At 35.5% G+C, this 144,179-nt stretch overlaps 1 protein-coding gene and 1 pseudogene across 1 annotated transcript; one reads left to right on the forward strand and one right to left on the reverse strand.

Annotated features, from left to right (window-relative positions):
* Positions 1 to 1,979: 1,979 nt before the first annotated feature.
* LOC133322534 (tyrosine-protein phosphatase 69D-like) lies at positions 1,980 to 116,039 on the reverse strand (the record flags this gene model as incomplete). The annotated part of the gene is made up of 12 exons (XM_061531522.1): positions 116,034 to 116,039; positions 115,722 to 115,941; positions 41,291 to 41,881; positions 41,037 to 41,213; positions 35,217 to 35,325; positions 25,128 to 26,965; positions 23,950 to 24,201; positions 23,628 to 23,874; positions 22,671 to 23,565; positions 6,083 to 6,235; positions 2,217 to 2,327; positions 1,980 to 2,159 (listed from the first exon to the last, which is right to left on the reverse strand). Coding segments are annotated over exons 1-12 (4,779 nt in total), but the record flags the coding sequence as incomplete, so codon positions are not given.
* Positions 116,040 to 116,375: 336 nt separating this feature from the next.
* On the forward strand, positions 116,376 to 118,904 carry LOC133322535 (serine protease inhibitor 88Ea-like; annotated as a pseudogene).
* Positions 118,905 to 144,179: the final 25,275 nt, after the last annotated feature.

Below are 144,179 nucleotides of genomic sequence, written 5' to 3' on the forward strand. Positions count from 1 at the left end.
GCAAAAATACACTTTGATTTTTTTAATTTTAGTCCTGCTTCTTTAATTCGTTGCAAAGTTTCTTGTGTGCGTTGCCACATTTCTGGTTTAGATGTTCCTCCTATTAAAATATCATCGAGATAAATTACCACCCCTTTCACACCACTTAATATGCCTTCCATAATTCGCTGGAATATGCTGGGAGCCGTAGAAATGCCGAAAGGCAGTCGTGTTACTTCGATCAATCCTCTATGTGTGTTCAGTGTGAGTATTCTGGCTGACTCGTTATCCACTTTCACTTGAGTGTATGCACGACCGAGGTCTAAACGCGTAAACCAATTACAATTTGCTAATGTTGCAAACACTTCTGTGTTCGTTGGCAGCGGGTAAGTTTCGACCTATTAACGTCGGACCATCGCCTGACACTATCAGTAGTGTCAGCTGTTTACTATGGGCCCCTAGTCTAACAGGTACCATAACTTCACCACAAACTTTTAAATTTTTATCCATACCCCACGTACGGAGTTGTATTTGGCTTTGTTTTAATGGTATGTCACCAAATGTATTGTTAAACGCATTTTCTCCCATTATTGAATGGCTGGCCCCGGAATCAATTTCCATTAAGACTGGCTTGTCGTAAACCATAACCTCCTTTTTTATAGACGGAATGCTCTCACTAGCAACCGACAGGATATATTCACTTCCGCTATGATTTGTTTCTACCTGGTTAACTCTGGAATTTCTCGTTGGTCTTCGCTGATACTGACCTTTTGACTTTGATTTTGTAATACACGCCTTTTCAATATGACCTTGCCTTTTGCAAAAATTACATTCAACATCCCTGAACCGACAAGTATCTGGCGCATGGTTACCGTGACATCTGAAGCATTTCTTTTGAGTGTGGTCTTTGACATTTCTCTGCTTGTTCCCCACAACTTTGTGTATTTCTTGATGTACGGAAGCAGTTTTCAACGCTGCAATATTTTTCTGGGCTTCTTCACACGCTATAGCCTCTTCCTGGGCTATCCGTAACGTTAGTTTGTCGTTCGCCAACAACCGTTTCTGCAGGCTTTCATCCCGCATTCCACATACTAATCTATCCCGAAGCATCGTCTCGAGGTTAGAAAATCCACAAAACTGGGACAACTTACGTAGCGCTGCTAAATATTCCGGTATGGACTCTCCTTCTTTCTGGTCCCTACGATAAAATTGAAAACGTTGAATTATTTCATTTGGTTGGGGGCAAAAATGTTCCCGTAGCAAATCGATGGCTTTATCATACGCAAAGTCGTCTTTGGTTATGTCATCTGGTGTTGCAATGGATTTCAACAATGTATACGTCTCTGTGCCGCAGGAAAATAAAAATATGGCTTTCTTTGTTTTCGACTCTGTCCACCCGTTCGCCGTAAAAAAGAACTGCATCTGTTCTTCATAAATCTGCCATTTGCCGGTATTTACGTTGAACTGGCACAAATCCCCATATCTCGAAGCCATCGTCTTTACTTCTGGATTATTTCCTTTAGCACCTGGTTCCATTTGTTCCTCGTCGCCAATTTTATATATTATTTATTCATAGTATATTTTAATTCAATAATTTTATTCGGTTTCTTATACTAGAAATTTAAGCACGTCTTACATTAGAGAATACAAAAAGAGAAGAGAGCTTTCTAATCAAGGAAACAGCTGTTTTTCGTTATTGACGTTTCTCGCTTTGTCCTTGGTTGTACTATTTAGTATGTAACAGAATCGAAAATGGAACACTCCATTCGCTATGCTGCAGCACAAAACGCTGTCCAAAGTTTCTTCTCATAATTTGCAAGAAATTTCACGAAAATATCTAAAAAATTTTCAACAAACAAATCTGAACCTGTTTTCACAAAAATTCTGTTGCAATTTCTTCGAAACATCTTCTTCCAAAAAGCTTATATTTGGTGTTTAGAAAGAATAATTTTCCATGCCCTATTTTACCATTCAGAATATGTCTATGTATTTGAACTTACCTCCGAAAGCATGACAATAGTGGTTATACTTTGCTCCAAAACCATTCTCCAAAAATCTTCAATTGTGTTCTCCATTGGATCTTGTGTTATTATAAAGTTTTCAGAATTATCATATCCTTCAATGAACGATGCATTAATATATGTTGAATTTTCTTTGTGTGGCAAAGGAGAAAGTATTACCTAAGAAAAAAAAAAACATAAACCTTTTTGTATAATATTTTGTTCCAGCTAACAAACCCTGTTTCGGTCATATGGTATAACAAGTTCGCTTCTATTTTTAGACATATTATTTTCACTTCCACCGATAGAAGAAGTTTTGTTAGTTTCATCATTAATAGTTTGAAGTTTCTGAAACGAAAATAAAGAAATAAAATTAATATGTAAAAAAATAATTTAAAATTGGAAAATATGTTAAATTGGTATATGTTTATTAGAAAATATATGGAATGGCATTACTAATCGTAAAATTGTATTAAAACTAAAGGCACCATTTTATATTCATTAAGGTCACAAAAATATATAACTTCATTACTCTTAATGTATTGCTATATGTTAAACTTTATTTCAAACCAAGTCTTCTATTTTTAGATTTTTTAGTTATGTGATCAGTATTTACTTCATATTTATGCATGGACATAAGAGCGTGGACTTTGCTTTTGATTTCATATATTTTTAACAAAATATTTATATTTATATTTGGAAATACTACAATCGCATCAAGTAGATTAGATAGTATGGGATCTTTCGCTTTCCACATAGTGATCTACAGAACCACTTTCAGATATTTTTCATAAAATTGTATGATTTCTTTAAAATCTTTAGATTAAAATTTTACAATTCTCGATAATTTTTTTTATTTCCAGAAATCTGCTTGTCGTATTTACATTTACAATTAGTTTGCCCAAAAATGGGACAAATAATGTAGTTCTATAAAAATACTGAGGGTTCGAACTCATTACATTTGACTTCTACTTTTGCGTACCAACCCTTCTTGCCAGTGAAACTTCTACTTCTTAGAAATAAATCCAAATTAAATCTTATCATTTTCCCCTATTACTTCAACGATTCTACTAAAAGAAATCCATTATTCTTATATGAACAATAGGACTTTATTTAACATATTTCGTGACTTGTTCCAAGTAATTATATAATTAAATATGTTGAGGTATTTTATTTCGATCCCTGACAATTACTTAATTTACTTATTTTGTTGGGGAGGCCAGCCCCCGAAACGAAATTTTTCCACAGTAAATTTATGTTTGCAACAGCGATTTTTTTTCATTTTATACTAGCGGGCCCCCGAAATGAAATCCTGTATACGCCCCTGCCCTGTCCATACTAAAGTAATTTCATGAAATAGTTTACATTAAAGTAGGCGTTTTTAGATCGAGCTCCCCACTACAGTAATTTTAAAAAAATGTTCAATTTAGGAACTCGATCTAAGAGCTCATAATTTCGTGTAATTTGTTTTATAAAATCACTTTTTTATGACCTTCGACTTACCAATCCCAAAACAGACAAAAAAGTATAGCAATATTTTCTAACGTTTTTACCTGGTCGTTCAACTAAGACGATTAAAACTTTTTTCGCATTCATTTGAATAAAATTTAGTTTCTAGATGGAATTTTGTTCGAACAAAATTTTAAACATTAGAATAGTGTTGGACAATCTATTTCACCGTATGATTACATATTTTCAACAACGTGACAACATCCGAAAAATGAAAGAGAACAAATAAAGAATGGAAACTGGAACTAAAAAACTGGACCTAGTTCCTATCGTTCCTTTATAGGAAAAGAATTCTAAAGTTTCTGTTGATATAAATTTATTAATATTCGAATTCGTGGAAAAAAATATTTTTAATAAATTTAAATGCGCATATAAGTTTGACTTTCGGATTTAATTACATTTTCTTAATATATATATAAGACTTCCTCATAACGGTAGCCCAATATTACGGTAGCTTTTTATACCCTCCACTATAAGAGAGAACTTTGAAATTTGCACGTACATTACTACTCCTAAGATATTTGGTATTGAAAATGTTCCATATTGGTTCTCTTTTAAGGGTAAAACGGTATTTTGTAATATGAGGAATTTTGACGATTTTTTAAACAGAATTGGTAGTGATTTTATATTTTGGATTGTCATTGAGTTGAAAATTTCCGTACAAAAAATATTAATGTTTCAGGGTACCGCCCATATTCTCAATATTCGTTATTTTGAAGATCTTTGGCACGGCCTTCAACAGAATTGCTTCTAATTGAATATAAGGGAATTACTGAGCAAAAAAGTTTTCAATATTGGTCCACTTTTGTGGGGTAGCCCCGGTACATACAATATTCGGTATTTTGGGGATTTTCGTCACGCTTTCAAGCAAATTGGTTGTAATTTTATATTTTAGATCATCATTGAGAACAAAATATCATCACAAAAAATTATCAATATTGGTTCAAGTTTCCGGGTAACACCCATAAAATGGTATCCCCCATACCACTACTCAAGTGGTGCCAAATCTTTGTATTAGCTGTAATATGTCATCCCGGTATATTGGGGGGTAAGACACATTTTTGCAAACAAATCTCTATTTAGGTCCAAGTTTTGATATAGCTCCTACATACTGGCCCCCCGTCCCCATTTTCGGTTTTTTAAATAAAGACCGAATTTTTTCAAAGAGTTGGCTATAATTAGGCAAAACGGATTCCAGTGAATAAATAACATCATCCCAGAAATTATGTACTATACCTTAACGTTTAAAAAAACGCCATAAATATTTCCCGTTCAATTTTGCAATTTTATAGTCACATGTTCAACCTGAATAGATAACATCATGAGACTCTTTATTATAATAAATGTTTTCGATGGAGATTTTGGTATCACCTCCACATATGGTATTTTGCCTTGGCTGTTTTTAAATATTACTGTTTTTTTTTTTTTGTTAATTGTTCTCTTTCCTGTTGAGCTTAATGATAGATTTTTGCAAAGAAAATATATTGTATATTAGTTTTATTTCTGTGATACAAATTTTTTATGTCGAATATATGTAGGGTATTCTTTTTATAAGTTCAAAGATATTGACAAATGTTTAGGCATATAACCACCATAATATGGTACCACTTGATTTAGTACTTTAAGGAACAACATGTTCCTATGGATGGACACGAACTCCATTCAGAATGTCTTCTGATTTTCCATCCTAGCAATTGCCCAACATTTATGTGCATTCTATGGAAAACGTGTACATACAATGATCGCGTGTAAATTCAATGATATACATTTAAATTTTTTAGGTATTCTCACATAAAATAGTTTCAATACAATATCAATCCAACTGAAAAAAAATAAATAATAAAATATTTGGAAAATTTTTCAAAATGTCTCAAAATAACATCTGTGGATGTTGCAACCAAAATAGCTACATAATAAATTCGTGGAAATGCAAATATGCTTCATAAATTTTTTTGCAAATTTTTCGCGATTTTCAAATTTTTTGAACCTTTTCCCTGAAGCTCCACTAACATTTCAAGACTAAAATAAGAAAAATCCTTTCAGCCGTTTTCGAGTTTTAGCGAGACTAACGAACAGCAATTCATTTATATATATATATATATATATATAGAATACAAAATTTTGACCCGCTAAATATTGACCGATCTTTATCAAAACAGGCATGCTTATTTTGGCCCGTGCCATAATTGCGGCATCTGGAGCGACCAGAAAAACCGACAAAAATTAAGTATTTGGTCCATTTCATCCCCTAAATATTAACCAATCTTTACCAAAAACAATATTTCGTGAAGATTGGTCCATAACTATGGCCTGTATCGTGTTTACAAATTATAATGGACTGACGGACGGACACACATGTCTAGATCGACTCAGTCGAGATATGACGATCGGTATACTTGTAGGTGGGTCTAGGACCAATATTTCGCGGCGTTACAAACTCTTGGGGCTGCACAAAGCTATAATACCCTGACAACAAAAATTCAAAATATATTTAATGCTACTATATACTACAAATGATCAATTCATATACTTATAGAATGATATCGAGATACGATTTGGTATGAATGTATAAAATTACATATTGTTATTCTTACCTCAAATTCCATTTCCAATTTACACTTTTCCCTTCCGTCATCCAATTTGGATTTCAGATTCTCCACAGCAGCTGATAGTCCAATGGCATTTATTTCTGTATTTCCTAAATGCGCTGTGTCTAGCAATGCTCTATACAGAAATATGTATTGTTTCTGGAAAATATACAATAAAACATTTCAACATTTTGGATGTATTCAAATAGGTTATATCGCTTAATAAATGCCAATAGCTTCAACACCTTGGGTCAAAAACATTAGTTGTGAAAAGATTCATTGATATAAAATAATAAATACAATGAAGAGTATCTCAGTTAAAATCAAAAATATATAATTTTTGAATGCCTCTGAGCAATACCTTGGGCCAAAAAAGATTCATCATTCTGTTATGACATATATTTTTTGATCAATAATACCTCACATACTGAAAAAATGTCCCGACCTTCTTCATAATGGCTTTCGAAATAGCATTGTAATCACACGACGTTTTATTTATGTGTCCATAAAAACCCTTATTTATGGAAACGTTGCATGCAATAATTTTCTATTTTCACTCTAAATATCTTTAGTGTAGTGTAAACAATTTTTAAAAATACTTCAAATGAATCGAGGTCTGACCAAAAAATGTTTACCACAGTTCATGTTTTAATTACGTGACCACAACTAAATTAAACACTTATGAAGAGAAATCAAATTATAACACTACCTTCGAACATACAAAATAACGTTCTAGGACATTCCAAAATAACATTTAAAAATAAAAAATTACCAATTCATTTTTAAATAAGAGTAGTTTGTACATGTTTTGCAATACATTGTATTAAAACTATTTGTACACATTAACTTATGAGAAACTTTTATTTTGATTTTTAAACTATTAGTGCATTTCCAGCAATTGAAAGTATTCTCTCAGATTCCACAGAAGTTTGTTTTATGGATAATCAAATTTTTAGTTCTAAAATAGAATTAGTGACAAGTATTTGATTTTATATGTCAAACCTTTCATCACTACTAAATGACACACCAGATTCCCGTTCCCACGACAATCGGATCTACGCTCCGGAACGACCCGAGTTCGACTCGGCCAGGGATTGTCAACCCAGCGACAGCTGTACAAAACGAAAGTTTTTTCCACAGGTGAGCAATTCATGTCGGCAGCTTTGCTCGCCATTCTTTTAATCCGTGCCGGCGTTGAACAAAACCCAGGCCCTGATGTCTGGTTTTGTTCAGTGTGTCATCAACGCATCGCTGCAAATTCCACCTCTGTGCGATGCAATGTTTGCAACAACTGGTGTCACCTGAGGAGGTGCTCAGGTCTCACCTCACACCGCGACTGGTCACACAGCTTCATTGCCAGCTGTTGCCTGCAGCCTTCGACATCTAGCACCTTAACTCCAACAGCCCCGAGAAATTCCATCCGTTCTCAGCAACCTGCCCAGAACTCCAAGTGGTACTGTTCGGTTTGCGGGGAAGTAATACGGAGAAATATGACATCTGTAAGGTGCAATGGCTGCAGAAACTGGTGCCATATGAGAAGATGTACCACCCTGCGTTCACACAGGAATTGGAATCCAGGCTTTGTAGCCGATTGCTGCACTAACAATCCAGCAATATCCGCTAGAATCCAGTGGAGTCCTTCCAGTACTACGGCTAGCACTCCGTCTAGTTTTCCATCCAGTAGTACTGCTACTAGTGTGAGTACTAGTGGTAGAGCTAGTCATTCCGTTAGCTCTTCCTCCAGTTCTGCTGCTAGCTCCCCGGCTAGTTTTCCTTTAAGCAGAACTCCTACCAGTTCCAACGCTGGTAGTTCCACTAGTTATTCTACTAGTGATTCGCGTACTACGGCTAGCACTCCGTCTAGTTCTCCATCCAGTAGTACGACCACTAGTGCTCATACTGGTAGTGAAGTTAGTTATTCTACTAGCTTCTCTTCCTATTCTACGGCTAGCACTCCGTCTAGCCATTCATCAAGTAGAATTCATTCTAGTGTTCCGACTAGCACTCCTTCTAGTCATCCTATTCCAACAACGAATGCTCAAAACTTCCCATCCAGACAACAGCGTTACAGGCAGGTTTTCCGTTCGCCGAATAACTCCACCCGCCTGCCTCCACAGCAGCAGTCCATGCAGGGGTGTGATCCAAATACCTCATTCCTAATCATGCAATTTAATTGTAATGGTCTTAGGAATAAGGTAATTGAGATCACAAACTTCATGCATGAAAACAACATCCTCATTGCTGCCTTGCAAGAGACGAAGCTGACCAGTAGTTGTTCCTTATCCTCCTCCGGGAATTACAATATCATTCGGCGAGACAGAGATAGAGACCATGGCGGGGGACTCGCATTCATCATCCAGCGAGATGTCAGATATACTCTGACTACCCCTCCATCTCCTTCCCAGTCTGATCCTTTCCTGGAGGTTTTGAGCATTTCAGTTCATTCCGACGATGCTGAAATTGAAATTGTCAATGTATATATTCCGCCCGTCAACAGCATTGGGGCTAGTTATCATCCAAGCATCATCCATCTGCTGCAGGGAGATAATAAACTTGTTCTTGGCGATTTCAACGCTCATCATGAGATATGGTATTCTCAACTTCCAAATGATCCTCGCGGTGTTCTTATTGCAAACCAGATAGACGAGTCCGATTTCGCTTCCATCAATGAGGAATCCTCTACCAGAGTCACTGCCAGGTGTTCGAGCTCTCCGGACATTTCCATCGTCAGTCCATCGCTCCTTCCATATACTTCCTGGCAAACCAAGGTCGCTTTAAATTCAGACCATATTCCCATCCTGGTCACGGTAGAGAAACCCAGCGATTTCGTAGAGCCCGATCAGCGTACATTCATGAATTATAATAAAGCCAACTGGCACGGCTTCACAAAATTCATTGAGGACTCCTTAAGTCCTATGCCGCCACCCGTATGTGCCAGAAAGGGTGAGAAGATTTTCCGAGAAATTATTCAAAAAGCGGCAAAACGCTTTATTCCTGCGGGCAGAATTCCTCTAATGAGACCAAATTATCCATCCAGGGCATCCAGATTGGCACAGCAACGCGACCAACTCCGTGCCGAAAGCCCCGCTGACGACAGAATTCCGCAGCTTAGCGCTGAGATAGATGCTCTAGTCCTTGAGCACAGGCGCTCTAAATGGTTAGAACACCTTAACCACTGCAACATTAATTCCAAGCAGCTATGGTCCACAATTAAGAGTCTATCTGGTTCCAAAAGAAATAAAAATCTCCCTGCTATTTCCTTCGATAACATTCAACATTCCGATGCCAAAAAATGTGCAATGCAGTTCTGCCGCCAATTCATTGAGCATCCATCTTCGCAGAACAGGACCAAGCGAGCAGTTATCCGGAGATCCAAGAATCTTAAAAGAAACTTGCAGCCACTATCATTTACATCCAGCGAGGTAGAGGCAATTATCTCCAAATCCAAACCATCCAAAGCCCTTGGTCCAGACGGCATATCCATGTTCATGTTAAAGAAGCTTGGAGCAATAGGGCTGGGCTATCTGACCAAAGTCCTCGAGTTATCGATGTCACAGTTGGTAATTCCTGACATTTGGAAAGTTGCCCGGATTATTCCAATCCTAAAACCTGATAAATCCGCTACTAATGGGGAATCCTACCGCCCGATTTCTCTGCTGTCGCCAGTAGCCAAGGTTTTAGAGTCTCTATTGCTTCCGTCCCTGAAACAGCATTTCGTTCTTGCTCCCCACCAACACGGTTTCAGGGAATCATATAGCACAACAACGGCTTTGCAAGAAATTACTTCCAAGATTGCGAATGGCCTCAATCAGCGACGACCACCTGAACGGACCATTGTGGCAGCTCTAGATCTGTCCAAGGCGTTTGATACGGTCGATCATTCCGAGCTGATTTCCGATATCACAAATTCCACCCTTCCGTGTGATATCAAACGTTGGCTTGCCAACTACCTTAATGGGCGGCAGGCCTTCGTTGAGTTCCGTGGCCAAAAATCCAAATATCGCAAGATCAAAATGGGAGTACCGCAAGGCGGTGTCCTTTCTCCCATTTTGTTCAACATGTATCTTGCGAAACTCCCCATTCCTCCACCAGATGTTTCAGTGGTGTCGTACGCCGATGACTGTACGATTATTTCGTCCGGCGTTAACATTGACGACGTAAGTGCAAGAATTTCCAGCTATCTAGCCACCATCACCAACTTCTTCCGGGAGCGCAATCTAAAATTATCCACTGCAAAGTCTACCGTGTCACTTTTCACTTCCTGGACGCGAGAAGTCAATCTAGAACTTGACATTTCCGTTGAAGGTAGGCGCATCCCCACCGTCCATAATCCGAAAATCCTTGGGGTGGTCTTCGATAGCCTCCTTCATTTCTCCTCGCATTCCAATTACATCAACCAGAAGGTGAAAGCTAGGAATAAAGTTCTGAAAGCTTTGGCTGGCACCTCCTGGGGCAAGGATAAAGAAACGCTGGTAACGACTTATAAGGCTATAGGTCGTTCCATCCTGAATTATGCTGCCCCAGTCTGGACTTCTTTCCTTAGCGACACACAATGGAGATCATTGCAAACTTCCCAAAATAATGCACTCCGAATTGCAACCGGGTGTGTCCAGATGACGAGCGTCGATCACCTCCATGAGGAGACCAGGATGCTGTCAGTCAAGCAACATAATGTGTTGTTGACTAGACAGTTCCTGCTGGCATGCTATCTGCCGTGTCATCCTAACCATCACATTGTGATGGCAGATCCACCTCCGCGACACATCCGCCAGGACTTCAGGCGCTATCGTGATGGCATCCAAGACGTCATTCCATCGGACGTCAACAGATTGTCGATAGCGAATGCGATGAAATCCGTGCATCAACTGGCGGTCTCCGATGCCATAAATGGCTACAGATGCAATAAAGTCCTACAACAACATCCTCCTGCAATTTCGGAAAGTGAGAGGCTTCTCCCTAGGCAAACCCGTTCAATTCTGGCACAACTAAGGTCCGGATACAGCAATGTACTCAACTCGTATCGAGAGCGCATTGTCCCCGGAACCCTAAACAGGTGTCCCTCCTGCCAGCAAAGCCCTCACGACACACACCATTTATTCAATTGTCCGTCCGAGCCTACGAGTCTACTGCCCATAGACTTATGGCTAAAGCCATTAGAGGTGGCACAATTTCTCCGGCTACCCTCTTCAAATCCGAATTCCTAATTAATTAATTAATATATTTTCCTTTTCCTTCTTCCGTTTTCTTCTATCACATTTTTCAGGAAAGAACTTTCGTCAACAGCCAACCTGTTACAACAACAACACCAGATTCCATTTCATTGAAGAGCCGACCATAAATACCTTATGCACTTTTAAGACTTTTTTGACAAACGCATTCACCAAACAAACTGCGACTCTTAAAAACTTTTTGAGTCACTGATTCCAGTCTTTATTTTTTAGTAATTTGCCTTTAGTTTGAAACGAGTTGTACTTTTTAATTATATACTTACTAGCAAAGTACCCGCTACTTCGTATGCGCGGAAAGAGAATAAAAAAATATTTCATATGGAAGTCGTGAATACCGTATAATTAGTTGTACTATAGTTCTGAATTCCACCTATATTCCTACATTTAATATCAAGTTGATTATTATTAAGTACTCTTCATACACATAAGCACTATTTTCCGAAATCCATTAGCAAAAACGCACAGGTTCCACATGTAATTCCATTTAGAACTTTTCATTATACATTTTCAAAACTACCTCTATACCGTCACCTCCACTAAATTTAGTACCAAAAACCCTTTGGTCCTTTCTAACTCTGTCAATGACCAACATTCTAAATTTTAGATTTCCAGCTCTCTCCGTTACCCAAATTCAAATTATTCCAAATTTAGTGAAATTTTTATTCTATTTACTACTGGTGCACATAAATGCGAGTTTCCAAAGTTGTCTCCATAGCTCAATACTACACTTCAACAGTAATCTAAGTTCCAAATCTCAAGATTCAACCAAATCCAAATTGTTTCAAATTTAGTACCATTTGGTAATTCTCACACTCATAGGTAAGAATTTCTAAAACTACATCAATCCTACTCTCTAAAAGTAATTTTACTTCCACCAAAGTCCAAATTGTTCCAAATTTAGTGATTTTCGTACTCATAAGTACAAATTTCCAAATGTACCTAAATCCTTCTTTCAAATAGTCTAAATTTAAGAATTTCTGCTCTGTGTGAAACCATTCCGCACTTTTCGTACACATATACCAAACCAATCTCAATATTCCAAACCTGCTTTCAATCGTAAGTCCAAATTTAATAATTTCAGCTCTATCTGTTCACTAAACTGTACCATATTTGGTACCATTCTGTAATTTTCCTACACTCCCAGAGTAACCTAAGTTGCAACTTTCAGGATTCGAGTTCTACCCGTTCACCAAAGTCCAAATTGTACCAAATTTTGTGGTTGTCGTACCCAAAGTACAAATTTCCAAAAATACCTCAGTCATGCACTCCAATAGCAACCTTAGGTCCACATTTAAAGATTCCAGCTCTATTCGTTCACCAACATCCAAATTGTACCATTTATTACTTTTCGTAGACGTAAGTATGAGTTTCTAAAACTGCCTCATTTTCCCACTGAAACAGTAATTTTATTCATTAATTTCAGGATAACAGCACTATCGCTTCACATAGATCCTAATTGTACCATATTTAGTACTTTTCGTACTCATGAGTTCGAATTTCCAACACTGTCTCAATCCTTTGCTATAAGATTAATTTTATTTTCAAATCCATCCACCTCTATCCTTTCACTCAAATCTAAATTGTACTAAACATAGCACCATTTAGTACAGATAATTACGTATTTTTAAAACTACCTCATCTTACACTCCAACCTTATTTTTAAGTCCAAATATTAGGATTCCCGCCCACACAAAACGCCCACACATAATTGCGAAATTCCAATACTTCCTTAATCTCGTAATTTTAATTCCAAATTTACGTTTACTATCTCTATCCGTTAACTCGAATCAAAATTTTTTTACCATTTAGTACACATAATGACGAATTTTAAAAAATTACCGACATATCTCAATTCTGCACTCAAACTGTAATATTAATTGAAAATTTCAGAATACAGCCCTATCCGTTCACACATTTGTAAGCTTTTCGGTACCATTTAGTACGTTTTGATTCTATAATTAAAAATTTCCTAAACTATGTCAATCCTGCACTCCAACAGTAATTTTAATTAAAAAATTCGGGAGTCCAGCTCTATCCCTTCACACGTAATCTAGTTGTACCAAATATATGTAGTACTATTTAGTACACATAGGTAATATGCTTCCATATCTCAATTCTATATTCAAACATCAACCATTAGTCCAAATTATGGGTTTCCAGCTCTCTCCGTTCACCCAAATCCATCTAGTGCCGTTTAGTACTTTTCGTACACATAAATACGAGTTTTCAAAGATGTCTCTATAGCTCAATCTTCAACAGAAATCTTAATTCCAAATTTCAGGTTTTCAGTTCTATCCTTTCAAGCAACATCCAAATTGTACTAAATTTAGTACCATATATACCTTTCGTACCAATAAGTACGAATTTCATAATCTACCTCAGTCCTACACTCCAACAGTCATTTTAATTCCCAATTTGAAGACTTCAGCTCTATCTGTTCACCTAAATCCAACTTCCACCAAATTTAGTACCATTTAGTACTTTCCGTACAAATAAGTATGATTTTTAAAGCTAATTCCGATTATCAAGATTCCATCTCTACACACTCAACTGAAGGTAAATAGTACGGAATTTAGTATCATTTTACACTTTTTATACACATAAGTACGAATGTCTTAAACCATTTCCGTACATCAACAGCACTTCCCAACCTGTATTCCATTTAAAATGTCAAGATTCCAGCTATATATGTTCAATATATACAATAGGAACTAAATTCAGTAAAGTTTAGTACCTTTAGTACACTTATAGGTCGAATTTCCAAAAACCCTTTTGCACATCTTTCTAACTTTCCATCAGTGACCAACATTCCAAATTTCAGAATCCTAGCTCTTCCCGTTCGCTTATAAAAAGGATGCCATATTTGGTACATTTTAGTACCCTTTTGCACATCTTTCTAACTTTCCATCAGTGACCAACATTCCAAATTTCAGAATCCTAGCTCTTCCCGTTCGCTTATAAAAAGGGTACCATATTTGGTACATTTTAGTACTTTTCGTACCCTTCTACTTCCAACAAAACTTCCTGCATACCCCGATCCTACACGCCCATAATGATTCCAAATTCAAATTTAAATGTATCAAATTTAGTACAAAGTAGTACGAATTTCCAATACTTCTTACTAAACCCACACCCCCACAGTTATCCTAAATCCAAGTGTAGTACGAATTTCCAAAACTTCCTACTTAACCCAAACCTACACTCCACAGTGATCCTAATTCCAAGTTTCAGAATTCCAACGCTATCGGTTCACTCACAATCCAAATTGTACCAAATTTAGTAAACAGTAGTACGAATTTCCAAAACCTCCAACTTACCCTAACCCTGCAACCCCACAGTGACCCTAAATCCAAGTTTCAGGATTACAACTCTATCGGTTCACTCACAATTCAAATTGTACCAAATTTAGTACACAGTAGTACGAATTTCCAAAACCTCCAACTTACTCTAACCCTACAACCCCACGGTGACCCTAAATCCATGTTTAAGGATTACAACTCTTTCGGTTCACTCACAATTCAATTTGTACCAAATTTAGTACACTGTAGTACGAATTTCCAAAACTTCCTACAGACCCCAATCCTACACCCTCACAGTGATCCTAAATCCAAGTTTCAGGATTCCAACTCTATCGGTTCACCATCAATTCAAATTGTACAAAATTTCGTACATAGTAGTACCAATTTCCAAAACTTCCTACATACCCCAATCCTACACCCCCACAGTGATCCTAAATACAAGTTTCAGGATTCCAACGCTATCGGTTCACTCACAATCCAAATTGTACCAAATTTAGTTCACAGTAGTACGAATTTCCAAAACCTCCAACTTACCCTAACCCTACAGCCCCACAGTGACCCTAAATCCAAGTTTCAGGATTACAACTGTATCGGTTCACTCACAATTCAAATTGTACCAAATTTAGTACACAGTAGTACGAATTTCCAAAACCTCCAACTTACCCTAACCCTACAACCCCACAGTGACCCTAAATCCAAGTTTCAGGATTACAACTCTATCGGTACACCCTCAATTCAAATTGTAAAAAATTTAGTACACTGTAGTACGAATTTCCACAAATTCCTACAGACCCCAATCCTACACCACCACAGTGATCCTAACTCAAAGTTTCAGGATTCCAGCTCTATCGGTTCACCCACAATTCAAATTGTACCAAATTTAGTACATAGTAGTACCAATTTCCAAAACTTCCTAAATACCCCAATCCTACACCCCCACAGCGATCCTAAACCCAAGTTTCACGATTCCAAGTCTATCGGTTCACCTAAAGTTCAAATTGTACGATATTTAGTACACAGTAGTACGAATTTCGAAAACTTCTTACTTATCCCAAACAGAGATGCTAAATCCAAGTTTTAGGATTACAACACTTTCGGTTCACTCACAATTCAAATTGTACCAAATTTAGTACACAGTAGTACGAATTTCCAAAACGTCCCACTTAACCCAAACTTTCACCCCCATAGTGATCCTAAATCCAAGATTTAGGATTTCAACTCTATCGGTTCACCCACAATTCAAATTGTACCAAATTTAGTACACATTAGTAAACATTTTAAAAACTTACTACATATCTCGATCTTACACCCCTACAGTGATCCTGACTCCAAATTTCATGATTCTAGCTCTATTGGTTTGCATAAAATTCAAATTGCACCAAATTTAGTACCATTTAGTACCCATGAATATAAATTCTGAAACTGGGTAAAAAAAATTGCAAAACTACGTACATTCCCAATCCTACACTACAATCCTAATGTTAATTTCAAATTTCAGGATTCCAGCTCGATTTGTATCTCCAAATTAAATTTGTACCAAATATAGTATCATATACAGTATTTTTCGGTTAATTGACCCTACGGTTAATTGGTTTCCACGCTTAATTGAACCACATGATGGGGCAAAAAATATTTCATAGGAAAATACATGTGCATTTTCTCGGATAATTAAACCCTGTTAATTGATTTTCCCGCTTAATTGGTTCAAAATTCATGTCATCAAAAATAAATTTCCTTTTACTTTTCACCGGTTAATTGCTTAATAATAATTGAAAAATAATCTGCAATTTTTTGCATACATATTTGACATAATTTGTGAAAAAGAGTAGGTTAGACCTCTATTAATTCAAAACATATGTTTATTGCTAGGAAAAACTGCGAGAAAGCGTAATTTGTATTTGACATTGAAGTTCAAATTTACGTGATTACTGTAATTGAACAAACTATTCAATTAAGCGGGTTCGGATAATTGGTTCCTCGGTTAATTGAACTAAAATTTGTGCAAATTTTTATGTGCAATTAACCGAAAAATACTGTAGTACTTTTCGTACACATGAGTACACGCTTTCAAAACCATCTCATTAAATGGACTCTACATCTTTACCCTAATTCGCATTCCAAATTTCAAGTTTTTAGCTCTATCAATTCACGTGCTACGAAATTGTACAAAATTAAGTACATTTCAGTACTTTTCGGATATTTATAGTTCGAATTTCCAAAAACCCGTTGGTACATCTATCCTACACTCAGCGACCACCAATCCAAATTTCAGAGTTCTAGCTCTACCGGTTCGCCAAATACAAATGGTATCACATTTAGTACTTTTTAGTATTTTTCGTACCGTTCTAGTACGAATTTACAAAAACGCTTTTGTACATCTTCCTAACTTTACATCAGTGACCCACATTCCAAATTTCAGAATACTAGCTCTTCCCGTTCGCCTAATAGAAAGGGTACCATATTTGGTACATTTTAGTACTTTTCGTACCCTTCTAGTTCGAATTTCCAAAAACCCAGCCTTATTTCACGCCTACACACCAGCACCAACCCACACTCAAAATTTCAAGCTTCTAGCTTTAGCCGTTTCGTCTGGGCGATGATCTGTCAGTCAGTCACTCACTCACTCAACACTAAGCTCTTTTATATATATAGATAATATCGGAAAATCCTAAGAATGCCTGTGTTCAAACCCTTGTTTTATATCAAATGTACAATCAGTATTGGCTAAAAAAGGCACGTGAAAAATATTGCCCAAATATTTGAAGTGTCTATAAGAAATTTCTATTTTACTGGACAAATTACACAGAGCCAAATTGGTTGAAAATCGTGTCAAAAATCCTCATAATATTGCGATCTTTTTTGTGACAAAGAGCGCAACACACAGACAGACGGAAACGCATAAATCGACAATCGACTAACCAATAATTTTAGGTTGTCCCATAAGTGTATTCCCTTTTCATACCGATTTGCATATCCCATCACGGATTTTCAGCGAGCACAGTCTTGATAAGGTCCGCATCCGTCCTTCCTGGGCGGGCGCTGCGGTCTTCATCTTGCAAATCAAAATTGCCGGCTTTAAATTTCTTAAACCAATTGCGGACGGTCATAATGGTCGTAGTACCACTCCCGTAAACGGTGCAAATCTCGTCTGTAGTGTCCTTTGCACTATTGCCTTCTTTAAAGCAATGAAGCATAACATGCCGAAAATGCTATGGTATAAGTGAAACAGCGGCAGTGAAATATACTCGTGACGGATTGAAGCATCGAGCGAGGGTTACGTGAAGCATCAGGACAATATTTAACGAGCATCGCTAATTATAGCAACAGGTCAAACCTAACATCTTCAACAGGGAAACTCGATCTGGCCACCAAGGATGATGTTGATAAACGTAGAAAGCGGACCCAAAGGTAGTGTGCTACAATTGTTCCGAATCAGGACATATTTCCAGTCAATGGCCAAAACCACCGCGAAGAGAACGATGCCGAGATTGTCACAAAGTTCATTCTAAAGATACACAGACATATTGTAGAAGAAAAGAAACAAAAACTTACTGCGTATGTAATAATACGATAAATAGTTTTAGATAAGATGCCTTGATTGATACCGGTAGTGAATGCAGCATGATCCATAAAACAGTCGCGTATAAGCTAGGAGTCGACATTAGAAAATGCAACATGACAACAAAACTTACGATTGATGATATTGAAATTACGGCAGAACTTTACGTTGCGCATGATCATATTTTTAACCCGACCTTAATTCTTGGAAAAGACATTTTTACGAACAATGAAATACAGCTTATAGTAAATGATAAAGGGTAACGATTAGAATACGCTAACGTATTCACGACATGGAAAACTGAACGAAAACCAATATCTGAAATTAATTGCGGAGCAAAAGACGAAGATATCCGGTTATGTTGTGTGAACTGATAAACGACTATAGAACTGTTATGGGAAGAGACATCAGCAAAATCGGATTAAGGAACGAATTAAAAGTGAAAATTGAATTGACAACAAAGGAACCTGTTGTATCCAGGCCATACCAAATACCCGAATCGAAAAAAGAAATAGTAAAAACGATGATAAATGAACTTTTAGCGAACGATATTATAACAAAATCTACGCCACGTATGCCAGCCCAATTGTACTTGTAAAGAAGATTATGCGTCGATTATCGAAAAAACACCAGCACATAGTGAAGGAGATATTTCCAACTCCAAATATTGAAGAACGACTGCAAGACATAAACCAATTGAAATACTACACGGTCCTAGACTTGAACAGCGGATATTACCAGGTTCCGATGTACGATAATAGTAAAATGTATACTGCATTTGTGACACCGGATGGATTGTACGAATTTAAACGAATGCCTTTTGGACTTAAAAACCGCCAGCGTTTAATGGCACTAATCCGCGAGAGAGCTCGGGACGGGGATGTATTCCACTATATGGACGATATCGTTGTGGGAAGTAATAGTATTGGCGAAATGTTGGACACATTTCGGAAAGTATTTTCAGTCTTACGAGAACTAAATTTAACGCTGAATTTCTAAACGAATCTATAGAAATTCTTGGTCATAAATTACAACCCGACGAGTAGGGGTGTAGTCGCGACGGTCTAAAGAAGGCTAAAACGGCAGCAATTCTGAAATTTTAAACCCCCACAAATATATCAGCAGTAAGACATACGCAGTCATTTCAGAACCTCAGTAATTTCAGAACCTCTACGTGTATTATTGAGGAAGGATTGTTCGTTTTATTGGGATGAGAAGAAGGAAGCAGTATTCCAAGAATTAAAAACGTATTTGATATCCAACCCCATTTTGGTAGCGTACAAGATGAATAGTGAACACCAGATCCATACGGACGCCAGCTCCATAGGTATTGCCGGAATATTGATGCAGAAAGAAGCCGATGTGTGGAAACCTGTAGCTTTTTACAGCAGATCAACGACCGACGAAGAGAAAAACTATCATAGTTACGAACTTGAAACATTGGCAGTTGTCGATACGTTGGAACGCTTTAAATATTATATCTACGGCAAAGAAATAACGGTAATTACTGATTGTAGTGCATTAAAAACGACCATGCTGAAAATGTAATTAATACCCCGAATTGCGAGATGGTGGCTACATATACAGGACTTTGACGTCAAAATAGAACACCGAATATCATCAAAAATGGAACACGTTGGCGCTTTAAGCCGGGCACCATATGAGAAACCGAATGAAACCGAGACAGCATCGATGCGTATATCAAAAACCACTGTAAGTGAAGAAGATTGGTTATTCTCAATGCAACTTCAGGACGAGAAAATAAGGGAAATAGTAGACGGAGTTATCGCCAAAGACAAAACGTTATGCAATGAATATATTATTGAAAATAAATAAATCATTGAAATCAAATAAACATTTGAAATTAGCTCAAGAACAACATGATAATGCTGGTCATTTAGGACTTGAAAAAACGATACAAGGGCTAACTCAACGATTCTGGTTTCCTCGAATGCGAAACTTTGTTAAGTTTGTTAAGTTGAAATGAAATAAACATTTGAAATTAGCTCAAGAACAACATGATAATGCTGGTCATTTAGGACTTGAAAAAAACGATACAAGGGCTAACTCAACGATTCTGGTTTTTGGTAAAAAATCGGCGATTTTCCAAAAATATTTTTTCAAAGGTCCGCCATTTTGTTAATTTTATAGCGAAGTCAATAATCCTAGTTCATACGAGAGCCAGACATGTACTCTTTCTAACACCGTTGGAATTTTCGGATTCCGATGTTCCAGTGAGGAGTTATCATACCCGCCATCAAAAATAAGGACTTTTCTTTAATTACAAAAAACAACAACAATAACAAATTTTTTTGTAAATTATTTTTCTTCTCTTTTAAATCTTCAAATATATATGTGCAAAGTTACAAACCTTAACAAGCATTGATATTGATTTGCCAGCACATTAAAATCTTAAAAAATTAAAATCGAGAATGGGTGGGGTTCCCTTAAGTCATGTATCTAGTGTGCATACAACAAACACGTTGGCGGGCAACGCGAAGGAGGGTACCATTTTAACAACATAACCCCGATCCCATTCCATACTGTGCATATGGATCACGTAGGGCCGTTTCCTAAAAGTTCTATGCAAAACGAACATATATTGGTCATCGTGGACGTCATTTTATGACGTCCAATGTCAATTTTTTGACTTGTTATTCTAAAAAAGTTCCTTTAAAACCTACAATTTTGAAATAGAATAACCAAGAATTAACGAAAAACCCCGAAACTGCAGGATGTTTTGCATATTTTTTGCCGCTACTTATTCAAATACTACTAATCAGTATTTGAATAAGTGGCAAAATTCCAAAGCAATGTTTAAATACATTAGCATTCAATTTGGCTTCTTTTATACTTTCTGGAAAACAACTTTTATAATACCCTTACACTAGCCTGGTAGTCTAACAAATGTCTCAAATTATCGAGGAATTGCAAAATTAACTGTTAACCAAAATTATTTGAAAAAAAAAACTAATTACTGATGTGATTTCACACAAAATTCAATTCATCTGCATGAATGTACGCGTACAATGAATGCCCATCTGCATTCATGAATGTCTATTCGTATCCAGTGTATCCAAATACTTTAAATGAATGTATGCAACCACAAATGTTGTGTTGTTCTTCGTTGTGCGTCATACAAGACCACAATATACAATATCAATGAGTGAATATCATGCATTGTATGTACTATATATTCTCCGAATATCTTAAATCGGGAGGTACGTTTTTATGGGGGCAATATCAAAACTTGGACGCATTTCCCATACCATTTGTTGTTGTTGTAGCAGCCCTATTGCTTTTACACATACCAGTAGTTGTATTGATATAATAAGCATCTGATCCAAATTTTGGCCGTCTATGTCAGTAGGTTCGCCAGTTAATTAGTTTATACCCAATTTTTGTGTAAATACTCAAAATAGGGGTACCTTTGTATGGGGGCTACAAGAAAACGTGGACCTACATCGCTGAATTTTTGCTTGGATATTTAGTACCCATAGAAAACTCTCTGTACCAAATTAAGCCAATATGATTGTTAAAGACAAAAAATACATTAAATCGAGAGGTACGGTTATATGGGGGATATATCAAAACTTGGACCCAGATACCCTATTTCCCATACAAATAATTGTATTGATATAAAAACTATCTGAGCTAAATTTTGAACGTCTATGTCAAGTGGATCGCCAGTTAATGAGTTTATACCCAATTTTTGGGTAAATACTCGGGTATTTATCCACGACTTTAAAGTATTGTAAAATTGGGTGTAAGATGTTGTATTACCGATTCAATATAATAAAAACCCGCAAATGGGTATCTACCCGGTATTTACCAACCCTTGTGTATTTACCCGGTAGATACCATGTCTATCCATGCGTATTTACTTACTATATTTTGTTATATATTATGAATTTTATGTATATCCAAATTAATAATATTCCTTGTTACATTTATTTGAGTAGGCCCCATCCTGTTGAATTATAGTTTATGTTTATATTTATTTTTTTATCTTTTAATTAATATTTGTAAAATAAATTTTGATATTCTGGCAGTCATTTGAGTAGATCCCATTCTTCTTGTGATAACAGTCGTATAAATTATTATTAATTTTAATTTTTATACTGTTTTTATAACCACGATAATATGTTAGAATAATTTTTTTAATTTGATTTTATATTGAGCTAATTTCGCTCGATTTTTGAGTAGAATCATACAGACATAGTTTAGTTTCTGTAGATAATTGTACTTTCACTAGTATAGCTTGTCAAGTTTGTGAACTGCAGATGTATTATGGCCCGCTTTTATTATCTTGATTGTTAAAATGTTACTTGTTTTATTTGATTGTGCTTTGTATACTGTGAAATTATTGTGAATAAATAAAAAAGAATTAATAAATAAGACTCTAAATCATATATATATATATATATATACACGTCTAACTATGTTACCTCAGGTATTGTCGTTTTATTTACTGTCTACATTATTATAATGACAAATGTTAGACTTACCAATGATTGAACAAGAAAATTTCTTTGATGGCGTAAATCGCAAACCGTATTAAATATTGATACTTGGTCTTCTTCTTCTAATTGCTGTAATAAAGAATCCAACGCAACCAGCGTTCCTGTTCGACCAACTCCTGCGCTGCAATGTACTAATATTGGACCCCGTTGTACTGAATAAACGGCATTGATGTGACGGATGAATTTTATTAAAGCATGTGGATGCTCGGGGGCCATGAAGTCTTTCCAAACTAAATAATGGTATTGGGTAATTTGTCGACTTTCTTCTTCCTCTTCGGTTAAAGTGTTTCTCTTGAATGTGTCTAGTGTACGGATCAAATAATCTCCCTGTTTCTTCTCCGACACAAACTTAACAGTTATTTCACCATATTGCTTTAAATCCATTATTTTTTCTGGCCAATATTTAGCACATTTAGTCTTATTGTATTCTTCTAGATTTGTCAGCATAACTATTATCTCTAGATGTTGTTCCCATATCATTCTCCAAAAATCATTTACTGTTGATTCCATTGGTCCTTGTGCACATATAAATTTTTTTCGTTCTTTGTATCCTATTACAAAGTTTGCATTTATATAATCGGATCCTTGGATTCCATTAATTTGTGAAAGCTTGACTCTTGTTTGGTCATAAGCTTTTATATCAGGATATCGATTCTTTGGTGTATTTTCTTTCATATCTGAATTCTTAGTTGTGCGGTCGCTAAATCGATTTGGTAACATTTCATATTCTCGCAAGAATCCGTAATCTGTATCTTTATGACGATTTTTGTAAGCTACATACAAATCCGATTTATGAATAGGGCCAACATCCGTTATTTTGCCATTACTATTTCCAATGAAATGTCGGTGGTTGCCAGACCGACCACCAAAAAGAACACGGCTAAAATTGTAGTAATGTAAAAAATTACTTATTTATTTATAATCGGTAAGGTTTGTACAAACCTTAAAGAATCTCTCAAGCTTATAACTTCTTCTCCTCCACCAGAATTTTTCTCCGTAAATCGATAATAAACCAAACAAAATATCAACAGTATTAAAAGACCGATTCCAATTATAATCCCAAAAGGCATTATTATTAAATATACTAATGTTATGCCATCTTCTGTATACATTTGTTCAGCGGTCAAACTGGGTGTTATAATTTCGAAGTAACTGCTATATGCTTTTAAAACTGAGGTGTTGTTCCGAACTGTAATAATATTTGCGATAAATAATCTTTATATAATTAAAAAAATATGTTTTGTAATACACAACATTTAATTACCTATAACTTCCAAAAAACCAGTGTAATCACTATTCATATCAAGTTCTCCATCGTATATAGTATACACATCTTCCGGCTCCGTGGATTCTGTGGCTTGATTAACTGACTGTGGGCTATCATTACGATTCATTACAATATTAGAATTTCTTCTCCGTCTTCTTTTGGTTCCCAAAATTTTTGATGCGGTTTCAGTGAAATTGCTGGCTTTGCTAAGCTCAAGGTGATGGGTATGATCCACGTCACTGTACACGTCTATAATAGATTATATCATAATAAAATACGGTCGGTACAATATTAGAAGTTTAAAAATATTGTGAAAATTAACGAAGCGAATTCGCATAGAAAACGCCAATAGTACTATATAAAAACGATTATTATTTGTTTGTTGTTTTGCCTGTACAACAAGATAAATGTATTATTAATAACAGTACAGAATTATAATTATAATCACACATCAATATTTTTTAATAATAAGTACGTTACATATTATAAAAGAGTTAAAAATTGTATCAATGGATACATTATGAACAAATATATGTGATAAAAAAAAAAAATGACAATAAGAAATTGGATTACAATAAAAAATTAAAAATTATTAAAAAATTAAATGTTACTATTACAATAGTTAACAAGCAAAAATTAAAAATAAATAAAGTAAAGGAATTTTATGATCATACCTAACGTTTTAAGATATGAACGAGTAAAAAATTTGATATCAAATTTGCCGTCGCATGATGCTGATACAATAAATCGACTATATCTTCAATTGTTGAGATTTTTCACTTGAAATTTTAAGGAGACATTATTGATTTTTTGAAACCGATAATGGGAGTCCCCTTAAAGATAATAGAAATTATATTTTGGGTAAGATTCGGTGGAATCGCATAGAAAATAATCATATTAAATTAATATGTAAGTATTTTGGTCAGATTTGGTGGAAACCCATAGAAATTATGTATATTAAATAAATGTAAGTAAGTCCCAGTTTACACTAAAGTAATTTCATGAAATTGTGAGTTCTTGAGCTTTTTTGCAGTATTGCTGAACTGAATCTAAGAACGCCATATTTCTGCAATGAAATAAATAACCAGGACTAAGCAAATTTCTTCTTCCTAATTTAGTATCAGAATAAGTAAAAAAGAAATAAAGTGTTTAATATAAAAATAGTATATATTTACTTGTAGCCTCTTTTTCTGCAGTGGTTGTAGGTCTCCTTAATATAAACTTTTCGCCTTCCAGACATTTTAAGCAGTTTATGTCCATATCATTACCACTGTGTCCAGAGTTTTCGAAGTATCTTTTTCCGTCGCCAAGAAATATTTCTGTCTTAAAGTTGTCACCGGAAAACATTTCTGCCAAGTACGCGCCGCCCAAAGAGTTGTTTGCTGCGTGAACTTGTTGGTATGTTGATATGTTAAGTTTGTCTGGAGGAGGTAATTCCACATTATTGTATTTCATTCTGATTAAATACAAACGATAACAGCATATTGGGCCATTTCTTTCGCTTACACGAGGAATTATTGTTTTGAATACACATTTTTTATCATTTACTCGAACCTTAGTCCAAATAACTCGACTAATTACGTCGGGAACTGACACTGGCATGGTACATTTTCCTTCAGCAGCTTCTCCAATTTTTCGGTGACGGGTAATAGCAGATATTGTGACAGTATAATTCGTGTTTGGGACTACGCTATCGTAACTGGTGTGGTGGTGAGGCTCATCGATGCGTCTAATTTTAGGACCCCATGTTTCCCGTTGCATTTTCCCATTAAGCTTATATTCGGAGATCCCTTCCAAATAAATTTGATATGATATAACTTTACCATTTGGTTTTTCTGGATACCTCCAAGCAATATCAACAGTATTTAGTTTTGATATATTGTTATGAATGCACCTCACTGTGAGATCTAAAGGCTGCGATGAAACCCCATCCATCGTTGTTCCATTAACAACATCTGACCATGGACCACACATCTTTGTTAAGTCACTACATGCTCGCACTTTAAATTCATATTCAGTAGCTGTTTTTAAATTATCAAACATATATGGCAGATTTCTAGAATTTTGTTGATATACTGCTTCTTCAATAATTTTAGGGGTATCTCCCGTCTCGGACACAACTAGTTCGTAATACTGAACATACGGAATCAAATTGACTGGAGGAGGGTCCCATCCTATTGTTATTGTTGATGCAGTACTTCCTGTAGTTTTTACTTTTGGTATGAAAATTGGGTCCTTTTCCAATGTTCGAACAGGCAATGGATATTGAAATGGTGTCCCACTACCAATGCTATTTTTTGCCGACATTCTTAATACATAACTAGTGTTTGGTAAAAAATTTTCCAAAACGTACGAGCTGTTTCCTCCTCCAATAACGTCTTTATAGTATGCCAAATCTGGGTTACCCTCTTGCAAATACTGAACAAAATACTTTTGTACTGGATCATTTCCATCATTTACAGTCCAATTTAAGTAAATTTTACTGGCGCCGACCGCTTTTACATAGTCTATACTAACTTTCGGTACATCCATAACTAACAAAGCAATATTGTGTCTAGCTACTTCCTCGCCATTTAAGGCATATATGACACATGCGTAAGATCCATTTTCTTTTTTATAGACTTCCGTTAATTCCAATGTAAAATTTACATAGGTTTGATTGATATGGTCGACATTGGAAGATTGATCAAGGAAGCTAAATGCATTTTCATCCTTTAACCATTTTAATTGTTTTTTTAATGTTTCATTTTGAGGGTAAATTTCTATTTCACAATACAATTTTACAGGGTTTCCAATTTTTTGCTTTACTTTCAAACCATTCGTGTTTACTATTTTTGAACTTATATAGGGTTGCAAAAATATTTTGGTGAGTACACCCGTATCTGCCGACTCGCAGGTGTAAATGCCTTCATCGCTTATATGAATATCGGATATTGTTAAGGAAATTTCATAAACCTCTTGCAATTCTGATATCTCGTTCGTGCTATTTGTTTTGAAAATGCCATTGATATATCTGAAAGAAAAGGTAATTGAATGTATTGGTATTCAGTTCACAGATTCATAACAATTACATCTACTAGATAAAACTAATGAAATTAATTTGGGTTAACAAAACCAGACCAAACAATATACAATATTTATAACAAATCGTTAAAAAATATAATTTTTAATTTAATTAATTAAAAAAATTAAATGTACTTGCGAAATTTATCCTGATTTTAAACTGTTTCCCATCGTATCTTTCTTACTGTTAGAGGAGTTTAATCGTGCTGTACAATTTACCACTTCTTGAGTAATCATAAAATAGTCACCATGGGAAATGAAGTCATCACATCCACCATTGTGCCTTCGTCTTTATATTCAAATATTCAACCGATTTGAAGTGAAGGCAGTTTCTCGGTTTGGCCCTATATGCCAAACTATCCTGTACGATGCACCAAATCTTGAGTAATCATTTTGGCAGCAACTGCAACAGTGATTGTGTAAAACTACAAACATAAAATAGACAATTTGGGAAGTGAATTCATCACATCCACTATTGTGTCTCCAATTCGTTGACGACGTTTGAATGCGATGCGGAAATCTAGTGCCGTTGCAAAGCAAGTAACAAAATTGTAGGTGGTACACTAAAAATAACAAAGTATTCGCACCACTCTCAAAAATTAGTTAAGTGCGAACAATGAAGGCTGAAATCTTGCAGAAAATAAAAACCGGTGTTTTTTGTACGATTAGCATCTATTCTATTATATGTGCCCTTAAACAAGATAGAATATATAACGTAATATGATTTGTAAACTTTTCTAGAAAACCAAGATTTGTATCAGAATCTTAATTTAGGAGTATGTGGTATACGCTGCAAATAATAAAGTGGCGGCAATAATGAAGGACTTGTGGACGGACGTTAATTCCCATTTTATAGATGCACCAAATCGGTAATATACAACGGATTGTGATTAAATTTGGTTAGTACGATTTTTTTTAGTCTGCAAATAAGTGTCAAATTTGGTTCAAAGCGGTTCAGATTTAGATATAATTCTCATATATATGTTCTATCCGGTTTCACGTCTAAGTAACTCCAAACCTACAAAATATATCCAATCATCGTAAAATTTAGTTTGCATGCCTTTTTATACGCTAGAACTCAGAAAAATTTGGTTCAGATCGGGTCAGACATTATTAGGTGCCGCTTCTTCCGAACAATTCATAAGCATCGTTCATCTTTCTGTGACATTTCCCCCAATTTTGTGCTAATTTAAAGCAAAATAAATGTACTGTTTGCTTTAAATGTCTCTCTCTTTCATCCGAAATGTTGTCGACATCAATTTTGCTCACTACATGTTTGAAAACAGCGTCAGATTTTTTTTCTTTCTGTTACCTTCTTTTCTCTCAGTGTACGAAAATAAACAATCCTTTTTTGTAATTTGAATTCATCAACAATACATACAAACTAATTAAAATGTCTTGTTTGAAAAGAAATCGCAAAATAAAATCTGGTACAGAAAGAATGATAACGAAAATTCTCACATTAAATATAGCGACATTTCTGGTCTAGTTGCTGATGCCATTTCGAACAACAAGGGAGTTCATTCGAACAACAAGGGAGTTCATTCGAACAACAAGGGAGTTCATTGAGTGCAGAAAAAATTGTGTAAGTTTTTACCGATTTTTCCAATCGAAAAAGAAACTATTTCTAAAGATTTAGGATGAAACAAACAAACTAACGAATCGAAATTGTTTAAAAATTATACATTGCGGGATAACCTAAAATCACCTCAATCATCTCCGAAACGACGTAAATCTGCCAGAAATTTAAACAAAGACAAACGTGAGGAAAACGAGAAAAATTAATAATTGGGCGGTATGAAATAAGTCCCCAATGAAATTAGTACCCCAACAGAAAATGAAATAAGTCCCCAAATATTTCATTATGAAATAATAAATCCCAAAATAAAATGAATTAAGTCCCTAAAAGCGGGGAAATTCGGAAAATGAAATAAATCCCCAAATAAATTGTTTCTAAATTTTTGCAAAGAGGCCTCTACGGCAGAGGTAGTTCGAATTTTATTACTGCAGACACAAAAGTTCTTGATTCCAATCTGTAAATGAAATTTTGTTTTTATTGTTCATATAAATAATAACATTTTAAATATATCTACTTTCTGCATCCAAAATCGAAATATTTTATGAATGCCATAAATAAATACCAGGGTAAAGTCCATTAATTAAATACATTGGTTTTAATAGCAAAGCTAACATTTTGTGATATAGACTCGAAGCACTGTTGAAATTGAAGCACCTTATTTAGTCCAACAAAGTCTTTTTTGTTTGATTCCAAAATATATTCCTATTTCCACAACTATGTAAACAGATATCATTCGAACACTTAATACTTTTATACATTTAATAAATCTATAATAATATTAAGTATTTGAAAGAAAATTGTGTAGGGGAGACAGGGGCACTTTCGGCAATCGCGTTTTCGATATGAAGCACTCACCGTACAACACTAGTTTCGATACATAGGTATCGAATAACGAAATAAATAACTGACACAAAGTTTGAAATTTATAGCTAATAAGCTTATTTAGATACATAGGTTTTTGTATTTTTATATATGTTTCTGTAATATTTCAATTCCATTTCGTAAGTATTTCGTGTATAAAACTTTTAAAATTTTTAAGACAATATCATTAAAAAGTGGTTAACTACGATGTGTATTATTATGAAAATATTTAAAAATATAATGTTTTTACAAATCTGATCGAAAAAAATGAAAAAAAAAACTATTAAAAGTACATTCGGGGTACATTCGGCTAATAAGCTTATTTTAAAGTGGGGCACATTCGGCCATATACAGATTGTGCAATATTATGTCCTTAAAATGTTTTTGAGCTTGTCTTTAAAACTAATCCTTTAATATGGTCCGAAATTGCATTTATAAGATCAAACGTACTTGTATTGACGAAAATGCGATAGAAAACCCTTATTTCTGATGTTGTGTGCGAGCTTGAGATGTAAACGTAAAGCCCTATAATTCAAACATTGTGTGGCGTATTAAAACCAAATAGAGCCTTTAGAGGATCAGAATTTCAACCAGACTGATAGCGATGACAATTACCCGGCTATGACTATGGTGCCGAATGTGCCCCATAAAATGCCGAAGCTACCCCGGGTTGGGGCACATTCGGCGAATTTGACTTTTTTACAAAACTGTAAAATATGTTAACTAATACTATTTTTTATATCTTTTTAGTACTATTTTTTATAAGTGTCAGAGGACAATAATCAGCCATAAAGTTGTTATATATGTTGAATAAGTACTGAGATATAGAGCTCTAAAAAAGTGCCGAAGGTGCCCCAGTCTCTCCTAATTATTTAAATAGGTAGTTATTTTAACTCAAACAAAAAATTCGCGCGAATTTTTTAAATATTTATTTAAAAAAATATTTGCATTGATCGAAAGGCAGTCACTCACTTTCGAATGAAAAAGGGTTAATGTTATCGAAAGCTGTGGTTCGTTTGTTATTATACCCTAAAATGACACATAAAATAGGCTGTTGGATTCATTTGTCGACTGAAAAACTTGTCTAAGTATGTCATACCAATTCAGTAGTTACTGGTAATGCGAACTGTACTGAATAGACTCATTTTTTTACTACCGAAATTTCTGTCTACTGATAACGAAGACAGGGGACAATTGACTTCTCCAATGACATCCATATTTTAAACTCGCCAGTCTGAAGCATTGGGAAGTAAATTGGTGTGGTTACAAAGAACAAGGGAAATAATTAGTTTGTAGCTAGCTTCTAGAAATTGGAAATCAATTTTGTTTCAATTTAATTTTCCAAACACAGGAATGAAAAATCGAAGCGATAACTATAAAACATGTTCGACAAATTTTCAATTTGTTTGGAGATATGAAGCAAGTAAGTGAATTTGAAATTCTCGTTCGTGTGAAGACTGCTCTTTCGCCCTTGATAAATCCAATTTGAAAAGAAAATGTATACGTTCGTTTACGAGTTCTTTATTGCTAGAATCATTTTCCATATAAAAACTTTTCATAAAAACCAAAAATAACTAGCATATACCCGCTACTTCGTTAGCGAATGTGGGATGTATTTAAAACCCTATATCGATCATTATTAAAATTTTAGAACCATTTAGTACATATGTTCTACTATAGTACGTTTTTCAAATCTATCTCTATATCTCAACCCTACACACCCATTCCGATCGCAACAGAAATCTACCTCTATACTAAATCTGGTGTCATGTTTACCATTTGTAATCGTGTAATACTTATTTTGAAAAAAAATCAAATCTTTTTGTTTTGATTCCAAAATATCTTTCTATTTTCACAGCTAAACAAATTTCATTCGAACACTTAATACTTTTATACATTTAATATATCTATATTAATATTAAGTAGGCCTTTTTTAATATATTAAATGTATAAAAGTATTGAAATGAAATTTGTTTAGTTGTGAAAATAAGAAGATATTTTGGAATCAAACAAAAAATTCGCGCAAATTTTAAGAATTGTCAACCGATTTTGCTGATGCCCATTGTAGTCAATGCTAGATACTTTTATTATTCGCATTGTATTTATTACAATGTTAATACTATAATAGATAAATAAATAAAAATATTTCCCACATTATATCAGGAATATTGTCAAATACACCATATATGAATATTTTCAAATGTCTTGAAACGAGGCAATATTGCCGCCACAGTTTTTCATTTCGTTTATTTCACATGTAATTCAAGGCGATCGAGCCCATTAATGAACAGAATTATAATATACATCGTACACAATTAACTTTACCTTAAAAGATAAAACTACTCCATGTAGCATTAATAATATTAAAACTTTTTGTATATATAATTAAGAAAAAAATCTAAAACTATCTTTCTATAAATACATAATCAATAATTGTAGGACTGTAGGCATTCGCTTAGTCCAAGGTTTTGGAATTTCAGGACAGTGGCATATATAAATTACCAAACATACTGTTAAATTGAACACTTAAAAAATCCAAAAAATTTCAATATCCAAAATAAAAAGTATATACATTCTGAAAGCCCATGGACTGACCTTTCAATTGTGGGTATTCGCTTAGTCCCAGGTTTTGGAATTTCGGGGCAGTGGGCCTAACACGTGGCATATATACATTACAAGACCTACTTAAATTGTACAATTTTTAACAAAAAGTCTAAAATTTTTAAATATACGAAATTGATTTCGGATATTAACTATGAGGGCAGTTTGAAAACTTCACTGCCTAGCACAAAAAGCGCGGTATAAACAGAAAGAAGTTAAGTGTTTTGGAAACTTCCATCTGTTATGAACACATGTTAAATTTTGTTTCGATCTGTCAACTCCTTCATACAGAAACAGGTGTTCAAAAAAGACGCATCCACAATTTTTTTACTATGGAAAAATTAGAAATGCGTACTGTCAATGAATATTTACATAAAAAAGGTTTATCGGGACAAGAAATTCATAATAATATGGTGAATGTGTTAGGTGAAAGTGCTCCTTCATATGCAACAAAAAATTGGGTTGCTGAATTTAAACGTGCTCGTACAATCATTGAAGATGAACCATGTAGTGGACGTCCAAAAACAGCAACAACAAAAACAGCCAAAGAGCGTGATATCGTATTAAATGATCGACGAATAAAATGATGGAGTCCATTTAATTTTGCATGAAGAACTACAGAAGATAACACACAAAAATAAATAAATAACTTTCATCAAGACAACGCACCAGCGCACAGGAGTGTTTTAACAATGACAAAAAATCAACGAATTATAGAACGAGTTCCTTGACCACCCACCTTATTCTCCTAATTTAGCTCCGAGTGATTTTTACTTGTTCCCAAATCTAAAGAATTTATTGCTGGCAAGCATTTTACCTCAAATGAAGATGCAATTACAGTTGCAAACCACTATTTTGAAGACCTTTTTAATCAAGGGATAGAATTGATAGAAAAGCGTTGGTCTAAGTCTATTGAAGTTTCAGAAGATTATATTGAAAAATAAAAATATTTTTGAAAAACTAACTATTCTCTTTCATTGATAGGCTAAAAGAAGTTTCCGAACCGTCCTCTATAGCATAGCTCCTCGCTTGCACTCTGCCGTCCGGCTAAATGTTTAACAAAAAAAATACACATTTTTCTTATGTTTTTTATCCTATTTTAAATCACACTAATGTATTTTGACAAAAATTAACATACTACTAGCGGGCCCGGCAAACGTTGTCTTGCCTAGCAATATTGTTGATGTATAATTTTCGGCGTTCTACTTTATGATAGTTCATATTGAAAATTTAACATTTGGTTCCCTTTTAAGGGTAGCCTCCATATAACGGTACCCCCAATATTCAACATAATTGCTTCTAATTTTATATTAGCTATACTTATTGAGCAGAAAATCTCCCTAATTAATAATATCAATATTGACCCAAGTATTCGGATAGCTCCCATATATATCCCTTAATATTCGGTATTTGGCTGAAATTTTTTATTCGCCCAAGCTTCCAAATATCCCTCATATAATTTTTAAATCTAATCGGCAGTAATTTGGTATTTGGTTGTTTTATTTGGTAGAATGAATCGTACTAAAAGTATCTATATTGGTCCACTCTTTGAGGTAGCTCCCATATAACGGTTCGGTATTTTGGAGAGTTGGTTCCAGTGTGTCAACCAAAGTGGTAGTAATGTTTTATTTGGTCCAAATTTTCCCATAGAGTTGGTCTAATGTATTAAAAAGGCGCCATACATATTTGAAGTTCTTAACCCTTTTTCTAACCTGAGTGTCGGTACATTATTTTTAAAGAGCATGGACAACCTACTATCACATAGTGTTGTAACATTGTTCCCATATAAATGTCCCGACCGATTTAAGGAATCTACATATTAGGAGATATGAATTTTTCACAGAAAATGGCATCGTATATTAGTTTTCTCTGTGATACACATTTGTGGTATCGGATATATGCGAGGTGTTGTGTTTATGAGTTCAAAGGCATTGACCAACGATTGGGCATATAACCACCATATAATGGTGGTTATATGCCCATTTGATATTTCCCGTGCCACAGCAACATTTTAAGTACTTTAAAGAACAACGTGTCCTTATGGAACTATTACTATTCATATTTTAAGAAAAAATGATCTAGGGAATGGATCTTAGAATCAAAACTATTGCGAATATCTTCTGATTTTCATCCTTGGATTTGTCCCAAAATGTACGTGCATTCTATGGACAACGTGCACATACAATGATCGCGTGTACATTAAATGATATATTCTCAATTATTTTTTGAATTTTCACAAAAAACGTTTCAATACAATGTTAATCAAATTGGAAAAAATCTAAATTTTCAATAATTGACAAATGAAGGCTGAAAGGATTGATACGCTATCAATTTTTGCCCAAATATCACAAAATAACAACTACGACGTGGTGCAATCATAATAGCTCGATACTAAATTCGTGGAAATGCAAATATGCTTCATAATATTTTTTCGCAAATTTTTTTTCGGTTTTCGAAGGTTTTCACCTTTTAAACCTTCCCTGAACCTCCACGAACATTTGAGGACTAAGATAAGAAAAATCCGTTCAGCCGTTCTCGAGTTTTAGCGAGACTAACGAACAGCAACTTTTTTCAAGTCAAAGACAATCCAATTGATTGTAGAAAATTTACATATTTTGAGAATTTTCCATAACTGACAATTACATAAAGATATACGCTGTCATTTTCGACCAAAATATGTTCAAAAAGAGCTACGAAGAGATGAAACAATAAATGTCCGGTATAAAATGTGTGGAAATGCTAATATCTTTCAAAATATATTTTGCAACATTTTCGCGGATTTTTCTTAAAATGTTCTTTCATTAGAACCTTTCCACTTCAATTACAGACTACTAACAGAAAATTTAAGTCCAATCGGTCCAGCCGTTTCTTTAAAATAATTTTTGCAAGATTTTCGCGGATTTTTCTCAAAATTTTCTTTCATAAAAACCTTCCCACAGTAATTACCGACAACTGAAAACAATTTTGAGTCAAATCGGTCCAGCCGTTCTCAATTGATGCGTTAGTATACATTTTTTGGCTCCACTTTTATATATATATATATATATATATAGATAGAAGATATATAGATTTTAAATCACACTAATGTATTTTGACAAAAATTAACATACTGGATGATAAGACAAATTTGAAAGTATTATTTTACCGTATGATTTCTTACCTTTTGTTATCCATATCAATCGTTTGATTCTTAAATTTCCACGATACGTTCTTATTACTTGAGTAACATTTCATTGTTACGTTTTCGCCAATATTGAGGGCTTGGATTCCTAAAAAAGAAAAAAAATTATGTTATGAAAATTATGGTTAAAAAAGGTCGGCAATGGAATTAACCATTTGATTCTACGGAATTCTGACTGTGAAACGTATCGGTTGTGCTTTTTCAGTCAAGAAAATTAAAAAATTATAAACTAAAATTCAAATTTAAAAAAAAAAAATTAAAACAGATTTTCATTTCTGATTTCCCGAAGGAAACCTTTGAAATAAAACAAGAATAAGTACGTAAAACGCACTTGGCGCGGGTGCAAATGATGGGGAAACCTGCATCCGTTTCTCAGACGGTGGAGGCCTCCTGATACATCCTATTCGGAAACAAAAAAAAAAAATGAAAATTGACCTATCTAAGCATGATTTTAAAAATACAGGCAGATTGGATAGTCGTGTTAACTGTTCAAATAGGTTTTCCCTATTAGGCGATTTAGATATATAATGTTGATAAACACAAACTGAATCCACAATCCAAAGCTGATAAAAGAGATTCGTTTTGTCCACCTATATTCCTTCAAAACGTTAATATATGCTCTCTTATTGAACAGTTGAAAACGAAACACGTTCAATTTAAAATTAAAAACCAATCTAAAGTGAAATGTAAATTGTTCTTAAAAGATGCTTCAACTCCCCTTTCGTAGGGATCGCTAACACACCATAATCCGCATTATGATGGAATATGAGAAGGGATAGAAAACCAGCTACAGAAATCTACTTCAACAGCCAGTTTGTTATTATGTTGCATTATTAATTTAAAAATACAATTATATCAGATTTTATTAGTTTTATATTCATGAAAAAATCTACGTTAGAATACACAGAATTGAAATCAATACACATTTTACTAAGTGGATCTCCCATAGAATAATTTGTGCGATGAAAATCTGCGTATAATAGTTGATAATCGCCCATGTGACATGTTTCGAGAGTTTTTGAATTCCCATACTTTTTTAAATTCCCATGTTGTGCAAAATGGTGTGCTCAATTTCGAGCGAAAGTGCGGCTGGAAAGCTTAGCTGTGTTCAATATGTTACGAAATGTGTTCAATAAAAAAACATATGTTTCATTGGAATTTGCAATTTGTTTACCAACAAAATTAAGAAAAAATATGCCTCCTGGCTTATTAATTGCCCTGGTTTCTACCAGAAAAAGTCTAATGATACTGGAACGTGTTAAAATAAGCATTTATGGATATTTTGAGAGAAGTTGGTCCTTTCATACACAAGGGTACCATTCCCGAAAGCCTGCAGTTAGCAGCAAAGATTTCAGGCTGTTGGTGGGTTTCAGAGGGTAGTGGCAAATGATTCAAATATAAGTGTTGATCGCACACTTATGTGTAAAATATTGTGGAGATTAATGAAAGTCCTGGAAGACAAAGTGTGTGCAAGCTGTGGACAGCTGCAGACCAGGATCCAGCCATGATGCTTTTATTTGGCATAGGAGTGCAGCTAGGCAGCATTAACAAAAGAGGAAATGGTATGCAAAATAGTTGGCTTCTAAGAGACAGTGGTTACGCTTTAGAAACATTTTTTGACGCCCTATAAACAAGTGGAGCATGGATCTTGTCAACATCGATATAGTAAAGTGCACACATCTGCAAGAAACATTATTAAAAGGACTATTGGAAATCTTAAAAGTAGATTTTTTATAGATTCTATTTTTATTTTGATCATATGGTGTTTCAGTTGCCAGATTGATCTCAAAAATGTTACGCGCTGTTTTTGATAAAATAAGCCCTTTTTTATTTCTTTAATTTTACTATAAAAACTAATGTAAATACTTTATTTTTTAAATAAATATTGTAAAAACATGTTAAATATTACTTCAGCGTTCTTTTTTAACTTGTACGTGCTCAGAAAAACACGTACGATCTCATTTCGTTTTCAATCCACAAAGGTATATGTGCTCGAATTATATTCCCAATATTTTTTTTGGGAATTCGGAATGGAGCACACCAAATTTGGGAAATTGTTTCACATTCGAGCAAACTCGAAATGCAGCACATGGGCGAATATGTACTGGATCGAAAAAGAACATTTATTCTAATGGATGATATTTAACCTGCTAGTGTAAGAAGGCAACACAAAATCACTATTCCAATGTAAACCTCTCAGTGCAAAAAGGAGAAATTGTTTCTGCACTAATTCAATTTTATTGGAATATATTGAATATTGGGGATCACATACAACAGAGCCATATTCTAATATGGATAGCACAAGAGATGAAAAAAAATAAAATAGGACTTTTGCTAGTGTTCTTATTTAAAGGTTAACCCTGAGGAGAGGATAAAACAATTTATGGCTAATTACAAACATATGTCAAAGGATCAAACAAAGGCCGAGTGTTTGAAATTGGTAATGGATGTTCAAGATGAGTACTCTCCATAGAGGATTACACTTAATCACATTCAATGTTGGATCTCTTGTCAACATATGTAGAAAAGTCGAACTGAACATATTACTAGATCAGTATAAGGCTGATATAGCTTTTTTACCAGAGTTGCATTTACCATTGATAATAATGAGCTAGGGGTAGGTATAGCAATTACAAAAGGCATTTCATATATTTCATATTCCCGGTTTAAATTTTCCAAAAGCGTTTGTTGAAGTAAGGGTATGTGATTCAATTTATTTCCCTACCAATTTTGATTTCAGATGTATGTGTGTTGGCTTAACGTCAATTTTAAATTTTACAGAAAATGTTGATGGCTTAATAGTAGCAGGTGATTTAAATGCTAAAAATTTAGTTTGGGGAGATGAAATTAACAACTATAATGGCGAAGTATTATCAAATTGGCTTGATGTCGAAAATTTGAATGTGTCTAGAATTTGTGATTCACCTCCCACCTATCCAGGTGGTTCGTCACATTTGGACCACTATAATTAGTTGCAATTTACTAGGTTATCAAAATTATTCAACATGTACTTTGCCTACTTTTTCAGATCACTTACCTCTTAAACTTGAACTTCCCTTCCCACAATTTGATTTCATACTAAATATTCCTGATAACTATATTTCCTTCAAAAATACAAATTGGAGTGTATTTAAAAATGATACTGTAAATGTATTATTGAATCATTTCCCCCCAATTGACCGAAATTTATCAAACAGTGAAATTGACACTTTCATAGCGAGTTCGTAACAACCGTCAATTTTGTCGTTAAGATCCTTCCGAAGTTAATGGGCAAAGTTTAAAATTTGTAGTTTCGAATCATTTAAAGAAATTATAAAAATTAAATATGATTGGCAAAGAGATCTGAAGAAAATTTACTCTCGCACACTCGATAGGAAGCACCCGGCTATTTGTTAATATCAAAACAAATTCAGTTGATAAAAATAATTATTAAAGAACAAGCTGAATTAGAGCAAGCTAATATTTTTAATACAAAACATGAAAAAATAAAACCTAGACCTTGGGCGTACAAGCAGATCTACAAACTTATCGGGAAAATCAACAATCTAATTTAATTAAATTAATCTAATTTAAATAAATTATATTTCGGTAAATGGGCTAAATATTTCGGATAAAAATCGTCAACTAGGAGTCTTTAAAGATAATTTTACTTCAATTTATCAAGGTTCCCCTCCCAATAGAGACATATCGCACATAGATGACATTATAAACCGAATTATTTCTAGTGCACCTTTGATCGAGTTATGTCGTTTTTATAAAACCAGAACAACCCCTTCTACACATCTATGAGGTCTCTTGTTGAAATTGTGAAATTCATCAACAATAAGATGTCAAACGGTGTGCATAACATTTCAAATTATTTAATTTAAAAACTTTAATTTAGTGTTATTATGACATTAATTTACCTCAGCTGACATACATGAACTGTGGAGCACATATTAATTATCGAAATTCTAGTTGACAACAGATTTAGTTTCTACCTGCCGTCAACTTTTATTTTTATAAAAAATATCAAAAAATCAAAATATTATTTGCAGTGCAAATATTATTTATTTCGCTTGCTCTATAAACAATAATATTACTAACTATTATGTTATTTTATTTAAAATTTTAAGAAAAAATATATTTAAATTAAGAATTTTATTAATGGGTCGATTATGGAAAGCAACCAAACTCCAGTTGCGATTTCAACTGGCAACGCCACTGAAATAAAACATGACATTATGAATATCAACTTTTCTCAGTTTCCGTCGATAATACTGTTTTGACACTTTTGCAACTAGAAAAGTTATAAAAAAAACAAAAAATTGAATAGAATAGAATATTTCAGAAAAACGTATTTTAAGTGATGTTAGGCTCAGTGGAACTAGTTTTTGATGATGAAAAAATATTAGAAGGCATTTAAGCGATAAATCCAATTCATTAGAGCTACCATCCGTACCGTGAGTAGATGTTTATGTTTAGATAATTGTTCAATCAACTGCTCATGTTAGCTTTAAGGCGTATTTTCGGCCACCAAAAGATGCCGTTGTGTACTTATTTGAAGCATTCAACCCTGATTTCCGAAAAGTCCGACGGTCAACAGCAATTCCTCCTCTCTTAAAAGTGTGTGTAGCTCTGAGGTTTTTTGGCATGGCTCAACCCACAATGTCGGTGATTTTGACCGAAGTTGTCGGCTAATAGAGGAAGTGTTAGAGATGAGTGAGATGTTGAAACCCAACCTTCTGGTTCGATTGTAGTTTCAATTCTAATTTGTTTATGAAATATTCTGACTTATGTACTACATAAACTAATCTAACTTAGCCTATCTTAAACCCATAACAACTATCAGTTCTCACAGTGCACATGGGGGTTGCGTTCATTTGTTTACATCAAATTAGCGCACCAATATCTTTGTGTGTGGCCTTCTATTGATTCTTTATTATCAGCGCACACACACAGATCTTGTGACTGCATTGGCCACTTATCCTAAAACCACTTGAACATCATTTATGAAATGCATAAATGCGAAGTGATCATAAAATAAAAAGGATGAACACGAGCATGTTCATATTTTTATGAACATTCTCCCGGCCGGCAAATATTATTCTAGATATGTTGTGCCCGTGGAAACTGATTGCTTATATGGAGATGATTCTTATTCTAAACAGTCCTTTTTTCAATATGAATTGAACATTGAAAATACAGATATTGTTATAAGTAAAATATTCTTCTATGTAAATATAAAATTCTTAAAATTTAAGCGATGAGTTGTTTTGTAGTGGACTGTGCCGTTATCGCTCGCGTCATCATTTCCTATTTCCTTTGTCGTTATTTCTGCATCCTTCCCTCGCTTATGGATTGGCTGCAGTTGCTTAGATCTCGGCAGGTATCGGTGGGCTGCCTTCATCTTCACTTTTTTCAATCTGCATCTTAGCTTTAGAAAAGGTCTCAACGCTGCTAGATCGCTGCTCTTTCTGCTGTTGTAGATGTCTGGCGGTAAATGTGGTAGTGGTTGCGAGGTAGGCCTTCCCATTGGTCTATTTAACATTTGTACTAGTTCTTGATAGTTTGGAGGTTCACCTCCAGCAGTTGGTTGTTTCAGTGGAGCCATTTCCTTTAGCCTTTGCTTTAAATTTTTGTATCTTGGAGATCCATCTCTTGTTGCTGGTTGTGGGCTAATTGTTTCATGTCGAAGTTGTAAATCCGCTACTTTTCCGCAAACAACTTTTTGTGGTTGAGCTGCATTGCCACCTATTATGTCGCCACAAGCAGGGATCCTTCCCGGCATAACGTGCAGCGGAATATATGTCGGCTTACCGCGGGACGGAACCGATTGGTGATGTTGCTGCACCTCAATGATTTCGGTGTTTTGCATTTGTTGTTGTGTACTTGACCGATGGGATGGTGGTTGTTGATGATGATATACCACCTCTGTTGTTGTTGTAGCATCCTCTTGTTGTTGCCTTTCTTCTGCCTTTTCAACTATCTCCCCAGCTTTCGGTTTATCATATGTGGTTTGATTAGTCGATCGGTTCCTGCAGCTTGTCCTATAAGGCTTGGATTTGTGGTACCTCTAGCAGCACTTTGAGCAGCAGCTTTCTCCGCTGCCATTGTCGTGTTGGCAGAAGCCAGGTGAGCCTGTTGTTTCTTCAACATATTTGGAATAGTGTAGGTCATGCGTTTATTGAGGAATCGAAGAGAACCTTCATGGAAGCCACCACCTCCGGGTGGTGGCAAATTCAATAGAGCTAATGGATGGGCTCTGAAGCCGTGAATTCCTGGCGCACGTTCACCATGTAAAATGTGATGTATAATGAAGCCAGGTGGATCCCGTAAGTAGCTAGGTGGCCCAGATGGCTCATCTCGCTTACGCCAGTCCCATGGTCTACTACCAGTTGCTAATTTTTCGAGTACTTCCGGTACATCACATTTGTCCCCTTCCCACCAGGCATCTCGGCCGGATTCAGGATTTTCGGAAACCTCATTTTGGACCTCTTCAGCATCAGTGGCATGCGACGATGGTTCTGGTTCATCATTGGGACATTCACGTCTGACAAAATCACGTGCACGTCTTTCTGGTTCCAAAAGCCATGGTTCATGACCGCCACCAACCTCTCTTCTTTCCTCAATGAGGGCTGTCTCGTAAGCTCTTTCTCGCTCATCTTTCGAATAAATATCTCAAGGCTCGGCACGCATGCGACTATCACTGGAGGGATATTCTGAGGGGCTCATTTCTAGGCGTCGTGCAACATATTCATGATCTTGTAAGTGTTCCTCACGTTCCAGAATCGCATTGTTTTCACTTTCTTCCTTATATTCCTCTTATTCGGTTTTGATTTTACGCTTGGCTAGCGGTATCTCTTCTCCGACCTCTTCTTCATGCTCGTGGTGGTTTTCTTGATGTTGTTGATGCTGGGACAACCAAATATTTTGATTGCCTTCTTTTTTTCAACAACCTCTACTTCCATTCATCCTCCAATGTGAGGATCTGCCGGCGGGATTATGGACGCGTCTTTGGTAATCTTATTTTTGGTATGGAAAATCCCATCATGTCCATCCACGGTTGCATCTCTTTCATCAATATATCCCATAGCTCCTTAAGAGCCAGAATTTGCTCATCAATTGATCTTGACATTTTTTATTGTTTTTTTAGCTGCCTTTGTGTCTATTTCTTTTGATTTTCTTTTTGCCTTATTTGTTTTTTATTTTTGCCTTCTTTGGCTTTTCTATGAGCCTTTTTTGTTTTTTTTTTTTCTTTTTGATGAGCCTTTTGGCTTCTTTTATTCTTTGGTGAGCCCTTTGGCTTCTTTTATTTTTGATGAGCCTTTTTGGCTTCTTTTATTTTTTTCTGAGCCTTTTTGGCTTATTTTAATTTTTTTATAATAATATATATGTATGTATATATATTTTTAAATATTATTATTTTGATTCATTTGAGCCTTTTTCTGGATTTTTTTATAATATTTTCTCTTTTGTAAAAATATTATTTTGTTGTTTTATTTTTCATTTATTTGGCGGCCGCTGATTCTTTTTTTCGAAGGACCAATATTAAGAGATGAGATGTTGAAACCCAACCTTCTTGTTCGATTGTAGTTTCAACTCTAATTTATTTATGAAATATTCTGACTTATGTACTACATAAACTAATCTAACTTAGCCTATCTTAAACACATAACAACTATCAGTTCTCACAGTGCACATGGTGGTTGCGTTCATTTGTTTACATCAAATGAGCGCACCAATATCTTTGTGTGTGGCCTTCTATTGATTCTTTATTATCAGCGCACACACACAGATCTTGTGACTGCATTGGCCACTTATCCTAAAACCACTTGAACATCATTTATGAAATGCATAAATGTGAAGTGGAAGGTTAGGTAAGGTTTGGGGATGAGCAGCCACTTATGTGGCTGCAGCACTCTGAGACCGCTAGGTCCGTTGTGATCATCCACGAGAAGAAAAGAGATAAGGATAGATCTGTAGGGGAGAGAAGATTGGGGATATAAAGGGAGATGAGAAGCTTACAGAAAGATATAAAAAAGGTGAGATTGGATTAAGGTCGATGGCTATAGGAATAAGACAGAAGATGTGTTACGTATCAAGGTTGTACGTCCCTAACCACTTTAGGTTTCTAATTATGTGGCGCAAACAGGGTTTAAAATGCAGCATCAGAAAATATTAGCATTAGTCTTACAGAGCTACAGCTAAAAAATATTGACATTATGACTAAATCAGCAAACGGCCAGCTTTTTTAGTTCGTAGCATCCGTGCTAAGCACGCATTGCACATGTGAGCTTTTTTTGTTATGACTAATAGGCAGTACGACTACATATTCATATTTCGCTGCCGACGAATAATCAGTCGAGGGTTGTTTTTATGTTTATGTGTTGCCAAGGCAGAAATTAGAAAAATGGCATTTCATTTTGTGCGTTTTTATTTAATTTAAACTTGTTGCTTAGCAGCCACAGTCAAGGTGCTTAGTCTTCATTGTAAGCTTTGGTTGTTAGTTGCGTTGACAATTATGTTGTAGTTGTTCATTGCTATTTTGTAGCTGCTGACAAAATCAAGAAGCTTTAGTTTTGCTTGCTAAAATTATTCGTAATGTATTGCTTTTTGCTGCAGTTGTGCTTGGCTGTGCTGCATATTTTGAGGATGAATTTAGTTAGCAGTGCGGCAATTTTGTGTTTTTGCTATTTTGGCGTTAGCATTTTAAACCCTGGGCGCAAACAGTTCCACCACACAAGAGAACCATAGGATAGGATGGGCCTTACCACGGTGTTATACAACCAGTGTATAGTCGATGGTGTTAGCCCCCAAATTTTCCCAATGGAGTTATTGCATGCATAGAGTGCAATCATCCCTCTATTCGCCCGTTCCTCAACGTTCCTATTCCATCGTAGTGGACAGTCCAGGATTGTGCCGAGGTACTTTGCTTCGGGAAATAGATGAAGTTGCACTCCATCCAGTGTTGGTGGAGCAAAAACGCCGAGCTTACGCTACCTAGCAAAGACTACCATTTCCGTCTTTGTTGGATTTACACCAAGGCCGTTTGCTCTGGCCCAACGCGACAGCGTCAGTAAAGCTCTTTGCATAAGCTCCGAGATTGTTGACGGAAATTTTCCGAAAATCAATATCACCACGTCGTCCGCATAAGGTACAACTTTGATACCTTTCCCGTCCAGTTCCCTCAGTATATTATTAATTACCAATAGCCATAGTAACGGCGAGAGTACCCCTCATTGGGGTGTGCCTCTAGTTACCTTCTTCCTGATTTTTGTAACCCCCACTCTTGAATTTATAATTCTGCTGTTTAGCATTTTATCTATCCAATATGTAAGAGTATCAGCAATGCCAACTTCTTTAAGTGAGTGGTTTACGGATTCAAGTTTAACGTTGTTAAAAGCTCCCTCTATATCTAGGAAGGCGGTCAGCGTAAAATTTAATTCTCGTGCAGTGCAGATTCCTCAGAGTCTTGAGGAAAAATGATGATAAGCTAAAGGGTCTATAGTCCTTTGGTGAAATTCTATCTAGTACTGGCGATTTATACGCTTGGAATGTATTGACTGCCCATCGTATCTTATTTCTGTTAACCACCTTGCCAATGAGATCCAAATCCGGAGTCGGAAAAGGTTGAGTGTCATCACTTTCACCGTCGATGGTACCCATATCTTTGCAATCTGGGAAATGAGTCTCAGCTAGGAGATTAAGAGTCTCAGAACCTGAGTTCGTCCACGCTCCATCTTGCTTCTTGATACTTCCGATGGACTTTGGACCCTGGGATAGTAGTCTTCGAAACCTAGCAGCGTCGTTGACTCCTTCTATCGACTCACAGAAATTTATCCAAGACTTTTTCTTTGCGCCTTTTATCTCACTCTTGTATTTTTATATTATAACTAGCGGGCCCGGCAAACGTTGTCTTGCCTAGCAATATTGTTGATGTATAATTTTCGGCGTTCTACTTATATGATAGTTGATATTGAAAATTTAACATTTGGTTCCCTTTTAAGGGTAGCCTCCATATAACGGTACCCTCAATATTCAACATAATTCCTTCTAATTTTATATTAGCTATACTTATTGAGCAGAAAATCTCCCTAATTAATAATATCAATATTGACCCAAGTATTCGGATAGCTCCCATATATATCCCTTAATATTCGGTATTTGGCTGAAATTTTTTATTCGCCCAAGCTTCCAAATATCCCTCATATAATTTTTAAATCTAATCGGCAGTAATTTGGTATTTGGTTGTTTTATTTGGTAGAATGAATCGTACTAAAAGTATCTATATTGGTCCACTCTTTGAGGTAGCTCCCATATAACGGTACCCAAAATATTCGGTATTTTGGAGAGTTGGTTGCAGTGTGTCAACCAAAGTGGTAGTAATGTTTTATTTGGTCCAAATTTTCTCATAGAGTTGGTCTAAAGTATTAAAAAGGCGCCATACATATTTGAAGTTCTTAACCCTTTTTCTAACCTGAGTGTCGGTACATTATTTTTAAAGAGCATGGGCAACCTACTATCACATAGTTTTGTAACATTGTTCCCATATAAATGTCCCGACCGATTTAAGGAATCTACATATTAGGAGATATGAATTTTTCACAGAAAATGGCATCGTATATTAGTTTTCTCTGTGATACACATTTGTGGTATCGGATATATGCGAGGTGTTGTGTTTATGAGTTCAAAGGCATTGACCAACGATTGGGCATATAACCACCATATAATGGTGGTTATATGCCCATTTGATATTTCCCGTGCCACAGCAACATTGTAAGTACTTTAAAGAACAACGTGTCCTTATGGAACTATTACTATTCATATTTTAAGAAAAAATGATCTAGGGAATGGATCTTAGAATCAAAACTATTGCGAATATCTTCTGATTTTCATCCTTGCATTTGTCCCAAAATGTACGTGCATTCTATGGACAACGTGCACATACAATGATCGCGTGTACATTAAATGATATATTCTCAATTATTTTTTGAATTTTCACAAAAAACGTTTCAATACAATGTTAAACAAATTGGAAAAAATCAAAATAATCAATAATTGACAAATGAAGGCTGAAAGGATTGATACGCTATCAATTTTTGCCCAAATATCACAAAATAACAACTACGACGTGGTGCAATCATAATAGCTCGATACTAAATTCGTGGAAATGCAAATATGCTTCATAATATTTTTTCGCAAATTTTTTGTGGTTTTTCTCACCTTTTAAACCTTCCCTGAACCTCCACGAACATTTGAAGACTAAGATAAGAAAAATCCGTTCAGCCGTTCTCGAGTTTTAGCGAGACTAACGAACAGCAACTTTTTTCAAGTCAAAGACAATCCAATTGATTGTAGAAAATTTACATATTTTGAGAATTTTCCATAACTGACAATTACATAAAGATATACGCTGTCATTTTCGACCAAAATATGTTCAAAAAGAGCTACGAAGAGATGAAACAATAAATGTCCGGTATAAAATGTGTGGAAATGCTAATATCTTTCAAAATATATTTTGCAACATTTTCGCGGATTTTTCTTAAAATGTTCTTTCATTAGAACCTTTCCACTTCAATTACAGACTACTAACAGAAACTTTAAGTCAAATCGGTCCAGCCGTTTCTTTAAAATAATTTTTGCAAGATTTTCGCGGATTTTTCTCAAAATTTTCTTTCATAAAAACCTTCCCACAGTAATTGCCGACAACTGAAAACAATTTTGAGTCAAATCGGTCCAGCCGTTCTCAATTGATGCGTTAGTATACATTTTTTGGCTCCATTTTTATATATATAGATAATTATTCTTATAATATAATAATATTTATTATTGAAAACCCAAGTTTTAATATTTCTTCATACATAAAAACTCGAGTGGAACAATACAATTTTTTGTTTCGACTAGTGGAACACTATGATTTTTAGTGTTCCGGCAAGTGGAACACTACGATTTTTAGTATTCTGGCCGCGTTATACTTAGATTATAAGTGTACCAACTTGCGGAACACTACAACTTTCGTTGTGCTCTGGTACAGTAACACTAAAAAATATTGTAATGTTGGTGTATCGGAACATTAACGACAAAAATATTTTAGTGTTTATGTACCTGGTACGGTACACTACGATAGCATACCGTTTATTTGCGAACACTGTTTATAAACCAAATAAGTGGCGTAAAATAATTCTGGGAAATGTTAAAATCTTTCATAACATTAAGCAAATAAACAAAAAATTCACCCTATTTCAGCTTATAGAAATCTGAATTGTCAAAACTATTAATCTTTTTAGATGAAAAACCAAATAATATAAATGCTGGTGTCTTGAACGCTTGATATAAAGCATATGGGGACATATTCGATATAGTTCGAGGATCCAATATGGGAACTATAATGATTAACTCCGCTTTCAGGTGCATAAACGATGGTTCAGCCACTTTCAAAAATAATATTTTCGATAATTCTTTTGGTTCGGTTTTAGACTTCATATTTACCAGCCACCACAAACCAATCCTAATAAATATAGGCAATGTTACGCCAAAAAACCAATATTTTTTTGCGAAAAAACATCAATCACAATCTATCTAATCTTAAACTTGGTACCAATATTATACTTGAGATTAAGAGAGGCAGCTGAAAAGAAATTTCAGAAATATAAAAATAAAGAAAACGCTCTAAATGCAATCTAGGCTACGGATTACCAAAGAATTCTTTTGCTATATTAAAAGTTGCAAATCCTTTTTCGAACTCACACTGCCTCCAAGTAGTCTCCAGAAAACAATGAAGCATACCTCCGACACTTGATTGTTCCCTCAAGTGTGCTGAATGGAGAAAAATTAAAATAATAGCCATACCTAAGAGGGATAAAAATTGAGATGTCATTACCAACGTTAGGCCAATTGCCCTTATTTCTGTACTTGCGAAGATACCTCATGGAGGAACAAAGGCTAAATGAATGCATAGAAGACAATAATTTACTTCCGCTAAGATCATACGCATATAGGAAACATATATCAGTCTCAACATGCATTAACAACATTCTTCACACAGTAAATACACTAAAGGAAAAAATGCAAAAGTTATACTTCTCTCAATGGATGTGTCGAAAGCGTACAAATGTGCCGATTAAAAATGTTTGGTAAACATTCTAATTCCAATAGAATACCTAATTAGATTATGGATTGGTAATTTCCTATCCAAACACATTCTTTACATGGGTAACACTAACCTGGAAATATACAATGGTATCCCTGCAGCTTAAGCCCAATATTTTTCAATATATATACACTAGGACTTCATGGTGTAACTGATAAAAACACGACACTATTTCATATAAATAAATAAAAATCTTGTAACTACGGTCAAAAGTATAAAATTTCTGGGAAGACACGATCATTTCTCGTCAGAGTTGCCCAGACATACAAGGGGTTGTCATTGTCTTTAAGATCTTTTAATTTTTCATTATACACATTCCGAATGAAACTTTTAGAATATTTTGTTATAAATTATTCTTAATGTTTCCTATAAATATAAAAATATGCCACCCTATTTATCAATTTATGATCAATATTTTTAAAATTTTTGAGTAGTTCCGATCCCTAAAATGTTAATATTTTCAATTAATTTAATTTTTTTTAACAATAACATGTATACAAACTATAAATATGTTAAAAGAGCTAAGTAGTTCCGACCCCTCAAATTAAATTTGTATTGCCCAATAATGAGTAGTTCCGATCCCTAAATTGTTAATATTTCCAATTACTTTAATTTGTATTCAACAATAAGATGTATGCAAACTATAAATATGTTAAGAGAGCTAAGTAGTTCCGACCCCTCACATTAAATTTGTATTGCCCAATTAATGTTAATATTTAAGAAGTTTGAGTAGTTTCAATCCCTCCCTTTTAAATAATATTTTTTTAATTTTATATATTTATATTATAATATTGTTTGAGCAGTTGTACACCCCTTTTTGAGCAATATTAATTCAATTTGTCAGAATGAAATTTATATTTTTAATATTTTTTACCTTAACTTACATTTATAATTTTACTTGTTTTGTTGTAATTGCCACTTTGAGTAGTTTGTCATCCCAACCTTCCAATAATATCTATAATACTACTAGCGGGCCCGGCAAACGTTGTCTTGCCTAGCAATATTGTTGATGTATAATTTTCGGCGTTCTACTTATATGATAGTTGATATTGAAAATTTAACATTTGGTTCCCTTTTAAGGGTAGCCTCCATATAACGGTACACCCAATATTCAACATAATTGCTTCTAATTTTATATTAGCTATACTTATTGAGCAGAAAATCTCCCTAATTAATATTTCCCTTAATATTCGGTATTTGACTGAAATTTTTTATTCGCCCAAGCTTCCAAATATCCCTCATATAATTTTTAAATCTTATCGGCAGTAATTTGGTTGTTTTATTTGGTAGAATGAATCGTACTAAAAGTATCTATATTGGTCCACTCTTTGAGGTAGCTCCCATATAACGGTACCCAGTGTGTCAACCAAAGTGGTAGTAATGTTTTATTTGGTCCAAATTTTTTCATAGAGTTGGTCTAAAGTATTAAAAAGGCGCCATACATATTTGAAGTTCTTAACCCTTTTTCTAACCTGAGTGTCGGTACATTATTTTTAAAGAGCATGACCACCTACTATCACATAGTGTTGTAACATTGTTCCCATATAAATGTCCCGACTGATTTAAGGAATCTACATATTAGGAGATATGAATTTTTCACCGAAAATGGCATCGTATATTAGTTTTCTCTGTGATACACATTTATGGTATCGGATATATGCGAGGTGTTGTGTTTATGAGTTCAAAGGCATTGACCAACGATTGGGCATATAACCACCATATAATGGTACCACCTGATTTGATATTTCCCGTGCCACAGCAACATTTTAAGTACTTTAAAGAACAACGTGTCCTTATGGAACTATTACTATTCATATTTTAAGAAAAAATGATCTAGGGAATGGATCTTAGAATCAAAACTATTGCGAATATCTTCTGATTTTCATCCTTGCATTTGTCCCAAAATGTACGTGCATTCTATGGACAACGTGCACATACAATGATCGCGTGTACATTAAATGATATATTCTCAATTATTTTTTGAATTTTCACAAAAAACGTTTCAATACAATGTTAATCAAATTGGAAAAAATCAAAATTTTCAATAATTGACAAATGAAGGCTGAAAGGATTGATACGCTATCAATTTTTGCCCAAATATCACAAAATAACAACTACGACGTGGTGCAATCATAATAGCTCGATACTAAATTCGTGGAAATGCAAATATGCTTCATAATATTTTTCGCAAAATTTTTGCGGTTTTCGATTTTTTCTCACCTTTTAAACCTTCCCTGAACCTCCACGAACATTTGAAGACTAAGATAAGAAAAATCCGTTCAGCCGTTCTCGAGTTTTAGCGAGACTAACGAACAGCAACTTTTTTCAAGTCAAAGACAATCCAATTGATTGTAGAAAATTTACATATTTTGAGAATTTTCCATAACTGACAATTACATAAAGATATACGCTGTCATTTTCGACCAAAATATGTTCAAAAAGAGCTACGAAGAGATGAAACAATAAATGTCCGGTATAAAATGTGTGGAAATGCTAATATCTTTCAAAATATATTTTGCAACATTTTCGCGGATTTTTCTTAAAATGTTCTTTCATTAGAACCTTTCCACTTCAATTACAGACTACTAACAGAAACTTTAAGTCAAATCGGTCCAGCCGTTTCTTTAAAATAATTTTTGCAAGATTTTCGCGGATTTTTCTCAAAATTTTCTTTCATAAAAACCTTCCCACAGTAATTACCGACAACTGAAAACAATTTTGAGTCAAATCGGTCCAGCCGTTCTCAATTGATGCGTTAGTATACATTTTTTGGCTCCATTTTTATATATATAGATTGAAGATTGAAGAGGAACAAGTCAAGTTTAGGGGCTCCACTCGTATCATTTTTTTAACGTAAGTAGTCCTCCAGTGATATACATTTTATGTGGGGGAAATGCATATTTCCCGAAATATGGGCCTTGAAAGTTCGGAATATATTTTGTATAAAACAACAAGCACTTTTTAAGAGCAAGGTTTTTAATAGCCGGCCTTCCGCGGTTCTTTAGATTTTCACCTATGGACAGGCGCAAACATGACTCCGCAAATCAAATACTTTTTATTTATCTATTTATAAAACTACACTTATACTAAATATATGAATAATACAGGGTAAGAGCATTGGCAACAAAGGCCATCAGCTAATACTTTGATATAAATGTAAGTGATTACTTTTTTCTTAAATTATTACATTGTTGATTTTAATAAAATCAAAGACGAGATCAATATTTTGGGTATTTATGGCTTTGAGCTTGTTCCATTGTTTCCATCCATTGTTTTGTAGAAAAGTGCGTTGTTGTTGAGATAACAGACTACATGATTGCAGTATGTGTTTGACATCGACTATTGCGCCACATTTATTATTATTAATTTTTCATTTCAAAGCCAAGCCAAAAAGCCCTATATGGCCAGTATACTACAAAATAAACTTACATATAATCTATATATATATTTAGAAAAATCGATTCAGATTTTGATATAGCTCACATATATATTTTCGTCCGATTTTATATAAATGGTGCACCAAAGTCCATATATAACTTTCGATTTACATGAAATTTGGCATAACGTACTAAATAAAGCTTAGGGCGATGTGTGTTAAATTTCGTGAAAATCGGATCAGATTCAGATATAGCTCCCATATGTATTTTCGTCCGATTTTAGGTAAATAGTGCACGAAATTTGGTATAGCGTGTTTAATTGAGTCTAGAATGATGTGTGCTAAGATTCGTGAAAATCGGTTCAGTTTTAAATATAGCTCACATATATATTTTCGTCCGATTTTATGTAAATGGTGCACCAAAGTCCCTATATATCCTTCGATTTGCACAAAATTTGGCATGGCGTACAGAATTGAGCCTAGAATGATGAGTGGTAGGTTTCGGGAAAAAAGTTCGATATACCTACCATATATATTTTCGTCCGATTTTATGTAAACGGTACACCAAAGCTCTATATAGCTTTAGATTTGCACGAAATTTGTCTGTCTGCCCATGTTATATTGTAAACAAAGTACAGGTCGCATTTTTGTGACGTACAGAATATTATGTATCAATTTTACTATACACCGTTTTCCATAAATGTGTCCCATGGTACGCAGACGACACTAAATTTGCCCGAATGAAATTAAATTTAGCATAGGTTGTAGAAAGACATGAGTATGTTCCTTCGAGTGAACATCGACATGCAATTGTAAGGGTACATATGCACAGATTTAATGCGTATTAAATAAAAGCTCTAGAACATTTTGTTGCCTGTGAGCAACATTGGTCCATAAAGGATTAAACAGCAACTTACTCAAATGTTAAATTAAAATCAAGTTGTTAAAAATGTGAGGATATAGCAAATCCGATTACAACATTTCACGACTTAGAGTTAAGATATAAAATAGGCATTTACAATTAAAAGACGGTCTACGTCGTCAACATTGGCCAAACTCTTCTCCCATAACTGTCAAAAACTATTTATAAAATATATAGCAAACATATACAAATCTATAACGGCAATCTGACAACAAATTAACAATTTATTTAAAAATGAAATATACATATAACTGAGCGAAACCCACTAAATTTCTATGCCAAATCTAAAATTTTTCGAGTTATATACTGATTTCAATATAAAAATCAAAAGAACTGTTGGACATGAACAAAATGTCATTGTAATTAAGAATCTTTCAAGAAGGGACATATAAGATAATGAAAAAACGTTGGAGCAATAACCAAGCATGATCTTCTATTAAAAAACATTTGTTATGTGCTTGTGCCTGCATTGTGATACCAGTTAATACATTTTATTGACATAAAATTAGTGGCAAATGTTTTTTACCAACCATATATTGATGCAATATTGATAAGGCAAAACAACGTTTGCCGGGTCAGCAAGTATATATATAAATGAATTGCTGTTCGTTATTCTCGCTAAAACTCGAAAACAGCTGAAAGGATTTTTCTTATCTTAGTCTTGAAATGTTAGTGGAGCTTTAGGGAAGGTTTAAAAGGTTCAAACAATTTGAAAATCGCGAAAAATATGCAAAAAAATTTATGAAGCATATTTGCATTTCCACGAATTTATTATCGAGCTATTTTGGTTGCACCACGTCACAGATGTTATTTTGAGACATTTTGGGCAAAAATTGGCCGCGTATCATTCCTTTAAGGGTACATTTGTCAATTATTGAAAATTTTTCCAAATATTTTATTATTTACTAGCGGGCCCGGCAAACGTTGTCTTGCCTAGCAATATTGTTGATGTATAATTTTCGGCGTTCTACTTATATGATAGTTGATATTGAAAATTTAACATTTGGTTCCCTTTTAAGGGTAGCCTCCATATAACGGTACCCCCAATATTCAACATAATTGCTTCTAATTTTATATTAGCTATACTTATTGAGCAGAAAATCTCCCTAATTAATAATATCAATATTGACCCAAGTATTCGGATAGCTCCCATATATATCCCTTAATATTCGGTATTTGGCTGAAATTTTTTATTCGCCCAAGCTTCCAAATATCCCTCATATAATTTTTAAATCTAATCGACAGTAACTTGGTATTTGGTTGTTTTATTTGGTAGAATGAATCGTACTAAAAGTATCTATATTGGTCCACTCTTTGAGGTAGCTCCCATATAACGGTACCCAAAATATTCGGTATTTTGGAGAGTTGGTTGCAGTGTGTCAACCAAAGTGGTAGTAATGTTTTATTTGGTCCAAATTTTCTCATAGAGTTGGTCTAAAGTATTAAAAAGGCGCCATACATATTTGAATTTCTTAACCCTTTTTCTAACCTGAGTGTCGGTACATTATTTTTAAAGAGCATGGGCAACCTACTATCACATAGTTTTGTAACATTGTTCCCATATAAATGTCCCGACCGATTTAAGGAATCTACATATTAGGAGATATGAATTTGTCACAGAAAATGGCATCGTATATTAGTTTTCTCTGTGATACACATTTGTGGTATCGGATATATGCGAGGTGTTGTGTTTATGAGTTCAAAGGCATTGACCAACGATTGGGCATATAACCACCATATAATGGTACCACCTGATTTGATATTTCCCGTGCCACAGCAACATTTTAAGTACTTTAAAGAACAACGTGTCCTTATGGAACTATTACTATTCATATTTTAAGAAAAAATGATCTAGGGAATGGATCTTAGAATCAAAACTATTGCGAATATCTTCTGATTTTCATCCTTGCATTTGTCCCAAAATGTACGTGCATTCTATGGACAACGTGCACATACAATGATCGCGTGTACATTAAATGATATATTCTCAATTATTTTTTGAATTTTCACAAAAAACGTTTCAATACAATGTTAATCAAATTGGAAAAAATCAAAATTTTCAATAATTGACAAATGAAGGCTGAAAGGATTGATACGCTATCAATTTTTGCCCAAATATCACAAAATAACAACTACGACGTGGTGCAATCATAATAGCTCGATACTAAATTCGTGGAAATGCAAATATGCTTCATAATATTTTTTCGCAAATTTTTTGCGGTTTTCGATTTTTTCTCACCTTTTAAACCTTCCCTGAACCTCCACGAACATTTGAAGACTAAGATAAGAAAAATCCGTTCAGCCGTTCTCGAGTTTTAGCGAGACTAACGAACAGCAACTTTTTTCAAGTCAAAGACAATCCAATTGATTGTAGAAAATTTACATATTTTGAGAATTTTCCATAACTGACAATTACATAAAGATATACGCTGTCATTTTCGACCAAAATATGTTCAAAAAGAGCTACGAAGAGATGAAACAATAAATGTCCGGTATAAAATGTGTGGAAATGCTAATATCTTTCAAAATATATTTTGCAACATTTTCGCGGATTTTTTTCAAAATTTTCTTTCATAAAAACCTTCCCACAGTAATTACCGACAACTGAAAACAATTTTGAGTCAAATCGGTCCAGCCGTTCTCAATTGATGCGTTAGTATACATTTTTTGGCTCCATTTTTATATACATATATATAGATTTTTTCAATTGGATTGATATTGTATTGAAACTATTTTATGTGAGAATACCTAAAAAATTTAAAAGTATATCATTGAATTTACACGCGATCTTTGTATGTACACGTTTTCCATAGAATGCACGTAAATTTTAGGCAATTGCTAGGATGGAAAATCAGAAGACATTCTGAATGGAGATCGTGGTCATTCAAGAAATTTCCTTCAAAATAATTATAATAGTTCCATACATACATGTTGTTCCTTAAAGTACCAAATCAAGTGGTACTATATTATGGTGGTTATATGCCTAAACATTTTTCAATATCTTTGAACTTATAAAAAGAATACCTCACATATATCCGACACAAAAAATTTGTATCACAGAAATAAAACTAATATACAAGACATTTCCTTTGCAAAAATCTATCATTAAGCTCAACAGGAAAGAGAACAATTAACAAAAAAAACAGTAATATTAAAAAAAACAGCCATGGCAAAATACCATATGTGAAGGTGATACCAAAATCTCCATCCAAAACATTTATTATAACATGTGACTATAAAATTGCAAATTGTAAAAATGGGGGTAAGAACTTAAACATAACGAAAAATTGAACGGAAAATATTTGAGGCGTTTTTTTTAAACGTTAAGGTATAGTACATTATTTCTGGGATGATGTTATTTATTCACTGGAATCCGTTTTGCCTAATTATAGACAACTCTTTGAGAAAATTCGGTCTTTATTTAAAATACCGAAAAATGGGGACGGGGCCAGTATGTAGGAGCTATATCAAAACTTGGACCTAAATAGAGATTTTTGTGCAAAAATGTGTCTTACCCCCCAATATACCGGAATGACATATTACAGCTAATACAAAGATTTGACACCACTTGAGTAATGGTATGGGGGATACCATTTTATGGGTGTTACCCGGAAACTTGAACCAATATTGATAATTTTTTGTAATGATATTTTGTACTCAATGATGATCTAAAATATAAATTTACAACCAATTAGCTTGAAAGCGTGACGAAAATCCCCAAAATACCGAATATTGTATGTACCGTTATATAGGGGCTACCCCACAAAGGTGGACCAAATAAAACAACCAAACAACGAACTGCAGCTGATTAGGTTGGAAAACATGTCCAAATCCCCAAAGGATGGTATAATGTGGAGGCTTTTGGGAAGCTTGGGCAAATTGTGTTAGGAACATTTTGTACTCAATGATGATCCAAAATATAAAATTAGGCTAAATTCCGAATATTAAGGGATGGCGTTATTAGGGGGAGACCCGGACACATGGGCCTATATTGATAGAAGAAGATATTTTTAAGAAGAAGAGATATTTAAGAAGAGATATTTTTTGCTCAGTAAGTATCCCTTACATTCAATTAGAAGCAATTCTTTTGAAGGTCGTGCCAAAGATCTTCAAAATACCGAATATTGAGAATATGGGCGGTACCCTGAAACATTAATATTTTTTGGTACGGAAATTTTCAGCTCAATGACAATCCAAAATATAAAATTACTACTAATTCTGTTTAAAAAATCGTCAAAATTCCTCATATTACAAAATACCGTTTTACCCTTAAAAGAGAACCAATATGGAACATTTTCAATACTAAATATCCTAGGAGTAGTAATGTATGTGCAAATTTCAAAGCTCTCTCTTATAGTGGAGGGTATAAAAAGCTATCTTAATATTGGGCTACCGTTATGAGGAAGTCTTATAAATATATTGGGAAAATGTGATTAAATCCGAAAGTCAAACTTATATGCGCATTTAAATTTATTAAAAATACACGAATTCGAATATTAATAAATTTATATCAACAGAAACTTTAGAATGCAAAAATAGAAAAAAATATTACAAAGATCTGTACTTTCTACCTTATGGTGGGGGGTTTAAAAACAAATCTAATATTCCGGGAATTATAAATCAACAATATTGCTAGGCAAGACAACGTTTGCCGGGCCCGCTAGTTAAATATATATATTTTAAACAAAGTATTTCTTTTTATGTAACATAGGTTCAAGCTCCATAATTACTCATTAAAAGTAATAGATTAAAAAAACATTTGAATTGGAACTGCTCTGAATTAAGGGAACCCCCCATCCTCGATTTTTTTTATTTTTAATATTTTAAATGGGCTGGTAAATGAATACCAATGCTTGTTAAGGTTTGTAACTTTGCACATATATATTTGAAGATTTAAAAGAGAAGAAAAATAATTTAAAAAAAATGTTTGTTGTTGTGATTAAAGAAAAGTCCTTATTTTTGATAACTCCTCACTGGAACATCGGAATCCGAAAATTCCAACGGTGTTAGAAAGAGTACGTCTGGCTCTTCGCACTGACTTCGCACAAAAATTAACAAAATGGCGGATTTTTTTTTTTTTTGGGAAAATCGCCTATTTTTAACCACAAACTAAGTTAAAAAATAAGGAAGATCTTCACCGATTGGCTTAATCCTAGTTCATACGATAGCTATACACTCACGGAAACACTTCCCAAAATTGAAATCGATTGGGTTATTAGTTTTTGAGTTATCGTGCCCGCCATTCGCAAAAATGCTGTTTGGAGAAAAACGCGTTTAAAGTTTGAGGAGCCCTCTTGCTGTCACTTGATGCTAACACAATAAATCGGCTATATCTTAAAAAATTGTTGAGACTTTCACTTGAAAATCTATAGGGACGTTCTTGAAGGTAGGTAGGTTCGAATTAAATCCAAATACAAAATGAAATTTTTTGAAACCGAGAAAGGGGGGTCCCCCTAACATACAAAAAAATTAAAGCAAAATATTAAGTAATTACAGAAATTCATTTTCAATATTCAACTACTCATTTGGGACATTTTTTTGTCAGTGTTCTCATTAATAAGCCGTTGATGTGTTAAAATTGTATGCCCCATGCGTAACCTGAAGAATGTTTTAATTTTCTTTTTTACAGCGTTAGTAGGGTATATTGGAACCTGGCTATGTAGGTTTATAACGTTGTAATGATAATGTTTGAAGTTGTTTCTGTTGTTCATTTGTTCCTTCTGTAGACGAAATAAAATATGAGATTTAAGATCGAAAAATATTTTCCGAACTTTCAAGGCCCATATCTCGGACCCCACATAAAATATATATGTATATATATAAAAACTGTTTTGAATGAAAACTATAAACATGTCATGTGAAATGAAAAGGTATGTCCGGCAGGGTGATATTGCATATGACGAATAATAGACTATAATTTTTTTAATTCAATTCAATTTATTTATTTTTTTAACAAATTTAATTATTTAGTTTAATGGCAGTCATAACAATTAAGTAAAAAATTTGAATTTTTTGTTAATTACGCCTTTTTGCATTTACGCTTGTAGTTACGTTTTTTTGTTTTTTGTTAATATAAGCTCGTTTTTTGACCGCAGACGTGTAAAACTTTGTCAACACATGTAGTTTATTGACATTCACAATATTCATTCAAAAACTCAATTTTAAATTTTTTTGTTAGTTACGCCTTTTTGCATTTTAGCTGACGATATGCCTTCTCAAACTTTAAACGCGTTTTTCTCCAAACAGCGTTTTTGCGAGTGGTACGATAACTTAAAAACTAATAAACCAATCGATTTCAAATTTTGGGACGTTTCTCTCCGAATTTATAGCTATCGTATCGTATTTATAGCCAATCGATGAAGATCTTCCTTATTTTTTAAAATGTTTGTGGTAAAAAATATGAGATTTTTCAAAAATATTTGTTTCAATGGTCCGCCATTTGGGTAATTTTTTAGCGAAGTCCATAATCCTAGTTCATACGAGAGCTAGACATGTACTCTTTCTAGCACCGTTGGATTTTTCGGATTCCGATGTTCCAGGGAGGAGTTATCATTCGCGCCATTAATAATAAGAACTTTTCTTTAATCACAAAAAATAACAACAAAACAATAAAAAAAATGAAAATTATTTTTCTTCCCTTTGTAATCTTCAAATATATACAGCTGCGGTCAAAATAATAGCAGCGCAATGTATTGAAATATTCTAAGTGAAGAAACCCATCTTTCTTTTTGAATTCGCGTAATGTTTTCTGTCCAAATTATGGTTAAAACATTACCAATTGCTATTTTGATTGTAATATAAGAACAACAAATATATATTTTTTTAATATTTTGTTAAAAGAATTTTATTCTTAAAAAAAAACATAACAAAAATTCATTTAAGGTCCATATATGAAACTTAAGCATTTGTAACAATATAAAATACATTATTCGTGGATATTAATACTTTCTTGTTTAACTTTTGGCGCGTAACAATGCTTCACATCGACGTTACATTAAATCGACTAAGTCATTGCATCTTTCGCATGGAATTTTTAGTCAAGCTTCTTAAATCACACTCCATAGCTCATTATTGTTGTTTGGCGTAGCATACATTGAATTTTGAAACCAATATATTGGGCGAAATCCGCAGTACGAGAAAAACGCTCAAAACTTCAAAGGTTCTACACCATATTTGTTTTAAGGATCGTAAATTTCCTTCTGTGGACGTCCCATATACTGTCAGAATCCAGTATCACCATATAAGACTATTTTGGGAACAAGTTGAGTTTAGGGGCTCATGTCCGATTTTTCTGATTTTTTGTCGCAGGTAGATCTCGTCTCCCTGATCACGAAAATATATGACTTTCATGGGGAAGTCCATAATTCCCGAGATATGGACCTCTGAAGTTCCGAAATTCCTATGCTCATAACTTGACATTTATGTTCCGATAAAGGTACTATTGAGAAGACGAGACCTACCTGTGGTAAATTTCAGAAAGATCAGAGATGAGCCCCTAAACTCGACATAAGCCCTATTTTGGAATCGCCCGATCACAGCATCTTTCATCGCGCCCTGCTATTATTTTGACCGCAACTGTATATGTGCAAAGTAACAAAACTTAACAAGCATTGGTATTGATTTACCACCAGCCCATTAAAAATCTTGAACATTTAAAATCGAGAATGGGGGGTTCCCTTAAGCCAGTTTTTGTATGGACATATCTGAAATGTCCCTTTGATGAAGTAGGTGAATTACTTTGTTAATCCGTAATTATCCTGTTAATCAGTTAAAGGCTTTTATTTATGACTAAACGAATATTCGTATCGTTATCCATTACATGTCACATCTAATAATCATATGCAAATAATAATAATTTCCGGAATACCGGAAAGAAAGCATCACTTCTAATAAAAAAGTGGGAAACAATAAGAGGTGTGTGCTCTTTATATAGTTTTACTTAGTAATACATGCACGGCTAAACGTTTCTTAGTGTGTATACCCACCGCTTAAATGTATGACATAAACACTATAAACAAAACAACGATAAAACAAGCACAAATCAACAACGGGCGTCAACTTCGATTTTTATCTTATAAACCAAGTTAACTTCGCCAAAGACAAATTTGAATACGCAAGAGATTTGCAATACTTTACCTTCATCTTCAGATGTCCTACATTCACAATCAATCACAAAAAAACATAAATAAATTGCGTTTATTAAGCCCAAAAAGGCAACACCTCGGCATACACTACTTTGAATTTCCACCATTTTGCTAACTTGTATGAATTATATATATCAAATATGATGTATAATTTGCAGCAATACTTTTTTGAATTGTAATATGTTGGCTATACACATTTCATCGTAAATAATTATTAACACTATTTTTTAATTCTATACACAAACATAGCGACCGATACGCTTTATACACTTTTTAGAACTTAGGAGTACCAAATAACCAACACTGACGGAATAATTATCTCATGTATCGATTACTGCAAATGGTATCGTAAAAAATCCACAAGACGGTTTAACCCCTATTTACGTGACAATGCCAATTTTAATAACTATGGGGGGAACACATACGAGGATTCCGGCCAGGCCAGTTATGTTGGCTTTGTATGAAATTCCAATTTATAGGTCTGTACAATTTTCAATAATGGAGATATTTGTTCTGCTCCAGAAACTGCAAAAAATGTAAAATTTTTTCCTTCATGATATCGAAAAAATAGGAAAAATTTCAGTACGGGAACTGGTCATGGCCTAAGCAGAATGTTCGGGTTGAGAGTTTTTTGTTATCGCGTTAACGCATTGTGGTTGATGTATTTTCGATGACATATAACGCGAAGAATGGCTCAACGAATCTGTTCTGTTTATAAAATCATTTCATATATTGTTACGTTCTTGGATTTTACTTAATCCCGTGTAGACGTTGTTTTATTTCCCAATACAGCTCGTACTAAATAAAACGCGGGTTCTTTCTGATTACGATTTTTACAATGATTTTATTGACACAACTTTACTTTGCACGTTACTTTACAGCTTTACGTTACTTGACTGTTTCAATTCGCGATCTGATTCACAACTAACTAACTGCCTTGCCATTTCCCCCATTTATATGAGCCTTGCCTGTCGCTACAGAAGTTTCCAGGCGATCTGGTAACACCTAGATTACGAACAATCTACCAATGCAACAAACACATACAAACTTACATTGAGTGAACAATAACAACAACACATATACAGGCGAGGGAGTAACAAAGAAAGAGGAATGACGTTTAACAAGAATTGTACGTCAATAACAAAATAGACAATGAAAGAGGAAATGGAAGGATGTAGAAAAATCTATACAGTAGTTGTTGTTGTGAAGTTATTCGAATAAACTGCGTAGTAGAAATCTACGTTACAATTCAAATTCTTAAATTAACGGAATTCATCTAAATTAACTTAAATCTAAAGATATATTCGTAACATTACCCCCCGCTTAAGCCTGTTCGTCCCGAATAGGCACAGTTCCCGTTCCGTAGGGGGTCAGCCCCTCCAAATGTACAACTTTCATCTTCGACCTGGGACTGTCGCTCCTCTGGATGCGATAAACGACGTCATTTATTTTCGTGACAACCTTGTAGGGTCCTCCCCAGTGCGTTTGCAATTTGGGGCATAGTCCTTTCTTTCGTTGTGGGTTGAACAATAGTACCAGTTGCCCTTCTTGAAACCCATCGGTATTTGCCGCTCGATCGTACCTTGCCTTCATGCGGTTGCTAACCATTTTTATTCGATGGCGAACTGCATCGTGGACTTTACTAAAAGAGTTTTGACTGTCTTCATCTTGGTTCACATCGTCGTTTGTGGTAGCACCGATTATCAAATCGCCAGGTAGCTTTAATTCATTTCCGAACAGAACTTTGGCTGGGGTCCGGGATGTGGAATCATGAATGGCCGATCTATAAGCCAGTAAAAACTTTGGAATATGCTCATCCCAGTCTCGTTGGCCACTGTCCACCACTTTCCGTAGCTGTTCTTCCAGGGTGCGATTGAATCTTTCCACCATGCCATCTGATTGTGGATGTAGGGGCGTCGTTCTAGTTTTCTTGATTGCGTAGGAGTCACACATTTCCTTGAAGATCGCCGATTCAAAATTTCTACCTAGCGACAAATCCAATTTTTGCTGAACACATCCACAATTGTCCTGGCTTTTTGATTTGGGATAGCATAAACCTCTGGCCATTGGCTGAAGTAATCCATGACCACTAAGACATACCGGTTCCCAGAGTCGCTTATTGGGAACGGTCCAGCTACATCCATTGCGATTCTTTCAAAAGGGGCCCCTGAATTATACTGCTGCATGTAGCCTCGACTCTTCCGTGTTGACCTTTAGCTCTTATGCACCTTTCACAATTGGCGATCTAGTCGGCAATGGATTTTTGACAGCCGACCCAGTAGAATCTCTGCTTTACCTTTTCAGCGGTTTTTGCTATGCCAAGATGTCCTCCGCTTGGCCCATCGTGAAACTCCGACAAGACATCTCTTATTTTGGAGTCTGGGACGACGATCAAGTTCCGGTGAGATTTACGGTCCTCACTTTCCCATTTGCGATATAAGCAACCATCTAGTATAAGTAGACTGTCCCACTGGGCCCAATAGGATTTTAAAAGGGGGCTTTCGGAGGTAATTTCTTTGCGACTAAGCGACCTAGTCCGTTTCTATGGCCGAAATTACTTTGCCCAGAATGGGATCTCTTCGTTGTTCCGTAGAACAATCTTCACCCGACTCAAACTGCAATAGTCGGACATCAACGATATTCTCTTTATTCTCAGCCTTTGAGCAATGCCGGCATTCCACCTTGCATGGCCGACGAGACAGGGCATCAGCATTACCGTGTTTTCCGCCTTTTCTGTGCTCGATTCTGAAGTCATAACTCTGGAGCCTCTCGATCCAACGGTCTAGCTGACCTTCCGGCTTCTTAAACTGCAGCAACCATTGAAGAGCAGCGTGGTCGGTCCTCAGCAGGAAATGCTGGCCATATAGGTATTTGTGGTAGTGTTTAACGCTCTCAAGGACAGCAAGCAGCTCTCTCCTCGTCACACAGTAATTCCTCTCAGGCTTCGACAATGTCCGGCTGTAGTACCCGATGACTTTTTCCTGTCCGTCGATTTCCTGGGAAAGGACGCCACCGATGCCGCACGCACTTGCGTCTGTGTCCAGAGCAAACTTGACGCCAGGTATAGGGTATGCCAAAATGGGGGCTCTGCATAGCATGTCTTTGAGCTTTCTGAAGGCCTCTTCTTGGTCGTTGCCCCACTGAAACCTCTGGCCTTTTTACGTCCAGCGGTGTAGACAGGCGGCGATGTGGGCTAAATTTGGGACAAATCGACGGTAGTAGGTGCAGAGACCCAGAAAGCTTCGCAGCTCATGGAGATTTCGGGCCAATCTCTGACGGCTTGAATTTTCTCCTTATCCGTCGATATGCCCTCCGGCGTCACGTGGTGCCCCAGAAACTTCACCTCTCGTTGGAAGAGACGTCACTTCTTTGGGTTTAACTTGAGGCCTGAAGAAGAAAGCTGCTGTAGAACATTCTTTAAGTTCTTGATGTGTTCGTCGAAGTTGCGTCCCATGACTATGATGTCATCCAGGTATATGAGGCACGACTTCCACTGCAGCCCTTTTAACACACGCTCCATCAGCCTTTCAAATGTAGCCGGGGAGTTGCAGAGTCCGAATGGCATGACATTGAACTGCCAGAGACCCCCATTAACGCCAAACGCTGTTTTCTCCTTATCTTTCTCGGCGATCTCTACTTGCCAGTACCCACTCTGCAGGTCGAGGGTGGAGAACCATGACGTCCCGGCTAATGTGTCCAATGTGTCGTCGATTCTTGGGAGCGGATAGCTGTCTTTCTTAGTGACATCATTCAACTTTCGGTAGTCCACACAAAATCGGGTGCTTCCGTCTTTCTTCTTGACCAAGACCACTGGGGAGCACCATGGACTTGACGATGGTTCTATTACACCACTCTTTTCCATTTCACTTATCAGCTTCTGGATCTCGTTTTTTTGCCAGGAGAACACTTCTTGGAGGCTGTTTAATGGGTCTCGCGTCTGCTGTATGGATTTCATGCTTCACCACTGATGTTCTTCCTTGGTGCTCTTTTGTCAACGCAAAGGTAGAGGCATATTTCCATAATAGCTGCTTAGCCTTGTTCCTCTCGGAAGGTGATAATTGGTGTGTTCACTCTTTTATGTAGCCGTCGAGGTGCTTCTTCTCCATGGCTGCTGGCTTTTCGGTGCTAGTTTCCAAATTAATTACAGCTTCAGCTGGTGTGCATGTTCCAACATCGGAAAATTGGCAAATTTGCTCTTGCTTGTTTGACAGGTTCAAAACTCTAATATCTCTGGATGGTCCGTAGTCAGACGTCTAATGGGTGTACTTTCATCGTAGCCCACGTTTAACGGAATTTCGACGTTAGACCAGGTCATCACACGCTCTTTCATATCTAGATTGATACCAAAGGCAATCATAAAATCTGCGCCTATTATCACTTCGTCTACGATATCGTCAACTATAAACTCGTAATTCTCCGATTTATTGGCAATAGTTAGTCTCAGGGTAATCTTGCCGCGTACTGCCGCGGGCTCCCCCGTTGCTGTGCACAGCCTGATTCCATTAAGTTGTGTTATTTTTCCCTTTACCAGATCTGATCTTATGATGGGCTTTGATGCGCCAGTATCTAACGTCAGAACTCGCTTATCACCATTGATGTACCCTGTTGTTGTTAGGTTGTGACTTTTCTGTTGTACTATTGATATGGAGATAGTGGGGCCATCGTCGATGGGAGCCAGTTCATGCCCCGCTGGACTGGCTCGATTTAGTTTAACGGTGACTCATTGGTGGACTGTTGAGCCATTCTTCTACCATCTTTCGTTAAGGACGATGACCTGGATCGTTTGCGTTTAGCTCTGCATTCGCGCGCAATATGAACTGCTTTATCGCAGTTGTAGCATCTAATCCTGGGCTTAGTCATCCCTACTAACTTTGTTTCTTCTATTACCTGCGTCATGGCGTCCTCGATCGAGTTAACGAGAGATTTGGGTACGCAACATTCGGTCTCCAGTTGTCGAATCTTGTGCGTCTGGGGCTTAACAATTATTCTTGCCGTCTCTTGGGCAAGGGCAAACGACACGGTTTCCGCTTTTGGTGACGCATATGTTGCACATTTAATCTCAGGGTCACGTATGCCATTCACAAAGGTTTCGATTTTCATACGGTCCACCAATGGGTGATTCTCTCCTGGATACGTCATTAGCACCAAACGTTCCACCTCAGCTGCAAAGTCTTGTAACGTCTCGTTTGCCCTCTGTACTCTTCTCCTTAATTCCATAAGGTAGATGTTTCGTTTATGTTCGCCACCGTACTTACGTTCCAGAGCAGCAATAACATATTCATAGTTGTTTCTAGAAGCGACAGGAATAATCTGTATAACATCAGCAGCACCGCCCTTCAATGTCAGAAGTAGTGCACTTTTTTATCCAACTCTTTAATTTGGACCTCCGCGGTTCCCACTCTCCTTCCAATAACTTCTGTAATGTTCTCGAGTTTCTCCATCATTATTCTCGAATTTTCCTCGCTCCTTCTGTAATTTTCCTCAAACACTTTAGCCAGCATTTCTCTTAAATCGTCACCCCTGGCAGCTACTGACGAGACTTCCCCACCGTTGGATTCGCCCATTTCCGATAAATCCACTTCATCCTTACTGTCAATCCCATATGTATCGATGTTCATACAACGGCGCTCGAACTCATCCTACAGACGTAGCTCAGCCTTGTTGGCAGTAGAGGACAATTCCAATTTATTGAGCTATTACTTCAAGTCTTGCACTCGTAGATCCTTAAACTTCATCGTAGTATTATCGTAATCTCACTTCCGACACCAATTGTTACGTTCTTGGATTTTACTTAATCCCGTGTAGACGTTGTTTTATTTCCCAATACAGTTCGTACTAAATAAAACGCGGGTTCTTTCTGATTATGATTATTATAATGTTTTTTTTTTTTTTTTTTTTTTGACACAACTTAACTTTGCACGTTACTTTACAGTTTTACGTTACTTGACTGTTTCAATTCGCGATCTGATTCACAACTGACTAACTGCCTTGCCATTTCCCCTATTTATATGAGCCTTGCCTGTCGCTACAGTTTCTAGACGATCTGGTAACACCTAGATTACGAACAATCTACCAATGCAACAAACACATACAAATTTACATTGAGTGAACATTAACAACAACACATATACAGGCGAGGGAGTAACAAAGAAAGAGGAATGACGTTTAACAAGAATTGTACGTCAATAACAAAATAGACAATGAAAGAGGAAATGGAAGGATGTAGAAAAATCTATACAGTAGTTGTTGTTGTGAAGTTATTCGAATAAACTGCGTAGTAGAAATTTACGTTACAATTCAAATTCTTAAATTAACGGAATTAACGGAATTCTAAAGTTATATTCGTAACAATATATTTAACTCTGAAGGGATAAGCACAATGTTCGCGTTGAGCGTTAATTGTTAGTGTTATCGTTTCCTTGTGTTTGTTGTATTTTTAATAAGGTAGCCGCATCGGCCCACCTGTTGGTGCAAATAAATGTCAAAAATTACGTTGTAATGTAGAACCGAAAAATTAAAAAAAATATATATAAATGAAAATCTCCGAATTTTGAAGAGCGGGTTTTGCAATACTTTTATTTTCATTTTGTACAAGAATTTGTGTAAAAAAATCTTATGAATCTGTTTGTTTTGGCAAAATATTTTTGACATCAAAATACAACAACTGATGTTTGTTGTAGAAATTCGCCGATGCGACTACCTTATACATCTACCTTGAATGCTATGATACCATTCAAGGTAGATATATAAGGTAGCCATAGGAACTTATAAATTAAAAATTTTTCATACTGCGGTTGTTATGCCAAAGTCATATACAAAATGTGTGCCTATAAGTTAGAGGTGTATTTTCTCCTTTCTGACAAAAACTACCCTACCTTGTATAATTGTACCATGATTCTAACCATGGCACAATGAATAGGTAGTCCATTTAGCGCAACTGATGTCTTGATTAACTGTCAAAGTGGGTAATTTCTGCTTGAATTCGATTGGCAATGTTGCAAACCATTTGAAATATTATATGGAAAATTTTGACAGATAATCGAGACAAAAACAAAGGCCTTTGTTTTGATCCATCACCTTATTATTGCATGATGATTCTAACTTTTTGTGATAAAAAAAATAGCAACGCAAAAGTTCTGCTTAGCCCTTATAACATCAACGCTTAAACTTGATTTGCGTTGCACTTGGTTAACCCCCAACGGTATGCAAAACCTGTATTCGTACCCATGATAAATCTAAAAAATCAATAATAATTCATGGTATGTAATGTAAAAATGTATGAAATTTATTTTGTATATGAAAAACAAAAACGACACAAAAAATGTGACAATCTGTTTCGTGAATTAAAGGCTAGATAGCGCTGTTTGCATTGTATTGGTATCCCCAATAAAGTATTCTATGGACGAAAAAATATGGCAAGAAATATGGCGCACTAGACGAAAGGTGTCAAGATAAGTGGACAAACGAATCTCTGTTATAAAAAATATTTTTAACAGAAGAAATGTTGCCAACTTAAAATTAAATTGAAGTACAATTAAACGTAATTGGTTATTTTTACATTGAGGTAACCATGGTTTGGTGTACAGAGGGCCATTTCTGTTCACCTTTGGGTCTCGTATGGCCTTTTCCAGCAGGATGTTAAAAAGATCACACGACAAACCGTCACCTTGTCTGAATCCTCGTTCGGTATTGAAAGGCTCCGTTAGGTTCTTTCTGATTTTAACTGCTGACTTTGTGCCACTTAAAGTTATCCTGCATAGCCGTATTAATTTTGCAGTAATGTCGAACGTAGAAATGGCTTTAAATAGCTCTGAACGGATAGGACTGTCGAATGCGGCTTTATAGTCGACGAATAGGTGGAGTGTGTCGATGTGTTTTTCGTGGGTCTTTTCCAGGATTTGGTAAAGAGCGAAAATCTGGTCAAAGGGGAATTGCCAATAATGTCATTGGCCACTGGCTTCAGTCGTACACACAGCACACTGGATAACATTTTATACACTACGTGTCATAACTATAGACGCATCCATTCTCGATTTTTTGTTTTTAAGATTTTAAATAAGCTGGTAAATGAATACCAATGCTTGTTAAGGTTTGCACCTTTTCACAACAGTGGGAAAGGTATGGTATTTTTTGTAAATGCATTGTTAACTTCGAAGTGAGGCACCAGCGAAATTCTCATGCAGTTTATGTCGTTGGTCAACTAAGTACTTCGCTTTGTTACATGAGACATTTGGGTATGAAAGGTTTTTTATATAGAAGCAATAGCTTCTGGGGAGAATATCCCAACAAAAAAACTAAGGGAACTGATGAGGATCAGTGGCGTGATCCGAAACTATAGTCTTCCCTGCCTTACCCCTCGGCAAACAATGTCATACATTCCCCACTAATAAATAGTTGTTTTTTATAAAAACAATAAACTGGGATTCAGCCTGACTATTTTGCAAAAAAATACAAATGTTATCCCAAATAAACCGCCAACACTACCATAAATTTATTTTTAAAACTTAAATAAAATAAAAAAATAGACAATAAAGAGTAGGATCTCCCTTTTTTGAATAGGTTAACAAATTCTATCCATCATACTGCCTATGAATTTTTTCCCCCAAATTTTCATCGATTGACTGCAATAGTTTCGAATTGGCGGTTTTCTGCATAGACACGAGGAGTCAAGATTCCCCATATGTTATCGATCTGATTCTGGTCGGAAGTTTGAATATTTTTTTTTTATTTTAACAATTCTTGAGTATGTTGACTTTTATGAATTGCTTTCCCAAAATGACAATAATTTGTCTTCTAAGACTTGAACGTACTCCATTGAATTCATCCTACAACTAGGATGTGCCAAATCAAGCATTCCGTCGAACATTTGCGAAAAAATTGATTGACAGTATGATGGATAGAATTTTTGAACTTACTCAAAATAAGGGAAGCCCTACTCTTTATTGATTAAATTTATTTTATTTTATTAAAGTTTTAAAAAATAAATTTATCTAATTTTGTGAAAGTGTGTCGAATTAGGCGAAACCATAAAGAGTAAATGAATTATTTTTGTTAAATAATATGTGTTTTTGATCATTTCATTGTGTAAAATTACTTAATGGGTTCATTTTATTTCTCAACTAACATACCAATTGAATTAAATGTGCGTCTATAGTTATGACACGCAGTGTATGCGATGGAAAGAAGATGAATTCCTCTATAGTTGGCACATATCGTCTTGTCTCCTTTTTTGGGTCACAGGATGCTGAGGATCCAATCATTGGCATTCATTCCTCTACCAAAATTGTACTAATCAGCTGGTGCATGCTCCTGAGTAGCATCTGACCACCAGACTTGAATAGTTCGGCTGGTAACCCATCGGCGCCTGCAGCTTTATTATTCTGACCTCATCATCTTCTTCACCGCCACTATTTGATACCAGAATCTTTTCAAAATGCTCCCTCCATATCCTCAACACGCTGTCTATATTTGGCACCCGGTTTCCTTCTTCATCTCTACGGGAAGATCCTATTCATTCCTACAGGAAGATTGCTATTCTAACCTCATCGTGGATAGGTGGCATACACTCTTAACCGTCATCTCTTATTGGTTCCATCGCATTACGTGTTGCTATTATCGGCAGGGTTGCTCTATACGCTGCGTTTTTCACATCAGTAGCATTACGACACTCCTGACCGTACCATGGGTTTCTTGATGGTGGTTTTTGGTACCCAAGTGTTGCTTTTGCTGCAGTTTGTAGGGAGTGGGCAATTCTTTGCCAGTGCTCTTCTATACTATTATCGGGGCAAGAAGTGCTTTCGTCAATCAGGTGTGTAAGTTGAGCGGAGTAGGCCTCTGTTACCTGTTGTGTTCGCAGCTTTCCGACGTCGAGTTTTAGTGTTGTGTTAGACCGTTGCTGCTACATTAGGGCGAGTGCGATCCTTGGCTGCTATTCGATATTTGCTCGTCGGATGTAAAGCATACAACCATTTGTATGTATGAAATCTTTTTTGGAGATATCAACTTATATACAGGTCTATATCCTGATATGGCCCAAACTAGTTGACGGTTCTTATACTTTTCAAAAATCATACCACATAAAATAAGTCAATAACTAATTTCTAAACAGTTTCCACTATATGAAATTCTATTAGCTAATTGCTGATCTTTAAGTAACACTCAAACTGACAACCTACACAATTTGTTATTATTACACGCAAGTTCACTAAAAGTATGGATTTTATCTAATTTTATGCTATAATTTTATCTTTAGGAGCATTAGCAGACATTGACATCGAGGTTCCTACTCCCGTCAGCAACACAAGTCATAGTTGTTAATCGCAAATCAAAAATTACATGGTGTCCACCAATCTTTGTTTTTAACGTCAACATTTAAGCTATTGTGGAGACTTTGAAATCATCTATTCCAAATTTGCAATGAAAAACATCTTCAAGGGGGAATACAAATGAAAACGCTCAGATACATCTGATCCGTATTGTGCCAAATGCAAACAAACCGGACTTTCGGCAATCTGGAGGGTCTGCTTTCATATAGAAGCTATGCCACTGCAAGGTAGAATTCATGGCCAAACAAAGAGAGGATAAAGCAGCGGCGCAATATAAATATAAGAATATAAAAGCATGCCGTAAATTTAAGCAAAAAAACCAATTTCTGATGCTTCTAAAAAGTAAAATTGAATTATGGACCATAGATCCCTAAACTTTTTAATATTCAATTTGCGATCACTTGTGGATCGAAGTCGCTAGTTAGAGTTGAAAAGTATATTATAACACAACAACATTGATATAGCATTCATACAAGAATGTCACTTGAGTTCCACCAGAAGGTAAAGTTATGTGGCCACTTAAAGTTATCCTGCATAGCCGTATTAATTTTGCAGTAATGTCGAACGTAGAAATGGCTTTAAATAGCTCTGAACGGATAGGACTGTCGAATGCGGCTTTATAGTCGACGAATAGGTGGAGTGTGTCGATGTGTTTTTCGTGGGCCTTTTCCAGGATTTGGTAAAGAGCGAAAATCTGGTCAAAGGGGAATTGCCAATAATGTCATTGGCCACTGGCTTCAGTCGTACACACAGCACACTGGATAACATTTTATACACTGCGTGTCATAACTATAGACGCACCCATTCTCGATTTTTTTGTTTTTAAGATTTTAAATGAGCTGGTAAATGAATACCAATGCTTGTTAAGGTTTGCACCTTTTCACAACAGTGGGAAAGGTATGGTATTTTTTGTAAATGCATTGTTAACCTCGAAGTGAGGCACCAGCGAAATTCTCATGCAGTTTATGTCGTTGGTCAGCTAAGTACTTCGCTTTGTTACATGAGACATTTGGGTATGAAAGGCTTTTTATATAGAAGCAAAAGCTTCTGGGGAGAATATCCCAACAAAAAAAAAAAACTAAGGGAACTGATGAGGATCAGTGGCGTGATCCGAAACTATAGTCTTCCCTGCCTTACACCTCGGCAAAACAATGCCATACAGTCCCCACTAATAAATAGTTGTTTTTTATAAAAACAACAAAGTGGGATTCAGCCTGACTATTTCGCATAAACAAAATACAAATGTTATCCCAAATAAACCGCCAACACTACCATAAATTTATTTTTTAAAACTTAAGTAAAATAAAAAAATAGTCAATAAAGAGTAGGACCTCCCTTTTTTTGAATAGGTTAACAAATTCTATCCATCATACTGCCTATGAATTTTTTCCCCAAATTTTCATCGATTGACTGCAATAGTTTCGAATTGGCGGTTTTCTGCATAGACACGACGAGTCAAGATTCCCCACATGTTATCGATCTGATTCTGGTCGGAAGTTTGAATATTTTTTTTTAACAATTCTTGAGTATGGTGACTTTTATGAATTGCTTTCCCAAAATGACAATAATTTGTCTTCTAAGACTTGAACGTACTCCATTGAATTCATCCTACAACTAGGATGTGCCAAATCAAGCATTCCGTCGAACATTTGCGAAAAAATTGATTGACAGTATGATGGATAGAATTTTTGAACTTACTCAAAATAAGGGAAGCCCTACTCTTTATTGATTAAATTTATTTTATTTTATTAAAGTTTTAAAAAATAAATTTATCTAATTTTGTGAAAGTGTGTCGAATTAGGCGAAACCATAAAGAGTAAATGAATTATTTTTGTTAAATAATATGTGTTTTTGATCATTTCATTGTGTAAAATTACTTAATGGGTTCATTTTATTTCTCAACTAATATACCAATTGAATTAAATGTGCGTCTATAGTTATGACACGCAGTGTATGCGATGAAAATAAGACTAATTCCTCTATAGTTGGCACATAACGTCCTCTCTTATTGGTTCCATCGCATTAAGTGTTGCTATTGTCGGCAGGGTTGCTCTATACGCTACGTTTTTCACAATAGTAGCATTACGATACTCCTGACCGTACCGTGGGTTTCTTGAAGGTGGTTTTTGGTACCCAAGTGTTGCTTTTGCTGCAAAAATTATACCACATAAAATAAGTCAATAATTAATTTCTAAAGTTTCCACTATATGAAATTCTATTAGCTAATTGCTGATCTTTAAGGAACACTCAAATTTACAACCTACACAATTTGTTATTATTACACGCAAGTTCACTAAAAGTATGGATTTTATCTAATTTTATCTTTTCTTCATAATTAGAAATACTCTGCCTTTGATAGTACATTAATACTATGCTTCTCCACATTTCGAACTTCAGCACAATAAGAAATATAAACATTGGTGTGTCATTTACGGGTACCACTGTTGTGTTTACCAAACTTCTATGAATACTAATTGATAGCCAGCTACTTCTCCATTTGTACAATTATCTGCAACAATAAGATAAGCAAACATCACATATAATTCATCATTTTCTTCTTCTTTTTCGTTTCTTTAAAGAAAAACAAGCCCTATAGGCTCCCAAATTGCATAATATTGCATTGGAGGAACCTGAAACTATTCGATATGACATGGATCATGCTGTCACGGAAGTTATAGCTTTAACACAGCTACTTTACCGGCGTTTTCAAACAATAATAAACAAACAAACACAGCCCATTAAACAAAATGAGCGCAAAAGGCAGTATATTGTGGGCGCAGCATCTCCAATCAATATTGGCGTTTCAGATCTTGCACAGAGTTTATCGAACTATAACCTCCAAGATCAGAATAAATATAGAATTTTAGGAGCATTAGCAGACATTGACATCGAGGTTCCTACTCCCAAGTCATAGTTGTTAATCGCAAATCAAAAATTACATGGTGTCCACCAATCTTTGTTTTTAACGTCAACATTTAAGCTATTGTGGAGACTTTGAAATCATCTATTCCAAATTTGCAATGAAAAACATCTTCAAGGGGGAATACAAATGAAAACGCCTAGATACATCTGATCCGTATTGTGCCAAATGCAAACAAACCGGACTTTCGGCAATCTGGAGGGCCTGTCTTTCATATAGAAGCTATGCCACTGCGAGACAGAAAGTCATGGCCAAACAAAGAGAGGATAAAGCAGCGGCGCAATATAAATATAAGAATATAAAAGCATGCCATAAATTTAAGAAAAAAAAAAACAATTTCTGATGCTTCTAAAAAAGTAAAATCGAATTATGGACCATAGATCCCTAAACTTTTTAATATTCAATTTGCGATCACTTGTGAATCGAAGTCGCCAGTTAGAGTTGAAAAGTATATTATAACACAACAACATTGATATAGCATTCATACAAGAATGTCACTTGAGTTCCACCAGAAGGTAAAGTTATGTGGGTAAATCTTTGTTTACGACAACTCCTCCATTGGCGTTGCAATATTAATCTAAGGCGTGTGTACCACACTCATCAATGTTGAAATGATAGCAAATAACTCATCCAAAAAATGCCTAATTGGATCAATATATGAAGTTATCCTGTTCAAAGATTCGAAGCAGATCTGGGAAGCCATCTAAAAAGTCCGAATTGCGGTCCTGGTTGGATGAAAATTCGATTAAGGCTATCTGACACTTTATATCCAAATGCTTCGTCATTTCTGGATCATTTTCTTCTAAGCACACATTTGAATAATAGAAGTAATCCAATTCTACACACCCCACATTCTACATATACCACATAAAATAAGTCAATAATTAATTTCTAAAGTTTCCACTATATGAAATTCTATTAGCTAATTGCTGATCTTTAAGGAACACTCAAATTTACAACCTACACAATTTGTTATTATTACACGCAAGTTCACTAAAAGTATGGATTTTATCTAATTTTATCTTTTCTTCATAATTAGAAATACTCTGCCTTTGATAGTACATTAATACTATGCTTCTCCACATTTCGAACTTCAGCACAATAAGAAATATAAACATTGGGGTGTCATTTACGGGTACCACTGTTGTGTTTACCAAACTTCTATGAATACTAATTGATAGCCAGCTACTTCTCCATTTGTACAATTATCTGCAACAATAAGATAAGCAAACATCACATATAATTCATCATTTTCTTCTTCTTTTTCGTTTCTTTAAAGAAAAACAAGCCCTATAGGCTCCCAAATTGCATAATATTGCATTGGAGGAACCTGAAACTATTCGATATGACATGGATCATGCTGTCACGGAAGTTATAGCTTTAACACAGCTACTTTACCGGCGTTTTCAAACAATAATAAACAAACAAACACAGCCCATTAAACAAAATGAGCGCAAAAGGCAGTATATTGTGGGCGCAGCATCTCCAATCAATATTGGCGTTTCAGATCTTGCACAGAGTTTATCGAACTATAACCTCCAAGATCAGAATAAATATAGAATTTTAGGAGCATTAGCAGACATTGACATCGAGGTTCCTACTCCCAAGTCATAGTTGTTAATCGCAAATCAAAAATTACATGGTGTCCACCAATCTTTGTTTTTAACGTCAACATTTAAGCTATTGTGGAGACTTTGAAATCATCTATTCCAAATTTGCAATGAAAAACATCTTCAAGGGGGAATACAAATGAAAACGCCTAGATACATCTGATCCGTATTGTGCCAAATGCAAACAAACCGGACTTTCGGCAATCTGGAGGGCCTGTCTTTCATATAGAAGCTATGCCACTGCGAGACAGAAAGTCATGGCCAAACAAAGAGAGGATAAAGCAGCGGCGCAATATAAATATAAGAATATAAAAGCATGCCATAAATTTAAGAAAAAAAAAAAAACAATTTCTGATGCTTCTAAAAAAGTAAAATCGAATTATGGACCATAGATCCCTAAACTTTTTAATATTCAATTTGCGATCACTTGTGAATCGAAGTCGCCAGTTAGAGTTGAAAAGTATATTATAACACAACAACATTGATATAGCATTCATACAAGAATGTCACTTGAGTTCCACCAGAAGGTAAAGTTATGTGGGTAAATCTTTGTTTACGACAACTCCTCCATTGGCGTTGCAATATTAATCTAAGGCGTGTGTACCACACTCATCAATGTTGAAATGATAGCAAATAACTCATCCAAAAAATGCCTAATTGGATCAATATATGAAGTTATCCTGTTCAAAGATTCGAAGCAGATCTGGGAAGCCATCTAAAAAGTCCGAATTGCGGTCCTGGTTGGATGAAAATTCGATTAAGGCTATCTGACACTTTATATCCAAATGCTTCGTCATTTCTGGATCATTTTCTTCTAAGCACACATTTGAATAATAGAAGTAATCCAATTCTACACACCCCACATTCTCGGATCATTTCCTAATTAATCTCGAAATCAAAATTAACGGTCAAGATGTTTCTCTAATTTCACCTCAATATTTCACATCATACAAAACCACTAATTGGCGCAACTTTATCCGGGATTTTTTTTAAAATTTAACATTAATGGCAAAGAAATCTGAGATGAATATTTCATCGATCAGACAACAGGATAAGCCGTGAGTACACCATTCCTTCTAGTCATATCCAATTTTTGAAAATAGTAACCAAAGAGCTGGTTCATATCATGGTATAATTATTACAAGGTAGGGCACAGCTACCAACTGATTATAATTTTTTCTCAAAGTGGCTTGTTCCATCACATCAAAATACATATTTTGTGTGTGTGTATTGTTTTGAATACAATGTCAAATAAATTCAAAATGAATTGAAATACATTCAAGTTTAATTGAAATGAAAATAATGTTTTTAACACGTTCGTCGGGAAGTAGTTACGTTGTTGTGGATGAAACAAACATTTTATGGTATTCTATATTCAGTCCGAATATAGAGAAATTTGCCGATTCACTGGTAGGAATTGCACCCCCTTTTGTCGACAGATTAAGCATGCCAATAACACTATTACAAACAGTACCAAAATTGCTCATTTCAAAAACTTTTATTTAACAATATTTGGAAATTCCACTACATTACCAGAGTGTCAGTTTGTGTTAATTCCACCTCTCCTCATATATACAGTTTTGTAGATAATTTTTATGCGCTCCAAACTCCCGATATCCCATCTATGAAAATATAAAAATGAAACGGATCAACTCTATTTGTATTAAAATTTTATTTGCTATAGTATAAACACATACGTTTTATTAATCATTTGAGTACTAAAATGCAACTCTTATTTAAATATTTGAAAGTATCGACTACTTATGTAAATAATAGGTGTTTCTGGTTACTTTTACAGTAAGATTTACTCAGTAAGTTCTAGTTCAGAGAGAAAGTCGTTTTTACTCTCTTTTGCGATAATACTGAGAAAAGTAAACATACAACATTTAGTAAGATTCAGCAAATGAACAGCTGATTCAAGAAAACATTTTTATTTGCACCAAAATAAACAAACAAAGGACGAACACAATTATTTGTATTGCATTTAATATTAAAAATAAAATGGACAAAAAAAGAAAAATTGATTTGGTAAGTTCCCTGGGAACATTTAAGCTTCTTGCATCAATATATTGTCCTCTTTCTTGATCTTGCCTAAAAATATAAAGAATTAGATTCTAATTTAATTAAACTTTGCATTACATATGCATTTTCTTTCATTTTCTGCTATTTTTATGCATCCTAATATCAATTTAAACTTTGCAAATTAAAAAATCTTTTAAAAAATTGTTGTGTTTGGCCATAGAACAGCTGATCCCAAAATGACTAAGTTTGCAAAATCTTATTGCATAAAATTCTTTCAGTAAACTCCAGTATGTTTGTTGTTGTTGAACTGTCAAACTTGCTCTCTCACTTGACTCTCTTTTACTGGCTTTTTGGGTAAACAGACAAAATTTAGTAGCATTTGGAAACAATTGTTACTAAATATCGAGTAAACAGGTACACCTAATCTGTAAATAGTACCATAAAATTACATTTCTGATTCCAATACCTTTTTATACAACTAATACTATATTAGAATCTCCATTCTCATAAGTAGTACCTAAGCTCAATATAATTTCAATATAATCCCTACACTCCGAGTACGGACACTCCGACTCTAATTCGTTTAGCGAACACTGAAGGCTTAAGATCAATAACAACGCTTGCCCAATTTGATGGACTCAGATCATAAGCTGGAAGTAGTTCCTAAACAAGGAGTAAAAACATTATTGTAAATCTTGTTGTTTCGGATGCAGCCATACCAGCTGCCCCCACGAGTTGCTTTATTGACGGCCAATGCGAAGTCTGCTCCATTGGCACGCAACGTGGAACTTGAGTTATTGGCGCCCAACGTGGGGCGGCTTGACGATAGAATAGATTTCATTCAGTTTTGCTCAGCGTCATACTCAAATTTTCTCTCTTTTTCACAATTGAGTTGCCGTGGAAATTTATATCAAAACATATGGTAATGTTGTAAAAACACAAATATTTTCAATGATTGTGGACGATTTTTAACGAACTAATAATAAAATGGAAGATAAATTGATCGAGGAAATAGAAAATACGATATTTTTAACTTGGGATCTCCTGATTCCAAAAACACAATCAAAAAGGAAGAAATTTGAAAGAGCATTGCATTTTGTGCCGCTAAGAGTCTAAACGCAACCATAGAGTCTAGAGTCAGCGACAGTCGTTTGCCGTGTGTTTCTTATAGGCAACGGGAAATCGCTAGAATAGATTTTATTCATTTTTGCTCAGCGTCATACTCAAAATTTCTCTCTTGCTCTCAATTGAGTTGCCATATTTTAGGTAAAAATCAACAGTGCTACCAAATTTCAATGAGAATTTATATCAAAACATATGGCAGTACTGTTAAAAAACAAATATTTTCAAAGATTGTGGATGTTTTTTAATGAATTATTAATAAAATGGAAGAAAAATAATTTTTTTCAATAATGTTATCCAAATTCCTTAACATTATTGTTTATTAAATAATAAATTGATTTTGGTTTACGCAACGTAAAATTTACTGTCAGAAAATCAAAACAAATAATTGACATTTTGTGCCGCTAACGCCAACTCTTCCGTTTGGTTTTCACGCCGGCGAAAACGTATGACGCTGACTCGTGACTCTCTGGTTGCGTTTAGACTCTAACTCTTCCGTTTGGTTTTCACGCCGGCGAAAAACTATGCCGCTGACTCCGACACTCTGGTTGCGTTTACAATTTCACTTCCCTTTTATAGTTTCTTGATCGGTAAATTAACAGTTGTAATAAAGATGTATCATGAACAAGGTTGTTCTTAAAAGGTAATTTTGCATAGCTATGTACATAGTTGTATTTTAGGCGGTTAATTGTAAATATTGAAATAGGAGTTGAGTTGAAATATTCAAATAGGAGTTGAATTGAAATATTCAAATAGGAGTTGAATTAATAAAATAAAAAAATAATTGTTGATCGCACAAGCCATGTGTTTTTGTAATAGAAGTAAAATTGTGTTATAGATATTAGGGTGGGTAGTATTACTGGTAATTTATAAGGAAAATTACCAGTAAGCTATGTGACGGTCACGTTAAATCTCCCCCTACTTCAAAAAAAAAAAGAAAAATAAATAAATAAAGTATTTATTTTATAGCTTTAAAATAATTGTTTACTGTTTTAGTGTTGGCTGAGTTTTGGCCTTACAGCCCGCACCACCTATAGATTAAATGAATTTAACTCTATATAAAAGAGCTCATGCCAACTGTATATATATTTATAAATATATATTTAATTTTCTTTTCCTAAACTTAAAAAATTTCAGTCGGATATTATAGCCTATCGGATTTCTAGTAAGAAGTAATTATGCTGTCCTACAGCATAAAAAGGTTTCAGTCGGCTGTCCTACATTTTGGAAAAAAGAAAAAAATATAGCCTATCGGATTTCAAGTATAAACTAACTATTCTGTCCGACAGTATTAATATAAATTTTCTTCAATGTTTTAAGTTTGAGGGTTATAGAGACGGAATTGCTGATTATTTGGCACCAAAGAAACGACTACGGATGCCTCTCCACATTGTAGCCGTGCTCTACCAGACACCAGGAACGTAATTTTGACTAGAGGTCGATTGGGGTAGTACACCACTGACTGGTGACGACGTCCACGTGGTTTCCGGATTCGCAATGACTGCAATCATTCTGCCAATTCCTGTTTTCGATCAGGGCCACGCAAATAAGCAAGCGGGGTTGGTGCCATTGCCATATTTTCTACCAGACACCAGGAACATAATTTTGACTAGAGGTCGATTGGGGTAGTACACCACTGACTGGTAACGACGTCCACGTGGTTTCCGGATTCGCAATGACTGCAATCATTCTGCAAATTCCTGTTTTCGATCAGGGCCACGCAAATAAGCAAGCGGGGTTGGTGCCATTGCCATATTTCGGTTAACAGTTGTGGACATTGGTGGGTTATGGACCATCGTAGAAAATCCTCCCGGAGCACTATTTGTGGCATGGGTATTCGGAAGGTTCACTGTCGGAGAAGGGCTGTCGACATCTGGTATTTGGGGCATATTGTGATCAGGTGCGTGTGAAGATTGAAGAGGTGTCGTCGACGTCGACACATTTGCCGATCTTTGCCTAGTTATGTACACAGTTGGGTCCTGGCGTATTGCTGAAGACTCCCTAGGAACTAGGCAGCTATCACTATTCGATATTTCGGATTAAGAGGATGCCTGCGGTAGAGATTCTTGGCTATCCCGAAATCGAATAACTCGGTCAGAAATTATCCTTGGCCGGGATTCTAATGGAGGCACATATGGTTTTGGGCGTTGTGGAGGTGTAATGATCTTCCGTGGTCGCGTTGCTTTCGTTCCATGTCGTTCGCTAGTTATCAACAAAATGATTTGATTTAAATATTTGAAAGTATCGACTACTTATGTAAATAATAGGTGTGTCTGGTTACTTTAACAGTAAGATTTACTCAGTAAGTTCTAGTTCAGAGAGAAAGTCGTTTTTACTCTCTTTTGCGATAATACTGAGAAAAGTAAACATACAACATTTAGTAGGATTCAGCAAATGAACAGCTGATTCAAGAAAACATTTTTATTTGCACCAAAATAAACAAACAAAGGACGAACACAATTATTTGTATTGCATTTAATATTAAAAATAAAATGAACAAAAAAAGAAAAATTGATTTGGTAAGTTCCCTGGGAACATTTAAGCTTCTTGTATCAATATATTGTCCTCTTTCTTGATCTTGCCTAAAAATATAAAGAATTAGATTCTAATTTAATTAAACTTTGCATTACATATGCATTTTCTTTCATTTTCTGCTATTTTATGCATCCTAATATCAATTTAAACTTTGCAAATTAAAAAATCTTTTAAAAAATTGTTGTGTTTGGCCATAGAACAGCTGATCCCAAAATGAATAAGTTTGCAAAATCTTATTGCATAAAATTCTTTCAGTAAACTCCAGTATGTTTGTTGTTGTTGAACTGTCAAACTTGCTCTCTCACTTGACTCTCTTTTACTGGCTTTTTGGGTAAACAGACAAAATTTAGTAGCATTTGGAAACAATTGTTACTAAATATCGAGTAAACAGGTACACCTAATCTGTAAATAGTACCATAAAATTACATTTCTGATTCCAATACCTTTTTATACAACTAATACTATATTAGAATCTCCATTCTCATAAGTAGTACCTAAGCTCAATATAATTTCAATATAATCCCTACACTCCGAGTACGGACACTCCGACTCTAATTCGTTTAGCGAACACTGAAGGCTTAAGATCAATAACAACGCTTGCCCAATTTGATGGACTCAGATCATAAGCTGGAAGTAGTTCCTAAACAAGGAGTAAAAACATTATTGTAAATCTTGTTGTTTCGGATGCAGCCATACCAGCTGCCCCCACGAGTTGCTTTATTGACGGCCAATGCGAAGTCTGCTCCATTGGCACGCAACGTGGAACTTGAGTTATTGGCGCCCAACGTGGGGCGGCTTGACGATAGAATAGATTTCATTCAGTTTTGCTCAGCGTCATACTCAAATTTTCTCTCTTTTTCTCAATTGAGTTGCCGTGGAAATTTATATCAAAACATATGGTAATGTTGTAAAAACACAAATATTTTCAATGATTGTGGACGATTTTTAACGAACTAATAATAAAATGGAAGATAAATTGATCGAGGAAATAGAAAATACGATATTTTTAACTTGGGATCTCCTGATTCCAAAAACACAATCAAAAAGGAAGAAATTTGAAAGAGCATTGCATTTTGTGCCGCTAAGAGTCTAAACGCAACCATAGAGTCTAGAGTCAGCGACAGTCGTTTGCCGTGTGTTTCTTATAGGCAACGGGAAATCGCGACGGCTGACGTTCGCGTCTAGCGGCATGACGCTAGAATAGATTTTATTCATTTTTGCTCAGCGTCATACTCAAAATTTCTCTCTTGCTCTCAATTGAGTTGCCATATTTTAGGTAAAAATCAACAGTGCTACCAAATTTCAATGAGAATTTATATCAAAACATATGGCAGTACTGTTAAAAAACAAATATTTTCAAAGATTGTGGATGTTTTTTAATGAATTATTAATAAAATGGAAGAAAAATAATTTTTTTCAATAATGTTATCCAAATTCCTTAACATTATTGTTTATTAAATAATAAATTGATTTTGGTTTACGCAACGTAAAATTTACTGTCAGAAAATCAAAACAAATAATTGACATTTTGTGCCGCTAACGCCAACTCTTCCGTTTGGTTTTCACGCCGGCGAAAACGTATGACGCTGACTCGTGACTCTCTGGTTGCGTTTAGACTCTAACTCTTCCGTTTGGTTTTCACGCCGGCGAAAAACTATGCCGCTGACTCCGACACTCTGGTTGCGTTTACAATTTCACTTCCCTTTTATAGTTTCTTGATCGGTAAATTAACAGTTGTAATAAAGATGTATCATGAACAAGGTTGTTCTTAAAAGGTAATTTTGCATAGCTATGTACATAGTTGTATTTTAGGCGGTTAATTGTAAATATTGAAATAGGAGTTGAGTTGAAATATTCAAATAGGAGTTGAATTGAAATATTCAAATAGGAGTTGAATTAATAAAATAAAAAAATAATTGTTGATCGCACAAGCCATGTGTTTTTGTAATAGAAGTAAAATTGTGTTATAGATATTAGGGTGGGTAGTATTACTGGTAATTTATAAGGAAAATTACCAGTAAGCTATGTGACGGTCACGTTAAATCTCCCCCTACTTCAAAAAAAAAGAAAAATAAATAAATAAAGTATTTATTTTATAGCTTTAAAATAATTGTTTACTGTTTTAGTGTTGGCTGAGTTTTGGCCTTACAGCCCGCACCACCTATATATTAAGTGAATTTAACTCTATATAAAAGAGCTCATGCCAACTGTATATATATTTATAAATATATATTTAATTTTCTTTTCCTAAACTTAAAAAATTTCAGTCGGATATTATAGCCTATCGGATTTCTAGTAAGAAGTAATTATGCTGTCCTACAGCATTAAAAGGTTTCAGTCGGCTGTCCTACATTTTGGAAAAAAGAAAAAAATATAGCCTATCGGATTTCAAGTATAAACTAACTATTCTGTCCGACAGTATTAATATAAATTTTCTTCAATGTTTTAAGTTTGAGGGTTATAGAGACGGAATTGCTGATTATTTGGCACCAAAGAAACGACTACGGATGCCTCTCCACATTGTAGCCGTGCTCTACCAGACACCAGGAACGTAATTTTGACTAGAGGTCGATTGGGGTAGTACACCACTGACTGGTGACGACGTCCACGTGGTTTCCGGATTCGCAATGACTGCAATCATTCTGCCAATTCCTGTTTTCGATCAGGGCCACGCAAATAAGCAAGCGGGGTTGGTGCCATTGCCATATTTCGGTTAACAGTTGTGGACATTGGTGGGTTATGGACCATCGTAGAAAATCCTCCCGGAGCACTATTTGTGGCATGGGTATTCGGAAGGTTCACTGTCGGAGAAGGGCTGTCGACATCTGGTATTTGGGGCATATTGTGATCAGGTGCGTGTGAAGATTGAAGAGGTGTCGTCGACGTCGACACATTTGCCGATCTTTGCCTAGTTATGTACACAGTTGGGTCCTGGCGTATTGCTGAAGACTCCCTAGGAACTAGGCAGCTATCACTATTCGATATTTCGGATTAAGAGGATGCCTGCGGTAGAGATTCTTGGCTATCCCGAAATCGAATAACTCGGTCAGAAATTATCCTTGGCCGGGATTCTAATGGAGGCACATATGGTTTTGGGCGTTGTGGAGGTGTAATGATCTTCCGTGGTCGCGTTGCTTTCGTTCCATGTCGTTCGCTAGTTATCAACAAAATGATTTGATTTTCCTCTGTGGTTTATAAAGAAACTTCGCAACGGAAGTTAACGGTATCCTTCTAGATCTCTAGTACATTAGAATGTTCCTGATTGTTTTTTTTTCTCTCTCCATTTCTATGAATCACTCGCCTACTCCGTTAATATATCGTTGTCTTTTTTCCTTTTGATCAACGGAGCACAGTGTCACGACCGCGGCCAAAAATGGTCAAAACCAAGTACCACGGAGGACAATTTTTTTGATGAGGGTTGATAGAAAACACTCCAATTAGAAAAAATATGAAATTTTATATCGATATGTCAAGTAGTTTTTTCTCTATAAAGGTTAAAATCTGATAATTTTTTATAAACTGATTTTTTACCATATTTTCGAAAAATGGGTGTGTTTTTCTGATGCTCAAATATTTGAATATTCAAATTAACGGTTATTATAAAAGTGTTTATTTTGGTTGCTGTAGATGTAAAAACTAGGATTCGCTTTAGTTTGTATGTATATAGATATCATATGGTGTATACAGTCGTCCACGCTTGTAGTACTTACTTCATCAAATTTTTAAAACAAATTTTGAAATTAGTGGAGCAGAAAAAAAGTTTAAAAAAGGTTAGCTCTAATTTTTTTTATTTGAGTGTTGAAAAGTGTGTTATTTAAGGAATAAAAAAAATAGCTGCGGAGTCCTGCGGTCCTAAGAGTTATTTAACTTTTTTGGTGACAACCTTATTAAAAAATATGGCATATTCATGAAATGGTTAGAAGCGAATGGTCAAATATGTTATGTATACAATTAAATAAGTTATTGAGGGTCAAATAGGAAGGAGAATATGTATTCAGAACATAGAAATAATACAATATTTTATATAAAATTTGCAATTAAGTGGTAAAAACGTTATTCGAAGCGAAGATATGGAAGAATTGGTTTTAAAATATAGTTTTTAAATAAATTTTCAGTCAGTTTGATTATACTTATTTATCAGATCATTTAAGACATAATCTTATTATCTATATTTAGATGTCGCACATGAATTATATTTGTGGAAAGTTCATACAGAAAAATATTAGTTCATGGCATGGGATATGCAAAGTGCAGTACAAAACCTTTTGAGTGACTTTCACAAGATGCTAACAAGTCATGCCAACAAATAATTAGTAGCAGCCCGAACTTTTGTTAAAGCCGAGTTAAATAAGGATATTTAGAATTTTATATTACAATCCGACCTTGTAATATCCTTAAACAGCCATAAAGTAAAGGCCCGAGATTATAACGTGGATAATACTAAATCGTACATTTGGGAAGACAATATTTTATATATATCTCTGATGTGTGTTTTGAAAATTTTGTGAATAATAAAAAAGTAATTTATTAGTAACTAAAGTATATCAAATATTTTATTATAATAAAAATAACAAAAATAAAACTACTATACTTAATTTAGTTGCATATAACGATTTTATAGTACAGAAAGTTACATTTTTAGGGACTTTTGGTATGGTAGGTACCTGAAATATGGGCCAACAACTAAATTACAGCACCTATTACTTTCTTCGCCCAAATTTGATGTAATTTGGAAGAAGACATGAACATTTTCCTGCAATTTGGATGAATATAAAAAATTTATAGGTCCAACAAGTGGATTTTTCAAGACCCTTCTACCCAATCTACCCAGTTTTTGGTCCGTTGCTTTATAGGCATAAGTAAATGTAAATTGCACATTTTTATTGAATTTGGTTGAATATTAAAGATTATATAGCCGAAAATAGTAAAATTTTCAAGACCCTTTCTATGGGAGGTATATCAAATCTTGGTCCGATCTACCCAGTTTTTGGTCAGTTGCTTTAGAGGCCTAATTAAATGTAAATTGCCAATTTTCATTGAATTTGTTTGAATATTAAAGATTTTATAGGCCAAAAAGATCCATTGTATGGGAGGTATACGAAATCTTGGTCCGATCTATCCAATTTTTTGTCAGTTGCTCTTTAGGCCAATATTAAGCACATGTACCAAATTTCATTAACTTACGATAACTCCTTCTATTTTTGGCCGCTGTTTATATGAACTCACGACATAGTGCGGAGTTGAGACGGTATAACAAATACGCTCTCTTAGTTTGGTCGTACGTTGAGCGTAATTTGGTCACTCTCTCTCTCTCTCTTCATCGGGTGGTTTGTTGAGTACGACGGAGTAGAGATGGTGTAACATATATGCTATCTTAATTTGGACGTTCGATGAGCGTATGCGTGTAATTTGGACTCTCTCTCCCTTTATCTGGTTTGTTGAGCGCGACGATTAGATGGTGTAACCAGCGTGACCGCTCAGATTTTTCGAAAAGTATCACAAAAAGTATCATTTTTGAAAAAAGTGGCACAAATATTTTGAAAAGGTGCCACAAAAAGTGGCATACTATTTTGCTACATACTAACATGGAATCTGATGAAATTATATATGGACGGTACTTACAAATCTGACAAAAGCTAAGTCGTTTTGTTCAAATATTTCAATATTTATGACGATTTTAACAGATTCCACATTATTCTCATCCCAAGCCTGCATCCCATGAAAAGTCATTGTAGACTCTATTCGATACCCAATTGAAAATTTTGCCTCAATTGGGAAAAAGGTGCACCATTTTGTATACGGGAGCTATACCTATATCATAACCGATTCTCAACCAAATGAGACGTACTAAATTGCATCCCATTCGGATAATGAATGTTACTTTCATTTGGGTTGCAGAAATCCTTTCCTTATGTCATCAAATGCACAATAACAATTCCCTGTACCACAGTATGTAAAAATTCTAGTAGACAATTTCAATAAAACCAATTGAAAAACGGTCCACATGAATATTTCCTTAGTAAATATCTTCGTGTACGAGCATTTTTTTTTTAAAAAGTGGCAAAATATAGGAAGAAGTTGCATAAAATTCAAAAAGTGACACATTTGGTATCAAAATAAAAAAGTGGCACAAGAGTGGCATGGCCGAAAGGAAGTATCAAAATTGCCACTTTAGTGGCACAACGGTCACGCTGGGTGTAACATATACGCTCCCTTAGTTTGGTCGTACGTTGAGCGTATGCATGTAATTTGCACTCTCTCTCTTTATCTGGTTTGTGGAGAGCGACGGCAGGGGTAGATCGTGTTCTGTCAGTGCTGTGGCTCTATTACTCTTATTCGGGAAGGTTTTCTTTTTTATGTTGATGTCTCTTATATTGTCTCTATGTCGGATTATGGTATGGTTTTAAATTTTGTATGTTAACTCTCTTCACCTTTCCCTTGTCATCTTTGACTTCCATTATGTTTTGGTCAATAATGGTGGAAATTACATAGGGGCAGGAGAATTTTGGAGCTAATTTCTGATTAAAATTGTCTGCAGCCGAAGATAAGTGTCTCTCTTTTACCCATACTTTTGTACCGATTGATGGCATCCATTTCCTCCGCCTGAGGTTATAATAATGTTGTTGGTTGCGGCTCGCCTTTACGTTGTTCTCTTTTACATTCTCCCAGAATTGTTTATACATTATATTTCTTTTGGGTGGACGGGTGGATGTTATAGGCGTCGTATGCGGGATTGCGACCAAAGATTATTTCGGGTGGAGAGTACTTGGATGATTCGCTGACGGCCGTATTTATGGCAAATGCAATTTGGGGTAGGCACTGTATCCTGTATCCTTTTCAATGTTTTGAATACACCCATATGACCAGCGCAAGGGGAGTCGTGATGGTCATAAAGTATACCCGGACGCATCTCTGTAGATACGCATAGCTTCCATTCTGCACGTGGGTCGAATGGAGTCCTGCGGGGAAAACGTTTATATAGCTGGCCCTCCAAAGTCTGTAAATCTGGAAAATTTTTGCCGTTCTTGCTGACTCATTTTTCCATTCCTTTATACCAGTCACCGGGAACCACGGAGAGTGCGAAACATTCGCCTGTATTAGGTAAAGTTGCCCTGGATAAAGCATCTGCTACAACATTAATCTTGCCTTTTCTGTATTCTATATCAAAATCAAATTGTTGGAGCTCAAGTGCCCATCTCGCTAGCAGGCCGGAGGGGTTTTGTAGGGAGTGTAGCCATTTTAGAGAGTGTTGATCAGTGATTACTGTGAAACGGTACCCTTCTAGATAAGGTCGAATCTTCCTGATGCCTCAAAGTCGCCCCATTCCCATCGTGCAGATTTCTTCAACAAGCGATTAAGGGGGCTAGCAATTTTTGAAACATTTGGGATAAACCGCTTGTACAATGATGCCATTCCAAACGGCATGACCTTCCTGCTTTATTGCTTCGTTATGTTTTAGCTTAATGGTATGTTTAGCCACTGAAAACAATCCTCCGCTCTATGAGAGTACTTCCGAGTAGCATGAGATTAACGAATTCAATTCCTCTTCCTGGTCGTTATTGGGGAAGCTGCGAGGAGTTATGGCATGCGCACAGTCCACAAATGGATCTGCACAGGAGCGGAATATGAATTCGCCATCCAAACTGGTTTGACAGTTCCTGCGTGCAAGGAAGTCCATTCCCAATATGATGCTCTCCGCCAAAGTGGGAATTACCGTAACCGAGAGGTCCGTGGATCGGCCCCGGTAAAACACCCCCAAATGCAAACCGGATTCGCAATTCACTACCCGTTGGTCTGTCATTTGAATCCTTCTACTAGATGTACCAGGAAGCTTGCCTCTCGAACGTAGCATTTTCCGCATATTTTCGTCTATATAGCTCAGGATGCTCCCGTGTCGATTAGGGCGTCAACGTTGACTCCCTCGATAGATACGGGAATGAAATACCTGGTAAATTGTTCATTTGACATGGTATCTGAGTTTTCTACTTTTCTGGGTGTACAACCGCAATCCCTTGAAAGGACATTGTCCTGTCCACAGTAGGAAAAAAATAACACGGGGTTTTGTCGACAGTGCCGTTGGGTTCGCTTGCAGCGCCATCAGTGGTTCTCCCTGGAGTAGGAAACGTTGGCCGCATATATCATGTGTGAAGTGTGCGGCCACTCCATGCGGGCTTCGTCCATTTTTAGAAGTTCGAAATCGTTGGTAAGATCTATCAATTCATCTAAAGTTTTGAAGTCATGCCGTCCTATATAATGTCGGTACTCTGGTCTCAGATTATCATATATACGATCGAAATTTTTTGGCAACACTGTAGTGAATGTTCACTAATTTTGTGGTGCTCTGTGCTCGTTTAAAAAAAATATTTAATTTCTAACAATACAATCTGTGTTTTTGTGGTAACAGTGTTCAAAAGTGTTGTGAAATAATTTTTGTGCATTTTGATCTAATTGGAATTGTGGAATTTAACATATTTTTGGTAATATTAATTAATCTTTTTAATTCTAATTGGCATTTTGTTTCCATTCCCAACTTGTTCCTTTGTTACTTTAGCTTATATTGTTGTTGCAACATTTCTTGATGATTGTCTCTCCAAATCCATTAATGTTCCTTCCGGTGTTCTCCAAGGAAGTCATTTAGGTCCACTCCTAATTCTTCTATTTATAAATGATTTCCCAAATGCAATAATCCATTCCAAATTGCTAATGTATGCTGAAGATGTCAACTTGTTTATCACCCACAACACTAGGAAGCAAGCTGATTTACTTCAAAATTATTTAAATAGTCTTTTTCAATATTTGTATAAGTTTGATACGTTCTGACTCAACTTCACGAGCTCAGTCAATCACGTCTGCTGATTGACACCACGGGCATCTCCTCTGCAAGTTCCCTCAGCGGATACCGCCACCGAGCGGTGGTTGTTGCTGGTTTGCTCTCCTTGCTCGACACTTTTCTCCCATTGGAATATGTTAATGTAGTAGTAAAGGACAACCGATCCTCAGCGATCACCGCAATCCTCTGTGATTGCATGAACAACAGCGTTCACTTGTCGACCACCTCCTTAGAGTTAACTTGTCGACCACCCTCCTTAGAGTTAACTTGTCTTGTAGCTATCGAAGAGTCAACTTGGACTCGACTATCAAATAACGTCTGCGCGCTACAAACAGGCCTCTGTCGCCGCCCCAAATTACAAAGGTAATTTTGTCGTTGAATAAAGAAAAGAATATCACCAATAAATCCAAGATACTTAGAATAATTAACTAATACATTCTTGTGTTTATTTCTTTGAACCTTTCTTTTCTCTACCATACACCTTTGACCGCTCCCAAGAGTTAATTACTTGATCATCCCCATCCACACTACATCACCACGGCGAGGAATAGAACAGACCCCTCGCCTAAACATTTGGTCGTATCGAGCCGGATAGAAACCAGTCGCCTAGTTGTTTTTGTTTCTGACGGAGAAGTTATTTTGATCATCATCACATCAACAAATCACCATACTAACACCAGGTACGTAAACTCAGATTTCGTTAAAAGTGAGCTACCGCGAGTGTTAGTCTTTTTTGTTTGTTTGCCAATTTCTATCGAAATTGAATTGGCATTGGTCGGCTTCCAATTATCCTTACGCGTGTGATTTCAATCGTTCGCATATTCACCTAAATACAGTCTACATTTGTTGCTATTTTCTGTTGTAGTGATCATAAAAAGCATTGTTAATCATTGGAGAACAAATCTGTGTTGTTGCTTTTTTTGTTTGCTCTGAATTGCTTATTTTTAATATCACTATAGCAACACACATCTCCCGTTCTCATTTGTCGTGTAATTTAAGTCATTTTAATCGACTTATAATACCACTTCTTGTTTTATTGCGTACTTTCTTCTGTACAAATTTGGTGTTGTTGTTACCGCCACTCGTCGCCTTAGCTTTGTTGATCGTCTCTCATTTTAAAACTCTTTAGTTAGAATTCGAAATAATATTGCAACAACACACAGTATTTCCATTCCACTCTCTGCAGTTAAATTACTAATAATCACAACTTCACATATTGGATGTTTGGTTTACTTGTTGTTCTTTACCCTCGCCAACCAAACATATTCGTTTTTTGATATTCGTCTTCGTTTTTTTAATAAAGCCTAACAATAAACATCTTCTCCTAAATTCTTGTTTGTTTAGATTATTTGTTGTTTTTTTCCTCAAACGAATTCTTGTTGTTATCCCCCTCCTTTGTTCTCCAAGTAGAGAAATTACATTGTAATATTTGCAATAACAATATAAAAAAACTCTTCTCCTCCTATTTTTCGTTTGGTTTATTTGTTGTTCCATTATTCGCCAACCAAACGATTCTTTGCTGTTGTTATTCTTTTGTTCTAAATTTGCATCACCAAATATACACAATCACCCTAACAGTCCACGATCTTGTTGTTTGGTTTCTTTGTTGTATAGATCCATCACCAACCAAACATTCTTCTGTTGTTGTTATTGTTCTCACGTTGGTCAGTTCTCACTGCAGAATAGCATTGTCATTTTGCAATAACAACACACGTGTATTCCACGCGCCTTTTTCTAGCGTCACCTTGGTATATCAGAAAATATACCAACAATTGTTGTCGACTCCAACTCTCACTGTTGGATCGTTTCTCGCGTCGTGTGTTGTGTGGGTAGCTGCTTACCCATAGACATTTCGCTGCTAGCAAAATGTCTATGGGTGTTTTATTCCGTTTTGTGTGATATTCGTTATTCACCACACTACAGCACAGTGGTACCAAGTGGCAAAATTGTGAATTTTCAAAAACAATTATATTAAAAAATATTTTTGAATTATTTTAAATAAATACTGATTGGTAGTAGGGTTTTTTTAGATTTTTGGACATTTGCACCCTACATTCGGCAGCTGTTGCACACAATCGAAGCATAAAAAAGTGCTTGTGAAAATATTAATTTTTGAATATTTCTCCCTTTTTGTTGTTGTTTTCAATTCAAAGCATTGCACATTAGTCATTTTGGTAGGCTTTCAGCATTTTTGGACTTTTGCACCCTACACTTGGTAATTTCGTACATTATTCGGAGTAAGGAAATACTTGTTTTTCCTATTAGTTTGGCAAATTTTATTCATTGCACCCTACAATCGGCCGTTGTTACATATATCCAAGCAAAATTACCTTCTAATATTGTTTTTGAGAATTAAATATATTGTTTTTTTTTGTTTTTACACATTACTTTTGCTCAGTGGATATATTCTTGTTTGCTTTTTGGACAACCGCACCCTATTATTTGCATTCACCTCCTCAACTACACCCTACAATTGGTAGATTTTTTATAATTTGAGGAAATTTGAAAAAATACTTCTTTTTTGTGGTCTTTTTAAAGTAGTTGGCATCGTAAAGAAATTTTTCAAAATTGTCTTCACTTTGTACTACTTTAACATAGACATTTGCAATATTTAAAATTTTTTTGTCCATTTTCTGTAGTCTTGCTGAAATATCTTTTGAGCTATAGAAACATTTGTTGTCATTCAATTATTATTTCCCCATACATCTCCACCAAATTGTCACAACTAAATGTCACCTTCAGCTTCGAATACTGTGCAGTCCACCACTCCTATAGTTGCTTCAGAATTTCACAATTCTTCCACCAACAATAGCTACACCAATCCACCTGTCGATAATCATAGTTTTGTTGTTCCACCTATCGACATTGAAATTTTTGCTGGAGATTTTATATCTTGGCCCACTTTTCGGGATCTGTTCACAACCATATTTGTAAATAATTCTCAAATATCAGACATTGAACGTCTCTGTCACCTAATACAGAAGACCACCCGTAAGGCTCGTGAAATTGTTTCCAGATTTCCAATCACCAATTGTAGTTTCCCTCTAGCGTGGAAAGCCCTCTCAGATACGTATGAGAATAAACGTATCTTTGTTAATAGTCACCTTAAATGTTTGTTTGAAATCCCCTCCACAAAAGTTGAGACTGTTGCTGGCCTTAAAACTATCCAACGTGGGATAAATAGTTGCCTTTCTGCAATGTCAGTCTACGACGTCACCACGGATCATTGGGATCCGATTGTTGTTTACATTTGTTTGCAGCGTTTGCCAAAATTGACTTTGACTCTTTGGGAGCAAAGTATAAAAAATAAATCGTCGTTGTCCTCTTGGACAGAATTAGACGCATTCCTCACAGAGAGGATACAAACATTGACTTGTTTAGAAAATGCATTCCCCCTCACCTAGTAATATCGCTACACCTCAATCCCCCAATACTACTACTTTTTGCTTAATAGTACGTTTACATTTAACCGGATTTCGTTAACCCAGTGGATTTCAATTGTCAATTCCTTTGCATATATGTCAAATAAATCCTCATAAAGTAAGTTAACCCGGTATAAATTTCTAATGTATATGCCGTTTAAAAAATCGAAATATTTTATGAATGGCATAAAGAGCCCTTCTCCTTCCATTAAACAATTTTTTAATATTTTGTGATATAGATTCGAAGGACACTTGATTGGTCTTATTAAGTCCAACAAAGTCTTGTTTTTCATTACGTTCTTCCTGACAAAAGTGAAACCAAACGATGTATATTTATGTATATTGTTATAAATGGAGAAATGAAGCATTTGAATAAAAATTGTTTAATTGTGAAAATAGGTAGTTATTTGGGAATCAAAAAAAAAAAAAAAAAAAATCACGCGATTTTTTTTTTATTTGAGTCCAAAATAACTACCTATTTCCACAATTAATCAATTTTCTTTCAAATACTTAAAATTTCGCCCGAATTTTTTTATTCGAACACTTAATACTTATATACATTTAATATATTAAAAACCCAATGTTTTTTTTTTGGGCAACCATTTTTCTAATAGCAGTTCTATTTCCTCCCAATACACTACCAATTACATCACAATCCCTCACTCACATCACAAGCACTTCAGCAATATAAAGACTTTTTTTCCCTAGTTTCTCATTATTTTGTAATTTTAGAAAAAGGGTCTTAAGTCTCCAATTATAGTTGTTTTTGTTTTGTGTATATATTCTAAAATCCAGAAATGATTTTTTTCTATTTTCTCTGTTTCAGACATAATGGACAACATTTCTCCGAGCGAAAAAGTCTCTAGACAACTGGTGTCTGAAGATGCTTTAATATAAACTACCTCGGCCGCCAACATTGAGCATTAATGATTTTAAGCCAGCGGGAGTTTCAGAATTCTCTCAAGCGATCTTCCAATTTTGTCTTTGATCCTCGAGAAAATGTATAGAAAATGTGTAGAATTAAAAACCAGAAGCTTAATTGTAATGACAAACACCTATCGTCGTAAGGTCTTAGACGGCTTCATAAGCCGATTGAAGAAAGACCTTCCAAGCGGAATTTTTGCCAAACTTCTTCCAACTAAGACCAATGGCAATGTGCGATTCATCCAAAATCTGTATAGAATTTCAACTCAAATTTTATTTTATTTTCTGTTTGGGGACTTATTTCATAAGGGACTTATTTCATATCGCCATGTGTATATAATGTTTTGAATAATATAAAAAAATATATTCTAAAATCCAGAAATACATTAATTATTGATGTATGTGTATGTATTAACTCAGCCGACATTGAGCACATATTCTTACAGTAGTCTAAATGTCAAACCGAAAAAAATTGGGGATATTGAGCCATCAGTAAAGAAATTTTAAAATCATAGTTTTTAGTATTTTCCATTTTTTCAAATTACTTCGATGATTAAGGTTGACTCGAAAGAGAAAAAACTGACTTAAAATTCTTGATTGTTTTATCCAATCACGATAGAGCTCGCGTTATCTGGGTTAAGACAATTAAGTCGTGTACTATAAATTCATTAGCGATTCATGACTGTTACGACAAAACGATAATCCTTGTTAGGTTCTTGGACGTAGTGATACTTTTCACATTTTTCGAAAAGTATCACAAAAAGTATAATTTTTGAAAAAAGTGGCACAAATCTTTTGAAAAGGTGCCACAAAAAGTGGCATACTATTTTGCTACATACTAACATGGAATCTGATGAAATTATATATGGACGGTACTTACAAATCTGACAAAAGCTAAGTCGTTTTGTTCAAATATTTCAATATTTATGACGATTTTAACAGATTCCACATTATTCTCATCCCAAGCCTGCATCCCATGAAAAGTCATTGTAGACTCTATTCGATACCCAATGGAAAATTTTGCCTCAATTGGGAAAAAGGTGCACCATTTTGTATACGGGAGCTATACCTATATCATAACCGATTCTCAACCAAATGAGACGTACTAAATTGCATCCCATTCGGATAATGAATGTTATTTTCATTTGGGTTGCAGAAATCCTTTCCTTATGTCATCAAATGCACAATAACAATTCCCTGTACCACAGTATGTAAAAATTCTAGTAGACAATTTCAATAAAACCAATTGAAAAACGGTCCACATGAATATTTCCTTAGTAAATATCTTCGTGTACGAGCATTTTTTTTTTAAAGTGGCAAAATATAGGAAGAAGTTGCATAAAATTCAAAAAGTGACACATTTGGTATCAAAATAAAATACAAGAGTGGCATGGCCGAAAAAAAGTATCAAAATTGCCACTTTAGTGGCACAACGGTCACGCTCGGTGTAACATATACGCTCTCTTAGTTTGGTCGTACGTTGAGCGTATGCATGTAATTTGCACTCTCTCTCTTTATCTGGTTTGTGGAGAGCGACGGCAGGGGTAGATCGTGTTCTGTCAGTGCTGTGGCTCTATTACTCTTATTCGGGAAGGTTTTCTTTTTTATGTTGATGTCTCTTATATTGTCTCTATGTCGGATTATGGTATGGTTTTAAATCTTGTATGTTAACTCTCTTCACCTTTCCCTTGTCATCTTTGACTTCCATTATGTTTTGGTCAATAATGGTGGAAATTACATAGGGGCAGGAGAATTTTGGAGCTAATTTCTGATTAAAATTGTCTGCAGCCGAAGATAAGTGTCTCTCTTTTACCCATACTTTTGTACCGATTGATGGCATCCATTTCCTCCGCCTGAGGTTATAATAATGTTGTTGGTTGCGGCGCGCCTTTACGTTGTTCTCTTTTACATTCTCCCAGAATTGTTTATACATTATATTTCTTTTGGGTGGACGGGTGGATGTTATAGGCGTCGTATACGGGATTGCGACCAAAGATTATTTCGGGTGGAGAGTACTTGGATGATTCGCTGACGGCCGTATTTATGGCAAATGCAATTTGGGGTAGGCACTGTATCCTGTATCCTTTTAAATGTTTTGAATACACCCATATGACCAGCGCAAGGGGAGTCGTGATGGTCATAAAGTATACCCGGACGCATCTCTGTAGATACGCATAGCTTCCATTCTGCACGTGGGTCGAACGGAGTCCTGCGGGGAAAACGTTTATATAGCTGGCCCTCCAAAGTCTGTAAATCTGGAAAATTTTTGCCGTTCTTGCTGACTCATTTTACCATTCCTTTATTCCAGTCACCGGGAACCACGGAGAGTGCGAAACATTCGCCTGTGTTAGGTAAAGTTGCCCTGGATAAAGAATCTGCTACAACATTAATCTTGCCTTTTCTGTATTCTATATCAAAATCAAATTGTTGGAGCTCAAGTGCCCATCTCGCTAGCAGGCCGGAGGGGTTTTGTAGGGAGTGTAGCCATTTTAGAGAGTGTTGATCAGTGATTACTGTGAAACGGTACCCTTCTAGATAAGGTCGCATCTTCCTGATGCCCCAAAGTCGCCCCATTCCCATCGTGTAGATTTCTTCAACAAGCGATTAAGGGGGCTAGCAATTTTTGAAACATTTGGGATAAACCGCTTGTACAATGATGCCATTCCAAACGGCATTACCTTCCTGCTTTATTGCTTCGTTATGTTTTAGCTTAATGGTATGTTTAGCCACTGAAAACAATCCTCCGCTCTATTAGAGTACTTCCGTGTAGCATGAGATTAACGAATTCAATACCTCTTCCTGGTCGTTATTGGGGAAGCTGCGAGGAGTTATGGCATGCGCAAAGTCCACAAATGGATCTGCACAGGAGCGGAATATGAATTCGCCATCCAAACTGATTTGACAGTTCCTGCGTTCAAGGAAGTCCATTCCCAATATGATGCTCTCCGCCAAAGTGGGAATTACCGTAACCGAGAGGTCCGTGGATCGGCCACGGTAAAACACCCCCAAACGCAAACCGGATTCGCAATTCACTACCCGGTGGTCTGCCACTTGAATCCTTCTACTAGATGTACCAGGAAGCTTGCCTCTCGAACGTAACGTTTTCCGCATATTTTCGTCTACGTAGCTCAGGGATTCTCCCGTGTCGATTAGGGCGTCAACGTTGACTCACTCGGAAGTGGTCAGCATTCCAATTTTCCACAATTATCCATTGAACTCGTCGAATCTTCGCTGGCGATGTGTGAGGTTTTTCCGCAATTCGTGTCTTCGTCGAGTCCCTGCTCGGGCGCCATTTATAACGAGTGGTTTTATCTAGGGCTGAGGTAAGCTCAACCGTTGCCAGGGTCAATTCAAGGACCCACAAACCTTAAATAATAACACGAGTTGTATATGACTGTATCTTTTATTACAATACTCGGATGTTAAGACAATGGATAATGTGTGTAAATTCGGATGGTTATTTGTATATGGTTTAACAGTAATTACTCTCGACCGTTGGCCTTTGCAGCTTTGTAGTGGGGGCGGATCGCAGGAGCGAGTTGAACGCGTGCTGAATATAAGAGCGGGTTGAATACAGGAACGGTTATATGTAGGAGCGAGTAGAGTACAGGAGCGAGTTAGGTGCTGGAGCGTGTTGAAAACAGGAAGCTGGCTGCGAGTGTAAAGTTGACTATGAGCGGTCTACGAGCGTGTTGCTGGGTATTGAGCGTGAAGCTGGCTATAAGCCTGTAGCTGGCGGTGAGCGAAGGGGGGGGGGGGCAGGGAGTGGGGAGGGGGCTGGTTACGAGCGTGGGGCTGGCTGTGAACGTGGAGCTGACTAGCCCATTCCCAATATGATGCTCTCCGCCAAAGTGGGAATTACCGTAACCGAGAGGTCCGTGGATCGGCCCCGGTAAAACACCCTCAAACGCAAACCGGATTCGCAATTCACTACCCGTTGGTCTGTCATTTGAATCCTTCTACTAGATGTACCAGGAAGCTTGCCTCTCGAACGTAGCATTTTCCGCATATTTTCGTCTATGTAGCTCAGGGATGCTCCCGTGTCGATTTGGGCGTCAACGTTGACTCCCTCGATAGATACGGGAATGAAATACCTGGTAAATTGTTCATTTGACATGGTATCTGAGTTTTCTACTTTTCTGGGTGTACAACCGCAATCCCGTGAAAGGACATTGTCCTGTCCACAGTAGGAAAAAAATAACACGGGGTTTTGTCGACAGTGCCGTTGGGTTCGCTTGCAGCGCCATCAGTGGTTCTCCCTGGAGTAGGAAACGTTGGCCGCATATATCATGTGTGAAGTGTGCGGCCACTCCATGCGGGCTTCGTCCATTTTTAGAAGTTCGAAATCGTTGGTAAGATCTATCAATTCATCTAAAGTTTTGAAGTCATGCCGTCCTATATAATGTCGGTACTCTGGTCTCAGATTATCATATATACGATCGAAATTTTTTGGCAACACTGTAGTGAATGTTCACTAATTTTGTGGTGCTCTGTGCTCGTTTAAAAAAAATATTTAATTTCTAACAATACAATCTGTGTTTTTGTGGTAACAGTGTTCAAAAGTGTTGTGAAATAATTTTTGTGCATTTTGATCTAATTGGAATTGTGGAATTTAACATATTTTTGGTAATATTAATTAATCTTTTTAATTCTAATTGGCATTTTGTTTCCATTCCCAACTTGTTCCTTTGTTACTTTAGCTTATATTGTTGTTGCAACATTTCTTGATGATTGTCTCTCCAAATCCATTTATGTTCCTTCCGGTGTTCTCCAAGGAAGTCATTTAGGTCCACTCCTAATTCTTCTATTTATAAATGATTTCCCAAATGCATATATCATGTGTGAAGTGTGCGGCCACTCCATGCGGGCTTCGTCCATTTTTAGAAGTTCGAAATCGTTGGTAAGATCTATCAATTCATCTAAAGTTTTGAAGTCATGCCGTCCTATATAATGTCGGTACTCTGGTCTCAGATTATCATATATACGATCGAAATTTTTTGGCAACACTGTAGTGAATGTTCACTAATTTTGTGGTGCTCTGTGCTCGTTTAAAAAAAATATTTAATTTCTAACAATACAATCTGTGTTTTTGTGGTAACAGTGTTCAAAAGTGTTGTGAAATAATTTTTGTGCATTTTGATCTAATTGGAATTGTGGAATTTAACATATTTTTGGTAATATTAATTAATCTTTTTAATTCTAATTGGCATTTTGTTTCCATTCCCAACTTGTTCCTTTGTTACTTTAGCTTATATTGTTGTTGCAACATTTCTTGATGATTGTCTCTCCAAATCCATTAATGTTCCTTCCGGTGTTCTCCAAGGAAGTCATTTAGGTCCACTCCTAATTCTTCTATTTATAAATGATTTCCCAAATGCAATAATCCATTCCAAATTGCTAATGTATGCTGAAGATGTCAACTTGTTTATCACCCACAACACTAGGAAGCAAGCTGATTTACTTCAAAATTATTTAAATAGTCTTTTTCAATATTTGTATAAGTTTGATACGTTCTGACTCAACTCCACGAGCTCAGTTCCTGCAAGTTCCCTCAGCGGATACCGCCACCGAGCGGTGGTTGTTGCTGGTTTGCTCTCCTTGCTCGACACTTTTCTCCCATTGGAATATGTTAATGTAGTAGTAAAGGACAACCGATCCTCAGCGATCACCGCAATCCTCTGTGATTGCATGAACCACAGCGTTCACTTGTCGACCACCTCCTTAGAGTTAACTTGTCGACCACCCTCCTTAGAGTTAACTTGTCTTGTAGCTATCGAAGAGTCAACTTGGACTCGACTATCAAATAACGTCTGCGCGCTACAAACAGGCCTCTGTCGCCGCCCCAAATTACAAAGGTAATTTTGTCGTTGAATAAAGAAAAGAATATCACCAATAAATCCAAGATACTTAGAATAATTAACTAATACATTCTTGTGTTTATTTCTTTGAACCTTTCTTTTCTCTACCATACACCTTTGACTGCTTGGGAGTTCTCTTGTTGTCGATTTACCCCCGCTCCCAAGAGTTAATTACTTGATCATCCCCATCCACACTACATCACCACGGCGAGGAATAGAACAGACCCCTCGCCTAAACATTTGGTCGTATCGAGCCGGATAGAAACCAGTCGCCTAGTTGTTTTTGTTTCTGACGGAGAAGTTATTTTGATCATCATCACATCAACAAATCACCATACTAACACCAGGTACGTAAACTCAGATTTCGTTAAAAGTGAGCTACCGCGAGTGTTAGTCTTTTTTGTTTGTTTGCCAATTTCTATCGAAATTGAATTGGCATTGGTCGGCTTCCAATTATCCTTACGCGTGTGATTTCAATCGTTCGCATATTCACCTAAATACAGTCTACATTTGTTGCTATTTTCTGTTGTAGTGATCATAAAAAGCATTGTTAATCATTGGAGAACAAATCTGTGTTGTTGCTTTTTTTGTTTGCTCTGAATTGCTTATTTTTAATATCACTATAGCAACACACATCTCCCGTTCTCATTTGTCGTGTAATTTAAGTCATTTTAATCGACTTATAATACCACTTCTTGTTTTATTGCGTACTTTCTTCTGTACAAATTTGGTGTTGTTGTTACCGCCACTCGTCGCCTTAGCTTTGTTGATCGTCTCTCATTTTAAAACTCTTTAGTTAGAATTCGAAATAATATTGCAACAACACACAGTATTTCCATTCGACTCTCTGCAGTTAAATTACTAATAATCACAACTTCACATATTGGATGTTTGGTTTACTTGTTGTTCTTTACCCTCGCCAACCAAACATATTCGTTTTTTGATATTCGTCTTCGTTTTTTTAATAAAGCCTAACAATAAACATCTTCTCCTAAATTCTTGTTTGTTTAGATTATTTGTTGTTTTTTTCCTCAAACGAATTCTTGTTGTTATCCCCCTCCTTTGTTCTCCAAGTAGAGAAATTACATTGTAATATTTGCAATAACAATATAAAAAAACTCTTCTCCTCCTATTTTTCGTTTGGTTTATTTGTTGTTCCATTATTCGCCAACCAAACGATTCTTTGCTGTTGTTATTCTTTTGTTCTAAATTTGCATCACCAAATATACAATAACAACAATCACCCTAACAGTCCACGATCTTGTTGTTTGGTTTCTTTGTTGTATAGATCCATCACCAACCAAACATTCTTCTGTTGTTGTTATTGTTCTCACGTTGGTCAGTTCTCACTGCAGAATAGCATTGTCATTTTGCAATAACAACACACGTGTATTCCACGCGCCTTTTTCTAGCGTCACCTTGGTATATCAGAAAATATACCAACAATTGTTGTCGACTCCAACTCTCACTGTTGGATCGTTTCTCGCGTCGTGTGTTGTGTGGGTAGCTGCTTACCCATAGACATTTCGCTGCTAGCAAAATGTCTATGGGTGTTTTATTCCGTTTTGTGTGATATTCGTTATTCACCACACTACAGCACAGTGGTACCAAGTGGCAAAATTGTGAATTTTCAAAAACAATTATATTAAAAAATATTTTTGAATTATTTTAAATAAATACTGATTGGTAGTAGGGTTTTTTTTTAGATTTTTGGACATTTGCACCCTACATTCGGCAGCTGTTGCACACAATCGAAGCATAAAAAAGTGCTTGTGAAAATATTAATTTTTGAATATTTCTCCCTTTTTGTTGTTGTTTTCAATTCAAAGCATTGCACATTAGTCATTTTGGTAGGCTTTCAGCATTTTTGGACTTTTGCACCCTACACTTGGTAATTTCGTACATTATTCGGAGTAAGGAAATACTTGTTTTTCCTATTAGTTTGGCAAATTTTATTCATTGCACCCTACAATCGGCCGTTGTTACATATATCCAAGCAAAATTACCTTCTAATATTGTTTTTGAGAATTAAATATATTGTTTTTTTTTTGTTTTTACACATTACTTTTGCTCAGTGGATATATTCTTGTTTGCTTTTTGGACAACCGCACCCTATTATTTGCATTCACCTCCTCAACTACACCCTACAATTGGTAGATTTTTTATAATTTGAGGAAATTTGAAAAAATACTTCTTTTTTGTGGTCTTTTTAAAGTAGTTGGCATCGTAAAGAAATTTTTCAAAATTGTCTTCACTTTGTACTACTTTAACATAGACATTTGCAATATTTAAAATTTTTTTGTCCATTTTCTGTAGTCTTGCTGAAATATCTTTTGAGCTATAGAAACATTTGTTGTCATTCAATTATTATTTCCCCATACTTTGTTGTTTATACCAGTTTCACAATCTCCACCAATTTCACCATCTCCACCAAATTGTCACAACTAAATGTCACCTTCAGCTTCGAATACTGTGCAGTCCACCACTCCTATAGTTGCTTCAGAATTTCACAATTCTTCCACCAACAATAGCTACACCAATCCACCTGTCGATAATCATAGTTTTGTTGTTCCACCTATCGACATTGAAATTTTTGCTGGAGATTTTATATCTTGGCCCACTTTTCGGGATCTGTTCACAACCATATTTGTAAATAATTCTCAAATATCAGACATTGGACGTCTCTGTCACCTAATACAGAAGACCACCGGTAAGGCTCGTGAAATCGTTTCCAGATTTCCAATCACCAATTGTAGTTTCCCTCTAGCGTGGAAAGCCCTCTCAGATACGTATGAGAATAAACGTATCGTTGTTAATAGTCACCTTAAATGTTTGTTTGAACTCCCCTCCACAAAAGTTGAGACTGTTGCTGGCCTTAAAACTATCCAACGTGGGATAAATAGTTGCCTTTCTGAAATGTCAGTCTGCGACGTCACCACGGATCATTGGGATCCGATTGTTGTTTACATTTGTTTGCAGCGTTTGCCAAAATTGACTTTGACTCTTTGGGAGCAAAGTATAAAAAATAAATAGTCGTTGTCCTCTTGGACAGAATTAGACGCATTCCTCACAGAGAGGATACAAACATTGACTTGTTTAGAATACGTCCTCCCCACCAAAAATAAGTTGTTGTTGCCAAAGAAAATGCATTCCCCCTCACCTAGTAATATCGATACACCTCAATCCCCCAATACTACTACTTTTTGCTTAATAGTACGTTTAAAGTCTTGTTTTTCATTACGTTCTTCCTGACAAAAGTGAAACCAAACGATGTATATTTATGTATACTGTTATAAATGGAGAAATGAAGCATTTGAATAAAAATTGTTTAATTGTGAAAATAGGTAGTTATTTTGGAATCAAAAAAAAAAAAAAAATCACGCGATTTTTTTTATTTGAGTTCAAAATAACTACCTATTTCCACAATTAATCAATTTTCTTTCAAATACTTAAAATTTCGCCCGAATTTTTTTATTCGAACACTTAATACTTATATACATTTAATATATTAAAAAACCCAATGTTTTTTTTTTCGGGCAACCATTTTTCTAATAGCAGTTCTATTTCCTCCCAATACACTACCAATTACATCACAATCCCTCACTCACATCACAAGCACTTCAGCAATATAAAGACTTTTTTTCTCTAGTTTCTCATTATTTTGTAATTTGTTTTGTGTATATATTCTAAAATCCAGAAATTATTTTTTTTCTATTTTCTCTGTTTCAGACATAATGAACAACATTTCTGCGAGCGAAAAAGTCTCTAGACAACTGGTGTCTGAAGATGCTTTAATATAAACTACCTCGGCCGCCAACATTGAGCATTAATGATTTTAAGCCAGCGGGAGTTTCAGAATTCTCTCAAGCGATCTTCCAATTTTGTCTTTGATCCTCGAGAAAATGTATAGAAAATGTGTAGAATTAAAAACCAGAAGCTTAATTGTAATGACAAACACCTATCGTCGTAAGGTCTTAGACGGCTTCATAAGACGATTGAAGAAAGACCTTCCAAGCGGAATTTTTGCCAAACTTCTTCCAACTAAGACCAATGGCAATGTGCGATTCATCCAAAATCTGTATAGAATTTCAACTCAAATTTTATTTCATTTTCTGTTTGGGGACTTATTTCATATCGCCATGTGTATATAATGTTTTGAATAATATAAACAAACTAGCGGGCCCGGCAAACGTTGTCTTGCCTAGCAATATTGTTGATGTATAATTTTCGGCGTTCTACTTATATGATAGTTGATATTGAAAATTTAACATTTGGTTCCCTTTTAAGGGTAGCCTCTATATAACGGTACCCCCAATATTCAACATAATTGATTCTAATTTTACATTAGCTATACTTATTGAGCAGAAAATCTCCCTAATTAATAATATCAATATTGACCCAAGTATTCGGATAGATCCCATATATATCCCTTAATATTCGGTATTTGGCTGAAATTTTTTATTCGCCCAAGCTTCCAAATATCCCTCATATAATTTTTAAATCTAATCGGCAGTAATTTGGTATTTGGTTGTTTTATTTGGTAGAATGAATCGTACTAAAAGTATCTATATTGGTCCACTTTTTGAGGTAGCTCCCATATAACGGTACCCAAAATATTCGGTATTTTGGAGAGTTGGTTGCAGTGTGTCAACCAAAGTGGTAGTAATGTTTTATTTGGTCCAAATTTTCTCATAGAGTTGGTCTAAAGTATTAAAAAGGCGCCATACATATTTGAAGTTCTTAACCCTTTTTCTAACCTGAGTGTCGGTATATTATTTTTAAAGAGCATGGGCAACCTACTATCACATAGTGTTGTAACATTGTTCCCATATAAATGTCCCGACCGATTTAAGGAATCTACATATTAGGAGATATGAATTTTTCACAAAAAATGCCATCGTATATTAGTTTTCTCTGTGATACACATTTGTGGTATCGGATATATGCGAGGTGTTGTGTTTATGAGTTCAAAGGCATTGACCAACGATTGGGCATATAACCACCATATAATGGTACCACCTGATTTGATATTTCCCGTGCCACAGCAACATTTTAAGTACTTTAAAGAACAACGTGTACTTATGGAACTATTACTATTCATATTTTAAGAAAAAATGATCTAGGAAATGGATCTCAGAATCAAAACTATTGCGAATATCTTCTGATTTTCATCCTTGCATTTGTCCCAAAATGTACGTGCATTCTATGGACAACGTGCACATACAATGATCGCGTGTACATTAAATGATATATTCTCAATTATTTTTTGAATTTTCACAAAAAACGTTTCAATACAATGTTAATCAAATTGGAAAAAATCAAAATTTTCAATAATTGACAAATGAAGGCTGAAAGGATTGATACGCTATCAATTTTTGCCCAAATATCACAAAATAACAACTACGACGTGGTGCAATCATAAAAGCTCGATACTAAATTCGTGGAAATGCAAATATGCTTCATAATATTTTTTCGCAAATTTTTTGCGGTTTTCGATTTTTTCTCACCTTTTAAACCTTCCCTGAACCTCCACGAACATTTGAAGACTAAGATAAGAAAAATCCGTTCAGCCGTTCTCGAGTTTTAGCGAGACTAACGAACAGCAACTTTTTTCAAGTCAAAGACAATCCAATTGATTGTAGAAAATTTACATATTTTGAGAATTTTCCATAACTGACAATTACATAAAGATATACGCTGTCATTTTCGACCAAAATATGTTCAAAAAGAGCTACGAAGAGATGAAACAATAAATGTCCGGTATAAAATGTGTGGAAATGCTAATATCTTTCAAAATATATTTTGCAACATTTTCGCGGATTTTTCTTAAAATGTTCTTTCATTCAATTACAGACTACTAACAGAAAATTTAAGTCCAATCGGTCCAGCCGTTTCTTTAAAATAATTTTTGCAAGATTTTCGCGGATTGTTCTCAACATTTTCTTTCATAAAAACCTTCCCACAGTAATTACCGACAACTGAAAACAATTTTGAGTCAAATCGGTCCAGCCGTTCTCAATTGATGCGTTAGTATACATTTTTTGGCTCCATTTTTATATATGTATATAGATATATTCTAAAATCCAGAAATACATTAATTATTGATGTATGTGTATGTATTAACTCAGCCGACATTGAGCACATATTCTTACAGTAGTCTGAATGTCAAACCGAAAAAAAATTGGGGATATTGAGCCATCAGTAAAGAAATTTTAAAATCATAGTTTTTAGGATTTTCCATTTTTTCAAATTACTTCGATGATTAAGCTTGACTCGAAAGAGAAAAAACTGACTTAAAATTCTTGATTGTTTTATCCAATCACGATAGAGCTCGCGTTATCTGGGTTAAGACAATTAAGTCGTGTACTATAAATTCATTAGCGATTCATGACTGTTACGACAAAACGATAATCCTTGTTAGGTTCCTGGACGTAGTAAATATTAGGAATATATTTTTTCTATTTTGTCTGTTTCAGGCATAATGGACAACATTTCTCCGAGCGAAAAAGCCGCTAGACAACTGGTGTCTGAAGATGCTTTAATATAAACTACCTCGGCCGCCAACATTGAGCATTAATGGTTTTAAGCCAGCGGGAGTTTCAGAATTCTCTCAAGCGGTCTTCCATAGTCGGGTGGGCTACATTCATATTCGTTTTTAATTACATCCATTGTTTAAATATTAGATAATAATTGTATTATTAAAAACAATTCATAAGTAAAGTAAATCATAGAACTAATTAACAAAAAAAATAATAATAATCAAATAGTAGCCGAGTTTTATTTATTTGTTGTACAGATCAGATGAGGCTATGTGGTATATTTTAATAACAGATGCTGGACAATTTTTCACATTGTTCACGTAGCGAAGAGTGATTTAAGTTCGTTACCCACAGGAATAGCCGGGTAATTAGCATTGCTATCTGTCTGATTAGAGTTCAGAACCTCTAAAGGTTCTAATTTGTTTTAATATGCAACTCAATGTCTACCGTTTATGGCTATATTTTCTGGCGGAGGCCGTTTACGTCTCAAGGCACACACACCCCGCCAGAAATGTGTATTTTGCATCACATTTTAGTCAATAGACGAATCTAACCCAAAGGTTCTTTCTATAGTATTTTTCATTTTTTTTCTGTCTTCTAAATATTTTTATATTTCTAAATATTATTATATTTTTATAAGGAAATACATTGTAATTAATCATTTTTAGTAATATTGCCTTAAAATTCGAAAAATTTTATATACGAATTACTTACGAAATGAAAATAATACAATAACATTTGAAAGAATATAAAAATCTGTGCATCTAAATGACCATATTAGCTTAAGATTTGAAACTTTGCGACAGTTATTTTGATACCTATGGATCACATCTTGCGATGTAAGATAACAGAGCTTTATATCGAAAACTGCCACAGTTTTCCCTACATAGACCGGCGAAGACAATTGTTCATGCAAGGCAACGAAAACGTTCCGCTTTTGTGACGTAAACGTTAAGTTCGGAATAAGAAAGTAGTACGCATGGCACAATGAATAGGTAATCCATTTAGCGCAGCTGATGTCTTGATTAACTGTCAAAGTGGGTAATTTCTACTTGAATTCGATGTGCAGTGTTGCCAACCATGTGAAATATTATTTGGAAACATTTGGCAGGTTTTGACAGGTAGTCAAGACAAAAGCAATTTTACTATACACCGTTTTCCATAAATGTGTCCCATGGTACGCAGACGACACTAAATTTGCCCGAATGAAATTAAATTTAGCATAGGTTGTAGAAAGACATGAGTATGTTCCTTCGAGTGAACATCGACATGCAATTGTAAGGGTACATATGCACAGATTTAATGTAACTATCCTAAATAGGATATGAGCAAAATTTGACGTCGCTACATCGTTGCATTCGGGAGATACGGCACCTTATTTCCGATAAATAAAAGTCCAATATCAACAAAAAAATGCATTTTTTAGATTTTTGGTATGTGTCGTCTATAATCAGCTCATAAAATATGTAATCCAAAAATATACATTTACTTGCCGCGTATTAAATAAAAGCTCTAGAACATTTTGTTGCCTGTGGGCAACATTGGGCCATAAAGGATTAAACAGCAACTTACTCAAATGTTAAATTAAAATCAAGTTGTTAAAAATGTGAGAATATAGCAAATCCGATTACAACATTTCACGATTTAGAGTTAAGATATAAAATAGGCATTTACAATTAAAAGACGGTCTACGTCGTCAACATTGGCCAAACTCTTCTCCCATAACTGTCAAAATATATAGCAAACATATACAAATCTATAACGGCAATCTGAAAACAAATTAACAATTTATTTAAAAATGAAATATACATATAACTGAGCGAAAACCACTAAATTTCTATGCCAAATCTAAAATTTTTCGAGTTATATACAGATTTCAATATAAAAATCAAAAGAACAGTTGGACATGAACAAAATGTCATTGTAATTAAGAATCCTTCAAGAAGGGACATATTAGATAATGAAAAAACGTTGGAGCAATAACAAAACAGGATCTTCTATTAAAAAACATTTGTTATGTGCTTGTGCCTGCATTGGGATACCAGCTAATACTTTTTATTGACATAAAATTAGTGGCAAATGATTTTTACAAACCATATATTGATGCAATATTGATAAGGCAAAACAACGTTTGCCGGGTCAGCTAGTTTTTTATATTTTTTTTAATAAATACTGATTGGTAGAAGGGTTTTTGATATTTTTGGACAAATTCGCCCTACCTTCTGCAGCTTTTGCACACAATTGAAGCATAAAGAATGCTTGTGAAAATATTAATTTTTGGAATATTTCTCCCTATTTGTTGTTGTTTTCAATACCACCCATTGAATATTAGTAATTTTTGTAAGGCTTTCAGCATTTTTTGGACTTTTGCACCCTACACTTGGCAATATCATGCATTATTCGGAGTAAGGAAATACTTTTTTTTCTATTAGTTTGGCAATTTTATCCATTGTAGTCGTGTTTTACTCCATAATTTTGTATATTTGAAGTCTTGTTGTAGAATTATCTACATATTTTGGTCATTTGCACCCTACAATCGGCAGTTACATATATCCAAGCAAAAGTATTTGCTAAAAATATTATTTTTTGACAATTGCATTTATTGTGGCTGAGATTTTGCACATTAATTTTGCTCAGTGGATATATTCTTGTTTGCTTTGTGGACAACCGCACCCTACTATTTGCATTAACCTCCTCAACTACACCCTACAAAAAATACTTCTTTTTTGTGGTCTTTTTAAAGTAGTTGGCATCGTGAAGAAATCCTTCAAAATTGCCTTCACTTTGTACTACTTTAATATACCATTTGCAATATTTTACAAAATTTTCCCATATTTTTGAGTTTTGTTTTTATGCCTTTTTAGGGCGAAGATCATTCATGTAAATGTTTTATTAATTTCTCTTTCGAGATGAGCTACATGATCGGAGTTGCAATGAAAAGGAAAGCCAGAGAGATACTACATTCCCACCACTATGCGACGCGTTTCGCCGTTGGTTAAGCGGCTCATCAGGCATATTGGGAAATGTGGCTTACAAATGTCTTTACTTGATAAGTTGTATTTATATCGACTATTGTTGCGAAATTGCATCTACGAATTAAATTCAACCGTGCCAAGGTTCGGACATTTGGCATCACATCAGAACATTCCTTTTCAGAGCAAATTTTTCTTGTAGTGACGGACTTTTTTCCATACAGACTACAATATTTTTTCTTCAATGGTATGCAACTGCATATTGTGCAACCTTAGGAAGATAAGGAGGTGGCTTTGAACGCTAAGGCGCCGGACACCAACAGATGCCATGGGAACCAGGGTTTAAATCCCAGCCGGGCTCAAGCTGAATTTTTGAGTTTTGTTTTTATGCCTTTTTAGGGCGAAGATCATTCATGTAAATGTTTTTATTAGTTTCTCTTTCGAGATGAGCTACATGATCGGAGTTGCAATGAAAAGGAAAGCCAGAGAGATACTACATTCCCACCACTATGCGACGCGTTTCGCCGTTGGTTAAGCGGCTCATCAGGCATATTGGGAAATGTGGCTTTGTTGAAATATATTTTGAGCTATAGCAATCTTTCTTGCATTTTAATTCCCCCATACTACTTGTTTTCTACCCTATTTACCATAATGTCGATAACTCCTCTCACCCGCTTCAATTGAGCCACTGACATTGTACTCAAAAGTGTGGAATTCTTTGAAAAGATTCCAGAATCCCTCGAAATTCACAATACAGAAATTCGAGAGTTATGGGATAAAGTTAAGTGCATCTATGATGAGTGCAAAACATATTGCGTATTCATGGTGTCTATCCACCATAAATCGGAATCTCAATCACCTTCAAAGTCTTGTAAGTAATTGTTCCCCTTGCTATATCTCCAGCAGTTACACAATCTCCACCAGTTTCACAATCTCCACAAAATATGCCACCTAGTACCTTCTCGTCACCTTCCGCTTCGAATACTGTGCAGTCCACCACTCCTATAGTTGCTTCAGAATTTCAAAATTCTTCCACCACTAATAGCTACACCAATCCACCTGTCTATAACCATAGTCTAGTTGTTCCACCTATCGATATTCTCGGGCGATTTTATATCTTGGTCCACCTTTCGGGGTCTGTTCACCACCTTATTTATAAACCATTAACATATTTCGGACATTGAACGCCTCTGCCATTTAATACAGAAGACCACCGGTGAAGCTCGTGAAATCGTTTCCAGATTTCCACTCACTAATTCTAGTTTCCCTTTAGCGTGGAAAGCTTTGTCTGATACGTATGACAATAAACGAATTGTGGTAAATTGTCAGCTCAAATCCTTGTTTGAACTCCCCTCCATAGAAGCTGAAACTGTTTATGGCCTTAAAAATATCCAACGTGGGATAAATAGTTGCCTTGCTGCAATCCGTCACCACGGATCATTGGGATCCGATTGTTGTTTACATTTGTTTGCAGCGTTTGCCAAAATTGACTTTGACTCTGTGGAAGCAAAGTATCAAAAACAAATCGTCGTTGTCTTCTTGGAAAGAATTAGACGATTTCCTTACAGAGAGGATACAAACATTGATTTGTCTAGAACACATCCTCCCCTCCAAAAATAAGTTGTTGTTACCAAGGAATATGCATTCTCAAACATCCTCCAAGAAGCTGTCACATAATACCGCTATTCCTAACTCCCCCCATAAATTGTTGTCGGCACATCGCACAAAATGTGTTACCCCACCTCGAGCTATAAATTCACACTCCAAATCTTCTTGCTCCATTTGTCCTAATCAGAGCCATCATCTTCGATTCTGCCCCCAGTTTAAAACTTTCGTTTGAGGACAAATTCTCGATTGTAAAGAAAAATAAATTTTGTGAAAATTGTTTATCTCGTGGTCGTGGTTAAAACCTGCAATAGTAAACATAGGTGCACTACTTGCAAGCAAAGGCACCACAGCCTTCTTCACCGTCCACCAAATAATAAGGTTGTTGCTCCCTCCAAGTCACCTCCGGCTTTTACAAATGTCAAATGTCGAGGACAGACTTCGTTGCCTAGTTCTTCGGAAAAAAACCTTTTCCGGCTTTTACTAAAGTCAAAAGCCGAGCATATAATTTGTCGCACCCTTCTTTGAATAAGAAAGTTGTAAATCCACCGATACCTCACCCCTCCCAAGATACCAAGGTTCTCATAGGAACAGCAGTAGTAAATATAGTTCATAATGGAAAAACACACCCTGTTCGTGCCATTATTGATCCTTCTTCCACTGTATCTGTTGTAAGCCAAAATCTTAAAAATGCACTAGGCATTTCTGGTAATTCGAAGAAAGAGTATAACCCTGCTACACCAAGAGAAATGTGTTCTCTTAAATTGTCGTCCCCTAAGAATTCGTCTAAGATTGTTGATACAAAGGCATTTGTGCGGCCTAATGTTAAGGGGAAATTGTTTTCACATCCACCTATTGCAACTTTTAAATCTAAAATTCTTTTAGATTTAGCTGACTCCTTTGACGGCAGCCCAATAGATTTGCTACTTGGCGCTGGTCTTTACCCCCAAATACTGGAAGCCGAACCACCAAAATTAGTTTTAAGTTCGTTGTTGGCCCAAAAATCTATATTCGGGTATATCATGACCGGTTCAGTTCCATCCACCTAATCTCCCACCTATAAAAGAAACCGATCACCATAGTAAATAATATCATTTGAATACATAAATCACCCATCCACAAAACTTGTGTCGTTTACTAAATTTGGAACATGAAGCTCACTTGAAATCTGAATTTAATTGTTAATTGCTACTTTGTCGGTCGTAGCAAGGGTGCCGGAATGTATAAGTTTGATACGTTCTGACTCAACTTCCCGAGCTCAGTCAATCACGTCTGCTGATTGACACCACGGGCATCTCCTCTGCAAGTTCCCTCAGCGGATACCATAGAGTGCAGATGCCACCGAGCGGTGGTTGTTGCTGGTTTGCTCTCCTTACTCGACACTATTCTCCCATTGGAATATGTTAATGTAGTAGTAAACGACAACCGATCCTCAGCGATCACGGCAATCCTCTGTGATTGCATGAACCACAGCGTTCACTTGTCGACCAACCTCCTTAGATTTAACTTGTCGTCTAACCATAAGACTAACTTGTCGTTTAACCACCTTAGAGTTAACTTGTCGTCTAACCATAGAGTTAACTTAGTCGCATAACGTCTACGCGTTATTAATAGGTCTCAGCGCCGCCACCATAAATTACAAGAGGTAATTTGTTTGTTGTAATAAGGTAAAGATTACCACCAATAAATCCAAGATAATTAGAATAATTTAACTAATACTTTCTTGTGTTTTATTTATTTGCACTTTCTTTTCCATACACCATTAATTGCTTGGGAGTTCTCTTGTTGTCGTTTGCACCCCGCTCCCAAGAGTTAATTACTTGCCCACCCCAACCACCACATACATCAACACGGCGAGGAGTAGAGCACACTCCTCGCCTCAACAATATTAATGGTACTGTTTTATCAACTGTAGATTCATTTGTTGATCTTGGTATTTTAATGGATCCAAAATTAAATTTTAATAATCATGTTATTTCTATGGTAAGCAAAGCCCACGGTGTCTTAGGATTTATAAAACGATGGGCTAAAGACTTCTCTGATCCCTACATTACAAAACAACATTTTACATCTCTTGTGCGACCCATATTAGAATATGGCTCTGTTGTATGGGGTTCACAGTATACAATATCTTCCGATAAAATTTAATCAGTGCAGAAACAATTTCTAATTTTTGCACTGAGAGGTTTACATTGGAATAGTGACTTTGTGTTGCCTTCTTACACTAGCAGGTTAAAATTAATTCGATTGCCTACATTTAAAAGTAGACGTATTATGTTGAACAATATGATGGTAATTAAAATACTAAACGGTAATATACCCTCAGACTTCCTATTTTCATCCATTAGAATAAATTTTCCTTTTCGATTAAGTAGATATTATCAACCATTGTAAGTAGATTTTCATCGCACAAATTATTCTATGGGAGATCCTCTTAGTAAAATGTGTATTGATTTCAATTATGTGTATTTTAACGTAGACTTTGGCATGAATATAGAACTAATAAAATCTAATATAACTATATTTTTAAATGAATAATACAACTTAATAACAAACTGGCTGTTGAAGTAGATTTCTGTAGCTGGTTTTCTATCCCGTCTCAAATTCCATCATAATGCCGATTATGGTGTGTACGCGATCCCTGCGAAAGGGAAGTTCGCCCTCTCGGTCGGCAAGAGTGGGAAAAAGAGGCGTGGGAACGTACGAAACAAAAAAAGATGTTCCATATTCTTCAACTGGGGGTGCCGCCGGGAAGTGGTCAGCATGGTCATGATGAAATCCTTGGCCCTTTCTCTATTCTGTTGACGACAATTGAAGAACGAATGTTCGATCTGACTAAGGTGCCGTTTGCATAGGTTGGTCGCCGTAGGTACTTCTATTGTGGTCTCAGAGTAAATTCTCGACCGATGCCCTGGTTCGTTCCTCCCTAATGTGTCTGCTGAGCTGTTTCCGAAGATGGTCGACCGTATATCCTTCGGTTTTGATTCCAGCTGTATGACACCTTCGTATCAACTGATCCCGTTTAAGAAGATAGATCCAGCTAAGAGATTCGGGGGTAAGGTAGTCGTGTATTTCCAGCGTGGGGCTGGTTACGAGCGTGGAGGTGGGTATGAGCGGGGTGCTGGCTGGGAGCTGGCTACGAGCGTGGAGCTGGCTATGAGCGAGGAGCTGGCTGTGAGCAGGGAGCTAGCAAAGAGCGTGGTGCTGGCAAAGAGCTGGGAGCTGGCAAAGAGCGGGGAGCTAGCAATGAGTGGGGAGTTGGCAAAGAGCTGGGAGCTGGCAAAGTGCAAGGCCGAAGACTTTTGTTAACTGACGAGCAACTATGACTGCTATGTGACGGTCACGTTACAAAATGCAAGTTAGCATTTTCAACAATTGTATTTATAACGGGTATTTCCTGTTCGCCAAAATCATACCAATCAGGAAGAAATCACCAGGTAATAGTTTAGAAGCCAATCATGCATATATATGTATTCGAAACGCATCGGGAAAGTGTCCAAGAAATATGGTTCTAGAATTGAGAAAGATATTTCTTGGTATTGAGAAATATATTTCTTGGTCAGAAACGTCTTATTTATCACCAATGGGGATCCTCAATGAATCCCACGATGATACAAATGGTTATTCACTGCCACTCTTTTACACCAAATCTGTATAATTCTATCCCACAGATGATAGAAATTATTTTATTATATTATATGCACCGTATAAACTTAAGGTAAGGTCACACTAGGCAAATATTTCACGAAAAGTGTCTAATATTTCTTTGCCATAAACTGACCACAAAATATTTTCAATGGCAAACACAAAACACCTGATTTTGGGCAAACAAAATTATTTGACAGCAAATCAAATTTTGAGTGACTTGTCAACAATGTGAACGCCGACTAGCAACCATTTGCCTTATTTTTGGGCAAACATTTATTTGCCCTTACAATATTTTTGTAAGAGCAAACAAAGGAAAATAACAGCTGATGCATACATTATTATTATTTGTATACAGTTTGTTATTGTTTTCTTTCTTATTTTATAATATGTACCATTATTAAAAAGATGTTTTTGTTGGTTTTATTTCAAAATGTCATAAAATTATATTTTTATTTTGTTTATATTTTTTATAAAATTCTTGTCCATTTCTATTTATATTATGTTTTCTCATGAAAAAAAATCCTCATTAACATATTGGTAAATAGTGGCTGTTTGAAATTTTTATGCTGCTGTTGCACCTCCACCACTACGACCTTGATTGTAACGTTGATTGTCACTACCATTACCGCCATCACTGCGGTTTCGTCCACGCGGATCTCCCCGACTGTAACGAACTGAATCAATATCACTTTCCGAGCCACCAGTTGAAGGGAAATTTTGCGCAGAATCCACAGAAGATTCTTGGATGGCTCGTAGGTGATTGATTTCTAATTTGGCTAGGCGTATTTCTCCAACTTCCTAGAAAACAAATAGTGATACAAGACTATATTATATTAACTTCAGATTTCAAAATGCGTGCATACAGCCCACCTTTAAAGCGGTGTACACACTATCATTTTTGAATGACACTCTTGCTGAAATATCGGTTTGCTTGCCAGTGTGGCCGTTAATTTCTCTCAGTCATCAGGCAACCACAAAAAATTAAATGCAACGGTGTCTCTGGGACATAACCAGTCCAGAGTACATGTCACGCGACATTAAAATGAAATCGTATGGAAAACTGCTACATAAATTGAAAAAGTATAAAAAAATTTTGAAAAAGAAAATCAACACAATTCGTTCGTTCTACAGAAGGGATCTCTATAAAATAAAGCAGTTTGAAACTTCTGGAGCGGACAATATTTACCAGGCGAAGATTTGGTGGTTTGAGTCGTGCACATTTCTCCAGAGCTATGAGAAACCAACCGATAGCATATCAACACTGAGGAGCTGGTTCAGGGACTACGTCTGCAGTGGGCCAAGAACAAGAAACATGTCAAAAATGGCTATCGCCTGGAGAAACAATTGCGCTACAGCCGTTCGAAGAAAATGCCTTTGGAATTCACCGCTGCCAATCGTATCAACTTCGATAAGTCCATCAATTTGGCTGCCTGCATGAAGGAGAATTTTCAAGATGAACTTGAATCGTTGGACTTCAGAACCAAAGCCGAAGAGGGACGCATGGAAATCAACAACTAGATTGCAAATGTAACACGCAACGAAATCCCCGAAATGTTAAATCCCTGTGATGTTACCTCCGACAGTCAAATGGTTTTGGATAATGCTTCCTATTTCAAGGTTCAATGGTCGGATAAATTCGATTCCAAAGATACAAAACAGAAGATTTTCTATACCACTCCTAGCATGTTGCCAAAATCAAGGTAAATGAGGAGGGCAGTACTGCTGCAGCAGCCACAGTTGTTTTCCGTTTCCGTTCCGTCCGGCCGAATCAACCAAATTCGAATGTAATCATCCATTTATGTTCCTGATCTATGATAATGATAAAAAGTAGACAGGCAAGGAGATTATTTCACATTTCTCTGCCCTAGGACTTTTTTACTCGTCTCGTTTCCATTCTATTTGTTTATTTATTTTTCATCTTTCAATTTAATTTCTACTGCTGCTGCTGCTAATACTACGACATTTGCCCTATTCTCTCTGTCTATTGTTTTATTTATATAAAATAAGGACGTGCTTAATTTTCGTTTTATATGTTTTATTTTTTAATATTATCTTTTATTTTGTTTATAATAATTATTTTTATTTTATCTGATTAGTTTTTCTGTTCATTTCGAATAAATTATAATAATAATAACAACAATGACCGTTAGGGTAATTTATACAACAACAAAATGAAAAAAGGAGGTAGATACATGGTTCTTTTTGAAAACATGCACAGATTCACTTTCTGAGTAGATTTATGCATGTCCGTCGTCTGTTGATGTTAAATTGTAAACAAAGTATGGGTCACATTTATGATCCGAATGACAATTTTGAGCGAATTGTATTTAAGCTGATTTATCAAAAAAAAAAAAAAAAAATCGTCCATAAAAATGGTCAACAACAATCTCACAAAAAATTGTGAGACCGAGATTTCATTAAAAAACCAATAAAATTCGAAGCCTATTTTTGATTATTATTATTAAAAATTCACATCCAATTTTTTTATCATCCATTTTTATTAATATATTTCTTTTTTACGGCGTCTTATTAGCACAATTTATAAATTTGAATATCGAAACTGTCACTCAAAAATGATAGTGTGTACAACGCTTAAGTAAGCCAAATGATAGTCCAGCAATACTTTGGCATTAACAATACTTTCAACGGTACCAATGAACACAAATGACACATGACCCGGATCACGTTATATAAAAGTATCGTCACCAGCAATAACCTTAATCCAAAATACTTTTTTGATCTCTGGAATTTCCTTCAACCTCACAACATACACAATCACGTACTCATTCGCGAACCCGCGGTCTTTTCTTGTTTTTTTTTGTTAAACTTCTTCTTCAATACAATAATTGACGCTGCTCCTCTTCCATAATTTCTTGGAAAATATCGACCAAATATTTGTTTGTTTTTTGACAGTTTGATCAAACTGTTTTATTGTGCGAATATTTGCTCAAATGTGACCACACGTCAAACATGTTTTCTCATTACGTTATTTGACACTATTTGAGCAAACAAAATGTGTCAAATATTTGAGTGTAATGTGAACACAAAATCAAGAGTGCACAAATTTGACGTTTTTTGGGCAAACAAAATAAAAGACATTTGAGAAACTTGTCCCATCCCTAACAATTGAGAGGCGGGAGAAAAGCTCAAGTGGAATCTCTAAATCCATCTGGCCTTTGATCTCTAGGCGTAGATCAAATTCATTAATCTCTATTGGCAAAAAGTAGATGGAACTGACTGTAGGGGTAATTACTGTATACTAACGCATCACTATTGAGAACGGCTGGACCGATTCGACTCAACATTTCTTCCAGTTGTCGGAAATTACAGTGGGAAGGGTTTTATGAATGAAAATTTTGAGAAAAATCCGCGAAAATCTTGCAAAAATTATTTTAAAGAAACGGCTGGACCGACTTTCTGTTATTAGTCTGTAATTGAAGCGGACAGGATTTAATGAAAGAACATTTTGAGAAAAATCCGCGTATTTCCACTCACTTTGTATCGAAACTTTATGGTTTCATCTTTTCGTATTTTTTATTGATATAAACTTAGTGGCAAATGTTTTTATCAACCTTATATTGATGCAATATTGACAAACAAAACAAAGTTTTTCGGGTCAGCTAGTATATATATATATATGTATACTGCCCTCTAACTTACTCTTTCCATTTCTCTTCCCTTTCGTTTTTTCTCTTAGGATGAACACAATGGTCCATTGGTCTCCGGGTGAAGTGGCCGTCAATTTGACACGCGTCCTTTAACCTAAATAGCTATGGGATCTTAGTATATTCAGGGAAAAAAAAAATAATTTTTTCTATTTAAATTCATGCACACAAAAAAGTTAAAATTTCGGAGTAAAAAACAACAAGTTTGAAAAAGCAAATTCTGATGTAGGTAATTCTGAGAGCAAATTACGTTGTTCGAATGCTCGTCAGAACATGGTTAACCCCCAATAAGCAAAAGCGATCAAATTTTGTTGAAACAACACTAATAAACACTTAATGCGGCTATATAGACACGGTTAAATGAACTATTAATTTGGTTTAAGAGACACGCACAGAACACTTGTATGTGAGCAGTTGGTTGTAATAAATACACCAACATATTTAATACTGTTTGTTTGATTTAGTTATTCATTGTTGATGCTTATGTGCAACTCACGTGGCCTCCGGCAGAAATGTATAGTGTTGACTTTACCCATGTTGAAGGAGAGGTTTAAATCGGCACATTTGTTGTTCATTCCACACATTTTTGATAGGCAGTAGCAGAGTGTGTGTTTGTTAGAGTGAAGGTGGTGCTGCCATCATTTAAACAGAAGATGTTGTATTCATTTATATGAGGTTCGTTCCTGAACCTAAAAGAATCTACTATTTTTACAAGTTTTGCAATTTTTTACTCGAAAACCGTTCCTGAACCCACAAAACTGGTGAAACGTTGAACCAAATTTAAGAGAACACAAAACAAAATGGCTATCTAGATTTGCGTTCCCGAACTTTACAAATTATTTTGTACTCTGAGAGCAATTTAGAAATATTTCTCTTTTACTAGCTTTACTATTAAAAAAGTACTGAAACACACCAATGCACACTGGTTCCACTTGTATGGGATGGAGCGACAAAAATATTTCTAATCAAGCTATGGATATGAAATTTTGAGTATAGGTTCGTTGTGGGTAAAAAACATTTTATAGAAACATGGACGATGTAGGTCCACATTTTAGTCAAATCGGATTGGACCGTTATATGGGAGCTATATAACGGTCCAATCCGATTTGACATATTTTGAAGATGTTAACTACATATTCCAACACATGTGATTGAACTTTGGTATTTTGAATACTCAGTGGGCAAGGCAGCAAGCACACTGAATGTCAATAAAATTGTTCTTGAAATTAAGTATTTTGACTTTTATTTGGCTCCAAAAAGTAAATGTTTTTGATCGAAGAATATTTTGATTTTTAACCAATGCCACAGTGCACTATAGGTAATTTGGACAGTTTTTTTTTTTTTTTGGCAAAAAGTCACTTTTTCATTTTTGGAAAATAATGTCTTTTTTTGATGGCATTAAAAAGAAAACACGTCAAAATTTATGATTTTGTGTCTTGAAAGCGGCGGAAATCGTAGACAAACACTACACTTTGAAAATAAAATTAAAAAAATAAAAGAATTTTAAAAATCAATGAGTATTTTAAAAAAATTTTTAATTGTTTATTAAATATATAATATTTGTTAATACGTTTGTGTAGCGATTCAAAATTTACATAGTTGATTATAATAAAAGAAAGTTGTTTATTTTTTACACATAAGTTATTTAGATAGACCAATATGTTTCAAATTGCGATTTTTTGCGTTTTTCATGATATATCAGTTTTTTGTAGGGAACTTCAGAATAAAAAACAATAAAATTTTCGATATTTGGTTTGATGAAATAAATAAAAGCAGGGAAACATATTGTTGTTTACAACGTCCCCACAAGTAAAGTTGGTAATATTAACAATATGGACGAAAAATACGTCAAATTAAAATAGGACATTTGTCAAGTTGGACCGAATGATATAGGAAGATAGAACTTTTCCGCGAAAAAACCAATACACACGAATTTTGATTACGAAATAAATAGCGTGACTCGTAAATCGCAAATAGGTTGTCAAAGGAATGATTATGAGAAAAAATCTAAAAATTGGAGAAGAGGAAATGGTGGGCTTCAGTTTCCCTTATAATATAAACCATCAACAAATTAATTTTTTCAGCAATGATTAAAAATAAAAAGTTTACATATTAAAAAAATGTTGTTCGCTATATCAAGTGTTTACTATAACCGTGCTCTCCTGAAGTAAGCATGGTTTTAACTCACTTTTACGTATTAATAACTTTAATGAGTATAAATGGGTAGTGAATTAATTGTTATTAATGTATTCTGCAAAAACAAACAATATCGTAATAATTATTCCTTTGAAAATCTAATCGCGGGGTCGAATTTTTTTTAACTCACTACCCTAATCGTTTTCAACCGTTTGTTGTGTTTAAGAAAACTAATGAAAATATCTAAGAAAGAATTAGAATTGTTGGTTATATGTGTAGTTGCTTATAACCATTGTTCGTTATATCCGGTTTCTACTGTGGAAATCTGCGTTTTCTTTTTCTTGTACATATAAATCATTTAAAAAGTCAAAAAATCAATGGGTCTGCGGTTTAAAACTCTAAGAACACATTTAAAACTCTAAATAGATTTAACGAAGACGGTATATTTATTTATTATTTATACTTTCACTTTTATACTTTACTTAAGCAACCACACTTCAACCACACTCTCTTCTAAGACTTGTATTTCTAAAGTCCCGTCAGAAAACAAAAAAAAACTTTAGAGTAGTTAAATTTGATAACATTAGCGGCAATTTGTTTCCTTACTGACCCAAAATATTGTTTTCGGTTTTATTATTTTTGTCGTATGCGGGAAACAGTGTGTAATGGTTTGTTATATTGCGTCGTATGGCAATGCTTACAAAATATAGTTGCATAGACTGACTTTCGCGTTGTCTATGTCTACATCCTCGTTTTGTAGACATAATTCTAGGAGATATTGTATTGATTGACTTTCATAATTTGTTATTATAGCTATCTTCGTAAAATCGAATCTCAACGCAAAAATAGTATTTAAATCAGGCATAGGTGATGAAATTGAGCCGATTTTTATTGAATTTAAAACTTGTAACACAAAAATGTTAATTGGTTGTGTTTATAAACCTAATAACACCATTCCATTTGATGGTTTTCTAAGCACACTAGAATCGGCGACTTTAGGTTATAATAATATAATAATAATATGTTATCTCTTGATTTATTCGTAACCAATAGTGTTAATCCAACTCACTTTTCTTTTACAGTAAACACTTTCTGCTGTATGACCAAATATCCGCACCCCCTTTCTCAAAACATGATTTAATATTTCTAGCTTATATATTTAATGTTCAAAAGGAAACCCAAGTAATATCATTCCGTAATTATAGGAATTTGAATTTCATTGAAATAGAGTCGAAACTTCACCAAGTAAACTGGGATCGTTTATACGGCCTCATTTCTGTCGATCAACAAGTCGAATTTCTCACAGAAAATAAATTACACTATATAACGAAACTGATCCTGTCATATCTAAGAAGATATCACTTAAAACAAAACATTGGTTCAACTCGTCTATTTAAACATGTATCGACGAAAGAGATACAGCTTACTCTAGATGGAAGCGCCAGAGCTTTATGAGGTTTTCCGTTCCGCCCGAAGAAGAGTAAATAGCCGCATTAACATCGCAAAATCCAATTATTATCACACAAAATTTAGATCTGCGCTAGACTCATAAAGTAAATGGAAAGTTGTCAATGACATTGGTCTAGGAAAATGTATGGCTCGAGAAACGTATCATAGTGATGTGGACGAACTCAATGAAAAGTTTATTAACGTACCTTCTCTAGACACTGACCCGTCTTACTATGGATTTAACTCAGGGACATTAATTGATCTAGCTAGTGATGGGAATTTTGAATTTCACGGTGTTTCAAATATTGAAGTTCTTAAATGCTTTAAAGAAGCTACATCTAACGCCATTGGTCCTGACGGAATTGACCCTAAGTTTGTAGGAATACTGCTCCCTTCTGTACTGCCATACATAACATATCTCTTTAATTCCATACTCACTTCCAGCACATTTCCTAGTCGTTGGAAGAATGCAAAAATCATACCTATACCAAAATCAAATTCGGAATTTCGCACAATTGCAATTCAGTGCTTCATTTCAAAAATATTTTAAAAAATCGTGCAGGAACAAATGTCCGAAACTCACTGCTCAGTAATGTTCAATCTGGTTTTCGTGCGGTGCACAGCTGCACCACTGCTCTTATAGAAGTTTCAGAGCCTATAAGGTGCGAGATTGACGAAAATAAGATATGTTTTCTTGTTTTGCTTGATCACTCAAAAGCATTTGATACCGTCGACCATCAAAACTTGTGTTTTAAACTTCGTCGTTTTTTAATTTTTCCACAACTTCTACAAAACTAATTTCGTCCTGTCTTTAAAATAGATCTCAGTCAGTTTACACTAGGACCTTGATCTCTAAACCTATGGCTGTAAAAAAAGGAGTCCCCCAAGGATCCGTCATAGGTCCGCTCCTCTTCTCTTCACCATAGTCAAGAACACATGTTCGCAGATGATGTGCAAGTATTTTTGAGTAGTTCCCTAATAAGTCAGTGTGTAGAAATTCTTAATCAGGATCTCTCTAGATTATGCGAGTGGGCTAAAGCTAATGGCCTATTATTGAATACGCTTAAATCAAAATGCTTGATCATTCACAAAAACAGAAAAATATCATTGCAGCGTACTGACATTCTTATCAACAATGAAAACATCGAGCTGGTATCCAGCGCCAAAAATCTTGGAGTAATTTTCAACAAATCATTAAGCTGGAACAACCATATCACTGCTATCGTAGGACAGATCTACTCAAAATTAAGGGCTCTGTGGCTAACACATTCATACACACCTCCAAATATTCGCTGTCTGCTGGCCAAAACCTTCCTAGTTCCAAGCTTATTGTATGGTTGTGAGCTGTTTGCCAATTGTGATTACCTCTGTCGTCACAAATTGAATGTAGCATTTAATAGCATAACACGATACGTGTATGGCCTAAGTAACAGACAAAATGTCTCACAGTATTCTAAATCCCTGTATGGAGTAAATTTCGACTCAATTCTTAAAACCAAATCTCTACAACTCCTTCATAGGAGTATTCTCAAACAAAAAACCAACGTACCTGTTCGAAAAAATTACATTTGCAAGGTCACATAGGGGAAGAAAAATTATACCTTTTCGTCGGAAGCGCCTGGTTTCTGAGAGACAATTTTACATCGGCACGATACGCGATTGGAATGCTCTACCATCTAATTTGCAAAGCATTAACAATATAAGTAATTTCAAAAAACGGCTTGTGCAACATTTTTCATAATTGAAAACGTTAGGTTTGATCATACAATTTATTTGATTTACTAATCGTTCTTAACAATTGTAATAGAAACATTTTTTTTTATTTTTTATTGTAGTTCAATGTTTTTTAAATTATCTTAACTCAATTAATCATATTTATTATTTTCCATAATGCCTCCATTCTTACCACTTTTAAAATATCTAAGATACTTATTGTTAGAAAATTATGGACATGTGATTATATATATAATCCTGTACTGCCACTTATAAGACTTTTGTCTTGTTGTACAGGAAAAAATTAATTAACTTAATAAATAATAATAATAATACTAATAATATAGATTTGGAGAGAAATGCGATTATTTACTTATATATTCATGAGATGACTCCATCTGCTGTACTTTAGATTTCATTACATAGGTGTCAATGTCTGCTAATTGTCTATCAATTATTTGCTTCAGTTGAATGAAGAACCACATGTGTTCATTGGCGATTTTGCCAATGTTATTTTGGTTGATGGTTCCGAGATCCGCTGAAATCTCAGTTAAGAAATTGCCTACTTCTTCGACTTTGTTGGTGTTGATAAGTGCCGCAACGTTGCCGGATTTGTACACATTATCAATTTCGAGAGCTTTTTTGTACTCTAACATTGGTTTAGCCGCGTTCTCTTGCTCACGTTGGCGATCTAAGTTTAATTTGGCCACCTTGGCATATGATTAGTTTTGGCGATTCGACGTAGTTGTTTGAATCTCTTCTCCTTTACGTTTATTTGACAAATTTGTGAGCGTCGGGAAACTATTGTCCAGTTCCTCGACAAGTATACTAAAGCGGTTTGAGAGTATTTGGAGAGAGCTTCGCCTCGATGCCTTTGAAAGGGTTTTTACTCTAGGTGTATTGACACGAATTCCATGTTCCATTCTAGTTCCATGTTCCATTCTGGTTTAGAGATCAAGGTCCTAGTGCTTGAGAGTATTTGGAGAGAGCTTCGCCTCGATGCCTTTGAAAAGTGTTTTTACTCTAGGTGTATTGACTCGAATTCCATGTTCCATTCTGGTTACTCGGGTTACCTTGAGAATGTCCACATCAGACTGGATGGCTTGCATGAGCTCGTCTTCAGTGATGTCGATGGGAATTCCGATCAATCAAGATCAACATCGTATTTAAATTCGAATTCACCACCATTTTTTTTCAAAATTTACACTTGAGAATTCCCACCCTGCACAAAAAATGTTTTTGTTAATTTCTACAAGGATTTAGATTTATTTTTTGTCTTATTGCAAAAAGTACTATTTCTTTACAAAAAAACTTTAGTTCATTTTTTTAATGAGGTTTGGTAAGTAGGGGATGATAGATACCAAGAAAAGACTATGGATACTACCTTCCCGCGGTGTCACCTGGGGTAGCTACTTTAATCATCCGTTGAAATAGTGAGCTGATACGTGCCGCGAGTTGACCCATAAGAACTATAAAAAATGGATTAGATGCCTACGCTCGGAAACCCCTTCTACAAAGGAAAAGCAACGAAAAAGAAAATTAAAACCCCCAATATTGACGACCCCTATATAAATGACCACGATCTGCGAATCTGCACTTGGAATGTGTGCACGTTGTATAAAACAGACGCAGTTTTCGTCTTGGCGCATGTAATCAAGAAGAACAAAGCCGATATTTTTGCCTAACAGGAAATGCGATGGAAAGGGACTCGCGTAAGTAAATCAGCTGATTACGCCCTGTATTATAGCTGCCATGAAACAAGACATGAATTTGGACCAAAGACATATTTTATGAGCTCCTTGATACAGCATATGACCGTTGCCCTGGCCATGACATTAAAATTCTGCTAGGAGATTTAAATGAAAAAGTCGGAAAGGAAAATATTTTTGGTCCAACCGTCGGAAAATTCAGCCTCCATGAAGAAACTTCCGACACCGGCATGAGGTTGATTGACTTCACGGCAGCAAAAAACATGGTTGTTTGCAGCACCAGATTCAATCATATCGATATAAACAAGGCCACCTGGATTACTCCTAATTAAACAATAAGAAATCAAATTGATCATGCTGTGATAGGCGAAAGGCATTCACCTAGTTGTCACCCTTCAGACAAGAGTTGCAGTTTTTTACGCCAAAGAGACCAATAAACCTATTTCGGCTGGAAAAGGTATAGCTTGCAATTTTAAAAGCTATCTCAACAGCTAGTGCTATTTTGAATTGCTTACAACCCATTGTTCATCAAGAGAAACATCCAATAAACCATATGGTTGAATTAAACCTAACCACCGCTGCTGTCATGTGGAAACTACATCCAAACGCTTTGTGACTTTTATTGAACACCTTAAACTGTAACTTACGGACCTAATAGTAATCTATAAAACATTGGAAGTAAAATGTTGGGTTTTTATTTATTTTATTAAGTTAATTTATGTTTTTCCTGTACAACAAGACAAAAGTCTTATAAGTGACAGTACAGGATTATGTATATAATCACATGTCCATAATTTTTTAATAATATTATAGATATTATAAAGGTGGTAAAAGAATGGATACATAATGGAAAATAATATATATGATTAACAAACATGAGTTGAAATAAATTAAAAAAAGATTGAACTATAATAAAAAATAAAAAAAATGTTTCTATTTCAATTGTTAACAAAAAGAATGATTAGTAAATCAAGTAAATGGATTGTACGATCAAACCTAACGTTTTCAATTATGAAAAATGTTGTACAAGCCGTTTTTTTAAATAACTTATATTGTTGATACATTGCAAATCAGATGGTAGAGCATTCCAATCGCGTATCGTGCCAATGAGAAAGCAGGCTCCTCCGACGAAGAGGTATAATTTTTCTTCCCCTATGTGATCTTGCAAATGTAATTTTTTCGAACAAATACGTTGGTTTTTGTTTGAGAATAGTTCTATGAAGGAGTTGTAGAGATTTGATTTTGAGAAGTTAGTCGAAATTAACTCCATACAGGGATTTAGAATACTGTGAGACATTTTGTCTGTTACTTAGGCCATACACGTATCGTGTTATGCTATTAAATTCGACATTCAATTTGTGACGACAGAGGGAATCACAATTGGCAAACAGCTCACAACCATACAATGAGCTTGGAACTAGGAAGGTTTTGGCCAGCAGACAGCGAATATTTGGAGGTGTGTATGAATGTGTTAGCCACAGAACCCTTAATTTTGAGTAGGTTTGTTCTACGATAGCATTGATATGGTTGTTCCAGCTTAATGATTTATTGAAAATTACTCCAAGATTTTTGGCGCTGGATACCAACTCGATTTTTTCAATGTTGACAAGAATGTCAATATGCTGCAATAATATTTTCCTGTTTTTGTGAATGATGAAGCATTTTGATTTAAGCGTATTCAATAATAGGCCATTAGCTTTAGCCCACTCGCATAATCTAGAGAGATCCTGATTAAGAATTTCTACACACTGACTTATTAGGGAGCTACTCAAAAATACTTGCACATCATCTGCGTACATGTGTGCTTGTCTATGGTGAAGTTGATCAGGAAGATCGTTCGCGTATAAGGAGAAGAGGAGCGGACCTATGATGGATCCTTGGGGGACTCCTTTTTTTACAGCCATAGGTTTAGAGATCAAGGTTCCAGTGTAAACTGACTGAGATCTATTTGAAAGATAGGACGAAATTAGTTTTGTAGAATTTGTGAAAAAATCAAATGCTTTTGAGTGATCAAGCAAAACAAGAAAATATATCTTATTTTCATCAATCTCGCACCTTCTAGACTCTGAAAGATCTATAAGAGCAGTGGTGTAGCTGTGCCCCGCACGAAAACCATATTGAACATTACTGAGCAGTGAGTTTCTTTGATGATACTCGGACATTTGTTCCTGCACGATTTTTTAAAATATTTTTGAAATGAAGCACAGAATTGCAATTGTGCGAAATTCCGAATTTGATTTTGGTATAGGTATGATTTTTGCATTCTTCCAACCACTAGGAAATGTGCTGGAAATGAGTATGGAATTAAAGAGATATGTTATATATGGCAGTACAGAAGGGAGTAGTATTCCTACAAACTTAGGGTCAATTCCGTCAGGACCAATGGCGTTAGATGTAACTTCTTTAAAGCATTTAAGAACTTCAATATTTGAAACACCGTGAAATTCAAAATTCCCATCACTAGCTAGATCATTTAATGTCCCTGAGTTAAATCCATGGTAAGACGGGTCAGTGTCTAGAGAAGGTACGTTAATAAACTTTTCATTGAGTTCGTCCACATCACTACGATACGTTTCTCGAGCCATATATTTTCCCAGACCAATGTCATTGATAACTTTCCATTTACTTTTTGAGTCTAGCGCAGATCTAAATTTTGTGTGATAATAATTGGATTTTGCGATGTTAATGCGGCTGTTTACTCTTCTTCGGGCGGAACGGAAAACCTCATAGAGCTCTGGAGTTTTAAAACGCTTCCATCTAGAGTAAGCTGTATCTCTTTCGTCGATACATGTTTTAATAGACGAGTTTTACCAAGGTTTTTTTAGGTGATATCCTCTTAGATATGACAGGAACAGTTTCGTTATATAGTGTAAGTATATTTTCTGTGAGAAATTCGACTTGTTGATCCACAGAAATGAGGCCGTATAAACGATCCCAGTTACTTGGTGAAATGGGTTTCCTTTTGAATATTAAATTTATAAGCTAGAAATATTAAATCATGTTTTGAGAAACAGGGTGCGGATATTTGGTCATACAGCAGAACGTTTTTCAGATTATTGACAAAAAATAGATCGAGTAAAGTGTTTACTGTAGAAGAAAAGTGAGTTGGATTAACACTATTGGTTACGAATAAATTATTAATGGGTGATTGATCAGCAAAAATGTTCGAGTTAAAATCTCCGGTAATGATTATATCATTATAACCTAAAGTCGCCGATTCTAGTGTGCTGAAAACCATCAAATGGATCGATAGAAATGAGGCCGTATAAACGATCCCAGTTACTTGGTGAAATTTCGACTCTATTTCAAGGAAATTCAAATTCCTATAATCACGGAATGAGATTACATGGGTTTCCTTTTGAACATTAAATTTATAAGCTAGAAATATTAAATCATGTTTTGAGAAACAGGGTGCGGATATTTGGTCATACAGCTGAACGTTTTTCAGATTATTGACAAAAAATAGATCGAGTAAAGTGTTTACTGTAGAAGAAAAGTGAGTTGGATTAACACTATTGGTTACGAATAAATTATTAATGGGTGATTGATCAGCAAGAATGTTCGAGTTAAACGAATAAATCTCCGGTAATGATTATATCATTATAACCTAAAGTCGCCGATTCTAGTGTGCTTAGAAAACCATCAAGTGGAAGGTCTATAAACACAACCAATTAACATTTTTGTGTTACAGGTTTTTAATTCAATAAAAATCTGCTCAATTTCATCACCTATGCCTGATTTAAATACTATTTTTGCGTTGAGATTCGATTTTACGAAGATAGCTACGCCTCCACCGCGACGTTCTCTGTCGGATCGGAAAATCAGGTATCCTTGCAGACCTATTAGGTTGTCGGCGATAGACGTTTTAAGCCACGTTTCTGAGATACAAATAACATCAATATCTGAAATTTCGAAGATAGATTTAAATTCTTCAATTTTATTCACCAAGCTTTGAGAGTTAATATGACAAATATTAATACATATACGTTGACTAGCCAGAATTTTGTCCAAATTTTTAGTAACGCAATTGGATCCTCTCGCTATAACATCAGTTTGTGCCATAAGATGGGATATGGTAAAGTATTGTGGCATCAAAAATGTAAGTAAGATATTTTGAAAAACATGAGCTCATCAACATTTGTCCTAAGATTGTTGAAGTCGATTTTTAGCTCACCGAAATCGGTTCTGAGGGTTTCTATGATTTTCTCCAGTTCGGCCAGAATGCAATCTTCAGATTGTTTGAGCATGCACTTGAATTTATCCATCAACCGTGCACAATGTTTCATAAAGCGGTCATCAAACACCTGCATCATTCTGAATGGAGAGTCTGACGAGCTTGGAGTTTTTGGCACGTTTCCAAAATTACGAATAAAACTATCTCGTTCTCGTTAGGGTGCTCGCGAAACCATCCTTTCGATTTCTTTCTCAAATTGCATATTCGTTTTAGTAATGTCGGCTTCTTTTTCTTCAAACATTATTTCAATTTTTTTAATAACGTATTTTTGTTGTTTATGTGTAGTTATTACTTTATTTAGTTTTATTACTGCTCACAGGGTTATATATGACAAGTTAGAAACAAAACAATTATAATAACATTAGCCAATAGTGGTATAGCACACTTTTAGGCGCGAGTAAACTCTTTTAAATTTAGTTCGTTTACCAAACAGGCTCTGTTACCAACAGTTTTTTATTTCTTTTTTTTACTCTTTTACATCGAAAGCTTTTGCGGTATGTAGTTTCAGTTTTGACGTTTTTTTTTTGTCTTTTATAATAAATACTATAAATATATATGAATTGAAGTGAAAATATACATAATGTACATCTATTGACTTTTTTAACATAATAATGCAGGTCTCCTTCCGTTACAGGGCCAAGGAAGAGGATAGTGAACAGAAGAGGATGGTATGGGTCAACTATATATTGAAACGTTGCTAAGATGGAACATAATTCCTGAGGTTGGATCATACTTCATCAAAACACCAGATGAAGTTCAAACAAAATCATTTCCGACAGGTATGTGAGGTGCACCTCATCATTAGTATTTATTCCTTTTTTGTAATATCCCTCTTGGGTTCATAGAACATCCCCTCTCTATTTATTTTTCACAGACTGGCATGTGTAATATTTTTTTGAACCTGTCCTAAAGTTCCCCTTAACATTAGGCCGGACTAATGCCTTTGCTTCAAAAATTCTAGACGAATTTTTTTGGGACGGCAACAAACAAACTTCTCTTGGTGTAGGGGATTTGAAATGGTTAGTTTTATAACTATTTGAAATGTCAATTGCATTTCGGAGTTTATTGCTAACAATGGATACATTAGATGATGGATCAATAATGGCTCGAACAGGATGCGTTTTCCCATTATGAACAATAATAACAACAGATGATGATGACTCTGATTAGGACAAATGATGCAATAAGTTGATGACGAAACTGTAGTTCGAGTAGAGGTAACACGTTTTGAATTATGTACCGACAACAATTTCTTGGGGGATTTAGGTGGAGCGACATTTCGCTGTGACTTCTTCGAAGAGTTGGGAGAAGTCATTTTCTTTTGCGAAAACAACACATTTTTGGATGGGAGGATATTTTCTATGCGCTTCTATGTTTGTATTCTCTCTGTTAGAAAAGTGCACAATTCTCTCTAGGTAAACAACAACGAATTGTTTTAGATTCTTTGCTCCCACAGAGTCAAAGTGTTTTTGGGAAACGCTGCAAACAAATATACACAACATTCGGATCCCATTAATCCGTGTCATAAACTGACTTTGCGGCGAGAATATTATTATTATTATTAATATTATATATTAATACCACGTTGGATGATTTTCAAATTAGAAATAGTTTCATATTCTACGAAGGGGGTATAAAACAAACTTTTGATGTGACAATTTACGACAATACGCTTATCGGATGTGTCGGACAAAGCTTTCCGCGCTAAAGGGAAACTACAATTGGTGAGTGGAAATGAGCCTCACTGGTGGTCTTCTGCAATAAATGACAGAGACGTTCAATGTCCGAAAGTGTAGTATTTTTATGAAATAAGGTGGTGAAGAAATCCCGAAACGTGGGCCAAGATATGAAACCCCAGCAAAAACACCTATGTCGATAGGTGGTACAATTATACTATGATTATCGACAGGTGGACAAGTGTAGCTATTGGAGGTGGTAGAAGATTGAACTTCAGGAGGAACGAGAGAGGTGGTGGACTGCACAGAAAATGAATCGAGGGATTTGCTCAAGGGAAAATCGAAAGGAGAACATTTCAACAATGGACTGGAGCTACTACAATTTGAGGAGGTGGTGAAATTAGAGCAGCTTAACAGGTGGACTATTATCATTGACATGAGATTGAAGGTGATCGAGATGCCGATTGATGGAGGATAAACACCAAGAAAACGCAATGAATGCACTGTTATACTTTTCTTCTACGACATCATTATTTTCTTTCTGTGCAGTCTCGGATGTCATGAGGTGAACTTTACCTTATTCTACAACCTTCGAATTTCTGAACTACGAATTTCGAGGTTGTGACAGAATACGTAGATTCAAAAGACGCTACACTGTTTAATACAACCTCAGTGGCTCTAATAAAACGAGGCTCTGATTGGCTTTAACATGGCGAAGTCCTGGGTTATCTTGGTCCCTCTTTCATCTCAATTGTGCCACCTGGGGAGCTATTTTCATAAAGATGAACAGTCCAAAGACATATTTTACGAGAGCCTAGAAACAGCGTATGACCGTTGCCCTGGCCATGACATTAAAATTCTGCTAGGAGGTTTTAATGCAAAATTCGAAAGGGAAAATATCTATGGCCCCACCGTCGGAAAATTCAGCATTCATGAAGAAACATCCGACAACGGCATGAGGTTGATTGACTTGCAGCAGCAAAAAACATTGTTGTTAGCAGCACCAGATTCAGGCATCTCGATATACACAAGGCCACTTGGTTTTCCCCCGATCGAACAACGAGAAATCAAATCGATCATGTTGTGATAGACGGAGAGCATTCATCCAGTGTTCTAGACGTCCGATCGATCCAGGGAGCGAATATCGATTCGGACCATTACCTTGTGGCAGCCAAGGTACGCACCCGTGTATCAGCAAAGGTGCGATCTAATGTAACACGGAAATTTGACGTCGAAAAGCTGCAAACACAATAGATAGCAGAAGCCTACTCCGCTCAACTTACCCAACTGCTTGACGAAAGCACCCCTTGTCACGATAATAATATAGAAGCACAATGGCAGAGAATTGGTCACTCACTACGAACTGCAGCCAAACCAAGACTTGGGTACCAAAGACCACCATCAAGAAATTCGTGGTACGATCAGGAGAGTCGTAATGCTACTGATATGAAAAACGGTTGCAGGGTTGCCTACAGTAGTAACACGTAATGCGATGGAGAACTATCGGCAAAAAAGGAGAGAGGAGAAACGTATTCAGAAAAAAGAACATGAAAAATGTGAGAGTGAGCAAATCGAGATGTACAGGAATCAGAATGAAGTCCGGAAATTTTACCAATGAGTAAAACACCAAATCGATGGTTTTGGTGTAGGCACATCCGCCTGTAGGGATGAAGAAGAACCGATAATAGATGACGGTATAGAGTGTATATGTACCACCTAGCCAAGATGAAGTCAGAATAGCAATCAATCGGCTGAAGAATTATAAAGCAGCAGGTACCGATGGGTTTGGCTAGAAGAATGCATGCCCAATGATTGGAACCTTAGCATCCTGTGTCCCGTGCATGGGTACTTACGCAAGTAGATGAGGCAGCTCTTGGAGTGTTTGAGAGAAAATTTCTCCGAAAGATCTATGGGCCAATCTGGGTTGACGGTGAATATCGCCGTCGAATGAACCATGAGTTGTACCAGCTATTCTCGGACATCGAAATTGTTAGACGTATTGAGCTACAGCGACAAAGTTGGCTAGGTCATGTTGTGAGAATGTATGAAGATGTCCCAGCCCAGAAGGCATATAAAAGCGAACCAGCAGAAGGGGAATACGTTGGAAAGATCAAGTAGAAGACAACAAAAGACCGGAAATCTTTTCTAAGCTCGGCTTATGGAAGCTCTGTCACAAGCCAGCTGAGTAAGTAAGTAACAACAAATAAACCAAATGACGAAATTTTGAGTAATGCTGATTTTGTTGTTATTGGAATTTTAAAATGAATTTTCAAATGAGAAATTATTGTCTTACAATAACCGAAGGCAAATTCAACAAGAGTAAATATGTTTGGTTGGTGAGAGGTAAAAAACAACAAATTAACCAAACGAACACTCAGCGAAGCGGTGATTGTTTATATTGTAACAACCGATGATTGGAAACAGTCTGTGTCGTTGGTGCAAATATCACTGCAAATTCTCACTAAAGGGCTCTACCGTATGAATGAGAAAGGAATCATTTTAGACCTGTGGAGTGATATGTAGCACAATATGATCAACGCGACGTAGGGTGATCAGTACAAACAAATGAAATGCAAAGTTCGTAACAACGAAATTGTTTAAGTGGACTGTATTTAGGGTGATTTAGTTAAACAACGCGCGTGGGGGTAATTGAAAGTCGACATATCAGTTCTACTTAACTTTAATTTGCTTTACAAATAAATATAATATCATATTCATTTCTAGGCGCATTTATAAAAAAACTACACATAATAATTGAATAAAATTTTTAATTTACAAGACTTTGGTGTATAAAATGTATCAGATGGTTAATTCATTAGGTAGGCACTCTTAAATGGTAACTTCTGGAATCTTACTTCTACGTACGAATGAACGATGAATGAAAGATTACAGCAGCAACAATGATGAGTAGTTAGAGCTGCAAAAAAGAATGAATGGAGAACAAATACTAAAAACTTCTTTGTTTTCCTTTGATGTATGTAATCACAGTTCAATTTGTTGATCAGTAAGATTATTTTATTCGATAAACAATACTTTAGTATCCATTACACGAATTATTTGAATTTTCTTTAGATGTTTCCAATCACAGTTTATTTGATTTTGGAATTCAAATCTTTTTGAATATTTCTTGTAAGGATGCGCTCAGAAAGAATATTAAATGCTAATTACTTAAAATGCGTGGAATTTTTCCACAGTTTCAGAATTTACCATAAACGGCATATTGGCTTTGAAACACATTTTGTTTTACAATTTAAGTGATTTGATTTGAATGATTTTATTATGAGCTGTGTTCCCAAACCTGCAATATAGGCCTATATTGTACTAGTTTTGCTATATTTGCTAGAAAAGCGTTCCCTTAGCCGAAAAGTAGGAAAATTTGAAGTTAAATTTAAGAGAAACCAAAATGGCGTTCTCTACTCCTTGAAAGATCGGAGAGTATGTGGTTGTAATCAGCAGTTTGACTATTTCCAGCAAGGTAATATGAGTATAATTTTAAAGGTTATGGTTTGTGCTTTAAAACTAGATGAAGAATATATCATCATAATGTATATAAAATTTAAAAAAGAATTTGGATTGCGTAGCCATGTATGCGCTTGTACATATGTGAAAGTCTTATTCTTATGTTCTCTTAAAAAGTACCCGATATAACCATTATAATGATACCCATATTGCATTGGTGGCAATTGAAAAAGGGTTGTTTTAAACAAAATATGTTCCGAAATTTCAAGGCCAATGTCTCGGTAAGTATGTATTTCCCCACATGAAATGTATATCACTGTAGTCAGCACAAGGAGGGCTACTTACGGTAATCATTTCAAAATAATCCGAGTGGAGCCCCTAAACATTAACATTATGGTAAGCCTTTCCGGACTTGGAGTTGTCGGAGACTCCACTTCCAAATATTCGATCATGTTTTCATCTAAATTATACAAGAAAAAAATAAACAAATATTAATATTATCAAAATCACACAATGGATGCCGTTTAACTTTTTATTTCTTTGTGTGCATTAGGTTTCTGTAGTCTTTTTTTGTCCTTAATTGATGAAATTTTTGATTTTGACGTTTCTTCATGTTTTAACTATTTTTCGTTCCTTTACTTTTTGCCCAAATCTTGTATGTGAGAGTAATTTTTGATAGTTCGCTCTTTTACTAGCTTTACTATCAAAAAGTACGGGAACGAACCTATGGTCTTCATATCGCATTATCACAAGAACTTTTTGTTAATAGTTTATAACTTATAACTTAATAGTTTATAACTTTGTTGCAATAAATTTCTGATTGTACTTTGGAGCTTAAAGTTTAAATAATCTAACACTGACTGAAGGGTTGTAGTTTTCTGCCATCGAGCATTCCTTCTGGATCTATCTACGCTAGAATATTGCATGTACTTGCTATCATTGTCTGTTATTATACCCTACACAACTATGTTGTCAGGGTATTATAGCTTTGTGCAGCCCCAAAAGTTTGTAACGCCGCGAAATATTGGTCCTAGACCCACCTTTAAGTATACCGATCGTCATATCTCGACTAGCTGAGTCGATCTAGACATGTGTGTCCCTCCGCCCGTCTGTCCATTATAATTTGTAAATACGATACAGGCTACAGTTATGGACCAATCTTCACGAAATTTTGCATGTAGGCTGGGTTCTGGCCAATGAAGACCCCTATTGTTTTTGGAAAATATCGATTAATACTTAGAGGATGAAATGGACCAATAACTTTATTTTTGTCCGTTTTTCTGGTCGCTCCAGAGGCCGCAATTATTGCCCAAACATGGAGAAGGGGATCGGACGAAAGAATAAGCATGTCTGTTTTGATAAAGATCGGCCAATATTTAGCGGGTCAAATGGACCCTGACTTTTGTGTGAAAAATTACAAAATCTTTATTCTGGGGCATATATACTTGCTCCTAAAGGACACATACCCGAGAAACTGATAGTATATCCAAGAGGAGTTGTTGACCTTCAAATTAATACCAATTATATGGCTGTATGTACTCTGATGTGGCAGTTACCCGTAATTAGGTAAAGTTGACTATGTGCCTAGTATTACTATTACTCCATTAGAGGACGGAAATGTCGCGCTGATCGCTTTGAAATTGTACATGAAGTTCCGATTATGGTTAAGGAAGACGCCTATAGTTTTCGGTGAAGTTGAGATTTCATTGAGGGGGTGCAATGAACAGAAAACTTTAATTTTGTCAGATTTTCTAGTCGTACTAGAGGCAATTATTATAGCAGAACATCACGTATTTCACAAGGTGAAGGAGATCTGACCAAATACTTAGATCGGCTGTATAGATGATGATCGGTCAATATTCCGAGGGTCAAATCAACAAAAACCTAAAGTGACCAAATAAAAATAAGTGCAAATATCACGAAATATTGTCCAGGCTCAGAATATAGAACCGCAGAAAGTTTGCTTTTCGTGGAAGTTGTGTAGGGTTTCATATTGTCGGCCCCGTCCGACTATACTGCTCCGCTTACTGGTCTAATTTACGTTAGATCGGCTGTTTAGATGATGATCGGTCAATATTCCGAGGGTCAAATCAACAAAAACCTAAAGTGACCAAATAAAAATAAGTGCAAATATCACGAAATATTGTCCAGGCTCAGAATATAGAACCGCAGAAAGTTTGCTTTTCGTGGAAGTTGTGTAGGACTATACTGCTCCGCTCACTGGTCTAATTTACGTTTTTTAGTTGAAAATTGTTGAGTTTGAGGGGTCTATTGAGTACCGGTACAATTTTAAATTCTTTATGAAGACATGTAAAAAGAAGAGAAGGAGAGGGAGTGCAAAAATGTATAATTTATATTGGTAATCGGATTGTCATTCACAATAGTTGCAATTACTCTTATTCTGAATTAGTAAAGTAAGTAAGTTAATGGTCTAATTTACGTTAGATCGGCTGTTTAGATGATGATCGGTCAATATTCCGAGGGTCAAATCAACAAAAACCTAAAGTGACCAAATAAAAATAAGTGCAAATATCACGAAATATTGTCCAGGCTCAGAATATAGAACCGCAGAAAGTTTGCTTTTCGTGGAAGTTGTGTAGGATTTCATATGGTCGGCCCCGTCCGACTATACTGCTCCGCTCACTGGTCTAATTTACGTTTTTTAGTTGAAAATTGTTGAGTTTGAGGGGTCTATTGAGTACCGGTACAATTTTAAATTCTTTATGAAGACATGTAAAAAGAAGAGAAGGAGAGGGAGTGCAAAAATGTATAATTTATATTGGTAATCGGATTGTCATTCACGATAGTTGCAATTACTCTTATTCTGAATTAGAAAGTCCGTTAGAAAAAAAAATTGTAATGATTTGAGAAAATCAAATGCAAATCCGTAAAAGGATCACTATTTATCGGGAATGTACTTAAATGATCTGCCAATTCTACTATTTTTTCTGGATTGACGACATTTCTTGGTCTTCTGTCCCTACCTTACATAAAACTTGTTGTTTCGTTTTAGGATATGCATCAATTAATAATTTCTTTAAACTTTCAAATGTATATGGCCTATTAAATCTATCTAGAGCATAGCGTTCCTCACTGGAGAGCTTAAATTGGTACACATTGTAACTGCCTGTATTTTGAAAAGGTTTATAGTTTGTGGTCATTAATTGGCTTTGCCGGTATGCTGGCGTTTTGCCCGGCTGAAGCTACAGCTGTACAAAAAAAAAACCAAATCATACCGGTCTTTTAATTGAAATAAATTGATGAAATTTTGAAAAGGAGAAAAAAAGGATAAATAGAAAATAATGTTTGTAGTTTAACTACCCAAACCTATAAGCATAGAAACAGTTTTTCCCCCGACGGTTAACCTGCCGAGGAAACTCCCACCCACCGAGATTCCTTCTCTTCACCACATCCCTACCACCTTTCTAAAATATTTTTCACACCAAATACATTTCTATATTTTTAGGGAAAATTATAATATTAATTACCATATTTTTTGTCTTCACTTTTTAAGGGTCATCTTCCCCAAAGCAGCGAATAGGTTTCGTAAGTATTTTGGTAAAATTTATATTATAATATATTCCGACCAATTTATAATTTTATTTAATTCCTCTTTCAAGATAGACAAAAACAAACAGGAAGGACAAACAAGATGTACAATGCCTTGCAACTCCAAAGGCTTTTGGAAGATGACGGATCCTAAACCTAGCTTGTGCTCAAACTAAGTTCACAACGGATTCTAAGGTAACCACTAATAATATTTGTTGGTTTAAAAAACCCTTGTTCATCCTTCTGTTTTAAATTTCTTTTTATATTTAAATTTGACACATTTTTATATTAAAATGCGGGTTGGATTGGATGCGCGATGCTGTGGCTCCTGATATTTTTTTAATTTTAAGCAAAAATTATTTTACAAATGTTTAAGATGTTCATGCACCTTCTGTACGTATTTGTGTATTGTTGTTTTGTGTTGTCATTCAAATTCAGAATAAAAAAGGATTCAAATTGAAATTTGAAAAAAGTGTTTTCTTCACTTTAATCAGAGCCACACAACCAATCTTCATCGAACTCCAATTAAAAAGGGGCGAAATTTACACATTTCGTAAGGAAGAAAGGGCCCTTTCTTTTGTTTAGGATTTATTCGAATTCTCTCAGACGTGTTTTGTTGCCATTATTCACAAACACATGATTTGGCTATTGTGAATGATCGTAAATATGCATGCTTCTTCTTATTCCCAATACCAAACAGAGGCGCACCCCACAACATATTTAATGTATATCTCTTTATTGCCATCTTGTGATGAACTCATCCAAATATCTGAATGTACCCTTAAATATCTGTAAGTTTTTACCTACCACAGAAATATCAAATGAAGCCATATTTGGAAACTCGCTTCTTGAAAATCTTATTTTAATTTCCAACTTTTTAAAGTTTTCTCAACATCTTCTCAAAGTTTATGAATTTTGTATCCAAAATTTTAATTCATCAATGTCTATAGACTTGTTTCACTATATTTTAAAAATTCACTTCATAATGTCCTATCGTATCTGATAGCCTAGACAGACGACAGCCTTAATTTGCATTAACAGCCTTAATTCAAATTAACTTGTACATTATCCTCATTTTTATATGTTGTTAATGCACAAAATCAAACTGAATTTATACTGAATTAGGCAATTTCAATATGGCAATGCTGTCGAAAATTAATTGTTTCTTGTCAAATTTATTTATATTTATGAAAATAGAAATAAGAAATTCAGGCAAATCTCAACCATTTTTTAAATCGGGAGCTGTTTTGCTATGATCATAGTTGCTATTCCTCCTTTATGTCATGTATCTATTCCCTAAAGATGTAATCCCGAAAAAAATCAAAACAAATGTAAAAAAATTTCATCCTACACACAGACAAACAATTGTTTTGAAGCAAAAAACTGTTTCGTAAATGCAGAAACTCTCTGCCAGGGGTAAATATTAATTCAAGTTAAGAAAATTTTAATGCAAATTAAGGCTGTCGTCTGTCTATGGTATGACTTAACATCTACGTACATTATCGTAAAATATTCTTCTATTAAGGGCTAAACAGAATGTTCGCGTTGAGCGTTTTTTGTTATCGCGTTAACGAACGCAAAAAGTTAAAATATATTTAACTCCGAAGCGCAGCGCACATCAACTTCGAGCGTTTGTGTTATCGTTTCCTTGTGGTTGTTGTATTTTCGATATCACATAACGCAACGGATGGCTCAACGCGAGCATTCTGCTTAGCCCTTTAATTCTTTAATTTCTTCTATAATACACTCGCTCCAAACCCTTTTAAATAAAACCAGTAAGGAAAGTAGTAAAGTCGGACTGGACCGACTATATTATATCCTTCGCCACTTTGGGTATATTCAACAGATACATCCCAACAGACGTCACCTTTTCGAAGAAACATTGACATGAAATGGAACGAACTTAAATATGTGATATTTATCTATAAGTAAACCGACTAATGTCTTACCACACATCATTCTAGATTTAATTCAGTGCACTATGCCCAATTTGTGCAAATCGGAAGATAAACGGGGATTTGGTGCACCATTTATTTAAAATCGGTCGAATATATATATATATATATATATATAGGAGATATATCTAAATCTAAACCGATTTTCACGGTTTTCATGGCTCCATTCAGTACCCAGTGCCAAATTTCGTGCAAATCGAAAGAAACATAGGGACTTTGATGCATCATTTACAATAAATCGGACGAAAGTATATATGGGAGCTATATCTAAATCTGGACCGATTCTCACGAAACTTTGAGTACATCAATTCAGTACTCTATGGCAAATTTCGTCCAAATCGAAAGATTTTGTGCACCAAAAACATATGGGACGAAAAAATATATGGGAGCTATATCTAAATCTGAACCGATTTTCCCCAATTCAATCAATAGGGTTCGTCCCTGGGTCAAATAGGTGAGCTGTGCCATATTTCATCAAATTCCGACTATAAATGCGACCTGTACTTTGTTTACAATTTGACATGGACAGAAAGACGAACGCCGGACATGCATAAATCGACTCAGAATGTGATTCTATGCATATTCTAAGCAGGAACCATGTGTCTATCTCGTTTCCTTTTGCCTGTTACAAACATATGCACAAAGACATAATACCCCATGGCACAGCAGCTGATGACTTGATTAGTTGTCAAAGTGCGTAATTTCTAATTGAATTCGATGTGTAATGTAGCCAAGCATGTTATATATTATATGGAAAATTTTGACAGATCACATCACGTTATTATTGCATCATGTAATACCCTGTACCACATTGTGCTGAGGGCAGGGATGCGAAATGAAATTATTGAAATTGTACTGGCTTTCAATAAAATGTGTACTTTTTTCAGGCCGATTGTACTTTTTATATATTTTTAATAAACATTTTATTGTTATTATCAATTTCAGTAGTGTTTGGCGGGTTATTTGGGATACCATTTATATTTTGTTTTTGCAAAATAGTCAGGCTTAATCCCAGTTTGTTGTTTTTATAAAAAAACAACTATTTATTAGTGGGGAATGTATGGCATTGTCCGCCGAGGGGTAAGGCAGGGAAGACTATAGTTTCGGATCTCGCCACTGATCCTCATCAGTTCCCTTAGTTTTTTGTTGGGATATTCTCCCCAGAAGCTATTAATAGCTTCTTTACAAAAAACCTTTCAAACCCAAATGTCTCTTGTGACAGTTCGAAGTTCTTACGTTACCAGCGATACGACCCCAATGAGAAGTTCGTTTCGTTGGCGCCTGACTTCGTGGTCCACAAGGCATTTACAGACAACTACAATACATTTCCCACTGCTATGTGTCGTCACTTTGTGACGAATGCACATAACGTTGTTGTTGGTATTGCTAGTTAAAGCAATAAACCAAACAGTATGACCGTGCCTCGTCTACAACTTCAGTAGTGTTTGGCGGGTTATTTGGGATACCATTTGTATTTTGTTTTTGCAAAATAGTCAGGCTTAATCCCAGTTTGTTGTTTTTATAAAAAAACAACTATTTATTAGTGGGGAATGTATGGCATTGTCCGCCGAGGGGTAAGGCAGGGAAGACTATAGTTTCGGATCTCGCCACTGATCCTCATCAGTTCCCTTAGTTTTTTGTTGGGATATTCTCCCCAGAAGCTATTAATAGCTTCTTTACAAAAAACCTTTCAAACCCAAATGTCTCTTGTGACAGTTCGAAGTTCTTACGTTACCAGCGATACGACCCCAATGAGAAGTTCGTTTCGTTGGCGCCTGACTTCGTGGTCAACAAGGCATTTACAGACAACTACAATACATTTCCCACTGCTATGTTTCGTCACTTTGTGACGAATGCACATAACGTTGTTGTTGGTATTGCTAGTTAAAGCAATAAACCAAACAGTATGACCGTGCCTCGTCTACAACTTCAGTAGTGTTTGGCGGGTTATTTGGGATACCATTTGTATTTTGTTTTTGCAAAATAGTCAGGCTTAATCCCAGTTTGTTGTTTTTATAAAAAAAAACAACTATTTATTAGTGGGGAATGTATGGCATTGTCCGCCGAGGGGTAAGGCAGGGAAGACTATAGTTTCGGATCTCGCCACTGATCCTCATCAGTTCCCTTAGTTTTTTGTTGGGATATTCTCCCCAGAAGCTATTAATAGCTTCTTTACAAAAAACCTTTCAAACCCAAATGTCTCTTGTGACAGTTCGAAGTTCTTACGTTACCAGCGATACGACCCCAATGAGAAGTTCGTTTCGTTGGCGCCTGACTTCGTGGTCAACAAGGCATTTACAGACAACTACAATACATTTCCCACTGCTATGTGTCGTCACTTTGTGACGAATGCACATAACGTTGTTGTTGGTATTGCTAGTTAAAGCAATAAACCAAACAGTATGACCGTGCCTCGTCTACATCTTCAGTAGTGTTTGGCGGGTTATTTGGGATACCATTTGTATTTTGTTTTTGCAAAATAGTCAGGCTTAATCCCAGTTTGTTGTTTTTATAAAAAAACAACTATTTATTAGTTATTATCAATTAATAAAAACATACATAAACCAGTGAGCGTTAAAGCAATAAACCAAACAGTATAGTCGGACGGGGCCGACCATAGTTTGTTGTTTTTATACCCTACACTACTTCCATGAAAATCTAACATTCTGGGTTTCTATATTCTGATCTTGGCAATATTTCCACCCTCTTGACCGACTAGAGGTCAACAAATATTACTTATAATTAGTACAGATTCCCTTCAAGGTGGGTTGTGGTCTATAGATCGACTCGAAAAAACACCAAAAATCACCGAATACCATATCAATACGTAACCAGCTGCAAATATTTAAGTGTATCTCCCACATCCGAGTACATACGACAATATTATTGGTATCAATTCAAAGGTCAACCACTCCCCTTGGATATACTATCAACTTCAGGGGTAAATTTATACGCCATAGAATAAAAATTTTGTCATTTTTCACACAAAAGTCGGGGTCTATTTAATCCGCTAAATATTGACCGATCTTTATGAAAACAGGCATGCTTATTCTATGGCCCGATTCCCTTCTCCATGTAAAATGTCGATGTTCGGACCATAATTGCGGCCTCTAGAGCGACCAGAAAAACCGACAAAAAAAACCGAACCTATCCTACATGCAAAATTTCGTGAAGATTGACCCATAACTGTGGCCTGTATCGTGTATACAAATTATAAAGGACAGACGGATGGACGGACACACATGTCTAGATCGGTATACTTAAAGGTGGGTCTAGGACCAATATTTCGCGGCGTTACAAACTTTTCCAAATCGAAAGATTTTGTGCACCAAAAACATATGGGACGAAAAAATATATGGGAGCTATATCTAAATCTGAACCGATTTTCCCCAATTCAATCAATAGGGTTCGTCCCTGGGTCAAATAGGTGAGCTGTGCCATATTTCATCAAATTCCGACTATAAATGCGACCTGTACTTTGTTTACAATTT

This window comes from Musca vetustissima, unplaced genomic scaffold, assembly GCF_032173495.1.
Source record: "Musca vetustissima isolate MV318-11 ecotype Yass unplaced genomic scaffold, APGP_CSIRO_Mvet_v1 utg28238, whole genome shotgun sequence".
Taxonomy (NCBI): Eukaryota; Metazoa; Arthropoda; class Insecta; order Diptera; family Muscidae; genus Musca; species Musca vetustissima.